This window comes from Nerophis lumbriciformis, linkage group LG02 (genome assembly GCF_033978685.3).
Source record: "Nerophis lumbriciformis linkage group LG02, RoL_Nlum_v2.1, whole genome shotgun sequence".
NCBI classification, from domain to species: Eukaryota; Metazoa; Chordata; class Actinopteri; order Syngnathiformes; family Syngnathidae; genus Nerophis; species Nerophis lumbriciformis.
Window position 1 is genome coordinate 38,181,865 of NC_084549.2, and position 143,098 is coordinate 38,324,962.

Consider the following 143,098-nt stretch of genomic DNA (forward strand, 5'->3'; position numbering starts at 1 on the left):
TGAATCACGTCTCCATTCAGGATTTTTTTTAAATTATTATTTACTATTGAGAGATAGGGCCTATGGAGATCTGTGCTCTCCTAATGCTTATTTAGTGTTTAATATGAGTATGTTTCGGGGGCTAACAGCAAATTTGGGTAAAGTCAATGTCACCAGTGACAAAGTGAACAGGACACATTTTTACAGCTATGATGTCATCAGCAGGCAAGTCATCGATTCTGACATTGACAACTGTAAATCAAATCTATTTGCTGCTACCAGTGTTGCGCCAAAAACTGATTTAGTGTCAAAAATGGATTCCTGCTGCCGCGTTGCAAAAGTGCATATAGCTTTCTGGCTTTTTGTAATTACCAACTACTAGGGTTGTCCTGAAACCAATAATTTGGTACCGGTACCAAAATGTATATCGATATTTTGATACTTTTCAAAATAAAGGGAACTAAATAAAAAGTTAATATTGGCTTTATTTTAACAGAAAATCTTACAATACATTAAATATGTTTCTTATTGCACTCAAATAATTTTACACGGTTTAAATAAAAATTAAAAGGCACTGAACACATTGGGCTTTTCATGTTGAACTCAAAGAACAATTTACAATTTTCCATATTACATATAGTCTGCCATAATCAAGGATTAGGTTAGAATAGAATAAAAAAAGCTTTATTGACATTATATCAAATTATTCATGATTTATGGTTGAAAGTCCTGGTCTGTTCTTTAAGAAAAATACAATTATTAGTAAAAAGTAAAAACAAAAGTATGGATAAAAGTACACAGATAAGCCACATTGTAGGTAAAACACACATTGTTAAAGGGGAACCGCACTTTTATTTTTTTTACCTATCGTTCACAATCATCAGCAAAGACATGACTGATGGATTTTTTTTAATGCATTCTAAATATTAAATAAACATAAATCAAAGTCCACTTCCGGCGAAACCAATGGGAGCTCCACTATTCTGCCCACAAAATCAGATAAATAACCATTCAAAAAGCACCAATAAAACTCAATTTACATTTTGTGACTTGAATATTAACCAACTATTAGTGATATTTTAGTTATAAGCGCTAACACAGACAAACTATTTATAGCAGCGCCGTGAGTACCTCGGTCGCCGTGATCACTTCTGTGTCTCCCCATGTTTACATCATTGAGTGGTCTGCTGCTTCCTCGCTCTCTGTACGTTTATTGTAGATCATAAATCATGCATCTCAACTAGACAGTAGATGGCTGAGGAGATAACCCGACAAGTTGGGACACTTTGACCGTCATATAGAATCTGGAACTGGCGAGGATGACACGAAAAGCACTTTACCACCCCCTTATTCCCCCACCCCGTTTCTTTGTGAGGATTATGAGACATTCTTCACCTAAATGGGAATATATGAACATCCTAGCAGTCGACATCCTAATGACAGCCGAACTTGCACAGTAAGTGATGTTTTACTATATTTATTGGCTCTCATAAAGTCTGCAGTGAGCAGAAATCAGTGATGAAGAAAAAAAAGCAAACGTTGTGATGCGTTTTTTAAATTAATGCGCTGCGTATGATCAAAATATGTAAATACTAATTGTTATTATATATGTGCCTGTTACTACATTACTTGTATACTTACATCACATATATCAGCCTTTTTTTAAATGACAGTGGCATTATAGATACTTTTCAGTCAGGTTACAGATCCTTCCACAGCACCAAGTCTGCACTCTTAAAAGTTTTTAATTACTTGTTTTTAAATGACTGATTCAGGTAGTTCAGCCAGTTGACCACACAATTATTTTATCTTGTTTGAAAGACTATGTAGATGTCAGGGGGACTACTCTGAAGTGATTCAGGTCTTACCTGTCAGGGACAGGTTTCTGTGTAAAATTGGGGGACTCAGCTTCATCCATCGCCCCCCTTGACTGTGGAGTCCCCCAAGGATTAATTATTGGGCAAATCCTGTTTGCACTTTATCACTTTATCATTCCACTTGGTGCAATATTCAGAAAGCATGGCATCTTTTATCATTTTTATGCAGATGACTGCCAAATATATTTGCCAATTTCAAAAGATTATTGTACCCCTATTTTAGTGCTTAAATGACGTCAAGGCCTGGTTGGCGCATAATTTTTTAAAGCTAAACAAGGACAAAACTGAAGTTGTGCTGCTGGGCAACAGTGACCCTCTGCTTGACCTGGACTTAAGAACTCTGTACGTCCCACAGCCACCAGCCTTGGAGTAATTATAGACCATGGTTTAAAATTTGACAAACAAATCAACGCCGTTGTTAAATCAAGTGTTTAATCACCTTCAGCTTTTATCAAAGATGACATCTTTTCCATCTTTTAAGCAGGGTCATGCACGCATTTATCTCATCACGTCTGGACTACTGTAATGCACTTTACACTGGAATAAGTCAAAATGCACTGTCACGCTTACAGTTAGTCCAGAACTCTGCGGCACGACTTTTAACGGGAACCAAAAAAAGGGCTCACATCACCCAGATTCTTGCTTCTCTGCATTAGCTTCCCGTTTGTTTCAGAATTGATTTTAAAATTGTATTGTTGGTTATTAGAGCTTTGAAAGGACTGGCCCCAAAATACATCACAAACCTCATCCAAATGTATGCTCTGGCTCACGCATGGAGGTCCGAGGGGCGGTTCCAACTTGTGGGGCCTACAAAAAGACGGGGCCTTCTCGGTTTTTGGCCTTAAATGTTGGAATGTTTTGCCCCTTCATTTCAGAATAGCCCCCACTGTTGAATGTTTGAAGTCTTGTTTGTCTTAAGCCCACTTTTTTTCCTCTGGCTTTTAAATTGGTGGGAGTCTTGTGGTCCTCTGTGTCTTATTGTTTTCTCTTTTATTTATTTGTTTTATTACATTTTATAATTTTATTCTAGTTTTATTAGTTTTCTTACTCGTTTCATTTTAAATGCTTGTAATTTGATTACTTCGTATTGTTTCTTTTTATGTGCAGCACTCTGGAAACAGTTTTGTTGTTAATAGTCCTACATAAATAAAAGGGATTGGATTGATTAAAACCCTAATGGAGGTGTTTGGATGTTTTTTAGGGGCTCTATCGGCAAGAATTGAACACCTTCCATAAGCTCCATTGTAAGCAGACTTTTGATCAAATGTATTTATTATTTAGAAGGCATTTAAAAAAAAAACTCTGTGATGTCTTTCATAATGATTGTGAACGACAGGCAAAAAAAAAAAAAAAAAAGTGCAGTTCCCCTTTAAAAATAAACCAAAAATTGTAGAAATGTGTTACAAAGTGTAGTCATCTCACTTGCATTAGTTGATGCTAATTGGGCGGTTTTAACTCCGCTACTATTTGACATCAAGCCAAGCAGCTGAGTGTGTGTCAACTTATCTACATGTGCACAACAGGGGAGCTGGTCAACTATGTTATGATAGTAGTGTATGTGTTGGCTGAGTGACATCAGTGAGTGAGTGGGCAAGTAAAGAGAGAGAACAGTAGCGTATGCACTGTGCACTGCGCAGTTGAGTGATGAACGGGTCCGGTTCTGTCCTGCAAAACTAATAAAGCGATTGTCACAAATCGGCGGCCTCTTCATTCTGACCCGATAGCGGAACTTAGCAGACCCATTGCCAGGTAAAGTGAAGGGTGTTACCCCCAACCAAAACATCGGCTCTAGAGGGAACGTCTGCCCTGTACTCCGCAACTACGGTTCCTATGGGAGCCGAACAGCAGGAAAAGTGTAACTACATGATTACCTGTCACTTTTTATAACTCCTCGTGCAGCTCTGAGTGGTTATTATTATTAGTTTGCCTAAGTTTGAAGTAAAGGTGGGAATACTACTTCTATACTACTTTAGCGAGGCATGCTTTAAAGCAGAATTTGCAGCGTGGCGCCTCCCTGTTTAAAGAGTCACCTTCATCGTTAGTTTTGAAGCCCAAATATTCATATTGCGCTTCACCACCCCCTTTATCAACTAGTAAAATTTGCCGTTTTTTGGCATTTCTTCTCTCCTTGATGTTATTGCTTGTATGCGCTTTGTGTGTGCGTTTTGACACACAACATCATGCGCCTCGACTCTGTAGTCACCGCCGCACAGCACTATGCAGATGAAAAAAACAGTACCAGTATTTTTCAAGGCAGTATAGTACCGTTTCCAATTAATAACGCAGTACTTAATTAGTACCAGTATACCATACAACCCTACTAACTACATGTAGGACAAGCACTTATAGTTGTGGTTATCGTAAGGATATGTGTTTGAAATTATTTAATTATTTATCGTGTCAGAAAAATGACAGTTGGCTATTTCTATGGCAATAATGGGATTGTAAAGGACTGTTATTGATCCAATGTTAATGTGCTAAAACCTCTTTCTTGTTTAGAAGCTACATAGAATAATACTGATCTTTGTTCATGCACTTTAGTTTATTTCGAACATGAACACACTTACATCATAATACATCACACAATTTCATATCATTTCAAAATAGTACTTTGCATCACTTTTAGGCAACCAATACATTGATATAATGAATACATCCAAACACTTAATAATTATTATGTGCTTGAACAAATAACAGTTAGATAATTATAGAGTCAATAGCTTCTAAAGAAGAGGTTTTAGCAACATTAGATCTACAACAGTCCTTTTTAACTAATACCATAAAATGGCCAACTCTTTAATTTTTCGGACACGATAAAGGCCTGAATAATTATAACCACAAATAAAGTGTTTGTCTTACATGTAGTAATCATTTTTTGACAGACAGAGACCAGCATCAAAGCTTTACAAGTGTGCGCGCTACCCAGGCGGGAATCCGTTTTTGATAGGGGCCCCCTGGAAAAATAAATATATATATTTATAATATATATATTTATATAAAATATAAATAAATATTTTCCTGCGGCCGGGTCTGCCTGGAGGGCAGTGAAGTGTATTTATGGATCAAAATGTGTGTGGCGTACAGAAAATGCATACCGGTACATGTTGACAAATGTGCAAAATATTTGGTCCTCTTACTTACTTACAAAATGTTTTGTTATTTTATGAAAGTATGAGGGTAGCAAAAATATTTGCAAATGCGTATCTCAGGCTGTGCGTCAATTCACGTGTCCTAGTACTAATTTGTGTTTGTATGTAATCAGATCCAAGTGTGCGTGTTTTAACTTTTAACTTGTGTACCCGTATTTTCATCTGTGTGTGTAAAAAATAGTGTGTGTGTGTGTGTGTGTGTGTGTGTGTGTGTGTGCGTGTGTGTGTGTGTGTGTGTGTGTGTGTGTGTGTGTATGCAGAATATGTGAAGCAGGAACCCTGACTGGCTGTTATTTTTGTATGCAAATTTTTGACACTTCTGCCGTGTAGGATTTGTGTGTCTGCAACTTCACCTTTCCCTATACTTGTCAGCACCTTGCACCCAGTCACGTTATTTTGCGTGGAAGCATACAACAATAGACTTTCAATCACTTGCTGGAAGTAAAAGTTTATGTTTTAGCAGTAACTTAGTTGTCATCCATCCATCCATTTCCTACCGCTTGTCCCTTTCGGGGTCGCGGGGGGTGCTGGAGCCTATCTCAGCTGCATTCGGGCGGAAGGCGGGGTACACCCTGGACAAGTCGCCAGCTCATCACAGGGCCAACACAGATAGACAGACAACATTCACACTCACATTTACACACTAGGGCCAATTTAGTGTTGCCAATCAACCTATCCCCAGGTGCATGTCTTTGGAGGTGGGAGGAAGCTTTTCTTCTTCAAATAGGTTATCAGTACCGTATTTTCCGCACTATAAGGCGCACCTAAAAACCACACATTTTCTCAAAAGCTGACAGTGCGCCTTATAACCCGGTGCGCTTTATTACGATTCATTTTCATAAAGTTTCGATCTCGCAACTTCGGTAAACAGCCGCCATCTTTTTTCCCGGTAGAACAGGAAGCGCTTCTTCTTCTACGCAAGCAACCGCCAAGGAAAGCACCCGCCCCCATAGAACAGGAAGCGCTTCTTCTTCTACTGTAAGCAACCACCCGCCCCCGGAAGAAGAAGAAAAAACGCGCGGATATCACCGTACGTTTCATTTCCTGTTTACATCTGTAAAGACCACAAAATGGCTCCTACTAAGCGACAAGGATCCGGTTCATAAAAAGACGCAATCTCTCCATCCGCACACGGATTACTACCGTATTTCACAGCAACTGATATTCCTGTGAACCGCACTGTGGAACGGGAGCACGTACGGTGAATATTCGCACCACAGGGAATGAGAAGTCATCCTTCACTGTGGTTCTAGCTTGCCATGCTAACGTCCACCCATGGTGATATTCAAAAGGAAGACCTTGCCAAAAGAGACCTTTCCAGCCGGCGTCATCATAAAAGCTAACTCGAAGGGATGGATGGATGAAGAAAAGATGAGCGAGTGGTTAAGGGAAGTTTACGCGAAGAGGCCGGGTGGCTTTTTTCACACAGCTCCGAAGGCGAACACACCTTCACTAAGACGGGCAGACAGCGCCGGACGACATACGCCAACATTTGCCAGTGGATCGTAAATGCCTGGGCAGATATTTCGGTCACAACTGTGGTCCGAGCTTTCCGGAAGGCAGGATTCACAGAACAACAGCGACACTGACTCCGATGACTTCGACGAGACGGAACCGGCCATTTTGGATACCACGCTTGCGCAACTTTTCAATTCGGACACCGAAGACGAAGAATTCGAAGGATTTACGAATGAAGAATAACTTCAGAAGGTGAGCGCTATGTTTATTTTGTGTGTTGTGACATTAACGTTCGAGCAACATTATGTTGCTATTGCTCTACACCATTTTGAATTTTACTATGTTTGTGATTGCACATTTGCGTACATTTTGGGACAGAGTTGTTAGAACGCTGGTTTTCAATATATTATTAAAGTTTGACTGAACTATCTGACTGTTTTTTTGACATTCCCTTTAGCGCAGCGTAGGCGCGGTTTATAATCCGGGGCGGCTTATTGGTGGACAAAGTTATGAAATATGTAATTCATTGAAGGTGCGGCTAATAATCCGGTGCGCTTTATAGTGCGGAAAATACGGTAATGTTATCTGTTAACAAGTTTGGTTTTCTCAGCACATATGTCACTGAGAGTCTAATGTGGTTGACTTCAACACAGAATAACATGAATGAGTGCAAAGCACCGACTAGTGGCAAATACAGGGAAAAGAAATGTGAAGTTGCAGACAGACAAGTCTTTTTACACGTTCAGATTGCTGCACAGACACCCAAATCTTACACGGCAGAGGTGTCGCAAAAGTCATGTGTAAAAAGACGGCCAGAGTTCCTGCTTCCTAATTATCTCAATACAGACATTCTTTTCTTTACCCCACACACACGCACCAAATTTTGGGTGTAATAATAGTTGATAGTGGATCAATAAAGTTTGTCTAAGTCTAAACGCACAGGCATAGAACAGATATTACAAACAATACATTGTAGGCAGCCACCACAGTTAACACTCTTCACACAAAAGTCATAATTACTCTGTGAATGTTAGTCCAGAGCTAATGAAGATTTTGGAAAAATAAAAAGGTAACATGTTATATTTTTGGTCGTTCTGTGTACTTTTTATGTTCTTGGCACCGTCGGGTACGTGTTATAAAGCCTGCTGGTCACTAAACACTGCATGAATGAATGAATGTACAGTATCAGCAGAGTGCATCAAATAAGGCTGCAAAATTATACTTTGGGTATGTTTCGAATTATATTTAGACCTATTACTTTTGGTTGATTATGTCTGTTTAGATTTATATTTAGACCTATTATTTTTGATGGATTTTGTAAGTAAAACTAACAACTGCAGTTGCATGCTTCCGGACAAAGCCACACACATCATTTGTAGCAAAGATGGCGCCTCTCGTTTAGTTGGCCATACTCTAAACATGGCTCTGCTGAAAAGGTGTTATTGTTTGTGCTAAGGCGCCATCTTTTGAACGAATTCGCTCACTGCAGGTGCTGCAGTGTTCTTCCATTTAGTGCTTTCAACCAGAAGTAGAAGTGCTGTTCCATCTTTTAGCCGTCAATAGCGTTTCTAAATTAATTTCTACATTCTTAATTTTGTCACTCCAAGCATTGTTTGTAAGTTTTATAATATAACAAACGTTTTATACTTACTAAAACATCCTATGTGTGATGTCTGTAGGAGTATTTGTATTATCTAATCAAGCGAGCGTCGTTGGTATTAACTAATATGCTAATATGTTTATGAGTGTCTGTGTTAGTTTTAACTTACAGTGGCATTACTTTTGTATTGTTTCAGTTTCACAAATTCCTCAGTAAATTCACAAACGTCACTAGAGTTTTTGAGTCTGTTCAGCTTATTGGAGAGGTAGCTTCTGCAGCTAGTGGGTCCATGGCAATGACTTCTGTTTTGTTTGATCAGTCGTTACTGCCGTGTTACAGGCACCATTTGGAAACAAGCTATGTAAATAAATATTTACAGAATATATTTGTGTAAATAACTCCTTACGCAACATATATCTGTGGCTTATAGTCCGCTGCGGCTAACATACTAAAACAGATTTTTTTATCCTAAAATTTAGTGGGTGCGGCTTATATACGGAAAATATGGTACTTCATATTATTTGTTCTATTTTTTTTTAATTCATCAGAACCACTTTGCAACGACCACCATTAAAAATGTTTTGATCATGCTGACCTTCTCTGAGGAAATTAGCAAAATAAACAATAAAAAAAAAAAAAACACCAAAAAAAACTTACCTTCTTTCTGCTTTGGAGCTGGATCCCACTCTGAAATATTTTTTACAATGGCCTCTACGGCTTGGCCTGCGGCAATACGAGTGTCCCAGTTGGGACTCCTTAGATAGGTCAAGACCTTGAAACAGACAATCATATTTCCATTGGCAATTGGAATATCAGGAAGAGGAAAACACTTACTTCAGAAAAGACAATCTGATCAGTTTGCCAATATTATACACACAATAAAAGTCATGTATTATCATTCACTAAAAGTAAGGACAGTTAATTTAACAGTTTTGGTTGGTAAAAGGATAAAGTGGTACCTTGACAATGAAGATTTGAGTTAAACCAAAATGTGGTAAAACATATACTACCTAGTTGTTTGTTGTTTTTATGCACTTTGGACTGTGTTGTGACTTTCACTAAATCTAGTGAGACTTTCACTACACCACGCATCACATCTGCAAATATTACCAGACCTGTGAGCATCTATTGCTTTGAGCTTCAGTAAGCAGCCAAAAGATTAACTATGGATATTTATTTTTCCTTTTCTTTCCAGGATACTTTTTTATGTAAACTGAACTTAAAAAAAGGAACTTGTCATCTTATCACACAAGCACACACTAATACTGAGCAGAAGTGTTATTTTTATTTTATTTCATAAAAACATTTCTTTTTAACAATTTAACATTTTATTTGCTTATGGAGACTAATTAAACATTTTGGGTAGGTATACCTTTGATAGCAGACTATTGAGCTCATGTGGGTGGAGTTTAACTACTTCTCCAAGCTGCTGGGCGGCAGCTTTCCTGGTTACTGGAGTTGTTCCAGTGTCAAGTAGGATGAACAAACGATCAAGTCTGAAAGAAACATAAGTTAGTGAATTACATAAATACTTGAGAAGCAAGACAAGCAACATACCAGTGCGTGTTTATCAAATTTCTCAGTAATTAGTGCAATACATCAAGATTAAGGTGAATATAAATACATTGTGGGGGTGCAAGGATGAAATGAGAAAAATAGATCAGGTCTAACAAGCAGGTTACAGTCTATTAATACAGTGGGGTGGATTAGAAGTGTACAGGTAGAACTAATGCTTAGAGGTCTAGTTTGACATGCACACGAGGATCACTGGCACCAAGATCAATAACTAAAACTGAAACTATTCTGCTTGTACACATCCAAGCATTCTATGGAATTTTAATAACAGTTAATGACAGCGCTGAATGCAATAGTGTACATCTCTAGTTTCTTTACACTGCAGTTATTCTGCATCTATCTGTTAAGTTGTATGCGATAAGTAGTGCTGATATGTAAAGCGCGTAAATAAGACTCGTTGGAATCAAAATTTCGAGTGACTACGTTTCGCCCAAACGTTGTATCGCTTGTTTCCCGGCTGTGTAGTCCATGTCGTTCTTCGCCAAAACGAACACAATCTGTAAAAAGTAGGCTAGCTAGCTAATTGCTTAGCAAAGTCCAACACATAAAACCTCCGTGTTAGCACACGAAGCTTGGTCTTACCTCGATAGAGCCATGTTCAGCAGCCCTTTCGCGCTACACGTCCCTCAGTCAACATGCAACTAGTAACTCGCCACGTTTGTTTTGTCCAATGCAGCGAATAACAGTGGGCGAAGTCATTAGCTAGTTAGCAGCTAGCGTTAGCTAGTCAAGGCCCGGCCGACGTGCTACTGGCCGCCCCAAGAGTGTCTACCGAAGACGCGGAGTTCACAACCGATTCATGGCTTCAAAGTTGTCTCTCTTGCCTCCTCGTTATCTTTCAGCACAAAATGTTACCAAGTACCAAACGCACATCAATCTATAGCTTGCGTTACCCTTCGGAACTCTTCGAAGATAAATATGTCAACCTAATTAAGTATAAAGTCTTATTTTGCGGCTGTATGATGGGGACCGAGTAGACTGTTTTTATATGAGGAGCCATCTTGCATTTATTCCTTCCTCCGTGGTAGGCGACCGCTGATTGGCTACAAACATCAGCGCGAACCAATCAGCACTCACGTCAAAAGGGAGAAACGAATTAAAAAAATGGTGACGGACCAGTTAGTTGTTTTATGTCTTTGACGCGTAGTCCATTATTTCATATAGACTTATCTTAAAACGCCACATTAGCAAACATATGTGTTGTGTATGCACGAAGAACCCACACAAATGTAATCTACACTTCCTTTTGGACATATGTGGCTCTGCTTTGTAGATATTATTATAAGTCAATAACTGTACCTTCTTCTTGTGTTTTCAGTGCTGAAATTGATACATTTTAGTTTCAATAAATCGCAAACGGGGCACAGAGCTGACCGTGGTGCTGAACTTTTCTCTGCAACCGTTGAGGTAAATACTTCTAGGATAGATCAAAACATTTAGCTGTTTATTAATTTTGAATTTACACTCCAAGTTTACCACCTAAACACTACAGCCGAGCATGTGCAGTAAGTTGCAGTATACAAGGTGTTCCTCACGTTACAAACAATTTTCATATCTACAAAGTGTTGTAAATTAAATTTTAATGTAGGTTGGAAATCAGATTAAACCCAAATGGGACCATATTAAGATTCCAATCTACCTTCAACACACTTCCTTGTGGTGGTTCTTTGGTCATAATTTCACATAAAATAATTACATCTTCAAACCCATTTCAGACTGTCTCTTGAAAAAGAGCCATTTTGGGGCAGTCTTTTTACATAAACCTCCATGCCTGCCCCCTCATGCTGCTTCTCTGCTACGTCAGCCATTTTTGTAGTTTTAGTGATACACTTCAAGACCAACGCATTAGTTAGAGCTAGACTATATTTTATACTAAATTACTATTTTATAGGTTTTATTATTTTTACTTTCCAACGTTCTTCAGAGGGAGCCAGCCATCTGCCTCAGGGACTATCGGCCATGCTGTGGGGGAGCTTTGTGTCAGTCCTGGTGGCCATGGTCTGATAACCACCTGGTGCAGATGGTTCCTGTGATAGTGTTTACTGACATGTCTCCTCTGCACTCAGCCATGCATTCATTTGTTCATATAGTTGCATATGTGTGTATAAATGTGTGTGTGTGTGTTTGGTATTTGTGTCCATGCATGCATGTGTATGTGATAATGGGGGATCTGGGTCGTCGGGGTATTGTTTTTAAGTTTGTAAAGCACTTTGCGTTGCATTTCTTTATGTATGAAAAACACTTGAATTGGAATGTCATTTGCAGTAAGCACTGGTATTCTCTTTTTGATCTTGGGGTGATTTTAAAACATTCAATAAACTGACAAACTTTCACTTTAGATATTTGTATTTTATTAAAACTACTGTTAGTGCACAGCACTGAAATAATCTTGTGTAGAAGAGCAACATATTTCTCTGCAAATGAACTGAGATTTCCACAGTTCACAAGTAAACAAAAAAGTACAGAAAAAATACACAATCTATGCTCAAGAAATGACATAACACAAAATGACATGAAATCTGCTGTTGATTTTAATTTAGCATTGTAATCAACAGCAAGGCTGTCAGCCACAATAATGTCTGCTAGATACTTCTGAGGTAATCTGTCTTAAATAAATATAAGATCTTCGCTCTGACGCTAAGGTATAGAGCAACACTAGTTGTACAGCTATGCAAAGTGGTACTCTGACCACAGGACACAACAGTTCTATCAATTATCTTGAACAAAAATCCTAATACTGGCTCTCCACAGAAAATTACTCAAGCAGATGCATATTGCACATATCTTACACCAATGTGGTGCCACACCTGATACAGCAAGTCCCCTCAAATTAAAACACGGCCATTTTCTTTAATGTAATACTTTTTAGTACTTAGAAAAAGATCTCAACTTCTCATCCTGATTTGTCAATCATATCAGTCCATCATCTGTCAAAACATGGAGCACATGCATAATGCATGCTGACTTGGTAAGCCCTGTTAGGCATGTTAGACTTTGGCTCCAGGGAGGGTGTGATACCCTGAGTACTAGCCAGCGGGAGGCCATTTGGGGCATGCAGGGTAGTAGTGTGGCCCAGATAGGTAGCAGGCCGGTGGTTTGGTGCTAAAGCTGGCTGTGTAGCCTGCTGCGCGTACTGCATGCTGGGCAGGTGAAGGTACTGGGCCACAGTAGCTGCCTGGCTTGAAGTGTGGTACATTGATTGACCCGGCTGTTGGCACTTCTGTTTGTTGGCCTCTTTGACATCACTGTCATGTGCTCTGGGTAAAACAAATACAAAGAGAGAAGTGTTACTAAGTTTACTAGTTAAAATGTTCAGTGCAATCACTGTGTCACATTTGTAAATTAACATGCACTAAACATGGCCCTTAGCCACATACATATAACATAAAACCATAGAAGCCATTACTCAGTCAACCATCTAAGATACCCACGTGAGAAGTTTCTCAGCACATGTGACTAAGTTCTCCCATGTGTAGCCTGTGAGGCGCTGCATTCGGGCGGGCCATGTAGGGGACAAGTGCAGAGTAAGGCGTGAGGTAGCAACACATGCAGCAGCCACCAGAGAGGGAACAAAAGACAAAAACGCATGATCTAGGGAAAGAAAAAAAGAAAATTGAATATATATTTTTTTAAATCATGGTAATATCAGGTACACGTGGCAATAGTGATAACAACATAATAGCCATACATTAATTTATTTGTGGCGGCCCACTTTGAATACATTTGGACTGCCATAAATAGATTTGGCGCTACCTCTTAAGTGGCGGTATGCATCGTAACTCTGTTTCTTATTAGCCGATACGCAACTGGTCTGCCAGATAATAAGACGACGTAGCAGGAGGGATCAGTGTTGCAAACTTGGGGACTTTCTTTCTATATTCAGACCTCTCTAGATACTACTGGTATACAGTAAAATGTATTTGAATCTTTCCGTACAGCGCCTTTGGTTTAGTACAGAGGCGTACCAAATTCTCACATACAGTCATGGCCAAAAATATTGGCACCCCTGCATTTCTGTCAGATAATGCACCACTTCTCCCAGAAATTACACATACTTTAGTATTCACGAGTTTATTTCTTGTGTTTGCATTGGAAACATTTGTGCCTGTTTGTGTACGTGATCATTAGCCAAACGTGCTTGACACTGTATGCCCAAACTGAAGTTTAAAAATTGTATTTCCTATGTAATAATTTTAACATTTACCCAAACTTATTAGAAAAACTCCTGCAAAGTGACAGTTCTTGTTTTGGCCCACTTTATTAAACGCACTTCCATTAATTATTTTCTAGAACCAAGTGAGGGTAATGTAAAAGTAACTGTACCTTGTAAGGAAACCTCCAGAAAGTAATCCGCATACTTTGCCATGTAGAGTTTAGTTTTCTCCAAACAGGTCATAGGCCAGCCATCATGGAGATCTCCCTCGTGGACTGCAATAGAGAGGTAGTAATCGATGAAATGGGCCGCTGTAGGGAGGTACAAGTTCCACTGGAAGGATTCCAATAGGAAGAGCTCCATATGTAGCAAAGCTTGCTTAGTCAACACCAGGTTCATGGAGCTCATGCAGCCCAAGCTATTCAGCGTCTCCAGCTTGGGAATCCTGTCCTCCCTTTCCTCAAATTTACCTGCAGCGAGAAAGCATTGCTATCAATGGAACTGTAGTCTTTAGCCACTACACATTGGCTGTCACGCAAATCAAAAGCATCCGTCAGCATCCTACAAAATGTATACTTTGTACACTGAGTTCCTGACAGCTCAAAGTTTGACATTGTAGTGCTATGCCAAATTGATTACTGTCGCTGTGCACGTAATTAAGGATCGCAATATATAGCTGCATCCTCTTTTCCTTTTTAATTGTGAATTGCAACACCTTGAGTTAGTCTTTTCCCCTACGTAGCCAAGATGGCGATGATTGAGGGTGGCTATAGTCCACTCACCCTATAGTCCACTCACCATTTGAGGCGTGTTGAGTGCAACATCCCGGTACTCACTGCAATTTGCTTACTTGTAAGTAGGGCTGGGCGATATGGCCTTTTTTTAATATCTCAATATTTTTAGGCCATATCGCGATACATGATATATATCTCGATATTTTGCCTTAGCCTTGAATTAACACTTGATACATATAATCACACCGGTATGATGATTCTATGTGTCTACATTAAAACATTCTTGTTCATACTGCATTAATATATGTTAATTTTAAACTTTCAGGCAGAAATCACAACTAAGTCAATTTACCAAAACTGTATTTATTAAACTGTTATTAAGCAGTGGCACAAACATTCATGTCATTTCCAAAACAGAAAGTGCAAGATTGTCAGAGACATTTAAAACAAGCTATTAGTGCACTTTTGTGCATGGTGTCACTAAGATGACTTATCAAAACACTAAATTAAAGTGCACTTTTTGTACAGAACACCACTACAATAGTTTAAAAACATGATGTCACACAAGATATTTCAATAAGTGTCAAATAAAAATGAGCTGCATAATAGGAAATCAAATAGTGTCCGTCCTTCGCTATGTGGTAGGTTCCTGCGGACATTATCTCCTTTTGTTGTCGACTCTTTTTTTCATACGGTGTTGATCTGGAAATGTTTGCCTCGGCATTTTGATGGTGTGGGCCTGTGGCACCGAATGGAGATGTTGACATTCGGAGTAAGCACTCTTCCTTTTCTAGCAGGTGACTTTTGAAATTATGCTACATATTAGCAGTAATGCTACTTTTTGTAGAAACGCTTTTGCCCTACACTTGACAAATTACGGTTGTCTGTTCAACATATTCCCACTTGAAGCCAAACCACCGCCCTGCTGTTTTTCTTGGGAATTAATTCTTCCTTCATTTGTTACCAGATTCGCACCTTCTTTCTCTCGTATTACCACTCGCATCATAGCTAACGTTACCCATGCCGCTACCTCTCTGCTCCACGAGGGCGTATACGTATGTGACGTATGACGTGACAGTATGTGACGTATGTAGAAGGTGCGCTTGCTGTCTGTGAGAAGGACACACAAGAAGAAGTGGGAAGAGCCTGTCGTGTAATGCCAGCAGCTAAAAGCAACTGCGTGAGAACGTATACTTGAATATCACGATATAGTAATTTTCTATATCGCACAGAGACAAACCCGCGATATATCCCGTATACCGATATATCGCCCAGCCCTACTTGTAAGTGCACTAATGCATTCAAAATGTTAAATGCAAGCAAGGAAGTGCATGACCTGAGACACAGCCATCGTTTCAGTTGCACACACTTACTGGCCAAAAGCAGACATGAGAGGGAGACCATGTGGAGCTGCTGCACTGTGACGTCATAGTGGTCCATGAAGAGGTCCAGCAGATAGACGGCCAGGTGTCTGGCTGCCGGACACAGCCGGAAGTGGTTGCTGACAATGGCAATGAGGTCAGCAAAGTATCGCCTCAAGTTGAGCTGAGGTGACTGGCTTTTGAAAGAAGGCAGCTTGAGTTCCTGTTTGGGAACATATTACATTATGAGAATACACAGCTCCCACACTGTGGAATCAGGTAGGAGAGTCAGGGCCTCACTTGTAATGATAAAACATTTAAAAACAAAAACAAAAAAATAATATTAATATTAGTCCAATAAACTTTGTTGTAATTACAATGTTTTTTTGTTTTTTTTATACATTTTCAAGCACACTGCGCCTATAGTCTTAAGAGTACACAAGACGAAAACCGTGTAGAAACCAGACAAAGCAGTTTTGTTTTTAATTTTTTTGTGCACAAGCAAGGCAAAGAGTGTCAGAGTGCCCTTGGCATTAAGCGCTTAACTACGCCGGCTGGTTGTCAGCATGCCACCAATATAATGTTGGCAACATTTTTTTTTAACACCATGACTTTTTACGCAGTAGAATCTATAGCCCTTGTAGAGTATTCAATGGTGTGCCAAAACTATTGCTAATAGGACTATAAATACAGAAAACTAACACAGAGTTATTGTACTAAAGAGTCACCATGCTGTTGAGTAATCATGAAATGGGGCAGCGTGTGAGCTAGCAGGCGCTTGTTGCCACCATTTTTTCAACAGAAGAAGCCAGCAGGTTTTTTTCCCCCCACTTTATTGAACTACACAATACACATACAGTTCCAGAAGTAAGCTTGCCAACATCAAGTCAAATGCATGAAAAATATTTGGAAGCTCTGCTGAATGAATTAATTTACCGTATTTTCCGCACTATAAGGCGCACCTAATAACCTCCAATTTTCTCAAAAGCTGACAGTGCGCCTTATAATCCGGTGCGCCTTATATATGGACCAATATTGAGTCACAACAGGTCTCGCAACTACGGGATGCATAACGTAACCCCAGCCTCTACTGTAGCGTCTATTCTATGCGCCTTATAATGCGGTGCACCTTATATATGAACAAAGTTTTAAAATAGGCCATTCATTGAAGGTGCGCCTTATAATCCGGTGCACCTTATAGTGCGGAAAATACGGTATCAATGGCGGGCCGTGCGTTTCCCACCTAGGCCTTCAGTGATATCCCACTTCAATAATTACCTCTCAAAATACCATCATTTATGTCACCACATGACCATTGCTAGATGAATACTATACAGGAACACATTTACACACTACTGGGCTTTATACAAAACAGGTTATTTTCTGGCGCATTTAAAAAATCAATAAACCCGCATCAGCAATACAAACATCTTATGTGGTACTGTCAAAATTAAAATTGCAAATAACATAATAAACGTGAAAAAAATATATATATATATACCGGTATATATCTGAACTCACATCGCCGGGACAGCTGAGCTAGCTTCCGGGGTTGGCCTGAGATGGTCTCACAAGATGTAGTTTCTCCTTAAATATCCTTCTTGAAAATGGCCTTGCAAATATATGTGTTGTCTTGTCTAATCATAAAAGATGCAGATACGGCGTGTTGACTGACTTCTTAAAGTTTACTTCATAGCATACTCATCAATTAACATCCAGCTGCCGGTATGTCTACATTCAACCCAAACACGGCTCCTGCGCATGTGCGTAACTACTGTGGAATTCTGGGTAATGGAGTTCTTATGTTAGCTGGCTCTTATCAATATATATAAATGATAAATAAATATCTGCTTTAGGCCATCTAGTAGGCCTTACTGACACAACGCGTGATCTAATTAGCTATCGCAACTGTCTATCACTGTATGTGTCCGTTCACTTACAGCGCATAGACGAGCATTGCTGAATCTGAAGGCTTCTGGCAGATTTGGTACAGCATGGCAACATAAGCGAGCTGAATTCTGATTGGATAAAAACTCTATAAACTAAAAACAACAGCGCTGGAAGGAGCATAATATGACATGAAGAGAATATGAATACTTTATGTATTTAGGGAAAGTAAATTAAAAAAATATTTTTATGTTTAATTATGATCATGATTTCTGGTTATGTTAGGCCAGCAGAGAAGGCCTTGCTGGTCCTGACGGCACACCACGGATATACATATACATACATACATACATACATAATATATATATATATTTAAAACGTTTTATGAAAGTTAATTATTAAGTATTAACAGGGATTAGAGCAGTTGGTTGGTAGCTCGCCAGCTGATTTTGAGTAGCTCACCTAAAGCATCAAAGAATATTTGTTTGAACTCTGTTTTTTAATACCTATTCAAATCAGACATATTCAACTATTTGAGAATCAGTCTGATTCATTAATACAAAACAATGTAAGTGTTGCCAGACATATAAACACAACACAAAACCCATTCTTTTTTTTCCTTTCTTTTTTAAAGTATGACTAATGGTGATTTTAAAAAAACCTGCACGAGAAAGAAATGCATACCGAAATATAGAATGTAGATGAACAAACATTTGTATTACAAAATGTGAGTTGTGGATACCAACATTTTGTTAATGCGGTTAATGCTTGTTTGGGTTGAAATAAGCTATGAAAATAAATGTTACAATAATGAGTAGCTCTTGGGCATTTTTATTTTGTAAAAGTAACTTGTTTGGAGAACCATGGATTAGAGCATATGCATTAAAGTAAAGAAAATCAAATACAAAGGCATCTCACAATGTCACAACTGAAAGTAAAGTTAAATCTCTTCCTGTCATACTTTCCATATTTATGTTTCCCAAATGGTCCAACCCCTGCTTCCGTTCCACCTGGGGCTCGACCTGTACGTCTGGGCTGGTCGTCCGAATGGCAGTGCAAGAGCGCATGACATCGAGCTAAAACCCAGAGCTGTTACCTCAGTGTCCAGTCCAGCCTTTTCCGGAATTTTGCCTATCGTTCACAATGATTATGAAACACATGATGGATGGATTTTTTTTAATGCATTCTAAATATTAAATAAACGTAAATAAAAGTCTGCTTACAGCGGTGCCAGAAGGAGCTCCGTTATTCCGCCCATAAAATCAGATAACCATTCAAAAAGTGCCAACAATACTCAATTTACATTTGACTTGTATATTAACCAAGTATTAGTGATAGTGTTATTATAAGCGCTAACGCAGACTATTTAGAGCGGCGCCATGATCACTTCTGGGTGTGCCTATGTAGGTTTACATCATTGACTGATCAGCTGCTTCCTCGCTTCCTTGTTACCTGTAAGTTTATTGTAGATCATAAATCATGCCTCTCACCTGAACAGTAGATGGCTGAGAATATAATCTGACAAGTTGGTACACTTTGACAGCCATTTCAGGACCTGGAACTGGCGAGGACGACACGAAAGCGCCTATTTCCCCCGCCACCCTCGCCCTGTTTCTTCGCGAGGATTATGAGACATGTTTCATCTAAATAGGAATATATGAAAATCTTTGGCATCTGGCATCCTAATGACAGCCGACCTTGCACCGTAAGCGATGTTTTATTATGTTTGTTGGCTCTCAAAGTCTGCAGTGAGCAGAAATTAGTGATGAAAAAAAAAAAACAGCAAACATCAAGATACATTTTTGAAATTTTTGCGCCATGTATGATTGAAATTATTAAAATGCAGAAATATTAAGTGTTATCCCACAGGAAGAGCTGGACGAAGTGGCTGGGGAGAGGGAAGTCTGGGCTTCCCTGCTTAGGCTGCTGCCCCCGCGACCTGACCTCGGATAAGCGGAAGAAGATGGATGGATAAATGTGTGTTACTGCATTACATATATACTTACATCATTTACATAAAACCTGCTCAGTGGCCTAGTGGTTAGAGTGTCCGCCCTGAGATCGGTAGGTTGTGAGTTCAATCCCCGGCCAAGTCATACCAAAGACTATAAAAATGGGACCCATTACCTCCCTGCTTGGCACTCAGCATCAAGGGTTGGAATTGGAGGTTAAATCACCAAAATGATTCCCGGGCGCGGCCACCGCTGCTGCTGCTGCTCACTGCTCTCCTCACCTCCCAGGGGGTGAACAAGGGGATGGGTCAAATGCAGAGGACACATTTTACCATACCTAGTGTGTGTGTTACAATCATTGGTACTTTAACTTTATGGAGGTGTTTGGATGTTTTAGGAGCTCTATAGGCAGAATTGAACTGTATTTAATATTAAGAATGCATTAAAAAAAAACATTTCTCATGTATTTCATAATGACTGTGAACCATCCATCCATTTTCTACCGCTTGTCCTTTTCGGGGTCGCGGGGGGTGCCGGAGCCTATCTCAGTTGCATTTAGGCGGAAGGCGGGGTACACCCGGGACAAGTCGCCACCTCATCACAGGGCCAACACAGAGAGACAACATTCACACTCACATTCACACACTAGTGCCAATTTAGTGTTGCCAATCAACCTACGATAGGCAAAAATCCAAAAAATGTGCAGTTCCTCTTTAAGGTGTCAGGAAGTGAGGGTTTCCAATGTACTGTAATATTATACTGTAATAGTGTACATGGTAATTGGAATGTGTTATATATTGTATATATTATATAAACATAATATAATAATATAATATATCAGTATATATTATATACCAGTGGTGGGCCGTGCGTTTCCCACCTAGGCCTTCAATGATGTCCGACTTCAATGTTTACCTCTCAAAATACCATAATTGATGTCACTACATGATCATTGCTGGATAAATACTATACAGGAACACACCCTACTGCGCATTGAATCACATCAACAGTATACAAAACGGGTTATTTTTTGCCGCATTTGAAAATCAATTAAAACGCATCAGCAATTAAAATATATACCGCCCGATTGTAGCTGAGATAGGCTCCAGTGCCCCCCGTGACCCCGAAGGGAATACGCGGTAGAAAATGGATGGACCGTACATTTCTCTGATTGGCCTATGCAACTTACGGTCAATAAAGTTTGATTCAAAGTACACACTTCTCAAAGATATATTAACTGCCCTGACCACATGATTAAAGTTAAAGTTAAAGTCCCAATGATTGTCACACACACACTAGGTGTGGTGACATTTGTCCTCTGCATTTGACCCATCCCCTTGATCACCCCCTGGGAGGTGAGGGGAGCAGTGGGCAGCAGCGGTGCTGCGCCCGGGAATCATTTTTGGTGATTTAACCCCCAATTCCAACCCTTGATGCTGAGTGCCAAGCAGGGACGTAATGGGTCCCATTTTTATAGTCTTTGGTATGACTCGGCCGGGGTTTGAACTCACAACCTACCGATCTCAGGGCGGACACTCTAACCACTAGGCCACTGAGTAGGTTGATGGCGACAAATACACCTGTGACATTGTTAATTAAATGACAAGCATGACACACTATAAAAACAAGAGTTTACAACTTTTAGTGGTAAGAGAACAGCTGCTGTCAACAACTTGCAATCTGATTGGCTATCGCAACTGTCGATCACTGTACGTCCCCGTTCACTTACAGTGCACAGACGCCAGCATTGCTGATTCTGAAGGTGTCTGGCAGATTTCGTACAGCAAGGCAACATAAGCTAGCTGAATTCTGATTGGATACAAACTAAAACTAAACACAACAGCACTGGAAGGAGCATAATATGACATGAAGAGAATATGAATAATTGTAGGTATTTAGGGAAAGTAAATACCAAAATAATTGTATCTTTAATTATGATTATGATTTTTGGTTATGTTAGGCCAGCAGAGAAGGCCTAGCTGGCCCTGACAGCCCACCACTGTTATTTACTGTATATATCAGTGGTTCTCAAATGGGGGTACGCGTACCCCTGGGGGTACTTGAAGGTATGCCAAGGGGTACGTGAGTTTTTTTTTTAATATTCTAAAAATAGCAACAATTCAAAAATCCTTTATAAATATAAATAAAAACCTATCTTTTTTTCCAAATAGTTCAAGAAATACCACTACAAATGAGCAATATTTTGCACTGTTCTACAATTTAATAAATCAGAAACTGATGACATAGTGCTGTATTTTACTTCTTTATCTCTTTTTTTCAACCAAAAATGCTTTGCTCTGATTAGGGGGTACTTGAATTTAAAAAAATTTCACAGGGGGTACATCACTGAAAAAAGGTTGAGAACCACTGCTATATATAATATGTAAATATTACATATATGTTATATTTCATATTGCTTCTATGGTACATTTTAGTCTACTTAACACCTGCATTATCCTTTTCATCCGTACCCTTCCCATCCTTTGAAACTGAGCTACTGTGTGGAACAATTTCCTTTGTGGATCAATAAAGTTTGTCTAAGTCTAAGTACACTGATACCATGTGAAAATGGATGCATGCAGGCTCCTGGAGGAAGATTTGAATTTAAAACCGTAGTCACCAACCTGATGTAATAATGCATTTATCGGTCCTAATATTTTAGGGATCAACTGGTAAAGTCCCAGAGATCTACTGGTCGATCGACCCCTTTTTTTTTTTTAGAAAATAACAGAGTGCCATATTTAATCATACATTTGTCGAACACAACACTTGGCCGTCAATCTTATCAGCTAAAAGTAGGTAAACTTGATTTAGTATTACAAACCTAGGGATGTTGTTGCATTACAAATTCTCAGAAGTGTCACTAATGGTATTCACATTAATTGGAGCATCTTTTGAACAAACTCACGATCGTAAACTAAAGAGTATAATCCACACTCACGTACTCACTTTGAATCTCAGCGCCTGGTAAATATCTGCAGCCAGTTGTCCTTTCCACCATTGGTCCTCTAGCTCCATTTAAAAGAGGGGAGTTGGAAATTTCTGTAAAACCAAGCGAAACATTTGCTTACAGTCATTAGGAGTTAAAAACACACTTTGTGCTGAAATGACGCCTCTGCCTGTGGACCAGCGAACCATTTAAAAGCGTTCCACCACCAGGCAGGCAATAGCTGTGAAATGTTCACGTAGTTAGCAGCAGCTGCTGGTGTTCTGACGAGTGCACCGGTCGCTCATTCATTCGTGACACAGTACGAAATAAAGAAAAGAGAATACTCACTGAGTGAGCACATGTAGAATGAATGTAGTGGCTTGTTTCGCCGAAGTAAACTCCAGTTTAAAGTCGGCGAACATGCTCGTTCACTGCGCTCATTGTTGTAATCAGTCAGTGACGCTTTTTCCCTTTGCAAGAGCCCAGCAAACACAGCTGTGGCCTTCATTGCCTCCGGAAATACCGATATCAAGGTGAGTCTTCATCAAAAACAAAAAAAAAATCCAAATTCAAAGGCGAGTCCCAAACAGAATATTTTATTGCCAAGTACTTTGAGTACTAATTTGACCACGCCCCCTCCAAAAAATATTTTAAACCGCTGGGGTTGAGGATTTTATTTTTACTACAATACATCTGTTTAACGCTACTTCCTCTGCATGAGTTTTAGAATTCCAGTTGGTCATTGAAAGCACCACAATGTCCAGCTACCACCAGCAACAGCAAATAACAGGTCGCAGCCCAATGCGCGGCCAATTATAAAGTAAGTTAGCTAAGTTAATATTAATTTAAAATCCATTTGTGCCATTTTAAACTTCAAAGTCAACAGAAATATTTGGTCATTGCTTCTAATCAGAGGCACTTTAGGGGCTTGTGAAATGTTTGCTTGATAGGACTTTATTTGTAATATTGTTTTTTTTACAAGAATCCCCCTGCAATTTTTTCCACAGATTTAAAAGTTTTTAAATACATTAGCCTTGATTTACTACACTATTGACAAATGGCAGTGTCATGATGACCACACTAGTCACTGTGCTAATAAATACATGAATACATAATTACATTATAGGTTGATTGGCAACACTAAAAAAAAAAAAAATGGCCCTAGTGTGTGAATGTGAGTGTGAATGTTATCTGTCTATCTGTGTTGGCCCTGAGATGAGGTGGCGACTTGTCCAGGGTGTACACCGCCTTCCGCCCGATTGTAGCTGAGATAGGCTCCAGCGACCCCGAAGGGAATAAGCGGTAGAAAATGGATGGATGGATGGATTCATGTTAGCATTTAAGATTGCTAGCGATTAGCGCTCTTGTTGGCAGCTGGCAATTAGCGCACTAGTTAGCAGCTAGTGATTCGCGTGCTACTTGACAGCTAGCGAATAGTGCACTAGTTGCCAGGAAGCTATTAGTGACGCTATACTGTATTATTTGAACGTCTCAGCATTGCACAACAACAAGGTACCAGTACCAGTTTGATTAAAAACTATTTTACTGCAGGACAGTTTGGGGATCCTCAGACAGCCGAGTCACAGGATGATAGACATTACTCGTAGGTTCTTAATGATAACCAGCACAATTCATAATAGATTAAAAATAGAAAGACTGAAAATTATCCCAAAATGTACTCTTGCTGATTGGCTGTCAATGCTTGTGGCATCTTCATAATCACTGTCATCATCGTACGGCGCAGCAAATTTCATCACTTGTATTATCATTCATTAGTGGTGAGGAGCTATACATTTTAAAGGATGATTTAAAATGTGATTAATACTTGAGAGCAGCGTAGGGTTTAGACCAGGTGTGTCAAACTAATTTTAGCTCAGGGGCTGCATCGAGAAATATCTATTCCCACGTGGGCCGGACGAATAAAATCATAGCATTATAACTTAAAAATACAACTACGGCAACTTCAGATTGTTGTTGTTGTTTTACTTCGGCCCAAAATAGAACAAGCACATTCTGAAAATGTACATATCACAAATAATCCTCTTGACAAAACATTACAAGTTAGTTGAAAATTCAGAAGAAAATATTGGTGCAGTTTCAAAAGCAACATGAAGACAATGAACTCAGACTTCTTCTCAGTGTATCTACAAAGCAATTAAACTTTAAGTCACAGCCTATCTGGGATTTAACAAAAAACTAAATAAAGCATAAATAAAAACTCTTCCATGTATCAACTACCTCTTTTGTCATTTTCACTGTTCACTTTCTTTAAATGTGCACAGAAGACTATCATTTTCACAGAACTATATCAATTTGCAGTGTCTCATGCAGCATTTTAAGTGGGGTTACCAATTGTTTGTTTTAGTCCTGTTTGTTTTATTTACGTTGGGTCGAGGGGGAGGAGTCGTAGCACCGCTTTACCATGTACCTCTTGCTTGGTATACTTGCTAAATGATTTGCTTGCCTAACATAATTTCTATTGCGACATCCAGTGGACACATTTACAACAGCAGTTTCTTTAATTTAAAAATGAAGCTCAGTTTTACACTTAGCAAATTCCAGAGGTGTGGACTCGAGTCACATGACTTGGACTCGAGTCAGACTCGAGTCATGAATTTGATGACTTTAGACTCGACTTGACAAAATGTAAAAAGACTTGCAACTCGACTTAGACATTAACATCAATGACTTGTGACTTCACTTGGACTTGAGCCTTTTGAATTGACATGACTTGACATGACTTGCTACTTTCCCCAAAACCCAAAGATGAAAAAGTTATTCGGGAGCGCTCCGTATTTTTCATTGTGTACTTGTCTATCAGCGTTGCGTGTGTCAGCTGGTGTGGTCTCAGTACAACAGCCAATCAAATTAGATCTACTTTGTTTTCATCACACAGCATTCATCCAATCAAATTGCAGGACAACCAACGAAGAAGACATGTCCAAACCACACGCCAGTGAACAAAAAATGATACATAAAATAATTTTGTTTGGGTATAAAAATTACGAGGTGGTCAACACAAAACGGTTTGCAGTATGCAACACATGCGGTTCGAAAATTACTGATGGAGAGGCAACAACTTCCAACTTCGTCCGGCATTTGAAGTTGCACAAAGAACGGTAAGTTTTGAATGTAAGATAACGTTTATTGGCTAAGTAACGTGACTTTTATTTGCTGTGTAGTTAAATCAGTGAGGCTGTAAACTCACTGCTAACGTTATAACGTTATTGCAAACACGGGAATCTGTTGCAGTTCACTACCTTATTCATACTTTTTGTTCAGTGATTTTTTTAAAGCAGGGTTACGTTAGTCAATATATCACACGTAACGTTAGACGGCGGTCAGCAGCACCGCGTATTTTAGCCACCTAAAAAAAGACAAAAATAGTAAAATAAAGGTCAGTTAAAATGTATACTATATTATGAATATGTGTACCGTTTTAGCTAGCTTTCTGACATACTGTTGGTTGTTTACCTCAGTGGTCCCCAACCACCAGGCCGCGGCCCGGTACTGGTCCGTGGATCGATTGGTATCGGGCCGCACAAGAAATAATTTTTTTTTTCTTTTCTTTTTTTAATTAAATCAACATAAAAAACACAAGATACACTTACAAGTAGTGCACCAACCCAAAACAACTCTCTCCCCCCTTTTGTTCTGGGCATTGAACATGAAGACTCTTCCTTCACTGTTCCGAGTGGCCATGAGAGTCTTGGCAGTGCCTGCCTCCAGTGCCCCAGTGGAGCGAGTTTTCAGCCATGGTGGCATCATACTACGCCCCCATCGTGCACAAATGACTGACAGACTCTTGGCTAATTTGGTCTTTTGCAAATGCAATGCAGCATAGGGCCCTGACATATAAAAAGTACAACTTTTTTGTTATGTTCACGTATATGTCATGTTTTTTCAATGTTAACACTTTTGTATAAATAAGTACATTTGCACTTTATTTTTCAATGTGTTTGTTCTGTAAAGGAATGAGTTAATGTTTAAAATGACTGGTTAATAGTGCTATTATAAAGTGCAATGTCAGCACAATTTTCTTTCCTGCAATTTAAAATGCACTTGTTTTAATAAATAAATACAGCGTTTGAAAAGCATACACAATCTGTGTTAATATATTAGTCTGTGGTTAAAAGGACTTGAAAGGACTCAAAACTCAAAATGCAGCACTTAGGACTTGACTTGAGACTTTCCAGTCTTGACTTTGGACTTGACTCGGGGCTTGCCTGTCTTGGCTCGGGACTTGACTCGGACTTGAGGGCAAAGACTTGAGACTTACTTGTGACTTGCAAAACAATGATTTGGTCCCACCTCTGGCAAATTCATCTCGCGGACCAGATTGAACCTGTTCGCGGGCTATGTTTGGCATCCCTGGTTTAGACTTTAGCGAATCGAAAATAGGCCTTTTTAGTTTTTTTTTTTTATGGGTGTGTCCATTAGTTGCAGTACAGTACGGTCTGGGAACATTAGCCCCATACATAGCGAAGATCTACAGTCATAGGTATTTACAATAATCATTTTGTACTTCTCCATTTTGCAGACCAAATCAATTGTGTACACATGCAATGTTGTAAACAGCATTTTGTACATAGGCTTTCCTCAATTTAGTTCAAAATGTAAGATTTAAGTTTTTTATTGTCAAGTCACCACGTGTCCAAGACACACAGATCATCAAAACTAATGTTATTCTACTCTATGCGGTTTGATTACAATACAGTATATAATATAACAATAACAATGCAACGCTGCAAATAATATACAGTATAGAGAATAAAATACAATATTGGGATATTTTAAAAATGTAACATTTAAGAAGGTGCACATAAGCATATAAAATATGTACAATATATACTGTACTATATTTGAAAAAGCTAAACTAGCCTTTGTGCATCTGCTAAATGCATGTGTTCACTAAGCACAGTTGACTGATATGATAATTTCATTGTCATAGTATTTTTAACCTTTATTTTTGTCTAAACCTGTCTCGGATTGTGGCTCCTACCATGGTAATGAACTCTGACACATTTATTGACACCATACTTACCATTAGACCTAGCAGACCAAAACCTCAGTGACCACCTTAGCGTAGTTTGAAAATATGTTATAACCAGAAAACTGCCATGGATTGTCTCTAAATGCCACCTGAAACATTTTAACGAGCAGGCTTTCTTATATGGTCAAACACGAGCAGAATGGTGCATAATAAGCCTCATGCCTGACATTGAGGACGCCTGGTCTGACTTTAAAATTAAATTCACTGTTGTTCTCAACAAACATCCTCCTAAGAAAGTAAGTTAAAATCACCTTATTCCGTGGTTCAGTCCTGATTTGTAAGTACGTATTTATCAGAAACATCAACTGTAGCAAGACTCTAGAACCCTTTACAAGAAATACATGAAAGGGTAGCGAAACAGAACATCCAGAAATAAATGCACTCAGTCTATAAGACGGAGCTGCTCATCAACAGTACAAATCCTAAACTGTTTTGGAAAACCATCAAGTGACTTAAAAACATACCTTCCTTCTGTAGTTAAATCTGATTGTTGTCACAAACAAGTCCAAGATAATTCAATGCGTCAACAAACATTTGATCAAAGCCAGGTGTGCATATGAAATACTATGCTTCTTCCTACTGATTCTCCAGTCATCTCAAGATCCATGTTTTAAAACACTCTCTTACAACATTCAGTGCGTACAAGTCTCTGGTATACTGTTGGAACTTCTCAACTTGGACACTTATAAAACCCCAGGCCCGGAGGATCTACACCCACTCTTCTTGAATTATTTTGCAGCCTCCATCTGTGATGAGTGCAACTTTTCCTTGCAAACTGGTGTGTTCCCCAAGGATTGGAAATCTGCTGCAGTCATCTCACTCTTTATAGGGAGGTGACAACAGAGATTTGAACTGTTCAGGCCAATCTCCATTTCTAAAATGCTTAAAAAAAAAAAAAAAAACACAAGCTGAAATAACATTTAGAGACCCTTAATCTCTTTAAGCCTCTGCAGTCTGGCTTTAGATCAGAACATGCTAAACGTTATGGTGTTATGGTTTAAGTTTATGCGGTAAATTATATTGTACCGGTATGTGCCACAGACAACAGAGTATTATCCTGCTGTTTTTATGGATCCAGCAAAAGCTTTTGATTCTGTCATTCCCGCCATACTACTCAAACGATTACGGAATATTGGTCTTTCTGAGAGCTGTATCACTTGGTTTAGCAGTACCTGTCCTGGGCACACACATTCAGTGAGGGTGGAGGGCCATTTCTCAGGCCCATTGCCACTTTGCAAAGCTGTTCTGCAAGGTTTTATACTAGGTCCAATGCTCTTCAATACATCAACAATATAATCCACTATTGAATACTATCTTACATATTTGTATGCTGATGACACTATTATTTATACCTTTAGATCCTCACTCCACACTGTCTTGTCTGAGATGCAGACACATTTTACTAACATTCAGACTACACTCTGTAGTCTACAGTTACCACTGAACATGTACAAGACTAAACCAAAATATCTTACAAATCGATCATCTGAGAAATAGTCTCTCTCTCTGAATGGTTTTAGTCTGCAATTTGTCACTTGTTACAAATACCTTGGAATCTGGCTTGACAGTTCACATTTTTTAGTTATTGGTTTAATCGCAGGGACATTGCTGTAAATGTACCAAATTTAGCCAAACGGCTATTTTTCATATGTTGTCCCGAGACATATCTTAAAATGTTCTACCTAAAATAATACATCGATTATACGGTGAACAAAGTAATCCAATTGAAAAAACTGTAAAATACACATCATCATAAAAACCCCCGTCAAAACACAATGTACATATAAAATAAAGGCATAAATAATAAAGGCAGGCAAAATCATCAAAATAGAAACGTGCAACTCATCAAAACAGCATCGATGCGAGTGGCAGCACAGTTGGTTTCGAGGAAGAACACACACTTTTACTCTAGGGCCCTAATGTTCCCTTAAGTGAAAGAAAGTGTGCAACTATTAAGATTCTGCACCGCTTCAACCAAAATGTGTGTTTCGTTTTGAGCAAGTCTTAAACGTGGACGCTCCCTGTCAAATCCGGCCTTCCGCGTATTCTCTCGTTGACTCAAAGGGGAATTAAACTTTTGTTGGAATTTTGAATATCATCCAATCCAATCCACTTTATTTATAGGCAAATTAAAAAAAAACAATGAATGGTTGACAAAGTGCTGCACAGTAGTTAAAACACACATTTAAACAGAGGTTAAAACTAAGGACAGTTTAGTGTAGGAAACCTTTAACTTAAAAAAAAAAATACATTAATGAAAAAAAAAAATGGACAAAGATCACACAATTCTAATGCTGTTTTTAAAAGCCATTGAGTAGACATATGTTTGAAAGGGGATCTGCACTTTTTTTTTGTAGGAATTTTGCCTATCTTTCACAATCATTACTTAAGACAACAACACATATGTCCTTTTTTGGGGGATTTTAAAGACGATAAAAAATGCTTGGAAGATGTGACTAATGGGATTACCCTTCAAAGCCCTCTAAAACAACTTCAAAACCCTCCACAAACATTTTATATACACACTACAAGTATATATATATATATATATATATATATATATATATATATATATATATATATATATATATATATATATAATGTAGTAACAGACACGTTCATAACAATATGTAATATATACAATATTTAGCTTATTTTGGTCACTTTATGCAGGGCCGGAACCAATTTCCTTGACGCATTTATTTTCGTTTCCATGGCAGCACACTTCCTACTACCGCAAAAACAAATGTTTGTTCCTACTTTCGGTAACAAACGTGAGTGTGTTCTAATCATGGCAGACTTGGTAACAGACAACAAGGATGTCTATTTTAGGACAAATGAGGATTCACATCCTTATATTTTTGAACATGAATATACAGAAGATGAGCTACAACTAGTGCTTATAGAAACAAGCAAGAAGGAAGGCTGAAACATTGGAGCAGACGATAGCCAAGAGAGTGAGGTTGGCGTGACTTTGACGCTGTAAATGTGGAGCTTCCTTTGCTCTTGTAAGTTTATTGTGGATCATAAATCATGCCACTCACCTGGATAGTAGAAGTACGAGGATGTAATCCCACAAGTTGGTACACTTCGACAGCCAATTTATAACCGAAAATGGCGAGAGTCATTTTTCATCTAAAACGGGAATTTAAGAAGATTCTATCAGTCGGCCTCCTAATGACAGCCTAATGACAGCAGACGTTGTACAGTGAGTTAAGTTTTATTATGTTTGTTGGCTCTCCTTAAGTCTGCAGTGAGTAGAATCAGTGATGTTGTGGGAAAAAAAAGCGAACGTTGTGGTGCGTTTTTTAAAACTATGCGCCGCGTGTGCTTAAAATGATCAAAATACGTAAATATTAAATGTGATTATGAATGTGCCTGTTACTACATCACGTATATAAAACCCTAATGGAGGTGTTTGGATGTTTTAAGCGTTTTAAATGGCAGAATAGAGTGCCTCTCATTGCCACCATTGTAAGCATTTTGATCACATTTTGTCTTACATAAGGATTGTGAATGATAGGCAAAATTCCCCCAAAAATGCAGTTCTCCTTAAAATTGTATTTGTTATCTTTTTCATGGATTTCAAAGACATTCACAATCGTTATTTAAACTCTATGATTAATATTTTTCACAAACTTAACAAAAAAAGGCCCCATGGCAAAGTCCATCTTGTTAGGAATGAGCCCTTTTTTCGCGATTACCACAATTGTGCCTGATTTATGCGGAGTGGGCGTGTACACAGGCTGGATAGGAGAATACAAATAAGAAGAATGATTGTTTCTTCAAGCACATAAAAACCCACTAATGCGCAAACGGAGAATAGGGCCCATGGAGACTAAATATACTGTACATATTGGTCCTGAAATCACAATTAATCCCGAGCTATACATAAAGTTATATTTCAAACACGCATACAGTTACAATATGATACATCACATATTTCCAGTTTCTCATTACAACATGTCCAAGAAGAGTAGGAAGAATCAGATCCTATTTATTCCTACCCCTTTTCTATTTCTTAGCAATTAATAACTTATTCAATTTGCTTCCTGTTCTCGATCTGTACAAGTTCTCAACAAATAGTTACAATTAATTGTAATTCACATAATGAGATTAATAATATGTCATTTTCCAATAGTTTAAAATGTTTCTCAGATTTATTTTTCTTTGTATTGTGTAAACACTTTGAGTTTGAACAGTTTCTTAAACTGGATCATATTATCATTGCCTGATCCATTCCAGAATTGCATTCCACATACTAATATATTTAAGATTTGAAATGTTGTACGTGCATACAAATGTTTTAAATACATTTTTTGCTAAAGTTAAATTTCTCCTCTTTTGCTTGAGGAGAATTGTTGTACATTTTGAGTATAATTTTATAGTTTGCTTTGTACACACTTGTATCTGTTTGCAAATGCACTAAATCATTGATTTTCAATATTTCTGATTCAATAAATAAAGGGTTAGAATGTTTTCTATGTCCAACATTATGTATAATTCTAACTGACCTCTTTTTTGTAACATGGTTAGTGAATGTAGTATACTTTTGTAGTTATTTCCCCATATTTCTACACAATAATTGAGATATGGTAACACTAGCAATGGAGAATATGCAGTCATTTTTGTCTAGTACATTGTTTGCTTTTTATTCATTATTAATGTATTTCTTGCCACCTTATATTGTATATTTGCATATGAAAGTTCCAGTTCATTTGATCTATTATTACACCCACATACAGTATTATGTTTCTTTTACTCTGTCAATGTCTACTCTATTTATATTGTGTTAAACTTTTGTGTCTGCTGTTACCAAATTAAATTATTTTAGTTTTACTGAGATTCAAGAATAGTCTGTTTCAAATAAAACCATTTCTTTATTTTGTTTGTTTCTTTTATTATTTTTAGCTTCTGTATGAACAAAACGCAGTTCCATCCATCCATCCATTTTCTACTGCTTGTCCCTTTCGGGGTCGCGGGGGGTGCTGGAGCCTATCTCAGCTGCATTCGGGCGGAAGGCGGGGTACACCCTGGACAAGTCAGCACCTCTAATTTTCTTTTTTACATTTTCGTAGTATGCTAGTTATGCTAGTTGATTTGATATATTTTGTACCTTTTGTACAAACCCCGTTTCCATATGAGTTGGGAAATTGTGTTAGATGTAAATATAAACGGAATACAATGATTTGCAAATCATTTTCAACCCATATTCAGTTGAATATGCTACAAAGACAACATATTTGTAGTTCAAACTGATAAACATTTTTTTTTTGCAAATAATCATTAACTTTAGAATTTGATGCCAGCAACACGTGACAAAGAAGTTGGGAAAGGTGGCAATAAATACTGATAAAGCTGAGGAATGCTCATCAAACACTTATTTGGAACATCCCACAGGTGAACAGGCAAATTGGGAACAGGTGGGTGCCATGATTGGGTATAAAAGTAGATTCCATGAAATGCTCAGTCATTCACAAACAAGGATGGGGCGAGGGTCACCACTTTGTCAAAAAATGCGTGAGCAAATTGTTGAACAGTTCAAGAAAAACCTTTCTCAACCAGCTATTATAATGATAAATGGGTTATACTTGTATAGCGCTTTTCTACCTTCAAGGTACTCAAAGCGCTTTGACAGTATTTCCACATTCACCCATTCACACACACTATTGCAAGGAATGTAGGGATTTCACCATCTACGGTCCGTAATATCATCAAAGGGTTCAGAGAATCTGGAGAAATCACTGCACGTAAGCAGCTAAGCCCGTAACCTTCGATCCCTCAGGCTGTACTGCATCAACAAGCGACATCAGTGTGTAAAGGATATCACCACATGGGCTCAGGAACACTTTAGAAACCCACTGTCAGTAACTACAGTTGGTCGCTACATCTGTAAGTGCAAGTTAAAACTCCTATGCAAGGCGAAAACCGTTTATCAACAACACCCAGAAACGCCGTCGGCTTCGCTGGGCCTGAGTTCATCTAAGATAGACTGATACAAAGTGGAAAAGTGTTCTGTGGTCTGACGAGTCCACATTTCAAATTGTTTTTGGAAACTGTGGACATCGTGTCCTCCGGACCAAAGAGGAAAAGAACCATCCGGATTGTTATAGGCGCAACGTTGAAAAGCCAGCATCTGTGATGGTATGTAGGTGTATTAGTGCCCAAGGCATGGGTAACTTACACCTCTGTGAAAGTGCCATTAATGCTGAAAGGTACATACAGGTTTTGGAGCAACATATGTTGCCATCCAAGCAACGTTACCATGGACGCCCCAGCTTATTTCAGCAAGACAATGCCAAGCCACGTGTTACATCAACGTGGCTTCATAGTAAAAGAGTGAGGGTACTAGACTGGCCTGCCTGTAGTCCAGACCTGTCTCCCATTGAAAATGTGTGGCGCATTATGAAGCCTAAAATACCACAACAGAGACCCCCGGACTGTTGAACAACTTAAGCTGTACATCAAGCAAGAATGGGAAAGAATTCCACCTGAGAAGCTTAAAAACGTGTCTCCTCAGTTCCCAAACGTTTACTGAGTGTTGTTAAAAGGAAAAGCCATGTAACACAGTGGTGAACATGCCATTTCCCAACTACTTTGGCACGTGTTGCAGCCATGAAATACTAAGTTAATTATTATTTGCAAAAAAAAATAAAGTTTATGAGTTTGAACATCAAATATCTTGTCTTTGTAGTTTCAGATTCTTCATCACGTACACAACTCCTCTCCTCCATTCTTGTTGGTTCTGTTGATGTAATTTAGTTCATATCCTTGTAAATAAAAATAACTTATTTTTTTCTTTATCATCGATCCATGCTTCTGAGATGGCCATCACTATGAAGGATTTGTTGAACTGTTTCAAAAATTGGTTCATACTGTTGAAGTTTGCATAAAAGTTTCTGCTGCTGAAACAAATAATTGGCAGTTTGTCGTCAGATTTAATGTTATTATTATTTATTGTGCTATTATATTATTACCTTAAAAACAAGTATTCTTGATGTGGGAGAAATCATTTGTATCTGGCTCTATATCATTTTCCAATACCAAACTTTTATGATCTATGTTGCAGAAGGTTTTCAGTTCCATATTTGCTTGTTGAGCAATCTTGTGTGTGCTTTTTGAATGTCCATAAGGGTAGTTGAATGTGCTCATACATTCTTGTTTAATCCCTTGGAACGTAGTCGTGTTGATGTTGGATGTTGATGTTTGTTTTCCAGCAGACTCAATCATCAGTGTCATTGTTGTCGAAATATTGTGAACTTTAATAGTTGTCCAGATCCTCAATGCCTTTGACAACAAGTACTCTTGCTTCTTGACCTCCAATCATCTTGCTGTAAAATTTGCAGTTAGCGCTTTCAATTTCCCAAAATTTCCCCCTGCTTCCTAAAGTTTCTTGGCGATGTCAGCATCATGTTTGGTGAGCTGCTCATTAATGTACACATTTGGACCTATGAGCTTCTTTCCATGTTTCAGCAGTGCAATTTTGGATTTCCTGTTTTCGAGGTTCATGAAGTGTTGTTGTTTCTTCCACTCAGTGGGATGCATGTATTTATGGTATTAATATCGACATCAATTCCCTTTGATTGCAGAAAGTTTACTGTTGCTCTTTTGAGGCGAAATCCATTTCATCTGGTTTTCCTCTATCATCCACGGCTCTCGCGTAGCATCTTGGTTTAATTCGCAGCCCCCTCACGATGATATAATTAATTTGTTTATCTTGATCCATATCCATCCATCGATCCATTTTGTACCGCTTGTCCCTTTTGAGGTCGCGGGGGGTGCTGGAGTCTATCTCAGCTGCATTCGGGCGGAAGGCGGGGTACACCCTGGACTAGTCGCCACCTCATCATATCATCTGTGATATTCCTCAGATTGAAGTTACATTGTTGAAGAACTTTCATTTCTTGATGCATTACTATGTTTTCCTTTCTAAAGATCTATCTTTCTTGTCGCATTTCTGTTTGCTCCTTTAAGAGATTAATCACAATCCAAGCTGAGACTTGCCATATTTGCTTCCAGGTCGTCTATTTTTTGGAACGCCAATGCGGTGTCTTGCTTTCCATTGTGTCCAGTTTTCAGAGGCTCATTTGATGAGACCGTTAAGTAGCTTGGATCTTGGCATCATTGATATACAAGCCTGCCAACGTAATTTTAACTTGTATATTTTCAGGGCATTCAATCAATTGCAACTGGACTGTTTGGTTTGTCTTAGAAGACGGAACCGCCTCTCATCCAAGTGGGCTTCATCAGTTCATGCTCAAAGATTGGTCAGATCTCGTCTTAGACTTAGATTGGTCAGATCTAGTCTAACGGCTGGTGCCAAAACCCCAAATATCTATACACCAATACTAGGAGGGAGTGCCCGGGCAAGGATGGCTTCGCCCTATTGTAGTGAGAAAAACAACTGTTGAGATGCAAACAAGCAATCCTGCTGTCAATGCCAACGACAGTCATTGAAGTGTAATTTCCCTTAGTTAGCATTGAGGTATTCTGTGGATCGACCACTAACCGCCCCAAATAGTCGGAATCACCCACGTTAGCATTCCATCTATGTCAAGATTGAAAAACCATCCCTGAACAGAGGAGTTGTTCTGCGACACCACCTATCTCCCACTTTGAACTTATTGGCGATGACAGATGTTATTCCTGTGAGACATTGGAATGCATATGTTGATGTTTTTGACATCCACAACCACTCTTCTGATTGAATATTGACCACTTGTTGCTTTGTTGAAGCAGCAGCATCTTGTCATCTACTGTTATTGGCTGCGCTGACAGTAGGCATAGTTGTAATCTGGAACCCAGTTATCATATTTTTCAGACAGACTTGCACTTATTGGATCTGACACATCATTTGAGATAAAAACATTCATTTTCCCTTCAAGCCAAACCACTTTTCCTCAACCACTTATTCAGGAGGTATTGCAGTGAATTTTCCTCACTTCGTCAATGTGTTGTATCCTTGTGTTGTCTATCAAGTTTAGCACCCATTTTGTTGAACATGGTTCCCATCTCATTTAATTATTTCACTCCTCCCTCTGTACTTTGCCACCACTTCTCTCTTGAATTCAATAGTGTTTCTCACCTTATTTTTCAAAGTGTTGCTTCTCATGTTATATCAAATAACCCTGATGCTATCCCACGCATGCACGAGACAACTTTATGGCACAACGCGTAGCACTGTCACAACTCTGTAGCTTTATGTGCTTACCTGCAGTCTTACGTGTTCTAGCTGCCACTTCTTCCTTTACATAAGCAGGGAATACAGGGTGGAATTCATATTTGAGATAATCTGAGCGTGCCGGGTGTATTTAAATCACGTGTAGCTCTCTTAGAACAAGCAAATTCCATCTTTCTCATGAAGGTGACAGTGCAAGACCAGGTTCTTGACAAGACAGCAAAGGACAGCTGGCAAGCGCTGTATTAACTTTGATTGTTCCGCCCGAATGCAGCTGAGATAGGCTCCAGCGCCCCCCGCGACCCCAAAAGGGACAAGCGGTAGAAAATGGATGGATGGATGTTTGGTAGCCGTGTGATGCATTAAGTGACACTCTGGAAAAGGCACTTGATGACTTTGATTAGACTAGTATGCTACAACATTATTTGGCTCTGCCGTGGGTTACTACACAATCATGCTCAATAATAAAAAGCAAATAGACTGACTGGGTCACCAGTGTGTGCTTAATTGTACTAAAACCATGTATGTAAACCAAAACATATATTTGGTGAACATTTTTGTTTAAAACTGAATCATATTAAAACCTGCCATATGAAAACCGAGAAGGTACCAATATATTTGCTAATTTTATGCTAAAAACTATCTCTTGTTACTTTCAGTTATATTACTCAAATGAGCTATCTTTGCAATCGGGACCTTGTGCCAAAAATTGTTGCCTGGGATGAGCCAATGCACATTTTGAATAGTTCAATATGTGTATTATTATATTTAAAGTTGGAAAAACGTATTCTGGAACAAGCAGATGGCAATGAATTCGGTAGAATGGCCCCTCTCAATCAATCAATGTTTATTTATATAGCCCTAAATCACAAGTGTCTCAAAGGGCTGCACAAGCTACAACGACATCCTCGGTACAGAGCCCACATAAGGGCAAGGAAAAATTCACCCCAGTGGGACGTCGATGTGAATGACTATGAGAAACCTTGGAGAGGACCGCATATGTGGGTAACCTCCCCCCCTTTAGGGGAGACCGAATGCAATGGATGTCGAGTGGGTCTGACATAATATTGTGAGAGTCCAGTCCATAGTGGATCCAACATAATAGTAAGAGTCCAGTCCATAGTGGGGCCAGCAGGAAACCATCCCGAGCGGAGACGGGTCAGCAGCGCAGAGATGTCAGCAGCGCAGAGATGTTCCCAACTGATGCACAGGCGAGCGGTCCACCCTGGGTCCCGACTCTGGACAGCCAGCACTTCATCCATGGCCACCGGACCTGTGCCCCCCCCCCCTCCCCCCCTCCACAAGGGAGAGGGGAGCAGAGGAGAAAAGAAAAGAAACGGCAGATCAACTGGTCTAAAAGGAGGGTCTATTTAAAGGCTAGAGTATACAAATGATTTTTAAGATGGGCCTTAAATGCTTCTACTGAGGTAGCATCTCTAATTGTTACCGGGAGGGCATTCCATAGTACTGGAGCCCGAATAGAAAACGCTCTATAGCCCGCAGACTTTTTTTGGGCTCTGGGAATCACTAACAAGTCGGAGTTCTTTGAACGCAGATTTCTTACCGGGACATATGGTACAATACAATCGGCAAGATAGGCTGGAGCTAGACCATGTAGTATGTTATACGTAAGTAGTAAAACCTTAAAGTCACATCTTAAGTGCACAGGAAGCCAGTGCAGGTGAGCCAGTATAGGCGTAATATGATCAAACTTTCTTGTTCTTGTCAAAAGTCTAGCAGCCGCATTTTTTACCAATTGTAATCTTTTATCCCTCTGTTTTTTATGTTAATGTGGAGTTTGTACTGACACATCCTTGTCAGAGCACAAGCTGCCAATTGCACAAATAAACACGAATAAACACAAATGTGGCACACCAGATCTTTTTAGACAATTCTACTGTATGCTCTACTTTTGCTAAGTGCCACGTCGGGGTCGCATGTTAATGCAAGGATCGTTTTCCCAGGATGCAGACGGAACTCTGGATGCAGCGTGCAGGTAGGAAAGTGATTTATTTGCGATAAGTCAGTCAGGATACAAATACAAGAGAAGCGTGCCGATTGCACGGGGAGCTAAGGCAAAAAACTAGCACTGGAAAGCAAACATAGAAAACAAGAATCAAAGGAGTATTAACGTAACTTGTTGCATGAGCAAACAAGACAGCCAGAATGAGTGTGGCGAAAAGCAGGAATAAATAGCTCTCTGATTAGTGCCCGGGAGCAGGTGAGCATTCCGAACACTAATCAGAGTCAGGTGAAAATAATCAGCCACAATGGCAACTAAAACACAAATCCAGGGGTGCTGAAAACAGAACTAAGGGAGTTAAACTAAAATAAAACATGATCCGGGCAACGGATCATGACACCAAATTTTGTTTAGAAGGTACCACCATAACTGATTTAGTAACTACTTGTCTCATTTGCAGGAATCTTGTGGAAGTGAAAATCTTTTTTGGCATGACTCCATAAAATGATCCCTACATTTTATTTAATATTTCTAACTATAAATACTCCAAAAAGAGGGTGGCATTATTGGCACCTACAAGACACTTGTTTTCCAATTGTTTTGCCTTTATGAGTGCAGTGGCATATTTAGTCATTTGGGCACCAAAGCCAAACCTTGTCATTGGGGCCCTCCACATAACAAAACAACATGGTAATTTATCATGTTAGAAACTATCAATTGGAGCTGCACATTAAAACTTGGTGAACCGCACAATGTGTATCACTGATCCTTTTATCATAATTCATACAATGTTAGGAACATTAATACACATTTAATAAAGTGTAAGCCATTATACAGAGATCATCAATATGTTAGCGCAGTTGCACCAGAACAGACGCATAGCACTATTGTTAAGAAGGTTGAAAGTGTGTGACTGGTGGGGAAAACAGAGCTCTCGATGGTGCCGGAGTTTAAACAAGAGACAACACTGTTGACTTAAAAAAATGGGCCTCTCAAGTTCTTACCTACCAAGCTTGCACTACATCTTACCAGACCATTGGTTATGATAGCTTACCATTTCTCCTATAATGTTTTCATATTTGTGATTAAAAGTTACCTTCCACTTGCATCCTGTACTGACAGGAGCTCTGGCTGTGTTGATTACGTACAAAATGTTGACACCTTGGGTAGTTTGATAACAATGGTTTGCGTTCTTCCCACCTCCTCCTCTTCTCCACTTCACTTGGGCAACGCTGCTTCATCTTTTTTAAAACCTAACGCCAACAGGTTTGTTTGTGACACTTAGCAAAAGTAGAGCATACAGTAGAATTGTCTAAAAAGATCTGGTGTGCCACATTTGTGTTTGTATTTTTGTTAGGGCTGTCAATAAAAAAAACGAGTTAACTCATGTGATTAATCACAAAAATGTATTACACTAATCATCTATATTTGCAGATTAATCACAGACTTTATTTTGACCGCACATGCTTCTTTACTTTAACTATGGATGGTTATCTTGTAAGGCGGGACGGACGGGTTGTTATATGGTCAGTGATCAGGTCAATAATATGTCAGTGCAAAGATGAGTGAGGAGACTCCGACTGGGGTCTTTGCTGGTAAAAATTTATTCAAAATAAACCCAGACTGTACTTTACATAAAACTGTTCCCAAGTTTTGAGAAAATAAATGATGTGCATTCAAGTAAAACATTTTTTTTATATGTTCCTGAATGACATTCTAAAAATGAAAATCAAATCAAAGTTTATTTATATAGCCCTAAATCACAAGTGTCTCAAAGGGCTGCACAAGCCACAACGACATCCTCGGCTCAGATCCCACATCAGGGCAAATACAACCTCAACCCAATGGGATACAATAAGAAACCTTGGAGGGGGCCGCGGATGTGGGGATGTCCCCTGGGCGAGCGGTGCAATGGACGTTGAGTGGATCTAGTTAATAGTGTGAAAGTCCAGTCCATAGTGGGGCTTGTCTCCACTCATCTTGAGTGGAGACAAGTCAGCAGCGCAGAGACGTCCCCGACTGATGCACAGATGAGTAGTCCACCCCGGGTCCCGACTTTGAACAGCTAACGCATCATTTGTGGTCACCTAATAACCTCTCCACGCAGGGCAGAAAAGAGACGGCAGATCAACTGGTCTAAAATGGGGGGTCTATTTAAAGGCTAGTGTATACAAATGAGTTTTAAGGTGGGACTTAAAGGCTTCTACTGAGGTAGCATCTCTAACTGTTACCGGGAGTGCATTCCAGAGTACTGGAGCCCGAATAGAAAACGGTTTATAGTCCACAGACTTTATTTAGGCTCTGGGAATCACTAATAAACCGGAGTTCTTTGAATGCAGATTTCTTGCCGGGACATATGGTACAATACAATCAGCAAGATAGGTGGCATTTGTGTCCAAATTTTGGGGTCTTTTTAAAGTTAGTTTAAGTTATGCAAGAGTGTATTAATCTGTTTTTAATCATGATTCAACCCTAGTGTGTGAATGTGAGTGTGAATGTTTTCTGTATATCTGTGTTGGCCCTGCGATGAGGTGGCGACTTGTCCAGGGGGTTCCCTGTCTTTCGCCCGAGTGCTGCTGGAATAGGCTCCAGTACCCCCGCCACCCCGAAAGGGACAAGCGCTAGAAAATGAATGGATGGATAATCCAAATTAAGAAGAATTTTTTTTTAAATACATAATTAAACAGCACTTATTTTAATATAATGGGTGTATGTATCTAGAAGCGCACAAATTGAGACAAAAAACAAAGAATTGCGATGAGGTGTCCAGGGTGTACCCCACCTTCCGCCCAGTACAGCTGGGATAGGCTCCAGCCACCCCCGGGAACCCGAGAGGGACAAGCGGTCCGAAAAAAAGACAACATGTCCGAAATAAAATGAACTGAACTGAACAGAACTTTATTAATCGTTTTCCATGAGACATTCTGGGGCCCCTGAAAATCTCGGGGGCCCAGGCAACTGCCTGTGTTTGCCTAATCAATCAATCAATGTTTATTTATATAGCCCTAAATCACAAGTGTCTCAAAGGGCTGCACAAGCCACAATGACATCCTCGGTACAGAGCCCACATAAGGGCAAGGAAAAACTCACCCCAATGGTAAGTAAGTCACTGCTTGAGTGTTCTTTTTTTCAAACCAAGTTTTCTTTAATGCAACCCATCTCCCTTGTTGCAGTAAAAACCTGTCAAAATAAAAAATAAAATAGATAAAATAAGATAACTGTCAACAATATATGTATGTATGTTTATTAAAGTTGGATTTGGGATCGGCTTCTGGTTATTGTATTTAACAATTAAATGTGTCCATTTCCGTTTTAATTAGCTTCTCTATCCACTTGGTGGCATGAGGCTAAAGGCTAAAGGGGCTCAGACTGAGACTGTAATCCCCGGATGGAAGCATCATGGCGGCCACTCGCTGAGCTGTCAAGCTCTCCACAAAAGAAAAGGTAAAAACCGAGACAACTACATCAACAACGAAAGCTTTGACTATTATTTGCATATTGCGGTAGCTTTGTGTAAAGCATTACAAAGACGCCGAGTTAAAATGTGGATTCATCGTAACTTTGTCGTTACGCTTCATATTCCTCAAGTTTGTTAGCAATTGGTGCGTCACGTTATTTTAAATCATCAAAGCGCTTCTTCTTACTGCCATTTTCACCGTTAGCTCGATAGCAAAGGCGCATTTTTTTGCATTCAAACGAAATGAAAACCGTAAGTCGTTACTGGAGGGTGTTTTGTCGTCACTTGCCAATTCCCTTAGCGTCTGCCGCTTACACTTTGTTGTGGTTAAGTTCAACTACAATGGCCGCCCCACTCTCCCGTGAGGCTGCTATGATATGTCTACTTTAGCAACTTCTTTTGCTTGCATTTGTAATCTCTGACATATATTTAGTGCTCCGTGGTGTTCCGGCTGTCGCCTGCAGCCACAGTAGCGGACAAGCAATATTCAAATTCAAATGCGTAACTGCAGTGTCATAACACCTGGTCGTTGAGAGGAGTTCTGTAGTTTTACATCTGGGAAATAGTTTGAGCAAGTGGAACTGGAGCCAGCAACAGGTGGGCATGGTGGAGGAATAGGGGGGTCCTGAAAGTGTAGCCACCCCCTCTCTTGTTGTGGGAATACAGAAAATTAAATATGAAAGCGTATGGTGTCTAAGCATCCAGTTGTCAGCCCAAAACACGTTATTGTTTACTTTGCTCAACTGTTGTGTGAATGCTAGGAGTCGAACATTCCCATACATTTGGTTATTGTTTGTTCATAGTGCACCATATTAAAAGTTAAAGTACCACTTATTGTCACACAAACACTAGGTGTGGTGAAATTATCCTCTGCATTTGACCCATCCCCTTGTTTCACCCCCTGGGAGGTGAGGGGAGCAGTGAGCAGCATCGCTGGCCGCGCTCGGGAATCATTTTGGTGATTTAACCCCCAATTCCAACTCTTGATGCTGAGTGCCAAGCAGGGAGGTAATGGGTCCCATTTTTATAGTCTTTGGTATGACTCGGCCAGGGTTTGAACTCACGACCTACCGATCTCAAGGCGAACACAGAACAGTTTTCCTATAAATGAATTTACTTGTGGTAATAATGATATTGGATTAGATATATGTAGTGATTTTTTTTAGACACTTAAAGCACTATACAGTGAGCACTAAGAACCCATCATGTATCCACTCCACTTTCACAAATGGGAGTCGTAAGCTACTTTGTAGCAACGGTGGTCCTGGGGTAGACGTGACGGAAACGTGGCTGCCAATTTGCGCCTACGGCCTTTCTGACCACCACCAAACATTAATACACCAGTGCCCAAGGACACAATAGACGAGGATGGCGGAAGCTGGATTCATGCCTGATACCCTCAAGTTTCTGAAAGGCCGCTCTACCATCTGAGCCACACGGCCCATGCAGTGATGGTGGTGGCCTGCCATGGATAAGTTTGGACCCCCAGAAATATATTTGGACATATATGTTACATGTGCTTACTAACAAGACCAAAAAGATGACTACTTAAGTGGGAACTGCACTTTAAAAAAAAAAATTTGCCTATTGTGCACAATCTTTATGAGAGACAAGAACACACATTCTTTTTTTTTTGCATTGGCAACACTAAATTGGCCCTAGTGTGTGAACGCGAGTGTGTATTTTGTCTGTCTGTCTGTGTTGGCCCTGTGATGAGATGGCGACTTGTCCAGGGTGTACCCCGCCTTCCGCCCGATTGTAGCTGAGATAGGCTCCAGCACCCCCCGCGACCCCGAAAGGGATAAGGGTTAGAAAATGTATGGATGGATGGATGGATGGGCATTCTAAATAATAATCGGCTCGTTCTAAGTGGCTAGCAATGCTGCTAATGGGAGCAATCCATTCTGCCGCTAAATCACTGTAAAATGCATCCATAAACCGCCAACAATACTTAATTTATCTTCCATAACCTGTATAATAATCAGGCTGTAGCGACATTGTTATTGTAAAAGTGAACACAGAGGGACTGTTTTTCTAGTGTAGTAACACATCGCCTTGTGACGGCATGCTATGGCATTAGCCTTAAACTAGCTTCTGTTTCAGCAACTGAATGGCTTTGGAGTTTGTAATGCACAACATGATGAACAGTTGTCCGTTTGGTCAAGATGGTCCAGTTGAGTTTGGGTAAGCTCCAAGCTCCACATTTACACCGTCATGTCATTTGTCCAAAAATTGTCATCTTCGTCGTCTATTACAAAGTCTGCCATGATTAGTTTGTTGCCGGAAGTAGAAACATACATTTGTTAATTGTTAATGTAGAAGTAGAAAGTGTGTTGCTATGTGCAGTGAAATAGGTTACAGTAAAGCTTAAAATGACCAAAATATGGTAAATATTGTACAAATTACATATTATTATAACATGTCTGTTACTACATTATATGTATACTTGCATAATGTATATAAAACGTTGATGGATGGTTTTGAAGTTGTTTCAAAGGGCTCTGAAGGCAACCTTGGGGACTCAAATTCGCTACATCTTGCAAGCATTTTTTTATTCAAAGAATCCTAAAATATGTGTGTTCTTGTCTCTCATAATGATTGTAAAAGATAGGCAACATTCCAAAATAAGTGCAGTTCCCCTTTAAGTCAAAAATATTTATCTACACTGTAGCTATGCTGCTCATTAGGGTGTTGTGACAAGGTCTCGTGTCACAAGATCTAGCGAGATTATAACGTGATGATATTTCTCCTTTAGAGAAAAGCTGCTTCTGTTTTGAATGCTCCCGCATAACTGATGTCCTTACATGAACAGCAAGGTCTGCTTTGCAAACTGAGAAAGTTATTCCTGTCTTTGTCGATTACTACTATTACCAACAAATGATTTTGACAACCACAAATCTTTTAGAAATTAGAAATCTCAAATAACTAAAGGTCATTAATGTGTTTTATGTATATAATTGAAATATTATACAGTATTTCTTTAAATTGTTAATTTTGTGTATTCACTTGCAGAAACCTCAAAACCGATGGATTTGGTGGATATTTGCGCGCCAAGCCCTGCTTCAAATAAAAAGAAGTGTGCACGCAAAAGGAATAGGGTTTGGCGCAAACGGTGCCACCGTAGGAAGCGTGCAGTTCAGCTCCCAACTATGCAACGTGAAGTTCAAAATGGACCAAAGAAGACACCAGAAAAATGTGTGCATAGCACAGAGCCTTCGTCAAAAAAGCCCACCCAAGGTGGACCACAGAGTGAATGCTGGACAAACAATAATATCAATGCACTCAGGTTTACGTGCACACAATGCAAGAACAACCTGGAATATGTTCCCAAAGACTTAGTGAGGCACTATGAGGAAAACCACAGAGGGAGCTCACCTGTTTTTTCTTGTCAAATGTGCCCTTTTAATACACACAAGTTCTCCTACCTTCAGGTTCATCTGTTAAGCCACACGGACACTTTTTCTAGCTGCTGTATTTGTAATGACAACGTGAAGCGTACGTGGTCTGAAATGAGTGCACACTTCACTACATGTCATTGCCAAAATGGCAAATATTCATGTGAAAAGTGTCCGAGATTCTCTACTAGTGATGTGACTGGATTTTTAGAACATATGTGCTTAAGACATTTTGGCCATCAAGGACTAAATGAGGCTGATCTGCACAAGAAGGATAATAATCAGTTAGGGTCCATAACAGCTAATAAAACTTTATGTTGTCCACACTGCAGCTATGAATCATCTCAGAAGTGGATGCTTGCTAAGCACATTAATGCCAACCACCGCCAGAATGGTACCCAAAGAAAGAAGGTCCATTCCATGGCAAAAAAATCAAACGAACAACAAATGAAGCCTAGGTTAACAAGAAGCACAGTAAGGGAAATGTGCTGGTTAACACAGGACTGCCTTTCTATGCCCGGGAGAGACTTCCTGGATAAATATTGCCATTTGTCTGACCCTCAAACTACACTAGAGGAGACCCAGCAATTTTTAATGAAATCTGTTGCTGGAGAAAAGGGTGACCAGAAATGGACTGAAGCTCTCAAATCGGTTCTGTCTAATGTCCCTCAAGACATTAGCATCCATTCCAAATCAGAGAATGGCATCATGTCAGATTCGGCCGATCTCACTGTCCTCACGGTCCAGAACAAGATAACTGTGGCTCAGAATGGCGCTACCTATGCTAAAAGGCTGAAAATGATGGAGGAAACGGAAAAAGAATGTACTTTCCCCGAAAGTGCTGCTGCTGATGTTTGTCAGATTGGAGGTCAAGTTATTCTGAATGATGATCCACGTTCCCTACAGACTGAAACTAAACTAACTGAAGACACATTCATTTCGACCCACAATGACTCACCTGAGTTCATCCAGATTCTGGAAAACCGAGAGAATCAGGAAAAGACTGACTTGGATAACGGGGGCAATCAGGATAAACAACCCCATTTAGAAGGGATTGGTATATCTGATGAGCCAATCGTCATTAATGAGAGCCAAGAGAAGAAATCCATGTGTAAAGACAATCCAAAAAATACAAGAAGGAAGCAAAGACGGAAAATAAAGTCCAGATCTAAAAAAGTAGTTAAAGGAACTTCTGGAGTAGCCTTAAAGATTGTGTTGAAGAAGAATCCTGTAAAAGACAGGCAGTGGGTGTCACAAAGCCCATCAGACATTATTAATTGTCCGATGAATGACCAGTACGCCAAACTAAATCCTGACGCATCAGTACAGGACACGACACAGGGGACTCATCAGCATGACCCCACTGAAGCCATTATATTAGCACATGGACTGCCTTCAAGTTGTGCTGCTAAGACTGTTGTGCATGACGTTTCGTTCTCGCCGGATGATGCAAAGAAATTGCGACACTTGTTGGAAACAGATCTTGACAAGAGTGAGCAGTCAGATTTACCAGAGACTTCAGTTGAGGACTATCCTGAACGCTTGCAGCTCCCTTCCTCCAGTGGTGCTCCAGACTGTTGTCTGTCAGCTGATAATGAAGCCACCCACAGCAGCTGCAGCCAGTCTCCCCCTCGTTCCCAACCTGCTATTACACCACAGGGTAAGCTTGCAAATTATAGTTCCTATAGATATATAAAAAGGCGCTTCTCATCATTCATACAGAATTAATGGGTAAACCAGATTTTGCATTTAACTAATGTATATTTAGTCATTCTAAGACACTTCATAGTCACAACCTGAAACACTCATACTCACGCTCAGTACACATGAACGAGAGCAAGTGATAGAACAGCTAACATCTAATAACTAAATGACAGCATACACTCAGTCAATTGTACAAATTATACGTGAGCCCTAATAATTAAATATCGTATCTGCTTATTGAATACAAAGTGCTGATGTGACACTGGTTTGTTCATAAAATACATTATCTACAATCTATAGTATAACAACTGCCTGGCTAAAAGACTAAAACAAAAGTGTCCAAGCGTTAGTGTAGGGCTGAATGATTTTAGAGAAAGATAGAATTTCAATATGTTTGGCAGACATTGCAATTTTCATTAAATTCCTAATATTTGTTAAATGAAGCTTCAGTGCACTATTTTAAACAACGTTGGAAAACTATTTAATTGCGATTATTTTAAATTCTACCACAATGTCAGGCCCGTGCCACCAGAAGAATGAGTGCTTTGTGTCCTTTATTATTAAGTATTCTCAATGCTTCACTTTTTACACATTTTGTTATGCAACAGCCTTATTCCAAAATAGAATATATACATTTTTGTCCTCAAAATTCTACAGACAATACCCTCATAATGACAATGTGAAAAGCTTTTTTAAAACAATTGGCACACTAATTAAAACAAAATAATCACACCGTGCAGATATATTTATTTTTTTAAACCCAGCAGCAAAACAATAAAGACCATACTGTGGGGACAGGCCCTTAAATTCGTCTCTTGAGGTAACTGTAGGTAACTAAGGATGCGTACCGAATTCGGTTCTTTTAGGGGCACCGACTAAATTCTGCCGGTATTATCGGTATTGATTCATGCAAAATAACTGCCATATTTTAATACCTTTGTTGCTTGTGATTTCATGTCCAGTTGGAGGCTAAAAGTGTTCGTAATAACACTGTTACTTTTACTAGAAACGAGTAATCTAAGTATGTGTAGGTCCGTCACAACGCTGATAGCGTGATGTAACGTGGCACGCTACTTTTGATGTGGTTTTATATCAACAACAAAACAGCGTCGTAAGGCCAGCAAGTTCAATGCAGGAACTATCTTGTCACTAATGAAAGCAACGAGCAGCACCGCACTAAAATGAACTTGATATCAAATAGGAAGAGGCAACATCACACTGTGACACATCCGACAACAACATACGCACATGTACACAATGGGAATATTGAACAACAAATCAATGATTGAAGTGACAACTTGCCATCTAAAATATACCACGTTTGTTGACAAGAATATATGACAGCAATTGAAGCACATTCAATTTCTTTATTGAGCAGAGGTATCACAAACCGGTGAAAAGATTAAAAATAGCTGGCGTCAAAGCCGACAAAGTGCGCTGCTAACTGCTAAAACTAAAAAAACAAAGCTCCGTTGAAACCCTCGATGACAGCACTAGGCAACAGGCCCCGCCTTATAAAAGCACAGATTCCGCACACTGTGCTGTCATATTAAACATCTCTCAAATGCATATGCATGTTATTAAATTAAAAAAAGAAGAAGTAATTATTAAGTAGTTATTAATTAATGTATTTATTAAAGAGTAATTCCATTAGTAATTCAATTACTTTTTTGGTAAAGTAACTATAGTTAATTACTTTTTAAAAGTAATTTTCAGAACACTGGACGCTAAACACTAAACACCGGCTCAAGCAGCGCTCAGACTCAGCCAAACTGCCTCTAGGTAATGTTTCAATTTTGAATGCTAACAAAGTAAGTATGCCTGCTAGGAAAAGGTTGAACGTGATGTAAGGTTTCACTTTTCTAAAATGTGGAGCAGCTTGCTTATGATTGCTTATTTTGTCATTATTTTGACTTAATAAATTACAATTGGGAAGAATGGCCGCCCGGATCTGAACCCGAGTGGTGTTTTGTTATTGGACTTTTGTGCTCGTCACGGATTGTCAATAACAAACACCATGTTCAAACATAAGGGTGTCCATATGTGCACTTGGCACCAGGACACCCTAGGCCGCAGTTCCATGATCGACTTTGTAGTTGTGTCATCGGATTTGCGGCCTCATGTTTTGGACACTCGGGTGAAGAGAGGGGCGGAGCTTTCTACCGATCACCACCTGGTGGTGAGTTGGCTGCGATGGTGGGGGAGGATGCCGGACAGACCTGGCAGGCCCAAACGCATTGTGAGGGTTTGCTGGGAACGTCTAGCAGAGTCTCCTGTCAGAGAGAGTTTCAATTCCCACCTCCGGAAGAACTTTGAACATGTCACGAGGGAGGCGCTGGACATTGAGTCCGAGTGGACGATGTTCCGTACCTCTGTTGTCGGGGCGGCCGATTGGAGCTGTGGCCGCAGGGTAGTTGGTGCCTGTCGTGGCGGTAATCCTAGAACCCGTTGGTGGACACCGGCGGTGAGGGATGCCGTCAAGCTGAAGAAGGAGTCCTATCGGGTTCTTTTGGCTCATGGGACTCCTGACGCAGCAGACAGGTACCGACAGGCCAAGCGGTGTGCGGCTTCAGCGGTCGCGGAGGCAAAAACTCGGACATGGGAGGAGTTCGGTGAGGCCATGGAAAAAGACTTCCGGACGGCTTCGAAGCAATTCTGGACCACCATCCGCCGCCTCAGGAAGGGGAAGCAGTGCAGTGTCAACACCGTGTATGGTGGGGATGGTGCTCTGTTGACCTCGACTGCGGATGTTGTGGATCGGTGGAGAGAATACTTCGAAGACCTCCTCAATCCTACCAGCACGTCTTCCTATGAGGAAGCAGGGCCTGGGGAATCTGTGGTGGGCTCTCCTATTTCTGGGGCTGAGGTTGCCGAGGTAGTTAAAAAGCTCCTCGGTGGCAAGGCCCCGGGGGTGGATGAGATCCGCCCGGAGTTCCTTAAGGCTCTGGATGTTGTGGGGCTGTCTTGGTTGACAAGACTCTGCAACATCGCGTGGACATCGGGGGCGGTACCTCTGGATTGGCAGACCGGGGTGGTGGTTCCTCTCTTTAAGAAGGGGAACCGGAGGGTGTGTTCCAACTATCGTGGGATCACACTCCTCAGCCTTCCCGGTAAGGTCTATTCAGGTGTACTGGAGAGGAGGCTACGCCGGATAGTCGAACCTCGGATTCAGGAGGAACAGTGTGGTTTTCGTCCTGGTCGTGGAACTGTGGACCAGCTCTATACTCTCGGCAGGGTCCTTGAGGGTGCATGGGAGTTTGCCCAACCAGTCTACATGTGCTTTGTGGACTTGGAGAAGGCATTCGACCGTGTACCCCGGGAAGTCCTGTGGGGAGTGCTCAGAGAGTATGGGGTAACGGACTGTCTTATTGTGGCGGTTCGCTCCCTGTATAATCGGTGTCAGAGCTTGGTCCGCATTGCCGGCAGTAAGTCGGACACGTTTCCAGTGAGGGTTGGACTCCGCCAGGGCTGCCCTTTGTCACCGATTCTGTTCATAACCTTTATGGACAGAATTTCTAGGCGCAGTCAGGGCGTTGAGGGTATCTGGTTTGGTGGCTGCAGGATTAGGTCTCTGCTTTTTGCAGATGATGTGGTCCTGATGGCTTCATCTGGCCAAGATCTTCAGCTCTCACTGGATCGGTTCGCAGCCGAGTGTGAAGCGACTGGGATGAGAATCAGCACCTCCAAATCCGAGTCCATGGTTCTCGCCCGGAAAAGGGTGGAGTGCCATCTCCGGGTTGGGGAGGAGATCTTGCCCCAAGTGGAGGAGTTCAAGTACCTCGGAGTCTTGTTCACGAGTGAGGGAAGAGTGGATCGTGAGATCGACAGGCGGATCGGTGCGGCATCTTCAGTAATGCGGACGCTGTATCGATCCGTTGTGGTGAAGAAGGAGCTGAGCCAGAAGGCAAAGCTCTCGATTTACCGGTCGATCTACGTTCCCATCCTCACCTATGGTCATGAGCTTTGGGTCATGACCGAAAGGACAAGATCACGGGTACAAGCGGCCGAAATGAGTTTCCTCCGCCGGGTGGCGGGGCTCTCCCTTAGAGATAGGGTGAGAAGCTCTGCCATCCGGGGGGAGCTCAAAGTAAAGCCGCTGCTCCTCCATATCGAGAGGAGCCAGATGAGGTGGTTCGGGCATCTGGTCAGGATGCCACCCGAACGCCTCCCTCGGGAGGTGTTTCGGGCACGTCCGACCGGTAGGAGGCCACGGGGAAGACCCAGGACACGTTGGGAAGACTATGTCTCCCGGCTGGCCTGGGAACGCCTCGGGATCCACCGGGAGGAGCTGGACGAAGTGGCTGGGGAGAGGGAAGTCTGGGCTTCCCTGCTTAGGCTGCTGCCCCCGCGACCCGACCTCGGATAAGCGGAAGAAGATGGATGGATGGATGGATGGATGGAATAAATTACAAAGTCATAATAATAACGTACTTAGTATCTCAGGTAACTAGGACTGTTTTGTTTTTACTTTACGGAAAAAATATCGAGATATATATCGTATAACGCCATTCAGCAAATGGAGCGGAAAACACAACCAAAAGTTGTAGGCTTCTTCACGCGACGAAGCCGGCCTACTTCACCGCAGTCTGTAGTCTATTGCCCCCCAGGCTGTGGTGGCAGCGACGAGGTGGAGACGTGATGGCGACAGGCTGAGTTACACCGACACTCACCCACCCCCTTCTCCGGTCCCCTCCCCCTGGAGAGTCACCACCTTAACTAACACATTTTCTGGGGGAAACACTGCATACTGTATATATTTTTAAATGTCTTTATTTTTCACTATTACCAATTAAATTTGGGCTGAGATTTACCGACGGTAGCCTCTGAAATTGCAATTTTAATCTGGAAACAATTAAATCGTTCAGCCTTACTATATAGTGTATGAGATTAGGGCTGCAACTAACAACTAATTTGACAATCGATTAATCTGTCGATTATTACTTCGATTAATAATCGGATAAAAGAGACAAACTATATTTCTATCCTTTCCAGTATTTTATTGGAAAAAAAACAGCATACTGGCACCATACTTATTTTGATTATTGTTTCTCAGCTGTTTGTAATTGTTGCAGTTTATAAATAAAGGTTTATTAAAAAAAAAATGAAAAGATACACAAAAGTGCGCATGCATGTCAGCAGACAAGAGGAACTTTTGTATTTCTTTCCCTGATTTAAAAGGGTTGCATGGGTACTCCGGCTTTCTTCCATAGGCTGATTGTCAACAGTAAATTGGCACTAGTGTGTGAATGTGAGTGTAAATATTGTCTGTCAATCTGTGTTGGCCCTTCAATGAGGTGGCGACTTGTCCAGGAGTGGACCCTGTTTTCCGCCCGAGTGCAGCTGGGTAGGCTCCAGCCCCCGCCAATTCTAGAGTGAAAAGCGCTAAAAAATGGATGAATAGATATTATACATTTTTATACCAAATAATATATTGCGAAAATTGCGGCTCAATTCTGAATTAAATCGTCACCCCAACAATCGGAATCAAAGTGAATTATTTTTTGTAACACTGGTTGCTTATAGGGTTGCACAATATAGACTATAGAGCTTTTAATACTATCGTCATATCGACATAATGCATGTTGATGATGCATTGTGTGTCCTGCAAATTTGACAGCGGTGATCAAACGACTGTGTCCTCAAAGCAATATAGTGTCCTTGCTTGCAGCTAATGTTCCTCCACAGTGCAGCTGCTAAAGGACTGATCCTTGCCTATGTGGCAGAAAATAAACTGTTTCTTACAAGTATCGTTATCACTGTAGGACTAAAAGACAAGGAATAGCGAAAAATGCTACACTACACACTGTATATAACACAAAAAAGCAAAGCTAGCAGCTAAACTAGACCTCTTGAATGTAAACATGGGTGTGCTGATTGATACAAATAACATTAAAAATACCAAGTATAGTATCAGTATATTATCGATACTGGAGTTATTTGATTAATATTATGCGTTTTTATTTTCAAACTCAGGAAATAAGAGCCAAAAGTAGTGTTTGCTTTTTTTCGTTACTTTACACTTTTGGCTTTATTATACTATTTGCAGAGGTGGGTAGAGTAGCCAGAAATTGTACTCAAGTAAGAGTACTGTTACTTAAAAGATTTATTACTCAAGTAAAAGTAAGGAGTAGTCACCCAAATATTTACTTGAGTAAAAGTAAAAAGTATGTTGTGAAAAAACTACTCAAGTACTGAGTAACTGATGAGTAACATACACACTCATATCATATATATATATATATATATATATATATATATATATATATATATATATATATATATATATATATACATATACATTGATATATACAGTATATAATTTATATGTATTTATTTTGCTGTTTTTGTTTACATGTTAAAGGTGTTTTAATGAATATACATGCATGTTTAACATATAGATTCCTTTCTTTCATGAAGACTAGAATATAAGTTGGTGTATTACCTGATTCTGATGACTTGCGTTGATTGTAATCAGGCAGTCGTGATGATAACGTCCACGTTTTCAAATGGAGGAGAAGAAAAGTTCCTCCTTTCTGTCTACTACCACATGAAAGTGGTGAGTTTTTGGCATCTTAGTTGTCCAGCTTCCATATTCGTTTTTATACACTTTACAAGAAATATATTGGCGTCAAACTCCGTAGCTTGCTAGCTTGTTTGCGCTGGCTTTCGGAGACTCTTATTTTGAAAGCGCAGGCGCCATGGAGCGGCACTTTTATTGTGAAGACAGGAACGTCCTCATGTGCGGTCAGTTTTTAGGCTTTTGACGGGATGTATGGTTGGAATGAAAAAGTATCTTTTTTCCTTCACACTTTTGATTGATTGATTGGAACTTTTATTAGTAGATTGCACAGTACAGTACATATTCCGTACAATTGACCACTAAATGGTAACACCCCCATAAGTTTTTCAACTTGTTTAAGTCAGGTCATGTGACCGCCTGGCTCTGTTTGATTGGTCCAACGTCACCAGTGACTGCATCTGATTGGTGGAACGGAGTGAAACGTCACCAGTAAGGCAGGCACTTTGAAGGTCTGTCTGACAGACCAAAACAAACAAAGCGTGCATTAACAGATCGATAAAAATTAGTAGCGAGTAGCGAGCTGAATGTAGATAAAAGTAGCGGAGTAAAAGTAGCGTTCCTTCTCTATAAATATACTTAAGTAAAAGTAAAAGTATGTTGCATTAAAACTACTCTTAGAAGTACAATTTATCCCAAAAGTTACTCAAGTAGATGTAACGGAGTAAATGTAGCGCGTTACTACCCACCTCTGACTATTTGTATGTAATAAAAGGGAATCCGGAAATCATTTTGATATTAAATTAATATTGTCGGATTACAGTTTTGATCAAAACTGTAATCATTTAATGATCCTGAAAAGTTTAAGTGCAAACATTGCCCAAAACTAATGTAAAGTATCCAGACAGAAGAAAATGTGCTCAATACATTCAAACAGAAGTGTAGATGGAATCATTTACAACAGAAAGTTACCAAATATTAACAGTGAATTAAAAAGTGGATCAATTATACTTAGAATTAAAGAATACTACTGGAAATGTTGCAATATGTTACCACATACTTCAGCTGCTAAATTAGGAGCCTTTGTAACCAGTTTTATAATTTATTTGCCAAATCTTATATTTATTGTTATTGTAAGAGGCTGCCATATATATTGTGGTCTATAGATTTTAGACCATATTGCCCATACCTAGTTGCTTAGTAACCAATCTTTTGCAAGAGCACCACTGTTACATTTGTCAGGTTTTTCAGGTGCAGGGTGAGGTTTTTTCACTCTTTTTAGCTTGAATAGAGAAGGCAAATTGAGCAGATGCAGAGCTTAAAAGTCCTTGTTTTTTTTTACTAGCATCACATAATTAAATTTCCTTGATTTAACATTTATTTTCTGTGTTTCTCAATGGCTGTTCTCAAATTTTAGGTATGCTGAACTCTGGAGCAGAATCTATAGAACAGAGTGGCCATAGTAGAGAAGTGCCTCCAGACTCTTGCACAAACCTTCTCAGCAATGGAGCGGAGAAAGCCATCCAACTGGAACCATGGCCAGCCTTTGTACCCTACCGGCAGCCTGTACCAAAAAGCCTGGAAAGGAATCTGAAATTGGTCGCCATAAGCCCCTCACAGCTGATACGGTGTCCAGTGAGAGACCAGCCTGTGGTGGTGCTCAATCACCCAGACGCAGACATCCCGGAGGTGGCCAGGATCATGCAGGTGGTCAACCGGTACAAAGGAGACGTGCAAAAAGTCATCCTGTCTCGTGCCACTCTGACCGCTCTCTCTGACACAAATAATTGTACGAACACTCATACCCAACCACCCTGGCATGGGGAGAACCTAATCCGGGAAAGGTTCATCCTAAAACTGAGACTGCGGCGACTCAGTAGGAAGAAGTACGAGGTGTTGGATCCAGTTTCTCCCAGCAGGGATGTCGTAAAAAAATTCAGTTGCTGGTTTTGCGGCAGAGTGTTTGACAAGCAAGAGGTGTGGATGGTCCACCGCCAGCGACACTTGATGGACTGGAAAAGGCCAAACTGTGAAAACGTTTGAATGTGGCGCACACTGGAAAACAAAAGATGACTTTGCAATCACAAAAACGATGACAATCAGCTTCTCAAGTCTTAAGTCTCAGATCCTGGACTTTCTCAGGGTAACATTTACCTTTTTTGAGTAGCTCCAGTTAAAGTCTTTGTTGATGAGTTTGTGAAGTCACAAGAATGTGATGTTTCATTTGGTTCTTTGTACCCTTTGTTCTTGTCTATGCAAACGCTTATTTTAATACACTGTCACCTTTTTAGAAAACACTGTCCATGTTTATAAATAACCACACAAATCTGAGTTAATGTACGGGTAGGCAATACATTGTGGTATCTAAAATATTTATGTTTTTGAAATAAGATGCTAGAACCCACATATACCAAAACCATGTGTTGTAAAAAAAAAAAAAAAAGCTAAACAAAAATGACAATAAGCTGATTTATTCAACAATTATTTATGCCTCTTGTAGATACGTTCTATGCATTTATTTGAATTTATTTTTGGGCCAATGGAATTTTTCTTGTATATACTCCAAATAATATGCGAGTCTCGTATTATCTGTGACTGATATATTTTCATGCATTTATTTAACAGTGGATATTCCTAAAACATCTTTTACATAGCGATGGTTTGTCATAACCGTGAATGATAAAATATTTTTTATGAAATCTGGCATAGATTGGAGGTGGCGGTGGTTTTCAAAGAGTTTACTATAATTTGACTTGAAAATGATCATCTAGTTTTGTTTATTTTTACTTGCACTATGAAAGAAGGACTTTCTATTTCCTTTACCTCGACGCATTAATCCCATGTGCACGACAATCTCGATTGGTGGCCCCCTGTGGCATAACATTTCCGAAAGCAGCCAAAGGCTGTCTGTATTGACTGCAGGAATGTTGTGTGTGTGTGTGTGTGTGTGTGTGTGTGTGTGTGTGTGTGTGTGTGTGTGTGTGTGTGTGTGTGTGTGTCATTCAAGGACCATCCCTGTCTGTAACTCGCTGTAAATATTCTTGCTCCTCCAATTTAGACAACATATTTTTGATTGTACATAGTCCTACTAGTGGTACTGTACTGTACACAAAGTGCCTTCCTATTTGTTATTGTTATGCAACCGATCTGTTTGAGCATTATTTGTAGATGACAGAATAATGAAATTGTGTGTTCCTGATAACATGATTAAAGATGTGGACTTACAGAGGATATTTGTTTTATTTTAAGTACAATACATATTTAAAAGTTGCTGTAAAGTAGTACTATGTCCATGTGGCTGCTGATGGAACATTCAAGTGGAGCCAGAAGTGTTCGCTAAGGCCTCATAGGAAAACAGAGCCTGGCAGCATCCTTGCTGTTACTTTTGCTGTCAATCAATATCAGGAGGTTGGTCCTGTGGGTCTGGATGATGTGAGAAACACTGCGGAAATACTAAAAAGGGAATCATCAGTTACGTCACACAGAACAAGACCGCACAGGCAAAGACATGCAGGATGTCAGAGATAAGGGGTTCACAAATGCTGTTGTGACGCTGAGCTCGGTCTGCAGGGTTTGGTGTCAACCCCATAAGCACCTCGACTGCATCTCTCCAAAAAGTATGAAATGTCAAGAGACTTCTGCCCTAATGTGTGTTCAGTCCTGTGTACCTATTGCGCTGTGTTGTGTCAATGTTGGGCAAATGCATTATAAACACTTCAGGGTAACTTTCTGGACTGGTGCACATCATCCACTCTCCTTATGTGAGACAAGAAAACACATCTTTCCCTTTCTAATGTGTTCTAAATAGTAAAAAATAAATAAAAAAAACAACTGCTAATGCGCGGCGGCTAAGAATGCAGGTAAACCTCCAACAACTGCTAACAGTGCTCCATTTATATGCTGTTTTCTGCATATTAAAAAGTTCAAATACCACTAGGCGTGGTGAAATTACCCTCTGCATTTGACCCATCCCCTTGCTCCACCTCCTGGGAGGTGGGAGGAGCAGTGAGCAGCAATAGTGGCCACGCTCGGGAATCACTTTGGTGATTTAACCCCCAAATCCAACCTTTGATGCTGAGTGCCAAGCAGGGAGGTAATGGGTCCCACTTTTATAGTCTTTGGTATGACTCGGCTGGGGTTCAAACTCACGACCTACCGATCTCAGGGCGGACACTCTAACCACATGGACACTGGCCAGGCAACCGAGTTACAGCGACTTTTTTTTGTAAGGGCTATTCAACTTGGATCCGACGGCACATCCGGCCCGCCAAGGCTTTTTATTTTGCCTGCCAAACATCACCCAAATAGTATTGATGAAACCATTCAAACTAGGGCTTCTTGTGTATGCAGTACTCCCGCCACACCGCAAGGGGCAACAGTGAGGCATATGTGCCACAATGAAGCAGCAGTGGGGTGAGTATAAAAAGACTACTGGTACTGGAAAAAAAATCGAAATAAATTGCGAAAATTTGACTTTTAAACAGCAACTGGATAACAGAATATGAATGTTAAAGTTTAAGTACCAATGATTGTCACAAACATGCCAGGTGTGGTGAAATTATTCTCTGCATTTGACCAATCAGGTGAGGGGAGCAGTGGGCAGCAGTGGTGGCCGCACTTGGGAATCATTTTGGTGATTTAACCCCCAATTCCAACCCTTGATGCTGAGTGCCAAGCAGGGAGGTAATGGTCTGCCCCGAGCCACTGCAGAGTCATTGTTTTCTGTTGGACCCCTTAAGCGATGGACACACTACACTGTTCCAGACAAGCAGCAACAACGGTAGAAATCCACACGTGTCAGCTTCATCACTTGGTCAGATCTTTGTCGGTAAATATTGTGCAAAGATAGTTTGTTTTGTATTGAGATTGCGGACTTTGTGATGTCTTTTGTATTCATGCTTGTGTCTGAGCAATTCTCTGGCGATCAGCACTCATCACCGTTTTGTGAGCACTATTTTGCGTTTTATTTAGCACGTTTGAAACGGACGTGCAAACAGACACAGTTTCACACGCGGCTGTCCATCCATCCATCCATCCATCTTCTTCCGCTTATCCGAAGTCGGGTCGCGGGGGCAGCAGCCTAAGCAGGGAAGCCCAGACGTTCCTCTCCCCAGCCACTTCGTCCAGCTCCTCCCGGGGGATCCCGAGGTGTTCCCAGGCCAGCCGGGAGACATAGTCTACCCAACGTGTCCTGGGTCTTCCCCGTGGCCTCCTACCGGTCAGACGTGCCCTAAACACCTCCCGAGGGAGGCGTTTGGGTGGCATCTTGACCAGATGCCCGAACCACCTCATCTGGCTCCTCTCGATGTGGAGGAGCAGCGGCTTTACTTTGAGCTCCCCCCAGATGATAGAGCTTCTCACCCTATCTCTATGGGACAGATCCGCCACCCGGCGGAGGAAACTAATTTCGGCTGCTTGTACGCGTGATCTTGTCCTTTCGGTCATAACCCAAAGCTCATGACCATAGGTGAGGATGGGAACGTAGATCGACCGGTAAATTGAGAGCTTTGCCTTCCGGCTCAGCTCCTTCACCACAACGGATCGATACAGCGTCCGCATTACTGAAGACACCGCACCGATCCGCCTGTAGACCTCACGATCCACTCTTCCCTCACTCGTGAACAAGACTCCGAGGTACTTGAACTCCTCCACTTGGGGCAGGGTCTCTTCCCCAACCCGGAGATGGCCCTCCACCCTTTTCCGGGCGAGAACCATGGACTCGGACTTGGAGGTGCTGATTCTCATCCCAGTCGCTTCACACTCGGCTGAGAACCGATCCAGTGAGAGCTGAAGATCCTGGCCAGATGAAGCCATCAGGACCACATCATCTGCAAAAAGCAGAGACCTAATCCTGCAGCCACCAAACCAGATACCCTGGCCTCAACGCCTTGACTGCGCCTAGAAATTCTGTCCATAAAAGTTATGAACAGAATCGGTGCTGTGAGAGAGGATAAAGACACACGATGGACAGAAACCCCCGTCCTATGTGTACTTTTTAACATATTTGGATGGTCAAAAATAAAAAAAATTAGACACATCGTCTATTCAGCAACATCCTTTTTCAATTTTATAAATGCCAGATAACTTAAAGTACCAGTAGAATGGAAAAACAAGTTCCCTTTATATCAGGGGTGGGCAATTAATTTTTACCGGGGGCCGCATGAGCAACCGAGCACTGCTGGAGGGCCACATCGACAATATTTCAATTAAATTTTGCTCAATATTATTTTTGATATACCGTAAGATAAATAATAATAATAATAATAATGAATAATTAATAATAATAATACTTTCATTTAACCTAACTTAACTTTATACAAAAGCAGATTGCTTTTGATGGTTTTATTTTTAACACTGTCTTACACTACACTTCCTGATGTATAATACAATGCAAAAATGTCCATTTCTGCACAGGGTTAATTTATCCTGCATCCTCTTTAAAAGTCCAACATTTTTTCCCGTCAGATTTGGACAATCATCTGTAGTCACACCTGCCAGCTTGTCCCATTTCAGTCCTAACATGTCCAAACACGCATTTACCTATGTGAACAAGTCATTACCTGTGGTTGTCCCTTTTAATTGACTGCATGGCTCCCAGCTCTTCCGTGATTTGAAAGTCTGCAGTTATCCCACGTAAGAAGATGAGCAGCTGGGCGGTGCTACGTACATCGCAGCTCTCATCCAAAGCCAGCGAAAAACAGTCAAAATCGGCCATTCTGTTCTTCAGCTGAAGCTCCAAATTTCCGGACATATCAGCGCAACAGAGTCCAATAAGCACTCCTTAATAAACTCTCAGTCAGAAAACGCCTTACTTTTTCTGGCAATTTTGTGAGAAATTACGAAACTTGTCCTGATGGCTGCATATCTGGGGGTGTGAAATTTGGCAAAAAGTCCTTGTTGGGTTTGCAGTTTTACCATCAACGCATCAGCCTCCCTTGCGCGCTCTTCATCAGACAGATTCCGGTATTTTTCCTCGTGCTTCGTCATGTAGTGGTGATTCAAATTATATTCTTTAAACACAGCAACCTGTGTACCACAAATTAAACACACGGCTTTACCTTTAATTTCTGTAAAGAAATACTTGGCAGTCCATGTCTTGTTGAAAACACGCCCTTCGTCATCAACTTTTCTCTTTTTAGCGTCTCGGGGGTAAACCGTGCATCACTTGTCGCTGTGCACCTTCACTCACAGGTTACACACGGACATACGTCCATAAATAACACTTTTCAAAATAAAAGCAGCACAGTTGTTTTGCGCGCACGACATAGATGTTTTTTAAACTTTATTACGTAATTTGTGATTGCCGCTGTTCACGTTCACTCACAATCACGCACGCGCATACGTCCACACGGAAGTAATACAAATAACGCTTTTCAAAACAAAAGCAGCACCGTTGTATTGCACACTCGACATAGATACTTTTTTAAATGTATTTTGTAATTTATGATTGGCCTCACGCGGGCCGGACAGGGACGCACAAAGGGCCGGATGTGGCCCGCGGGTCGCAGAATGCCCAGGTCTGCTTTATATTGAAGCTACCGTATTATTATATATATCTGAAGTATGAAACCAAAATACTTACAAAGTTTGCGAGTAAATAGATATGATCAAAATAGTATCAATCTCATGGCGATATCCGAGCGATAATGAGCAAGCCAGTCACGTGATCCGTGAAGTAGAAGTGGGAACTACAGATCCCTTCATTACCAACAACAAAGCAAATCATGCAGACTTTGTGAGAGCCAACAACGATTACTTTGGGAAAAATGATGGTCCAGAACCTTATATTGTTGATCCTGAATATAAGGAGGGTGAGCTACAAGTTTAGCTCTGCTAAACAGATCTAGCTTTAGTGAAACACTAAGCATCATGTAGCAGTATTGCTAAGTGCTAAACAAGAAATACAAACTACGAACATAATAAAACAATCGCTTACTGTACAATATCTGCTGTCACTGCGATGACGACTGATAGGATGTTCAAATCTTCCCGTTTAGATGAAGAATTAATCATGATGCACGCGAAGGGTTAACAAGGAAAAGTTGCTGCCTGCAGACACTGTCTTCTGTTGTGTGTGTTTGTTTAAAGTAGAGATGTCCGATATTATCGGCCGATAAATGCTTTAAAATGTAATATCAGAAATTATCGGTATCGTTTTTTTTAATTATCTGTATGTTTTTTTGTTGTTGTTGTTGTTGTTGTTTTTTAATTAAATCAACATAAAAAACACAAGATACACTTACAATTAGTGCACCAACCCAAAAAACATCCCTCCCCCATTTACACTCATTCACACTCATTCACACAAAAGGGTTGTTTCTTTCTGTTATTAATATTCTGGTTCCTACATTATATATCAATATATATCAATACAGTCTGCAGGGATACAGTCCGTAAGCACACATGATTGTCCGTGCTGCTGGTCCACTAATAGTACTAACTTTTAACAGTTAATTTTACTCATTTTCATTAATTACTAGTTTCTATGTAACTGTTATATTGTATACTGTTTATATTGTTTTACTTTCTTTTTTATTCAAGAATGTTTTTTTAATTTTTTTAATCTTATTTTATTTTATTAACTTTTTTGAAAAGGACCTTATCTTCACCATACCTAGTTGTCCAAATTAGGCATAATAATGTGTTAATTCCACAACTATATATATATCGTTATCGGTTGATATCGGTATCGGTAATTAAAGAGTTGGACAATATCGGAATATCGGATATCGGAAAAAAGCCATTATCGGACATCCCTAGTTTAAAGAGAACAACTTGTTTTCCTCTCAAAGTTTATTTGGGTTTTTTCTGCTTGTCATCACAAACATTCTGCAGTAAACAAAGTACAATTGGTTTACTGAATAAAATAAAGACTTTTATTTCAAGTTAACAATTACTTAACAACACTTTCAAATGGCAGATTATTATTTTTATTCTTTAATGACGTTTATACATCAGTGCTTTTCACAAGTGCTTTGGCAAACAACAAGCGGTGACCCAGATTGTGGAGTTTTTAAAACTCAAATTCTGTATCTTATATTAAATGAAAATACATGAAAGTGCAGTTTGAATTTGAGGAACTGTAAAATAATGTATCCCAAAACATAAATCTATTTTAATGATTTTTCAGGAACAACATTTTTTTTTTAACCACAAACTCAAAAATGATTTGAACTAAAAGTGTTTTTAGTACATTTTATATCAGAGGAGTTTAATCCTTGCAGACACATAAACCAAAAGTCTGATAAAAAAAAAAAAAATAATATATATATATATATATATATATATATAAAATGCCTTTTCTGATTAAGATAGATTGATTCTCCCAGTCAGGACCCATACAGTCAAATACATGTTCTGTCTGTAAGTACCTGCAAGTCCGCATTCAGTGCAGGATCACTGGTGAGCTGCACCAGATTGTGAAAGTAAAGTGTGTCACTAAAGTAGCTGCTCCTTTTAAATGTTGTGTTTCAACTTCTATGCTACTGTTAGTCATATTTCTTTATTTTGTTATTCTGGGCTGCACTTCCCGCTGTGTAAGGGGAAGAGACAACGCTGATTGAACATTCATTACGTCGTGAAGAGCCTAACATTCGCAACGGTGGAACGGGAGGTCACGCGCACACACACGGACACAAACACTTTCACAAAAAACACACGCAAACGTACACGAACACACAGGACCACGGTCAATAAAGGCGGATTGTTCCATGCAGGATTATACCAATTTATTGCTTCCCTACTGTTTACTACTGCGGTAACTTTTAAGAGACATTTCTGCCATATTTGATTGAGGAAATATGCTAACAGCTGATCTCTGTGATCGAACTCAAATTAATCACGATCAACGATCACGATCCTATAATCGCCCAGCCCTATTTTGTGGATTGGAAATACAATTGGATGTGACTTAACGGAATCAATGAATCATAATTAAGCGTATAAAGTCAACTTGTTTTTCCGTTCTACTGGTACTTTAAGGGGCTGATTAAAACTGATACAATGAATGTGGTTTGATGTCATTTAATATTTTTTTTAATGACGTTTGTTCGTTCCCTGTATTGTGGGCCTCCTGTTAATCAGCATATATTCTGCATATTCATAAAAACAGACACGCTATCTAATCCTCTGTGCACCAGTTTAGTAGATCAGCTTTGCGTGTGCTATCAAGCTTGCAGGTGTTTTAGTACATGCAAACTTTTAGTAGATCAGGTCCTTAGTGTCTAGTGTGTTTCAGAGTCCATGCTCACACGTGACTAACACTGCATTATCACAATAAATACATAAAAATTGTACCTCTTCTCCTTTCTTCTCCTTGCCCAGTGCATACTTTTGACTCATGCGTATGAAGCGAATCGGAATGTTGTACACTCGGTTCTTATAAAACACCACCAACGTGTATGGATGGTGTGCATTTTGTCCAGAACTCATCCTCACCATGAAGGCCCCGTCCTGGAACACAACCCAGCACAGGGTCAAAAAAAAATGTGGATGACTATGTAATAGAAGTTGGCAAGAGTCTCACTTTATTTGCGTGTAACAACAGTTGGTCAGCAGTCTTGCGGTCACATTCCCCAGCAAACCACGGCTTGGCATGAATGTCTGTGTCCTGGAGTGAAGGAAAGAAAAGCTTAAACCCAACAATCAATCGGTAACATCAATCCAAGACATACTTGCCAACCTTGAGACCTCCGATTTTGGGAGGTGGGGGGTGGGGGCATGGTCGGGGGTGGGGCAGGGCGTGGTTGAGGGCGTGGTTAAGAGGGGAGGAGTATATTGACAGCTAGAATTCACCAAGTCAAGTATTTCATATATATATATATATATATATATATATATATATATATATATATATATATATATATATATATATAATAAATGATAAATGGGTTGTACTTGTATAGCGCTTTTCTACCTTCAAGGTTGACACTACTTCCACATTTACCCATTCATATATATATATACTGTATATATATATATATATATATATATATATATATATATATATATATATATATATATATATATATATATATATACATATATATATATATATATATATATATATATATATATATACATATTTATATATATATATATATATATATATATATCCTGAAAATATGCAAACAAAACTGTGATTAGATAATTGATACTTCAAACTTGCATAAATAAATATTAAGGAATATAACATAACTTGGCTTCTGAGAGCTTCAAAATGTAATGAATAAAATGCTAAAGTTGTTGATAAACAAGCAGTTATTTCAATAATTAAATATGGTCATTTTAAATGAATTATTATGATAATTTAAAATTAATTATTTCAAATATGTTTATTTTAATGTATAATTCTAATGCCTGGATGTAATAAGGAGTCAAAATACAAATAAATACAATTAATTTTGATGTTTTTAGCAAAATATAGTAAACATTTATTTATTTATTTATTTTTTTAAATTAATAAATATATTTATTTGTAGGTAAGATAAACATAATAATAAAATGTATCTCTAGTCTGGATGATTTAGTTCTTGTCACCCTGTTGTCATCCCTTCATGAAAAAAGGCTGTCCTCACTCAGATCCGCATGGAGCTGGAGGCCACGCCCCCTCCGGCTGAAAATCGGGAGATTTTCGGGAGAATATTTGCCCAGGGAGGTTTTCGGGAGAGGTGTTGAATTTCGGGAGTCTCCCGGAAAATTCGGGAGGGTTGGCAAGTATGATCTAAGATCAGCATTTTAATAACCATGTCTTGTTCTGTTACCTCACTTTCAACATAATCTGTTTGTCCTGCAGGTAGAAAGAAAACACTTGAAAAGCTAATGTCTCCTCTTTTTAAACTGCTGTGTTTACAAATACTCCCACTACTTACCGTGAAAGGTATCGTGTGGAAGAGGAATCCTGGAAGAAAGAGTGATTGAACGGAGAGGAATTAATGGTTTAGTGCTCCAAATGCAGGATTTGTCTTACTTTGATTGTTTGAGGTCCATAGTTAGAGACTTTGTAGGAGGAAGTTTGCGGCCTGTGTTGATCCTTGGCAGTGTTCGACCTGAAACAGTCCGCATAGCTGTTATTATGAAGAAAATGTTCATACATTGCACTATAAATACTTGTTTTTTAGTACACAACACTCTCACATGTTTTGTATAGATCTGAAGCCCAGAAATGACCTCACATCCAATAACACACATCATTTTAGGTCACAATAAATTAGTCATTTGCGTCCTCGGGAAATGCAATTAATAAATGCACGATACAATTAACTGTGAAATACTTATTATATTAAGCAAAGTGTGCTGCACATTGACCTAATTGTATATTGGATGAATACAATATAAAAGATTAATTTGAACAACCTTGAACATTGGAAAAATAGCATTTGTTGCCTGTCCTCTGCTTTTTAAAATTCTAAAACTCACTCACCATGAAAAATAGTAATCTAAATACTTCAAATATATATATGTTTATATTTAATTGTTATTATTAATTTATTTATTATACATTTTTATTTTTACTATAATATAATTTAAATACTTCAGAATATATATATATATATATATATATATATATATATATATATATTCTTAGTTATCATTATTATTTTTATTGTTATCATTCTATTGTTACTTTTTTAATATAATATATTTTTAATTATCATTATTTTTTAAATTGTATTTATATAGTAAAATTGCAGGCAAATGTGGGTTCTATTCCCGGCCTCGGGGTCTTTCTGTGCAGAGTTTGCATGTTCTCCCTGTGACTGCGTGGGTTCCCTCCAGGCACTCCGGCTTCCTCCCACCTCCAAAGACATGCACCTGGGGATAGGTTGATTGACAACACTAAATTGACCCGAGTGTGTGAATGTTGTCTGTCTATCTGTGTTGGCCCTGCGATGAGGTGGCGACTTGTCCAGGGTGTACACTGCCTTCCGCCAGAATGCAGCTGGGATAGGTTCCAGCCCCCGGCGACACCGAAAAGGACAAAATGGATGGAGTCATTTTTCTTTTATTTTGTCCTGTCCAGCTACTCAGTCAAATCATATAGTTGATGTAAATGCCCATATCAGCTGTACACATTTACTTTACAGAAGAAAAGTATAAGATACTTCTCTTGTAGCCTTATTTGTATTTGACTTTATTAAACAGATCTATATTATTATTATTAACAACAACAGAACAGCATCAGCAAATAGGATATGTAAAAATAGGATAGTAAAAGTGATAGCAAAGAAGCAGTTAGTGAAATAAATATTAATAACACAGAAATGACAAAGAGCGTTATTACACTACAAATGGAGCAATACAAATACCAATAGAAATAGCACTATTGATAATGAATAATACCAATCATTACCTCTATTATCAACAATACAATTGTTTCAAATGCAACAATACATATATGTAATGATAACTTGAAATACAAAAGAAAGCAGATAAATGGAGGGGAAGAAAGAGAAGCGAACTGTATTAACCTTGTAGATTGTTATAGTAACACTAGGTCAAGCTTTGTCAGTGTGCCCTGTTTTACCCAGTTTCCCCTAGAGGAACAACATTAATATATGTTTGATGAAACGTGATTATATGCACGAGTGTATGTATGTATATGTACAATATGTGTATATGTATGTTTGTACAGTGAATGTGCATGTGGATGTACGAACTTTGAGTATGTATGTATGTACTGTATTTGTGGGGGGTTTATTGTCATGTTCAAACTTCTCTAAGCGTAACCTCTGCAGTAGGAATTTAGTTTTCTTATCAATTATTCCTCTTAAGTCTAATTTGAGTTTTCTCAATTTGTTCAGAATGTGTTCATTTTGTGAGTTAGCATAAGTTATTTCTAATATTTTGATTTCATTTTCAAGTTCCTGCTCTAATAAACGTTCCTTTTTTTTCTTGTATGATGACTAAGGAATCATTTTTCCTCGCATAACTACTTTCGCGGTCAACCAGAGAACGCATGCCGTGGTTTCTGGTTGGTCATTAAAATCTAAAAAATCTGTCCATTCTTTCTCAAAATAGTTTAGGAAGTCTGGCTCGTTTAGTAATGATGTATTAAGTCTCCATTATTTTATAAGTGCAGTGATAGTTTTGTTAGTGAGGGAGAGTGAGACAGGTGCATGGTCACTGATGATGACAGGGTGGATGTGAATGTTTGAGATCCATCCATTTTTTACCGCTTATTCCCTTCGGGGTTGCGGGGGGCGCTGGAGCCTATCTCAGCTACAATCGGGCGGAAGGCGGGGTGCACCCTGGACAAGTCGCCACCTCATCACAGGGCCAACACAGATAGACAGACAACATTCACACTCACATTCACACACTAGGGCCAATTTTTGTGTTGCCAATCAACCTATCCCCAGATGTCAGATAAAATTGAGCTACTTGTTAAAAAGTAGTCAATGTGAAAGAACGAGTGGTGAACTGGGGAAAAATAAGTGTAATCCCCAAGAGTGGTGTGATAAGAACGCCAGGCATTGCAAAGACCATAATCGTTCATATATTATTTAAGTATTCCCACTGACTGAGACTCACGGTGACTCCCAGTCACTCTGGACCTGTCTATATTTGGATTAAATACTAAGTTGAGATCCCCTTCAAAAATCAAGGAGGAGTTTAAGTTAGTGGAGAGTGAAGAGAAGAAAGTGTGAAAAACATTTGGACCATAAATGTTGGCAATACAAAAGTTTGTCCCGACACCAGAAATATTAAGAATTATATATTTGCCCTCGATGTCCGTAATGTAGTGTAAAATTAACCTTTCTATTAATGCGCCTATAACAATCCGGATGGTTGTTTTCCTCTTTGGTCCGGAGGACACGACATCCACAGTTTCCAAAAACAATTTGAAATGTGGACTCGTCAGACCACAGAACACTTTTCCACTTTGTATCAGTCCATCTTAGACGAGCTCAGGCCCAGCAAAGCCGACGGCGTTTCTGGGTGTTGTTGATAAACGGTTTTCGCCTTGCATAGGAGAGTTTTAACTTGCACTTACAGATGTAGCGACCAACTGAAGTTACTGACAGTCGGTTTCTGAAGTGTTCCTGAGCCCATGTGGTGATATCCTTTACACACTGATGTCGCTTGTTAATGCAGGACAGCCTGAGGGATTGAAGGTTACGGGCTTAGCTGCTTACGTGCAGTGATTTCTCCAGATTCTCTGAACCCTTTGATGATATTACGGACCGTAGATGGTGAAATCCCTAAATTCCTTGCAATAGCTGGTTGAGAAAGGTTTTTCTTAAACTGTTCAACAATTTGCTCACACATTTGTTGACAAAGTGGTGTACCTCGCCCCATCCTTGTTTGTGAATGACTGAGCATTTCATGGAATCGACTTTTATACCCAATCATGGCACCCACCTGTTCCCAATTTGCCTGTTCACTTGTGGGATGTTCCAAATAAGTGTTTGATGAGCATTCCTCAACTTTATCAGTATTTATTGTCACCTTTCCCAACTTCTTTGTCACGTGTTGCTGGCATCAAATTATAAAGTTAATGATTATTTGCAAAAAAAAAAAACGTTTATCAGTTTGAACATCAAATATGTTGTCTTTGTAGCATATTCAACTGAATATGGGTTGAAACTGATTTGCAAATCGTTGTATTCCGTTTATATTTACATCTAACACAATTTCCCAACTCATATGGAAACTGGGTTTGTAGTAGAGAGGAGTGTTATGTGTGTATATGTGTAAATAAATGAATTCTAGCTATAAATATACTCCTCCCCCCTTAACCCCGCCCCCCGGTCCGCCCCCGCCCACTCCGCCCCCGCCCAACTCAACCCCCCCCATCTCCTGAATTCAGAGGTCTCAAGGTTGGCAAGTATGATATTAGCAGAGAATTGTGAGTGTGTGTAAATTAATTGTAATAAATGCTGACGACGACAAGGGGACACATAACAGGTGGAGAATTAGAAAGGGAAAACAAAATAATTAAAATGAAAAGAAAAGAAGAAAGAAGAGAGTGGTGGATTAGACAAGTAGTGATATAAGTGAGATAAAAAAGGAAAACGAGAAAGAAAAACAATAAACATAGTTATTGATTCAACGAAAGAGAGAGAGAGCGGATGATGTTTATATGAGCGCTATGTGTCGCACAGGTGTGTTGTGAGAGAGAGAGAAAAAGAGAAAGGGAATGAAGCATAATGAAAGAAAGAAAAAATACAACATTTACCGTGTTTCAGAAGTTAATAATACAGCCATGGCATGGCTTCCGGATCACAGTAAAGTTGACCATTGATAAAACTTTTATTTACCGCGATGACAGCACGGCATCCTTCGGCGGTAAACTTCTTACGAAGCGGGAACAGATGGAGCCGTCTGTCGAGGTTTTCCAGAAGGAGCAGGCTCTTCACCTGCTCCTTCAGCTTAAAGTGTTCGAATTTTGCCACGATGGGTCTCGGCCTCCGATTTTCCGGATTTTGGCTCCAAGCCGATGGTGTCGAAAGTGATGTTCCTGATGTTGTCCGCTGGAAGTTTGAGCCGGTTCACGGTTTCCTCTGGATCTTCTTCTGTCTTTTCCGGTATTACCGCAAAGACCGGATTGTCCCTCATGCCTTCTCGCCTGGAGGTCCAGCATCGTCTCCTTCACGGTCTTATTTTCCAGGGTGAGTTGAGCCACTCCGTTGGTGAGGGATTTTACGGACTCACGAAGAACAGCGTTCTCTTGGGCGAGAGAGACGACCTGTCTCGGATGGCTTGGAATTCCTTGTGGAGCACCTCGACAAGTGCGAGGCGGCCATCCAAACAAGTCAGCCTTTGTCAATGGAATCCAAGATATCAGTGACACATAGTGAGTCTTTCGGGCGGCTCCTTTTTGACGTTGGCGTCTTCGAGGGCTTCCCCATGACTAGATGATCGAAGCACTCTTCAATATTAAGTTAAAGTTAAAGTTAAAGTACCAATGATTGTCACACACACACACACTAGGTGAGGTGAAATTTGTCCTCTGCATTTGACCCATCCCCTTGTTCACCCCCTGGGAGGTGAGGGGAGCAGTGGGCAGCAGCGGTGGCCACGCCCGGGAATAATTTTTTGGTAATTTAATCCCCAATTCCAACCCTTGATGCTGAGTGCCAAGCAGGGAAGTAATGGGTCCCATTTGTATAGTCTTTGGTATGACTCGGACACTCTAATCACTAGGCCAGTGTTTTTCAACCACTGTGCCGCGGCGTGAGATACAGTCTGGTGTGCCGTGGGAGATTATCTAGTTTCACCTATTTGGGTTAAAAATATTTTTTGCAAACTTGTAATTATAGTCTGCAAATGATGTGTTGTTGTTGAGTGTCAGTGCTGTCGAGACCTCGGCAGAGTAACCGTGTAATACTCTTTCATATCAGTAGGTGGCAGCCGGTAGCTAATTGCGGAAACAGCGGGAGGCAGCATGCAGGTAAAAAATGTGTCCAATGTTTAAACCAAAAATAAACAAAAGGTGAGTGCCGCTAAGAAAAGGCATTGAAGCTTAGGGAAGGCTATGCAAAGCGAAACTAAAACTGAACTGGCTACAAAGTAAACAAAAACAGAATGCTGGATAACAGCAAAGACTTACTGCGGAGTCCACAAAGTACATCCGAACATGACATGACAATCAACAATGTCCCCACAAAGAAGGATAAAAACAACTGAAATATTATTGACTGCTAAAACAAAGTAGATGTGGGAAATATTGTTTAAAGGAAGACATGAAACTGCTACAGGAAAATACCAAAAAAAGAGAAAAAGCCACCCAAAATAGGAGCGCAAGACAAGAAGTAAAACACTACACACAGGAAAACAGCAAAAAAGTCCAAATAAGTCAGGGCGTGATGTTACAAGTGGTGACAGTACACCTACTTTGAGACAAGAGCTATATTGATACATAGTTTGTTACGGTTTAAAGTCATATCCAACAATTGCGACAACGACTTTTTACCGTCAACTGAGTTTCGTTTTTTAATGATTTCTGGTTGTGGTGTGCCTCTGCATTTTCTCAACGCAAAAAATGTGCCTTGGCTCAAAAAAGGTTGAAAAACACTGCACTAGGCCACTGAGTAGTCCTCGAGTGCCTCCAGATTTTGATATTTTAATGTTATTTGCTTATTTTTTCCCTTAGTTTAATTTTGGCGGATGTCTGAATGAATCCGAATTGTTTGACAGCCTTGTGATCCGCTTGACTGTTTTTTTCCTCCCGCGTCACGTACGCTCTCTGGCGAGATTACAGCATTACTGGATGTTACTGATGGAGTTAAATTGCATACTGAAGTCGTGTCCCTGAGTTTTCACATGGTCAAGACACATGTTACACAAAAAATTGCATCGTTATTTTGTATATTTCTTAATATTTTAATTATGACTGGGGCGGAGGAATAAACACTCAGCACAATCCTGTTACCAAAATTATATTTGTGATTTATTTTGTTTATTCATGTGCTTTGTGTCAACATGCTATTAGCATAAATGCCATGTGGGTATATTTAATGTATTTTCCAATTCTATGCTAAAAACTCACTCCTGTTACTTTCAGTCCAGTCATTCAAATGAATCATCTTCAGCTTTGGATGGGCCACTACATATTTAGAGTAATTCAATAGATTTAGAGTTGGAAAAAAAAAGTTTAGTTTCAGTTTATTTTGAGAGAGTTGCAACAATACTTACGCGCCAAGTCTCTCTGCTTCACATCTTGGCCCTGCATTCAGAGTCACATGCTTGACGTCAGAAATAGGCAGAACATGTCACAATCAAGGAATTATAAATTGATGCATGCAGTGATAGAACTTACCAGCCAGACATGAGCTTTTGGTGACCTGCTGAACGAAAAACAAGACAAACAGGATTCAAAACAGCAACTGTAATTAAACGGTCTAATATTTGTTATTACTTACTTTCTTTGCAAAGGTTTGGGTGGGAACGAAGAAGAAGGCTTTGCAGGCTCAACTGAAGGAATCCATAAAAATAAGGAAATAAATCACCGTGTCATTCCTCAACATTCATGCTGTTACACTGCCCAGCCCTTAGATGGTGCAAAATGCTACATTTGTGTAAGCACGGGTGGCTAACTTTTTTTTTTTAACACAGCCTTATACTAAAACATTAATTCAGCACTTCAGACCACCTTAGTGTTCACTATACTGTGTGTCTCACTACAATCACACGTGTACACTATACTATGTGTCTCACTGCAATTACGTATGTACACAATAATGTATGTCTCACTACAATTACATGTGTACCGTATTTTTTGGACTATAAGGCACACTTAAAATCCTTTAATTTTCTCAAAAATTGTCAGTGCGCCTTATAACTCGGTGCGCCTAATGCACGGCATAATTCTGGTTGTGCTTATTGACCTCGAAGCAATTTTATTTGGTACATGGTGTAATGATAAGTGTGACCAGTAGATGGCAGTCAAACATAAGAGAGACGTGTACACTGCAATATGATGCCAGTAAACAACACCAAAACATTAAAGGTTCCATTGAGAATACAGAACATTACACACAGCGCTCAAAAATATGTCAAATTGTTTTTAGTACGACTTCAGTAAGGTATGAAGCCGCACCGCTTGATGGATTGTCGGCGCATTAAACATACGAATATTAATATGGTGTGTGTATAAGGACCGCCAAATGGCACCCACTAGCACAGTGGTTCTCAACCTTTTTTCAATGATGTACCCCTTTTGAATTTTTTTTTAATTCAAGTACCCCTTAATCAGAGCAAAGCATTTTTGGTTGAAAAAAAGAGATAAAGAAGTAAAATACAGCACTATGTCATCAATTTCTGATTTATTAAATAGTATAACGGTGCAAAATATTGCTCATTTGTAGTGGTCTTTCTTGAACTATTTGGGGAAAAAAAATAGGTTTTTATTTATATTTATTAAAGGATTTTTGAATTGTTGCTATTTTTAGAATATGTTTAAAAAATCTCACGTACCCCTTGGCATACCTTCAAGTACACTGCACTAGCAGATATATTATCTGGCGTTTTGTTTTAGAATATTATGCAAAACCAACTTTTCTTACCTTCTGGTACCTGCTGATGTGTATTTGGGATCTGCATAAGTCCTGAAAATGTGCGTGTGTCTGCAATTGTAGTCCGTGCCGACGCCGTAGTCATAAGCTTCTTCTTTTTCTCTACCTTCTTATGTGGCATTCATCTTCCGCTGTTGCCATTTCTAATTTAAAGTAGCGTAAAGTTCTTAATTATATCTGTCAGTAGACTAGCTATCAAAGCGCTACAAACGGTAGTGGGTTTACAGAATTCACCCACGGAACTTTAGTTATTAGAGGGTTTTGGTCGGACGGTTTTTCATGTGACACATTTACGGCGTTGATGTTGCATTATTGAGCCACGGCTGAGTGTCATTTAAACATTTAGTTCCATCTTTTGACACTTCTTCGACCCCCGTCCTTGCACGCTACACCGCTACAACAAAGATGACGGGGAGAAGACGCTGCCGAAGTTGAGCCACGTAAATAAGGACGCCCACAAAACGGCGCATCCTGAACAAACGCTCAGAAAGCTACTTGAAAATGATCTGTAAAACATAATCTATGCAACACTTTCACCAAAGAACCACCATCACATGTTATGTAGACCACAAGATAGGGTTTTAGATTTAGAAAAAAATCATAATATGACCCCTTTAACACGCCTTATAATCCGGTGCGCCTTTTGTATGAAAATAGACCTGACTACAATTGAATGTGTACTGTTATTCTCACTACAATTGCATATGTACAGTATACTGTATGTCTCACTATAATTACGTTTGTACACGAGACCAGTGTGTCTTAACACTTACGAGCCGCGAGCGCCCCCTAGAGTGCTGCCAACAAATATCTGTTTCCCAGCTGTGGTTCTTCGTATGGCCCGCAGCAGTTCTCAGTTGAAATACACTTTTCCACCACTTGTGGCAGCAATGACAACATCAAGCAAACAGAAGAAGTCTGGCGCCAAAGTCATAGGGAAGTTTGTTCAGCGCAAAAATTATGACAAAAGTGGTAAAGCTGTATTTTTATTCGTACTTAAACTTCAATGACAGTTTATGTAAGAAAATATTTATCTTTAATATTCATTAATTTAGCTTACAGTATTTATTTTTGAAACTACAAAATGGTAGGTACATTTATTTCTATCTATCTATTATCTATCAGTTATTTATGAGTTCTTTGTTATGCAGTATATTTGGTTAGTACTTATTTACTAATCAGCCTGACCTAAACCTAAGGTTTATGTCATCAATAAATAATCATCTTTGTGATCAACACATGCCTTCATATCATTCGACAAGGTTGTAAACTGTAAGTAGGTTAGATATGAACATTGAATACGGTTAAAATCAAGGGTAAGATTACTAATTCAGTGTTAATATCTAAGTGGGTCTCGGGCTCCTCTGTGGTGGAAAAGTTGGGCCCCGGATTCCAAAGGGTTAAGAACCCCTGCACTATACTGTAAGTCTCACTATATGTGTACTGTATACTTTATATCTCACTACAATTGTATTAGTACAGTATACTCTGTTTTATACTATTAGATGATGTGTACAGTATAATGTATGTCTTACAACAATTACGTGTATACAGTATAGTGTATGTTTTTCCACAATTACATGTGTACACTATACTGTATATCTCACTACAATTGCATATGTACAGTATACTGTATGTTTCACTACGATGACATGTGTACACTATACTGTATAAATGTCCCACTACAATTACATATAAAAAACAAAAGAGCACAAAAGACATGATACCCACTGTCGTTCTGATCACACACTTCATATTCCGTGTCAAGTGTGGCCTGTTGCTCCTGCAAGATCATTTAAAAATTCAGTCTTTAGCACATTTATTTGAATAAGGCTTGCTTATTTCTTAACACTTACAGTAGAGGGTGATGTCTTCATTGTTACTCTGAAAAATATTAGAATAGTGAATGTGTATGTGGGTCATTGATGCTGTTTGAATTCAAATGTATGAACAATAAAATTACCAAAAAATACTTTTTTTCTATAATTATATGTATCTTGCACATTAATGAAATTACATATTTACATTCAATTTAAAAGATATATTTAAGTATCTTGAAAACGGAGGGGGAAAAAATAGTTGTTGACCGTCCCCTACTTACCTAACATTATTCTTTCCCATGTAGGGATGGGAATTGAAAACCAGTTCTTGTTCAGAACCGGTTCCCAGTGTATCAGTTCTTTAGAATTATTTGCCACTTTGTCTAGCGGTTCTCTTAACGGTTCTCCCAGGTGGGAATGATGTCAGCGGCGTGTTATCGAGGGAGAAAAGAACACCGAAGTTTGCCGACATTTTACTAAAAAATACCACAACAGTGCTACTTTTGATATTTCCAACGTTGCTATTTCATCAAGAGGAGGACATACGAGCAATATGCTGAAACATTTGAACACGTTTTTGAACCGCGCCGATCTCATCCCAGGCATCAGCAGTCAGACGTAAATAGAACAGGTACTAATACCGCCGATAACGTTAGCGCTATTACCTGTTAAATTGTAATGAATGCCTTCTCATTGAGATGAGCATGAGGAAACATATTCTGACCGGTTTAGAGGCTGTAATTGTTCCAGTTCATGTCTGCCGCTAGCTTTCACCCCAGCAGGGAAGAGGAATGACGAATGTCACCCGGCCAGCAGTGACTAAGTTTGTGTTCAAAAGCTTATAACAATTTGCCACTAGATGCTCCTTCGGTAGGTGAATGTTCAATTGTAGTCAGAGAAAAGTTGCATGTTTTCCTCCAACCACATTTTTGTCATTATTTTATACAGGTGCATGGGACTCATGTATCAACAATATCGTGTAAAAGTTCATCCATGTCAGCAATTAACTTCAAATGTGAAACTAATATATGTGATATTAACACATTGTATGCAAAGTGAGAAATGTCAAGCCTCTATTTAATACAACTTTGATGATCATGGCTTACAGTTTTAAAAAACAACAAACCACATTTTCTGAGAATTTCAATTCAATGCTTTCATAAGCTGTAAGCACTAAACATCAACAGTATATCAAATAAAGGTTCGAAATATCTCATGTTGCATGTCAATATATTAGTTCCACCTTGTAAATCTAAACAAATCTTTGCACAGTATATTGCACGGTGTATTTTCTAGGCAGATGACAAAGATTCTTAAAAGTTTAGAAATGTTACAAAATGTTACGTTCTTGTGTAATTTTATTTTGTTAAATTCCACAGAATATTTTCTCTCACTGTAGGCTTTGTAAGGTCATGTTAGCTCCAAACTAAATAAAATTGATGCTAAGCTATCATATTGTTATCTTTTTTTCCAAATAAGAATTGATAAGAGAACCAAAAAAGAACCGAATCGTTCAGCAGAATTGAAAGTAGAATCGGCTCTGGAAAAATCGTATTAATTTCCATCCCTATTCCCATGAAATTCTGTATAATAATTCAAATACTTACATATTTGTGTTACTTCTCATTCCAACTACACTTCACGTTAATTTCCTTAAAAATAATTAGCAAATTAGTTGGAATTTAGACACTATTTGGGTCCCTGAGTTTTCACTCAGTCCTGTTACCCTAACACATTACCTCCTCTGAAAAATGTGGACTATTCTATAGGTCTATTCTATAGGAAGTTGCATCATTACCATTATCTGCCGGCCATGGGAAGGCCAAAAGTAAGTACACTCATTTATTTTTCTGTATATATGATATTTCAACTATGACGAGGAGGGGTAAAACAACCAGCAAAGTCCTGTTATTTAATTTATTTTGAATGTTTTTTGATATTTAAAATACATTTTTGGTTGAATTACTATAATATGTTTAGTGTCAACATGCTATTAGCATATATGCTATGTTGACTATATTTTATGAAGTTTTAATTTTATGCTAAAATTCACTCCTGTTACTTTCCGTCATGTTATAACGGGTGGCCGTGTCGATGTAAATATCAGTACTAATGATACCAGAGTGGGTATTGGTATCGATGCTTATGTTATACGTCCAACAAATTGCTCTTGTATTTTTTTTGTCAAATAATTATCTGTAACTGAACAGAATTATTTTGATTATTTTTATATTAATACATTGTGTTGAATAGTTTAATTTAGTTAGAAATCATTTTAATTTGAATACCGTAAAACATTTCTCCTGTGTTATCATAGTCATAATCAACGAGAGGCAAAGTCACAATATTATTCAATGATTACGATTGCGTCAAAGTATTGGTGTTAGTATCAGTATCGGCCATGTTTACTTGGTATCTGATTGATAGGAGAGGATAGGACTTTATTGTCATTGCACAAGTACAACGAAACTATGTTTTCAGCACAAACCCGTTCAAGATTAGACAAACAAACAGTGTACAGGGTTACAGAACAGGCTAACCAACATTCCACGTACCACCCAGCCCTATAAAGTTGCCTGAGATGGGCCAGTACACATTTGAATTATTTCAATATGTGTATTATCCAATTTAAATTTGAAGAAAGACAGAAATGTACATTTATTTAAATGCGCAATGGCACAGATTTGATGGAATGTTAATTTAATTGTATTTCTAAACACTCTAAATTCAGTGTCATTGCCAATATTTCTCCGCAGGCAGCTGCAGTATGGGAATTCCCATACAGTAGTCAGAATGAGCTCCAAATAATGATATTGTAAGAAATATCAGGTTTACCTGTCTACTGGGAGAACCAACATGCTATCCTGAAAAGAGGACAGAAAAACAAAATATGTCATTTTAAGACCATCAGCTAATTGCTATCACTGTGACATTGAAACGTTTACCTCTTGGTCTGGAACTTCATAAAAATCTGAAAAATATGTAATAGTTGTAAGTCAGTGTAGTGTTAGATTTGAGAGTAGTGTTTACTAGAATAAATGTTTTTTATGTTTAAAATACCACTTGTAGTACTACTACTGCTACTAGCAGTAGCAGGCTGTGCATCTGGTACATGGTCCTACAGTGGAGACTTCTCTACAGACTATTCAGTGTATCGAGTTTGGCTCGTCAAATAGTTTTGCTCTGATCAATCAATCAGAGCGCGCGGGTGCAAAAATGCTGACATTCGCATCGTACGCCTGCTAGCAGGCCCTGTGAGGCGAATCAGAAATCTGTTTCGTTAGAGAAACAGGAAAAAAAAATCTGGAGACCCGAGGCAGATTACAATGACATTGCTACAGATTCCTTGTAGAAGCTCCTCCAAATCCCTCAAATCTAGACTCCAAACACCCCAGAACAAGCTAGTTGGATTACTTCTAGACCTCCACCCCAGATCACACCTCACTCCTACCCACTTCTCCAAAGTGGGCTGGCTCAGGGTGGAGGACAGAGTCAAACAACTTGCACTGAGCCTAGTCTATAAAATCCGCTACACCTCCCTGATACCGAAGTACATGTCAAACTACTTCCTTAACATAAATGACCGCCATAACCACAACACCAGGGGGCGCTCTACTAACCACGTTAAACCCAGATTCCGAACTAACAAAGATCTTAACTCATTCTCTTTCTATGCCACATCAATGTGGAATGCACGCCCAACAGGTGTAAAAGAAAGGGCATCTCTATCCTCCTTCAAAACCGCACTAAAAGAACACATCCAGGCAACTACAACCCTAAACTAACACCCTCCCTTCCACATCATACCACTTCGGATTGTAAATAATCAAATGTAAACAATCAAACAATCAAATGTAGACACTTTTTCTTATACTTTCTGATCTCTCTCTCTCTATGTCCACTACTTGCTGTACATATTCTACCAAGTCAGTCCTACACTGTTTCAATATCCATTTCTCTGATGATGCAATTGTTGATGCTGATTGTTGATGACTGAAGTGTTGATACCAACCAAACCTAACCCCCCACCCCCCTCCATATCCCACACCCCGGATTGTAAATAATGTAAATAATTCAATGTATATACTCTGATGATTATCTTGTGTGATGACTGTATTATGATGTTAGTATATATTTGATAGTATATATCTGTATCATGTATCAATTTAAGTGGACCCCGACTTAAACAAGTTGAAAAACTTATTCGGGTGTTACCATTTAGTGGTCAATTGTACGGAATATGTACTTCACTGTGCAATCTACTAATAACAGTTTCAATCAATCAATCAATCAATCAATCAGCTGAAATCTGATTGGTTAAAGAAACAGCCCCTCTGCTAATATAGTTTAAGTGACATTGGGCGCAGCAGTACTGATTCAAAAATAGTTTTTACATACTGGAAGTAGTGTAGAAAGACTGATACAGTTCCATGTCACAAATAATAGAATTTAAGTTGTACCGGTAAATGTGGGTCAGTGCTTATAGTATTGTTTAGGCCAGCAGAGAAGGCCTTGCTGGCACGGACCGCCCACCACTGATACATTGTACTAATACAACTGCTAGACTAATGCTTGCTGCTTATGTATTGGTGTAACATGTCTACAGTATGCTGACAGAATCAGTAATTGAGTTATAATAAAATGTCATGCTCAAGGGATCAATAAAGTTATATCTAAAAATCAACAAATAAATAATTAAATCAATATTTTCACCTACCTGGACAGTGTTGACACGTTGGTAAAGTTGCATGTACCATGGAGTGGCACCTGTTTGCATCAGACATCTTAGAATCTATGGACAGAGATATAGAAAAAGGATCAAATGTTTGAGGTTGATCCTGTACCTCCTTTTCTGACATGTATCTTACAAGCTGGGGGGTTGTCTGCAGGATCCACATAGTTGTCATCATCGTTTTTGCCATCAGGACTGATGTAGTTCTCCTGTGTGGCAAAACAGACAACACAGGCAAAAATTAATTGCTGTACACACTCGGTTGCAAGTATCGCTAGGGAGTTTTTATCTTGAAATATAAGGCACTTCATTATTGTCCGCAAGGGTTTGTGCAGGTGTCAGTTGTCTGAATTCTTGCTTCTGTTTGAAGGCATTTCTGAGTTTCAGTTTTGGTCCATTACGGCAGCTGTCTGGAAAGGAGAAATGGACAGTCAGCATTTGCATACTGCACCCCTCTAGAGACCCTGTGGTGATGGTTTGACAGTGTTTCGATTAAAAAACACAAAGCACTCAATTTTACTTTGATTAAAAACAATATCAAAGTTATAGAAGGATTATCGTGCACATTTTGATGAACCGTCACAGGCACCCAAAGGTCTCAAAGTCTTCTTGAATGTCATTTCTGGCGATGCATGATAGGAAAAAACAGTTTATGTTTGAGTAGATATGACGATACTGACCAATATAGTCTCCCATCAGAAGGGATGATGAAGAACTTCTGGTAATGGATTTCTGGCTTGGAGGCGGCTCATATTTGACATCATACTCTTGCAGTGGATTGTCATACATGTCATTATCCTGCGGACAACATGCATTATACTTATTGTTTGATAAAAGTGGGTCCGAAAAAATAAATGGAGATGCTGTATCCACCCAGCCCAACCTACATAATCAGGTTCAGACACAATTTCAGCTTCTTCATCTGTAAAAACAACAACGTAAGTGTGAGATTATTCAAGGAAGAGTGTTTAAGATATTGAAGGGCACTTCAAATGCTGTCAACATGGACACAAATTGCATACTTTTGGATAGTTCTGATATGACGTCGACAAGTAAAACTCCCCACAAAATACACACAGTAATGAATCTTGTTGAGGCTTGTTTTCGAACGAGTTTCAGCACTTTTTGGAATGCCCACTTTTAGCTCCAAAATGTTGCAGGCCTTTATCAGCCACTGACTTCACCTACAGAAGACTGGAAGCAATTTCATAGTGTGTACCGGTTTGTGTTTTGGTAGTATCTTAGGGGCGGTATGGCGTAGTGGGTAGAGCGGCCGTGCCAGACCTCCTGAGGGTTGCAGGTTCGCTCCCCGCCTCTTGACATCCAAATCGCTGCCGTTGTGTCCTTGGGCAGGACACTTCACCCTTGCCCCCGGTGCCGTTCACACTGGTGAATGAATGATAGGTGGTGGTCGGAGGGGCCGTAGGCGCAAACTAGCAGCCTTGCTTCCGTCAGTCGACCCCAGAGTATGAGGAAACACAGGCTATGGTGTCTACGGACGAGGAAATGGAAGAGCAGGAAAGTCCGAAAATATTTATTTTTTGGTCATAACGTTAATCATATCAGTTTTGAAGTAATCATGGGCCAGGGCGACAAAACATGCAATTAAGTGATCAAAATAAAAGTTTACATTCCTTTATTCACACTGCCTATACGGGGAAATGGGCTCCAGTTCTGTATATGACGTCACAGCAGGAGGGGGCAGCATAGTGATTCATTCCAAGTACAGTTAGTTATCTACCGATTACTCAAAAAGTAATTTATACAATGGGAAATGAATCATTTGTTTCATTAAAAAATACATTAAGAGAACTTGTTAGGGAAATGTTGGTCATCTGGAAGCTTAAGTGTGTCACACTGTTTCTGCTGTGTCTCAGCTTTCCACTCCATCATTTCCCAAGAAACAGATCCTACCTAAGTAATCTCTCACAGGCACTTCTGGAACTGGTTTGTTTTTCAGTCTGCAAGAGAAAGAAAATATGTTGACAATAAAGAAATAGTGCAGTGTTTTACACACCATTTATTCATTTAATTTTTATTAGAGTCTAGTATAAGGGGTAACAGTTTAAACACAGAGCTGCAGACTCCTCTATACACACATCAGAGTACCATAGCAGCTGTTGGACAATGTCGCCCAAACGTGTCCAAGGCTTTTCACACTAATTGGACATACTGGGAAAACTTTACCAGGGAAGTCTCCCTGTAGGAAGCATCTATGGTAGATCTCAAAACCATCTGACCAGCGCTCAGTGTGTAATAGCAGCTGTCCAACCTTAACTCTTAAAAACCTTATCTCCTTCTGAAGAAACTGCACCTCTTACTTCTGGTCATTTCTTGTGATGGTAAATAGAGAGCTTCTGTCACGAGGGGGTCGCATCTTTATGCGAGATCGTTCCTCCAGCTGCAACACGGACAGTCCGAACGAAAACGTGAATGTAGGAGATGATTTATTAATCATAAATAATACACTGTACCAAAAAGACAGAAACAAACAAAAGAAAAGCGGTCCGAACGCATGGGAAGCTAAGGCAACAACTTAGCACAGGACTTGAGAACATGAATAAACCAACGTAACAATACCGCAAACAAGGAAGCCAGACCGAGTGAATAAATAGCTCTCTGATGAGTGCTCAACAGCAGGTGAACGTGCCGAACACTAATCAGAGGCAGGTGAAACCAATTAGTACCCATGGTGACCAAAACAAACCCCCGAAGTGCACAAAACAACTAAGAAAGTCCAAAACTAACAGAACATAACTAAACAAACATGATCCGACCACGGATCATGACAGCTTCATCTTTTCACCGAGACAGTTTGATACACTGACCATAACAGTGGGGCGGAATAATGATTTTATTGATACCAGGGAAATATAAGTATCGACTCTACACAAGTGTGATAAGATCAATATTTTTCAATTCTCTACTGTTTGTCTACACAAATATCTATGTGTTTCTCATTGTGTTGTTTAAATATACAGAGAGCACCTTCATTTAAATTAGGAGCTCCTCAGCTTAAGAGTGTTTTGAAATAAGAGCTGTCTCTCGGCCAATTGTTATGCTTTAAGTTGCAAGGAAAATTTGAATTACAAGCCTTCCCGCCATTAGTTGGCGTAAAGAATGTCATAGTGAACCCTGGAAGTTCTGCCAAAACATCCAGTCTTTCTTGCTAGCTTATAAATTGACACATACTTGCCAACCTTGAGACCCCCGATTTCGGGAGGAGGGGGCTAGGGGGCGGGGGGCGTGGTTGGGGGCGTGGTTAAGATATATATATATATAAGAAATACTTGACTTTCAGTGAATTCTAGCTATATATATATTTTTTTTGTATTACATATATATATATATATATATATATATATATATATATATATATATATATATATATATATATATATATATATATAAATAAATAAAACAAATACTTGAATTTCAGTGTTCATTTATTTACACATATACACACACATAACACTCATCTACTCATTGTTGAGTTAAGGTTTGAATTGTCCATCCTTGTTCTATTCTCTGTCACTATTTCAGAACACACACATCATACAAATATACATTATAAAATCAATAAGAAAACGGGAGCTCTAATTTGGGAGTCTGAATTAGGATCAGAAGTTCCTATATAAACATTGCGCACTCACGTCGCCATTTTGTATTGATTACTGCAGCTGTGCACTGGATTCATTCACAAATACAAACTACAACTCACAAACACTTTAGAGTTAGGCTCCACCATCAGAATGTGTACTTAAACTTATAAAGATCACATGGATATTATTCAGTGAGTTGATTCACCAAAATTAACCTGTTATACAGGAGGAAAAAGCACACAGGACGTTTCAATTGTTCACAGACTGGTCGCGCTCATCAGAATGACAAGACACTTCCGGTCTGCAGGTGATAGCATTCAATTGGGAAGAAACGCCCTACTGCCCCCTACTGACCAATGTGAATACTGATAAATGTGTAATGACAGCTCCAAAAATGAATTCAAACCACAAAATAAAATAAATAAATCAACACAAAAATGTGACACATTATGGGTGGGTCACATATGCATGTACAGTATATGGCAGTATTGTCCTGTTTAAGAGTGTCACAACATTGCTGTTTACGGCAGACGAACTGCTTTAGGTAGACGGAAACTTGACTGCTGTTGTTGTGTGTTGTTACCGCGCTGGGAGGACGTTAATGAAACTGCCTAACAATAAACCCACATAAGAAACCAAGAACTCGCCCTCGATCATTAGCTGTTTATATTGTATGAAAGTGGACATGTGAACAGGCTGTCAACACGTCACTCAGGTCCGCATGGAGCTGGAGGGGGCGTGGCCTCCAGCTCCGCCTGAATTTCGGGAGATTTTCGGGAGAAAATTTGTCCCGGGAGGTTTTCGAGAGAGGAGCTGAATTTCGGGAGTCTCCCAGAAAATCCGGGAGGGTTGGCAAGTATGAATTGACATAACTTTTTTTTTTCAACCAGGACAGTGCTGGCCAGTGCTGAGAAGAAGAAATGGATGGTATTCGTTGAATAAAAAAAAGATCAAATATATGACAGGAGCGTGTCACCAATTTGGTGAAGCAACTGGAGCGTATCACGTACTGCTGCACTGCACCAGAATGTAGCAGAATGAGTCTCATGCTAGCCAAGAATGTTAAAATAATATCTAAACATTGGACATTTATTGATGAACATTTGGAAAAGCTGCTGATGACATGTTTGATGGAGAATCAGCCAGAAAGAGCTGGAAGGTGAAAGGAAAAGGAATGTCCCAGAAGGCACAAGACATTGATACAATGCTGATTATACATACATGTCTTTTAACCGACTTTGAAACAACGTTGCAAAATAGTTATATTTGTAAACTGAGACAACTTTGGTGTCTAACATCCACGTTGATGGTTGGGAAATGACCAAATTTCAATGGTCAAATCAATGTCACAACCTGACATTGAATAAATGTTGTCAAAAGCATTTTACTTCAATGTTCTATTTGTGATATAAAATATTTGTTGGAAAATGACCAACATTCTATGGTCAACTCAATGTCAGAACCCAACATGGATTAAATGTGTTCAAAAAGCATGTTGTTTCAATGTTGTATTTGTGTTGTAAAATATTGGTTGTAAAAATGACCAAAATTCAAAGGTCAAATCAATGTCAGAACCCAACATTGATTAAATGTTGTCAAAAAGTATGTTGTTCCAACCTTAGGTTTGAGTTGCTCAACATCAGGACCTAATTCAACAAGTTCTCAACGTTGTTTTGATGTCTTGTGCCTGCTGGGGTTACATATTAAAATTGTGATGTTTGGGGGGTTTATAGATTTCAATTCATTTTGATGTGTGATGTTGATTTAAGAGCTCTGTCACAGAACCAATCAAGCTCGTAAATTGAGGTACTACTGTATGGTATTTATTTTTATATTGTGACTTAGTTTACTAACACAAAGAGCCAAGAGTAGTTTTCCTTTTGTTAAGTCAATTTGCACCATTTACTATATTTTGCTCATACAATTTGATAAAATAAAAATGAAATAATTGTATTATTTTGTTAAGATTGTTACAGTATCATTGTCAGTGTTGTATTGTTCCATCCATCCATCTTCCTTGGCTTATCCGAGGTCGGGTCGCGGGGGCAGCAGCCAAAGTAGGAAAGCCCAGACTTCCCTCTCCCCAGCCACTTTGTCCAGCTTCTCCCAGTGGATCTCAAGGCGTTCCCAGGCTAGCCGGGAGACATAGTCTTCCCAACGTGTCCTGGGTCTTCCCCGTGGCCTCCTACCGGTCGGACGTGCCCTAAACACCTCCCTAGGGAGGCATTCGAGTGGCATTCTGACCAGATGCCCGAACCACCTCATCTGGCTCCTCTCGATGTGGAGGAGCAGCGGCTTTACTTTGAGCTCCCCCCGGATGACAGAGCTTCTCACCCTATCTCTAAGGGAGAGCCCCGCCACCCGGCGGAGGAAACTCACTTCGGCCGCTTGTACCCGTGATCTTGTCCTTTTGGTCATAACACAAAGCTCATGACCATAGGTGAGGATGAGAACGTAGATTGACCAGTAATTTGAGAGCTTTGCCTTCCCGCTCAGCTCCTTCTGCACCACAACGGATCGATACAGCGTTCGCATTACTGAAGACGGCGCACCGATCCGCCTGTCGATCTAACGATCCACTTTTCCCTCACTCATGAACAAGACTCCGAGGTACTTGAACTCCTCCACTTGGAGATGACACTCCACCCTTTTCCGGGCGAGAACCATGGACTCGGACTTGGGGGTACTGATTCCCATCCCAGTCGCTTCACACTCGACTGCGAACCGATCCTGTGAGAGCTGAAGATCAACAGCGAGGTGGAACGTCACCTCGCTGTTGTATTGTTCAAGAAATATATTCAGAATTTATATTTTTGGTTGCCTAGAATCTTGGTCCTGTATTTTATTCTGATTTGAGACCTGGTCAACTAATTGAAGGAAAATATCACAAGATCATCCAAAGAAGTATCAGTAACGGTGATACTTGCCATTTATTTGCTTTAGCATCGGCTCAAAACTGAAATTTGTATCATCTGACCACATGACTCCGGACCCTGCAAAAAATGTCCCTGTTTTAATTTTCCCACATTTTTGAACTACAGCCTGAGCGAGATGAACTCTTCCACCGGGAACCATGGCCTCGAATTCTGCCCAAGGTTGCTTCACGACCAAGCTGCAAACATCCGACTAAAAAGGGCAACAGCTCAATGAAGACCTCAGAACTATATTTACCCTATTTGACCAAATATAAAACAACGGTGAATATAGAACAAAACCTTTTTTTCAAGACCCTGGGGAAATAGAGTTAAAATATTTTCAGTAACGTTATAAAAACAAGTGCTAGACTGCAAAAGAAAACTTATCATACATTTTAGTGATGTTCCATTGATCACCATTATCTTCAATGAGCTTGTTGTTTGCTAACTTGCCCAACCTTTAGGACACTTTTTTGACCAGGTATCTGTGTTACAGCTGCATGAGTGAGTGACAGGAAGAAAAGCTCTGGCTCGCTCTTGATGTACATTTGGGCTGATACAGCCATTTGGAAAAAGCAGAGATGAGACCTCAGAGCCACTAAAGCTTGGTTTCATTTTCAGAGACTGAAAGATTTGATAAGATAATAAACCGAACTAGTGATAGGAGGTTAGGGCAACCTTGGAGTCCAATTTGAGCACATTCTGACACTGATTGTCCAAGAACTAATGATGCGTTCCATTAACCTGGGAAGTTGGAAGTCAAAACTCGGAATGACATCAATGCCAAGTGACTGCACGCTAGAGATGCGCGGATAGGCAATTATTTCATCCGCAACCGCATCACAAAAGTCGTCAACCATCCGCCATGCACCCGAACTAACATTTATTCAAAACCGCACCCGCCCGCCATCCGAAACCCGCCCGTTGTTATATATCTAATATAGACGATGCAAGGCATTAGTGAGGTTATAAAGCTTATGCCTGTTAAAGAAAGGAGACTGATCCAATGCAGCAGAGACATTCAATGCACGGCCCAGACGCACACCAGTGCGCAATCATCTGGGAGCCGCGCTGAGCGCACCTCCAAGCGCGCTCGCGCCACTCAAACTGCTGCAGGCAGCTGCGTTCTATCTTGTTTTAACATCCTGTGGCACTCTTCTGGGATCACGGCGGACGAAACTGCTCATGCTCAGGGTGTTTGTGGAGATTCGGGGTTTTGCACAAATGTGATTCACCATGTTCGATGTCCCGGTTTTGTGACTGTCGTAGACATTAACAGCGTCGCAGCTCTTGCAAATCACGTAGCCAGCATTACTATCATCCTGATTTACAACCTCATAAAAACGAGTCCACGCTGAACTTTTCTGGCCTTTTTTTCCCCTGGTCTTTAGCATTCCCTTTTTTAGTTTGTCGCGTACCACGTTTGCTGCCGGCGTTGCCATATTATTATTTTTTCTTCTTCTGTTGTGGCGTGCTGCAGGTGCCTGCTCGTTTTTCGTATGTGGGTAACAACATTTAACTATGTATATATATTTCCGAATTGGTTTAACTGCCACCCGTCTGAATCTATTTAAAATCTAATTTTTTTTAATTTCAACCGCCCGACCCGACCCGCGGATAAAATCTAATTTTTTTTTATTTCAACCGCCCGACCCGCGGATAATCCGCGGACTCCGCGGTTGTGTCCGCAAACCGCGCATCTCTACTGCACGCGCATTCCAGTTACGGGGTCGAAAAACAACATGGCCGCATCCGCTAATGTTATTGTTGCGCTCGCATTATCTGAATATAAACGACTTCTGGAAAAATATGCGGTCATTCTGCAACCTTCAGAACACATACACTATTGCTAGTCATGTAAAAACACATGACAAAAAACATAATTTACTCTACAGTATCATTACCATATATACATGTCCAACAATACATCGTATATGGCTGATTTACTGCGGCACAAAATAGACATAAATGGTATTACAGGAAGCTTCTATTTTTGTTTACACTCAGAGCAGCTATCTTTGAAGCCAACTTAGGGGTGGTGAGGTGTCTTCGACTTTCCGAGTAGGAAATCCGACCTCGTGGGGCGTTTCCACTACAAATTTCAGACTTCGAACTCAGAAATTCTGACTTTCTATTACAAATAGAACGCAACATTAGTACTTCTGGAACACCCCACGTAAAACACTGCGAGACACAAGGCTGGATGGTTTTTCTAAGACCACAAATCAAAACCCTCCAAAACCCTTCAGTGTTCCACGACCAGCATTAAAGTCATAAGACAACCTCATCCACACCTGACTTCCTGCCACTCTGTGTACGTGACAAGACACCCCAAAACAACACCATAATTGATTATATTTTTAAAGTGATTGTTTTCAATTGTGTTTAACTAACAGTCACTAACATGTAAAACAAGCCTTCTATGTTACCAGGAGAAAGGAAAGGAAAGTGAAACATAAACCACATGTGTGAGATATTTTTGTTTCTCTTATAACAGTTGTGAATGTGGAACCAACAATTTCTATCAGTATCCAACACAAATTCAATGTATTCATGTTAGCGATTTACCATAAATCATTCAACACACACATATGTGTTTTTGACTGCCAAAGCTTGAATGTACCTTTTTAATGTATTCAGCAAACTGGTATCATTTTTCTGAATGTCCTGAACGATATTCTGAAGCTGCCTAAAACAAAGACAAGTGAGAATATATAATCAAATAAATGGTTAAATGTTCAGTTCTAGAATTGTAGCTGTAGTGTTAAACTGTATTATAACTGACTGTTTAAATATCTATCTTTAGGTCCAAATAAGAGTAAAACAACATTTCTGATCATCATTCCTGTGACACAAAAACAGTTCACAGATCTTACCGAATCTTTGCAGAAGCACAAGTCGTGAGTTTACTGAAAGCATCCATCATTGTACTCAGATCCAAGTGTTGCTCTTAACATGCAGTACTTTCAATCCATATACAGTAAGCCAAGTCCTTCTCAACAAGTGAGGGTTTCATTGTTTGTGACTCCCCCCACACAAAAGGAATCACATCTCTTTTCTAGTTCTGTCACTCCCACTCCCCCACTAACACATAGCACACGCAGACGTTGATTGTTTTTGTGCTGGAACTGTGTTGCCTTTTAAGCTTTTCATGCGCATTTACTAGCACCATATTGTATTGTACACAGCATGTTGGAGCATCTCTGGGGAGCTTTGATTCAATGCCCTGAAAACAGTGTGTGACAAGGTCGTTGCAAGCTTGTGTTGGATTAAGCCTGCTCTATTAGTATGAGGGGCCGTTAGGGACATTATTCAGAATTACCTCTTACATACACTACTGAAATGCTCTCACATAAACAACTGAAATGTTTTTCTCTCACACACACTACTGAAACACTCTTATATACACTACTGAAACACTCTCATAAACACTACTAAAATGTTTTTCTCTCACTCACACTACTGAAACACTCTCATACACACTACTGAAATATTTTTCTCTCACACACTACTGAAACACTCTCATGCACACTACTGAAACACTCTCACACACACTACTGAAATGTTTTTCTCTCACAACACTACTGAAACACTCTTCAGTCCAGCTTCTTCAGTTCTTAAAGTCTTCTCTATGGGATGAACAGATGGAGTAAGTTTATCCAAGCTTAATGATTGCAAAAATAAACGTATTAGTTCGTAAATGTAATAATGACACACAAGCAACACAATTAATTCTGCTAGAACTTGTCCACCAAAAAGTGTTGCATCCCAGAGAAACGTCTTACCTCATATTCATTTTGAAAAAAAATTGACTAAACATAACACATTTCTTATCCCAAATAAAGTTACAATCGTGTCACAAATGTTACCCTTGTAAATCTCTTCTGTCTAAATTCATCCAGGCTGTTTCTTTAGAATGTTCTTTTTTGTCACATTGAAAAAGAATCAATTAACCATGAATGTCCAATCTCACAATTATTCTGCACTGAACTTTCTGTTGTTCTGTTTAGTACTTACAATATACTGTTTGAGTTCAAAGAAAGGGTTCTGTTCTTACAAGGTAAATGTCATAAAAACTTGAGTATGCTGTCAAACTGTTGTGTCTACTAAAAGTATTACATATTCATAAACCCAGAGTAATGTCGTGCAAACCAAATAGTTTTTCATTTTATTATCCATCCATCCATTTGCTACCACTTGTCCCTCTCGGGGACATTATAAAAAACATTACATCAAAGAAAAAAATAATATGTAATGTGTAATATGATTCTTTTATTTCCTTTTTGTTTTATACTTTTTAGTGTTATTCCTCACGTTTCTTGTTTTTTGTTAGTGTTGTTTAAATATATTGTTAAATGTTTAAAAATGATGACGAAAATAATATGTGAATACTTAATATGAAAATGTTTAATGAAATGTATTCTCAGATTGTTCAAATATCTTTGGTGTAGAAATACCTTTGAGGAAAAATGCACCATTCGAGTCACTGTCGTTAGATGGCCTTTTATTTTCCTCTAAACAGTGAAGTACATATCCTTTTGCTAAGTTTGCAGCACACTACTTGATTGATACCAGAAAACACAATCTGTCCACGCATGCTCGTAGACTACGTCACTTCCGGGACTTGAACATTTTAAGACGCAGTCTGTTATTATTATCGCCACATTTTCAACCACTTATACTTTTCTGTTATTGCAATAAATGACGCACAGGGGCACCACTTTTTTTTTTTTAAAAGGTTGATTATTTTTTTCAAACTTTAACAAAATTCTATATCTGTGGTGTAACAAAAACTAGACTTTTAAATGATCAGTATTGTGAATTGATGTGTAAGTAGCAAAAAAAAGATTGATTTATTTGTACATATGAGAGTGTTTCAGTAGTGTGTATGAGAGTGTTTCAGTAGTGTGTGTGAGAGAAAAACATTTCAGTAGTGTGTATAAGAGTGTTTCAGTAGTGTGTGAGAGAAATACATTACAGTAGTGTGTATGAGAGTGTTTCAGTAGTGTGTATGAGAGTGTTTCAGTAGTGTGTGTGTGAGAGAAAAACATTTCAGTAGTGTGTATGAGAGTGTTTCAGTAGTGTGTGTGAGAGAAAAACATTACAGTAGTGTGTATGAGAGTGTTTCAGTAGTGTGAATGAGAGTGTTTCAGTAGTGTGTATGAGAGCGTTTCAGTAGTGTGTGTGAAAGAAAAACATTTCAGTAGTGTGCATGAGAGTGTTTCAGTAGTGTGTATGAGAGTGTTTCAGTAGTGTGTATAGAGTGTTTCAGTAGTGTGTGTGAGAGTAAAACATTTCAGTAGTGTGTATGAGAGTGTTTCAGTAGTCTGTGTGAGAGAAAAACATTACAGTAGTGTGAATGAGAGTGGTTCAGTAGTGCGTGTGAGAGAAAAACCTTTCAGTTCTTTATGTGAGAGCATTTCAGTAGTGTACGTAGGGATGATGTTTGATAAGAAATTATCGAGTTCGAGCCCATTATCGAATCCTCTTATCGAACCGATTCCTTATCGATTCTCTTATCGAATCCAGATAGGTTGTTGTATATGGAAAAAAACACAATATTTGGTTTAACAAAAGCTCACTTTTATTTTATAAGAAAAAAATACAATAAAATAGATAAATACATATTGACTGTTACCCCCCTAAAAAACTAAAATAAATAAAATTTGACTGTTGTTACCCAAAGTATATTAAGTGGGATTTTTCAGAAAAACAAATATATACAGTAACACAAAAACAACCTGTCTCTGTAATCACTATAGGTGTATAAATAATAATATAGTGTTAAATAAAATCAGTCCCTTGGGCACAAAACTGAAAATAATACAGCTCTCCAAAAAGTGCACTTCTGCTGCTATTGGAACATACTAACTACACACACTGTGACACTAAGAACACCACAGTCATCAATCAACAATTCTTCTTCCAAAAAATTAGCATGTCTGCTTTTTCAGGATCAAGTCTGACCCGCTCTTCGCTAATCGTGTCGCCAACGGTGGAAAAAACACGTTCACTTGGCATGGAACTAGCTTGGACACACAGATAGGTTTGACGATATCCTCCTCCAGTCTGTATCTAAACCTTCTGGGGTCCATCAGTGTGGCCTCCTCCAGGAATGACTGCACGTCCTTGTCCTGGAGGGAAAATGAGGGACAGACAGAGCATAGAATTAGGGGGGAAATTAGCTGAATGTGAAGACTAGGGTGTCTGTTTTTAAGTCTTTAGCATTAGTATGTTGGATTAAATGATGGACTGGATTAAGTAATGAAGTTAAACATTGTACTGATATGATCCACTTTAAGAGGTTGTTCAAATTAATAGTGCTTACAAAGTACAAAGAAGAATTATGAGAAATACTTTCAACCTTATTGAAAATAAGATATTCTTCATCTCAGTATATTAATAATGACTGAATTAATTAATTACATATTACACAACTGTTGTATATACTAATTCACAGATGTTATTTTATTATAAAAAGGTCAGCAAATGATGTATATAAACGCTCTGAAGTGAGAAAGGGGTAGGATTAAATAAGCTTTACTTCTTCCTACTCCTTTTCGGACATGATGTAAAGTGAAATGATATGAAACTGTGATGTTATGCTGTAAGTGTGTTCATGCATGAAATAAACTAAAGAAAGAAAGAAAGCACTAGTTTATTAGACAGACCTGCAAACTCTGGAGTGGTATAGGCTACAAGATAACGTTAACGTTATCAGACACATACAAAAAGGCTAACGTTAACGTTACCGTTAGCCATTGACTATGCTTAGGTAACGTTAGTCTAGCTAACATTACTGCAGTCCTGGTTGACATAAGAGATAACCTTATTTTAGCCTAAAGGCTACAAGTGAGCAAATATGGAAATTAACCGGCAACAGTTATCGTTAGTTACTCACCGCCACTATCACTGGAGCTGGGGCTGCAGGTTTGAAGCAGAGGGAGAGGGGCGCGCTTCGTCATCTATGTCGCTGCTTCTCCACGTGTCGAAGACACGACACGGTTCTCGAACGTTCAGGTTATGTGCAGCCTGAAAATATTTGAACATGCTTGTTGTACTTCCCCCCCTTACATGAGAGCGAAGCCTGGCAATAATTGCATATTACCGTTTCCTCGTCGTATTTTTTTGTAAAATGAAGCCATGCCTTGAGGCGTTTTTTCCGGTGCATTATTTTTGCTGCTTGTGTGACATCACAGGAAATAATGTAGCTCAGTCATTAGACTGAGCTACGTCATTTCCAGGACATCACAGGAAATGACAGGAAATGACGTAGCTCAGTCAATAGACTGAGCTAAGTCATTTCCTGTGGGACGGGATTCATTCCCAGGGATTCGAATAAAGAACCAACTCTTTTTCTTTACTATAGTGGCCTCGATAACGGGAACCGGTTCTCAAAAAGGGATTTGAGTCCATGGGATCGGTTCTTTTCTTATCGAACAACCGGGAGAACCGGTTTCGAACATCATCCCTAAGTGTACGTAAGAGGTAATTCGGAATAATGTCCCTAACACCCCCACCCCCACCCCATCCCATCCCCCTCCTGTTTGCACTTACGTGTTTTTTTTTACGCACCTGCATGTTCTTCTAATTTGTATTATCCTATCTAGCCTGCTGAATCGCCCAACCTGACTTAAGCAAAAGTGCCCAAAGGGAACTGCACTGCTTTTTTTTTTTAAATTTTGCCTATCTTTCACAATCATTACAAGAGACAAAAGACAGATCTTTTTTTTTTAATGCATTCTAACTTGTAAATGAACATAAATAAAGTCTGCTTATAATAGAGTCAATTGGAGGTCATAAATCCATAAATTACTCTAAATAACCACCCGAAAACCACCAACAACATTACATTTGTATTTCGTGACCTAAATATTAACCAATTATCAGTGATGTTGTTATTATAAATGCTAACGCAAACAAACACATTTTAGCGGCCCTGTGATCGCATAGCGTTAACTAGCTTGTGTTGATATAATGACACAATGATCTGGGGAGCTGCTTCTTCACCTCGGAGCTCGTGAAAGTTTATTCTAGATCATATATCATTCCTCTCACCTTGATAGTAGAAGGATGAGGACATAGTCCGACAAATTGGTTAACTTAGACATCCAAATAAGCTTGTAAATGGCGAGAAAGACATGCTTGGTTCCAACCTCTTTTTTGTTTGCGAGGAATATGAGTCTGAACGGGAATATATGAACATCCCATTAGTTGGCATCCCCGTGATAGCATACATTGTACAGTAAGTGATGTTTTAAAATGTTTTTTTGGCTCTTATGTAGTCTGCAATGAGTAATAATCAGTGATGTTGTCGAAGGAAAACGCGAACGTCGTGAATCGTATTTGAAATGAATGTCCCGCCCTATGCTTAAAATGAACAAAATACGTAATCATTAAATGTTATTATGAATGTACCCGTTACTACATAACATATCAAATCAAATCAAATCAACTTTATTTATAAATTTACAGTGGGTATATAAACCTTGATGGAGGTGATTGGAAGTTGTTTAAGGGCTTTATAGACAGAATTGAGCGACTCCCATGGGCTCCATTGTAAGCAGATTTTTGATCACATTTATTTACTATTTAGAATGCATAAAAAAGAAGAACATATGTGTTCTTGTCTTATATAACGATTGTGAGTGATAGGCAACATTCCAAAAAAAGTGCAGTACCCCTTTAAGTCGTGAAGGAAGGCGGGCTCATTACCAATAAGGCGTAACTTGTCGTAAAGCATTTTTCTTGGCTGTGTGAAAATTGTACAACGTGGATATTTTTTTAAAACCTGAATATGTCATTGAACTCAATGAAAAAGATTACACTTTAAATTTGAAAAGGCTGTATCAATCCAGGCAGTGCTTGTCACGTGAACGTGTGTAGACATGATGATTCAGTATGTGTATGCACACTACAACAGCTTCTTCTTCCTGACTGGATGTAAATAATAATATCTAGATGAAACTTTATGTACTTGTTATTATAACCACCCTGATGTATTTGTGATAGTACATGTTCTGTTTAGTTTAAATGTTTGTGAAGTCAAGAAGGAGGGCATTTGTTTTTGTGTTTGCGCTTGCGAGGGGAGCGTGACAGCTGACAGTATGATATTAAATGTAAAAAAAATCCATCAAATCAATTGATAGGCACAACATTATATTAAAAAGTCACATAGTTCAATGATCACGGTACAGATGAAATTGTATGTTTGTATGTAATGTGTCGATACATACATCACATACAGTACATCACAGCAGGTAAACGTTAATCCAGAGTGCCATTATGGTCTTTTATCTTTCCTGATGTCTATATTGAAGCGATCAGAATAGATTTGATGGTTTTTGATTAATTTTTTTACGTGTGGTGTACACTGCATCCAAATTTTAAGTGCAATATGTTCAACCTTTTTGAGGCACTGGACTTTTTCCAGCCTCAGAGGCGCATAAGAACAAAAGTATTGAAGTCCATTGCAGAATACTTAAAGGCCAGATTTGACAGGGAACGCCTACATTTAAGCGTTGCTCCGCCCATCCGCATCTTGGATGGAGGCGTGCAATGACAGACTTAAGTCAAGAGGAATGCTGCGCCAAAGTCCGCGCACCTGTGCAGCTATTTTCATTCAAAGGGGAACTGCACTTTTTGGAGGGATTTTGCCTCTCATTCACAATTCTTATTTGAGACAAGAACACACATCTTTCTCTTTTTTCGTGCATCTAAATTCTAAAAAAAACAAAACACTTTTACGAGACAGCTTACAATGTAGCTAGTGAGATTACTCTGCCTGTGTTTCACCTATAAGTCCCTCTAAAAAACATCCAAAAACCGCCTACAATACTCATGTCCTGGCCGGAATGTTAACCAAGTATTAGCAACATTGTTATTATAAGAGCGAACGCAGAGGAATTATTTTTAGTCACCCGGTGCCTTGATTACAAAGGGTACTGCAGGTATCGACATGCATGTGTTTGTAAAAGTTAATACAAGACCATAAATCATGCCTCACACTTGTAGAGCAGAAGGTTGTAGCCATAAGCTGAGAAGTTAGTCAACTATAAAATTCAACTTAGACCCAAAGATATTGCTAGAAAGACACGACAAGATGTTCGTATGCTCCCAGCAATTTTTACCTACAGAGTGAGGATTAAGATGAACTCATTATCTAAACGGGGAGCACAAGTCTTGCGATGAAAGATATAAACATCCCATCAGTCGGCTTCCCAGTGACAGCGGACATTGTACAGTAAGTGGTTGTTTTATTAGGTTAGTATTTTGTGTTTCTTGTTTAGCATTCAGCACAAGTGCTACATTTAGTGTTTCACTATAGTTAGATCTGCTGATCACTCAGATTCTAAAGTGTTTAGCTTATTCTCATTGTCCAGGCTCAAAAATAAAAGGTTCTGGATTGTCATTTGTCCCAAAGTAGTCGCCGTTGTCTCTCATGAAGTTTGTCATGATTAGTAGTAGTTGTTGTTTAAGAAAATAGTGAACATTGCAAAATCTCTGTGGAACCAATGTGCTCAAAAATAATAGTTCCAGCAATGCTTAAAATGACCAAAAAAACAGTAAATATTACACTATGAATGTGCCTGTTACTACATTACATGTATATTTACAGCATGTACCGGTATATGAAATGTTGATGGATATTTTTAGATGTTTTTTTAGAGGGCTTTATAAGCGTAATAGATTGTATCCCAATTACCTGCATTGTTAGCCATCTCTTGCTAATGTTTTTTCACTAATTAGAATGCACAGAAAAGAGATACACATGTTTGTTTTTGTCTCACATCAGGATTGTGAACGGCAAAATACCTGAAAAAAGTACAGTTCCCCTTTTATGCACATGGGTGAATAGGGTCATTAACGGGTGATTTTAATCAACATTTACACTTCCTCTTTACATTCCACACTTCCTTCTGGTCTAGATGATATGTATTGGATATGCTTTAGTGTAAATTTAGTGCCAATTTGATTACCTACTTTCTGTTTCTCTCTGCAAGATGTTAGTTTGTGGAGGCATTCCCAGATTGCAAATGAAACCCCCCCCGCCCTTTCCAAAAGTGTATGTTTTTATCCTTTGAAAATGTACACTGTTTAGATATATATCTTTGAAGTCATTAGCGCTATTTTTTTTTCTAGACAAGGTGGAAAATAAACTGCATAAACCGGTTTTCACCCGGTCACATAATTAGGTACACACTTTTGGATCAATTCAGAGCTGCATAAAAAAAAGCTGCTTCAAAGCAGCATTTATGTCACTGCATGTTGCACGTTAACATGTTATATACCATAATCACATGACAATAATACTCTATCCTACCATCTTTTGTGTTTATTAAAAAAAGGTAGTAATGTTGTCGCCTTTTCCTCATAAAATTTGGCCCAAATGTCATGAACAAATAAACATGACAACATTTATTTTATTTTATTTTTTTATAGACATTCAGCAGGTAGGGGGGCATGAAACGAGAAGGAATATACAGAAACTTCAGCGGATATATACAAAGTATTATTTTTTTATTATATTTCCAAATGAAAAAAATGAACACTGTTTAAACAAAAACACCAGAAGACAACAAAACGCATCAATTTAATTTGTTATAATCAGTCTATAAAGTCATCCAGCAACAACACAATTATAAAATGATCTTGCTGAATAGACGATATGTCTAACATTTCTTTAATAATCTGGCCAAAATTATGTAATCAGAAAAGATAATTTGTCTGAATTCCTTGCGGATCGTATTTATTTTCAAAGTTAATCAACAACTACAAAAGGAAAGGACTGCTTTTAAGCCTATATTATGTGTACATGTAAACCAATAAACGGACATCTGGTTAGTTCAGCATAGCTAAAAAACCGTTTTTTTAGTCTGCGAGTTACCTTAGTTTCTGTGCAACCAAGGTTGATGTATGTGCAGTGCACAAAATGGCTGAGGGAACTACGGAAATATAGTTGTCAAGTAACAGGACACACTTATGGAGGAAAAAAAGGAATAGAGAGTAGAAACACAACAAAAACAGTATAGGGGCCAACTTTTTGGCCCATGGCATATTGATATTTTTATTAATTATGAATGAAAATGTCAATGTTTTGATCATATAGCATAGCATTGTATATAAATATGAAGGATCGTACCTATGCAAACACATTTACATATTCAAATATTTTATACCTTTTTGCTTAAGGTCTTGTTTTAATTTAGATTCTCTTGCTGTAAGTTATGTCAATATGTAAAACTTTCCTTTTAAAGATGCTAAAACAAGACTTAGTGTAAGTTCATGCAATTTGTTTTACATTAAACATCACACATTACTAGGTATTGAAGAATGATTTCTCTACATTATTAGTTGTCTCACACATATTGTTGTCTGGGCATATGTCACGGCCCGGGCGCATGCCAATGCCCATTGCTCAAGGAGCCCCACGGAGCACACCTTCGGGCACGCTCACAGCCGCTCCTCTCCTGCACGCGTCACGCAGCCGGCAGCCGGCAGCCGGCAGCCGGCAGCTGCATTCAATATGCAATCAGCGCACCTGTCGGTGATGAGCTGGCTGGGCTTCTTAAGCCAATGCAGACCTGCGTTCCTGGTCAGAACGTAACCATCCGTTCGCGTACAGTAAGCCACGTTTAGCTCTATGCAACCCTGCTCTCTCTCTCTCTCTTTGTGTTTGTCCCCTCCGTGTCTCATTGTGTCTTCCTTGACGTCCTCCCAGCAGTCTGCCTTTGTTCCTGCGTCGAAGAGCTGTGCGTCTCGTCAGTTCTTGGTTCTCTGCTTCCCAGACTGCCTCCTCGATCCTCGACCCCCGCTTGGACACGGACCTGCTTCGCCCCCGCTCTCGCCCCCGGACTTCCTGCTTGCCTCACGGACATCCCCCTGATCTTCCGCCTCTCGCCCAACATTCCTGGTAACATACTCATTAAATCCTACACATAGTCTCACACCATACACACTCTTGGATTCTTGTCACACTCCATTTCCTTAGTTTATATTATTATTTTTTGATTATTAACAGAGTCTCCTCCTCTTTCAATTCCCACCTCCGGATGAACTTTGAACATGTCACAAGGGAGGTGCTGGACATTGAGTCCGAGTGGACCATGTTCCGCACCTCTATTGTCGAGGCGGCTGATTGGAGCTGTGGCCGCAAGGTAGTTGGCCTGTCGTGGCGGTAATCCTAGAACCCGTTGGTGGACACCGGCGGTGAGGGATGCCGTCAAGCTGAAGAAAGAGTCCTATCGAGTTCTTTTGGCTCATAGGACTCCGGAGGCAGCGGACAGGTACCGACAGGCCAAGCGGTATGCGGCTTCCGCGATCGCGGAGGAAAAAACTCGGACATGGGAGGAGTTCGGGGCGTCTTCAGTAATGCGGACACTGTATCGATCCGTTGTGGTGAAGAAGGAGCTGAGCCGGAAGGCAACGCTCTCAATTTACTGGTCGATCTACGTTCCCATCCTCACCTATGGTCATGAGCTTTGGGTTATGACCGAAAGGACAAGATTACGGGTACAAGCGGCTGAAAATCAGTTTCCTCCGCCGGGTGGCGGGGTTCTCCCTTAGAGATAGGGTGACAAGCTCTGACATCCGGGAGGAGCTTAAAGTAAAGCCCCTGCTCCTCCACATCGAGAGGAGCCAGATGAGGTGGTTTGGGCATCTGGTCAGGATGCCACCCGAACGCCTCCCGAGGGAGGTGTTTAAGGCACGTCTGACCGGTAGGAGGCCACGGGAAAGACCCAGGACAAAAGAGACTGAGATAACAATATGAACCTGACATAAAGAACTAGAGACTTGGGACAGGAGACTGAGTGGAGCACATTATAAGCACGTTGGGCAGACTGAGGCTATGTCTACACTAACCCCTTAAATGAATAATAATTTAGCCTACGCCTCGTTTCAGCCACACTAAATCACAGTTTAAGGTTGCCCTCCTCGGACAATTTTTTACACGGGTAAGTGCGCCGTCTATTTCTTGAATCTCCAGCTCTTAGCTTTGTATGGACTCATTGATTGTTTACAAACTGAGTTCAGAGAGGAAGTGACGCCAGAAAGACCGCGCCCCACACAGGAAGTGACATGAGAAAGAACGCGCCACAGCCAGCTTCATAACAACCCGTTCGGGAACTCGGCGGCAACCACTAGAAAGATGGAGGCGAGTCATCCAGACATGCCCGTGTTTCTCCTTCTTCTACATGTACAGGCGCTTTTGGAAGTCACAAATCAATACCTTAAGAGAAGGAAACTGCCGATTGCAGCTATTTCGGATCCAACACATCTCAGACGGCAACATAGCAATGTTGAGCGACGGTTTTGGATAAGGCCTGGAAGAACGGCAGCCTGGTGGGATATGTTTGTCACCGAGTGTGTTGCACCAGAGGAACGGCAAGAGAACTTTCTAATGTCCAGGTCAGCTGTGATTCTACTTAGTGAAAAAATATTACTATCTTACTCTGTAAACAGCATCAGGTTTGCACATGCGTATTTCATTCCCAGTCTGGACATGAAGGGGTGTGGTCGTCTCTGCTGTCTGCAGCTGGGACTGCCGCGCATCCTCCAAATAACGATTCCTTTGCTTTTAAATAACATACATTTACGTTGTGTGTTTTTTTCAGCCATTTATTCCATACCCAATATTATTTTTATATTTTACTCTATGTTAAGCACCGTCGTCAACGTCTGTTTTGATTCAAATGTGCTAATAAACAAACCTGACTTGAAATTGGGAACATTCCTGAACCTGTTAGGGCCCCAGAAAAGGTACATTCAGTTACAACGCACCCCAACAATTTCAGGAATGGGTCACATTAGTGCAGTTATTGATTGTTTAACAAATGCCAGCTAACTCAACATGTTAAGGAAACCCAATTCCTGAGGCAGCGGCGCAGCCAGGAATTTTGAGCTCCATCAAAAACAAATCACATTGGTGCTGTGCCCTGTATGATCCTACAGTGGCCTTTGAAATTGTCCTAAACCCCCTCCAACAGAGCAGCCCCTCTGGAATTGGGATGGGCACCTGGTCCCATAATGGCACCGGTGCCAATGCAAACAGTGGTAACCACACCAAAAAAAGAACCACCGCAATTCCCGGACTATTACCTGGCACTTTTTTGCCGTGCTTTGAACCCTCCGTTTTAAACACAGTGACAGGACTTCCTCTTTATCGATTACGGAAAGTGAGGTTGCGTTGCCAAACCCCTGGAATTATGAATATATTCAACCAAGTTGTTTTTTTTTGCATGTTATTTATATTATGTATTTCTGCAATAATTATGATATATTGTGGACTTTAGTTCTTATTTTCAAATATAATACTCAGTTATCATTGAATGTATACACAGTGCATCTGGAAAGTATTTAAAGTTCTTCACTTTTTCCACATTTTGTTATGTGTCAGCCAGGGTTGTACGGTATACTGGTATTAGTATAGTACCGCGATACTAATGAATCATTTTCGGTAGTATACCGTCTCTGAAACGTACCGGTGCCGCACCCCCGCGTCAAAGTCACGTCGTGACATTGCTGATTTTACGAGCAGACGAGCATGTTTGGCGGCACACAATCACGGAGTACTTACAAGCAGACACAGTGTGTAGGCAAAAAAAGGAGAACGGACGCATTTTGGCTTAAAAACTAAAGATAAAGGTGAAGTTATAACACTGAAACACCCTCAGGAAGAGGTGCTTTAAGACATGGCTAGCTAGCTAGCAGCTAACGCCCATCCGCCGTCGGCAGTGTTTTAGCGACTTCTAAATCACTAATCCTCGCCTCCATGGCGATAAATAAAGTACGTTTCTTACAAATATCATCCCTGCAGGACGAGGAATAGCTAAACATGCTTCACGACACACTGTAGCTCACCGGCATCAAAATGTAAACAAATGCCATGGGTGGATCTACACATAACATCCACTGAAATGATATCAAGTACAGGCAGTATATAGTCAATACTACTATGATTACGTCGATATTTTTTGGCATCACAACATCTTCTTTAGTTTAAAAAAAATTTATATTATGTTTATAAACTCAGGAAATATGTCCCTGGACACATGAGGACTTTGAATATGACCAATGTATGATCCTGTAACTACTTGGTATCGGATTGAAACCCAAATTTGTGGTATCATACAAAACTAATGTAAAGTATCAAACAACAGAAGAATATGTGATCATTACATTTTAACAGAAGTGTAGACAGAACATTTTAAAAGAGAAAGTAAGCAGATATTAACAGTAAATGAACAAGTAGATTAATAATCCATTTTCTACCACTTGTCCTTAATAATGTTGACAAAAAAATAGAATGATAAATGACACAATATGTTACTGCATAAGTCAGCAGACTAATTAGGATCCTTTGTTTGTTTACTTACTACTAAAAGACAAGTTGTCTAGTATGTTCACTATTTTATTTAAGGACTTCACTGCAATAAGAAACATATGTTTAATGTACCCTAAGATTTTTTGTTAAAATAAAGCCAACAATGCAATTTTTTTGTGGTCCCCTTTATTTAGAAAAGTATCAAAAAGTATGGAAATAATTTTAGTACCGGTACCGGTACCAAAATATTGGTATCGTTACAACACTAGTGTCAGCCTTATTCCAAAATATGTATTCAAAATTCTACACACAATACTCCATAATGACAATGTGAAAAGTTAATTTTGTTTTTAAAGATTTATTAAAAATAACAAAATAAAAAAAACCATGTACATAAATATTCACAGCCTTTGCTCAATACTTTGTTGATGCACCTTTGGCAGGATGAAAACCCACACTTCCCATCCAACCTGATTGGGCTTGAGAGGTGCTGCAACGAAGAATCAGCGAAACTGCCCAAAGATAGGTGTGCCAACTTGTGGCATCGTATTCAAAAAGACTTAAGGCTATAATTGCTTCCAAAGGTGCGTCAACAAATTATTGAGCAAATGCTGTGAATACTTATGTACATGCGATTGTTTAGTTTTAAAAAAAACAAACAAATGTGCTCTCTGTCAGATTCTGTCAATCTTGAACGCCAAGATGCAGAGATGGCAGGCGTAGCGCAGGCAAACATGATCAAATGTCAAAAAGGAAATAGGAAAACAGGAAACAGGATAATAGGAAACAATCATCAAGGTTTGGCTGGAGGGCGAGGCAGGCATAAATAGCAGCCGGCTGATTGACAACAGGAGTGGCCAGGCTGCCAATCAGTGGCAGGTCAGGGGAAATAGTGCTCAGGGAGACAAGCAGGAAAAGGAACTAAAATAAGAGCGCTGACAGGAAATAAACACAAACCAAGGAAACACAATCAGACGTGAAAAAAACAAAACCTTTTCACATTATCATTATGGGGTATTGTCTGTTGAATTTTCAGGACAAAAATGAATTTATTCTATTTTGTAATAAGGCTGTAACATAAAGTGTGGACAAAGTGAAGCGTTGTAAATATTTTCAGGATGAACTGTAATTCCACAATATTTCTGGAAAAAAAAAAGGCTTTCTGTTTTGTTTTTTGGTCTTTTTTTATGTTTTCCATTTTTTAAATACCGGCTCAGGCACCGGAATTGCTTTTGAAGTACCGATTTGGTACTAGTATTGGTTAAACAAAACATGATAAACACTTCATGTGTATCAGACACTGACTTACTGGGGAGAGGAAGATAAGTGTGTTACTTACTGCTGATGAGGAGGACTGCACTTACTCATGTCGCCATCTGACAGCTTCTGTTCAAACAAAAGATATCAGTTGTCAATATGATGTGGATTATTATCTCAAGTCCAACAAGAACAAATATGTCAGCCTATTAACAGGCAGGAGATGGCAGCATTTCACTTTGTAAATCATCAATGCTTTGTTGGTGTTTTGATCCTTAAACCAGATTGTTGAGGGAATTCAACACAACACAGCAGTCAAATATGTAAATATAGATTGAGTATTTTACATATCTGCATGACCCAACACCATCAAGTACACTAAAAGAGAAATCATGATTTTGACGCATGACTTCTGTGTGCTGAGGAAACATGCACTCATTTGTTTGAAATGCCACAAGGAAACCAATTAATAATTTGAAAAAACACAAAAAAAGCATGATTTCTTTTGGGCGTTTGAAAATGAAAGGAAAATTATTACCATAAAATATGCAACAAAACCAAATAAATTATGTATTCCAGTCTTCGTTCATAATTCATGAGTGCACGTCATTCCTTGCTCCAACTCTCTCATTTAGTTTTTTAATGTGTTATAATTTGACGGTAAAATAAAACATCAACACACACACACACACACACACACACACACACACACACACACACACACACACACACACACACACACACACACACACACACACACACACACACACACACACACACACACACACACACACACACACACACACACACACACACACACAGTCACACACAAAGCATGGTTCATGCATTTCATATGAACAGTATTTCATGTGTTGAATTAAATAAAGAAGAGCAAATAGGTTCCACTTTAAAGAACAGGATATTACTGGCTGTCAATGTAAAGTCTACATCAGGAAAAAAGAAGCTAGAAAGGAGTCAGAACATAAGCAACATGAAGGGCCTTCCTAGCACATCATTTGCCTGAATTACATGGATTGCTTAATATAAAAAGCTTGAACCTTCCTTTCAAAATGAATGCACTTTGACCCCACACTTGATCATCACAGTGGAAAAAAGGCGTCAGTATAATATGAGACTTAGCCTTGTGACACCAAATCAAATATCAAATAATCCACTCCAGTGGATACGCGTGCAGTGTTCCTATGTTGAATTATTTATAGGAGAGTGTGTGCTTGATCAAACGAGACCCAAGTTCTTACCGAGCTGCAGCCTTCTTCTCTTTTGTATCACGCACATGAAGCTTAATGACTACTCAGCTGTTAGAATGCTGGTCAATTGGCATAGAAGTCAACACATTATTTTTTTTCATGGTCTGATTTTTTTTCTCTGTATGACATGAAATGTGCCCTGAAATGTGGACCACAGAACACTTTTCCACTTTGTATCAGTCCATCTTAGATGAGCTCGGGCCCAGCAAAGCCGGCGGCATTTCTGGGTGTTGTTGATGAATGACTTTCGTTTTGCATAGTAGAGTTTAAACTTGCTCTTACAGATGTAACGACGATGTTTTCTGAAGTGTTCCTGAGCCCATGTGGTGATATCCTTTACACACTCATGTCGCTTTTTGATGCAGTACCGCCTGAGGGATCGAAGGTCACAGGCATTCAATGTTGGTTTTCGGACTTGCCGCTTACATGCAGTGATTTTTCAAGATTCTCTGAACCTTTTGATGATATTACGGAACGTAGATGGTGAACTCCCTGAATTCCTTGCAATAGCTCGTTGAGAAACGTTGTTCTTAAACTGTTAAACTGATTAAAGTGAAGTGAAGTGAATTATATTTATATATATATTATATAGCGCTTTTCTCTAGTGACTCAAAGTGCTTTACATAGTGAAACCCAATATCTAAGTTACATTTTTAAACCAGTGTGGGTGGCACTGGGAGCAGGTGGGTAAAGTGTCTTGCCCAAGGACACAACGGCAGTGACTAGGATGGCGAGAAGCGGGGATCGAACCTGGAACCCTCAAGTTGCTGGCACGGCCACTCTACCAAACGAGCTATACCGCCCCTTTACCTATACCTCCTTCTCTTTTCTTACCTTTTCTCCTCCAAACATATTGCTGGGTATTGTGGCCAAAAAGCTAAATTTTTGTTTCATCTGACAACAGAACTTTCCTCCAGAAGGTCTTATCTTTGTCCATGTGGTGTCAGCTGAAACAAAAATTGAGCTGTTTGGTCACAATACCCAGCAATATGTTTGGAGGAGAAAAGGTGAGGCCTTTAATCCCAGGAACGCCATCCCTACCGTCAAGCATGGTGGTGGTATAGTATTATGCTCTGGGCCTGTTTTGCTGCCAATGAAACTGGTGCTTTACAGAGAGTAAATGGGACAATGAAAAAGGAAGATTACCTCCAAATATTTAAGGACCACCTAAAATCATCAGCCCGGAGGTTGGGTCTTGGGCGCAGTTGGGTGTTCCAACAGGACAATGACCCCAAACACACGTCAAAAGTGGTAAAGGAATGTCTAAAGGGGACGGCGAAGTTGGTAGAGTGGCCGTGCCAGCAAATTAACCAGCAACCAGGGTTGCTAGTTACTGGGGTTCAATCCCCACCTTCTACCATCCTAGTCACGTCCGTTGTGTCCTTGGGCAAGACACTTCACCCTTGCTCCTGATGGGTGCTGGTTAGCGCCTTGCATGGCAGCTCCCGCCATCAGTGTGTGAATGGGTGAATGTGGAAATACTGTCAAAGCGCTTTGAGTACCTTGAAGGTAGAAAAGCGCTATACAAGTATAACCCATTTATCATTATTTATAAATCAGGCTAGAATTAAGGTTTTAGAATGGCCTTCCCAAAGTCCTAACTTGTGGACAATGCTGAAGAAACAAGTCCATGTCAGAAAACCAACACATTTAGCTGAACTGCACCAATTTTGTTAAGACGAGTGGTCAAAAATTCAACCAGAAGCTTATCAGAAGCTTGTGGATGGCTACCAAAAGTGCCTTATTGCAGTGAAACTTGCCAAGGGAGATGTAACCAAATATTAACATTGCTGTATGTACACTTTTGACCCAGCAGATTTGGTCACATTTTTAGTAGACTCATAATAAATTCATAAAAGAACCAAACTTCATGAATGTTTTTGTGACCAACAAGTATGTGCTCCAATCACTCTATCACAAAAAAGCAAAGGTTGTAGGAATGATTGGAAACTCAAGACAGCCATGACATTATGTTCTTTACAAGTGTATGTAAACTTTTGACCACGACTGTATCTGCAGTCAACCAGCAGTACTGTGAGTGAGAGCAACAAACTATATTAAAATGGATTGTACGAAAGAAAAACATTATGTGACCGTACCAAAACAAACTGGACCCTGTTCTAAATGCTCGCCATCTTGAAAAATAAGTAAAATTGGTGGAATTGATCCAATAAACGACATTTGAGTAACCTGCTGAACGTGTCCTGTATCTCGTTGGTCAAATGAGTCAGTTTTTTGCTACGGCCGAAACATTTCGGAATGCTAAGTTGGTAAAGGCTAACAGACAAACCAACTTTGAGTGTGTGCAAAACCTCAGAATTTTACATCAGAAAGTGAAGACTCATCCTTTCAGAGGTAAGTCAACAGCACTTGTCACTGTGTGGTGTCTCCTGGAGGAATTTGTTTCAAACTAAATATATTTTAAGTGTGAAATACACTGTGCATTAATGTGGGAAATATTTTAAGTCATCACAGTTATTGATCTACGAATACAGGTATTGCTTTTTTCCTAAATACTGTACGTTGTTTGTAACCCGCAGCTAGCTTAGCTTGGCTTAGCTAACGCTAACATCCTACTAATTCAAGATTCAAGATGCTTATATGTTTTAACATGTACAAGACACATAAGAACTGACATTTCATTTTTGGCACAGTCCCACTAAGAGCAGACATACGTTACAAGGGGACAAGACGGGACCGCCTACGGATCAGTCACTTACGGCGCTCCTTAAAAAAGGTGGGAAAAAGGTGACATTGGGAAAGGGGGAAGAGTAAAAAAAATATCAGTCTAAGGCTGGACCCTCAGGAGGGGTCCAGACTGAGTCCGAGGAAAAAACCTCACATAGCATGGCACACATAAACATGATACATGTAATCACAACAACTCGCAACAGAGAGGGGGGGATTTGGGGCCCTGGAGGCCGGCTGCCGCTATAAAGCGCTACTCAGCCATCCACAACCCCAGAGGAATTAAGCAGTGGTGAAGGCGTTGATTGGGAGAGGGGCGGGTGCGTGCATGTATGCCCAATTAACTTGGGTGAGATGTTGAAATGTTTTTGTGGACTGGGGCCGATCTCAATGACTAAATGCTACTTGTAAAATAAAACATGCTTTGATTGAAAGTTACCAGTGTGAAAATCCTGTGTACACACCTACATGTAGCAGGTGATGGCGTTAAAAGTCATGTTTGATCATCTCATGGTTGGTATTCAGGCTATTCATTGTCTCTTTGTCCGCTCACTAACCTGACTTCCCTCAGCTTTGCTTTCATGCTGAAAATGAGAAATATCTCACCAAATCCTTTTTTTCCTGAAGCGATCATGACCACGATTGTGTCAGTTAATGATGTCGCACATTCCCGCCATGTTTTCAACTTGTAAAATAAAAAAATAAAAAACTTAAGTACAGAGTCTTGTATTCTGCCATGTGAATACGCGATTCCGAGTACAGCGAGACCCACAATGCAATGCGTTTTCACGTTACACTTTCAAGCCCTTTCTGTCACAGTCCTTCATGGGTCCAACTTGAAGTCGATGAGAAAAATCTGCAATCATGCATGTCGTATTTCGACATACAGTATGTACTGTATTGTAGCTTTACAAGCGTCAATGTTTCCCACAGGACTGTAATATATTTGTGGCAGTGATGGGCTGGTAGGGATGACATGATGACATCACAGTCTAATTTACATAATTGTACTGAGCGCTGTAGTAGAGAGGACAAAAAGCCAAACAAATATGTTTTTAACGAAAGAAAATACTTCCTTTTGTCACTTCTTTTGAACTTTTTTTAACATCGCAAAGAAAAATGGTGCTGTTAGCGAGTGCTTTTGGATGGCGGAGAGACCCACAGCAGCCCCCGTTGCTTGTTAAGAAGAGCAATATATGCTTTCATATCAGTCTCCAAAAGTCTCTTTAGTAGATTTGTCACGTGTCACTGTCTCAAGAAGGGGCCTTCAATTAATAGCTCAATACCTTTTTTTTATTAGCTGACCAAAAGGTCAAATAATATTTGAGTTTTAGTAGTTTGATAAATGTTCAGTTCAAACATTATGCATCCATTTAATGACAAATGTCCACAAAATAGCACAAATACAACTACTGCACTGTTTGAGTGGAGATCTGCTTCGTAAATAAAGTACAATTTAAATGTTGCCAGTCATGTAAATAACATACAAACTGCTCCCCTCTTCTCTATTTTTGTCAAAGTAGTTCTCACAGCAATGAAAGTTGGAGACCCCTGCTTTAGAGGTCTCTGTTTACTCTCAACACTTCTTATTCTCTGGCAGACCATGCACAGATGGCAACGCATACTGCCACCTACTGTACAGATTTGTAACCTCCATTTACAGGCAGTCCCATTAATAATGTGTTTATTAGCGAGGGAGAACAGTTAATTGATGTCTACGTAAGTGGAAGTGAACTGCATCAACTGACACCGAGCCTCAATCTGCATCAACTGAAGAAAATACAACACTTTAGACCAGGGGTCCCCAAACCGGCCCCCTGCGTCCAAAAGTTCAAAGTTAAAAATAAATTAAAAAAATAGAAAATGAAGCTATAACAATGAAACGCCCTCAGGAAGAGACGCTTTAAGACATGGCTCGCTAGCTAGCGGCTAACGTCCATCCACTGTTGGCAGTGTTTTAGCGACCTCTAAATCACTAATCCTCGCCTCCATGGCGACAAATAAAGTACATTTCTTACAAGTATCATCCCTGCAGGACGAGGAATAGCTAAACATGTTTCACTACACACCGTAGCTCACCGCCGTCAAAATGTAAACAAATGCCACTGGTGGATCTACACCTGACATCCACTGTAATGATACCAAGTACAATAGCGTATCTAGTCGATACTACTATGATTACATCGATATTTTTTGGCATCACAACATCTTCTTTCGTTTTAAAAAAATGCATCTTATGTTTTTAAACTCAGGAAATATGTCCCTGGACACTTTGAACATGACCAATGTATGATCCTGTAACTACTTGGTATCGGATTAATACCCAAATTTGCATACGTCAGCAGACTAAATTAGGAGCCTTTGTTTGTTTACTTACTACTAAAAGACAAGTTGTCAAGTATGTTCACTATTTTATTTAAGGACACACTTGCAATAAGAAATATATGTTTAATGTACCTAATGTGCCAAATTTTTTCAAAAGTCAAAAAGTTTGGGGACCCCTGCTTTAGGATGTGGATATAAAAATACACACGTAGTGAGGCAATTATAGAAACCTCACAAAATGAGGAAGTGATTTTTTTTCACTGACAAACAGTAGAGGAAGTTGGGAGAATAGAGAATAAATCAGTGTGACGTAGTAGTTAGCACGGTTCCCTTACAGTTCAAAGCTTAGAAATGATGTGTAAGGTATTTCATCATCATCATCTTCAAAACTGTAATGCATGCCAACGCAATTCTTAACACAATATTATTTGCTGCAACAAGTAAATCCAAACTTTTTTTTTTTTGTCATTTCCTGTTCCAATTAAATTTTACACTAGCTAAACTGGAATATTTGCTTTGTCACGTTGACTTTTGAATCCAAAGAAAGTTGTTCATCGTTTGTTGGTAAACATTGATAATAGTCAAATGAAGGGGCAATTGTTTAATGATATCATGAAGCGGGCTTATATAATTGCAATGTGACCCACGATAAAATTAAGTTTGACGTTCCTGGTACAGAAAGTGTTATGGGAATACTTTTTACAGTACATGGAGCAGCATGGCTCAGTTGGCGAGTGGTTAACCCCCAACCTGATGGTTGTGGGTTCGAGCCTCAAACCCCTTGTAACCATGTTGAAGTATCCATGAGCAAGATACTGAGCCCCCAGTTGTTCCTGATGTTGCGTCATCAGTGGGTGAATGTGGTCGTAGGGTCAAAGCGCTTTGAGTACTTTGAAGGTAGAAAAGTGCTATACAAGTAAAAATACACAATCTATGTTAAACCTTAATTTTTTCAAAACCCACGGAAATGCAGCATTTTGCCACATTTTCTAAATGTTAAACTTTTGTTTGATCAACAAATGACAGTTTCATACTTTGCATTTACATTACAGTTTCACTAGAAACACATTTTTGTTTTTAGTGGGACAGCGTTTTTGGGGAGGATAGATAATACATGTTTAGATTAGTGGTATCAAAAAATTTCAAGGAATTTTCAATTTCAATTTCAACGTCAATTAATTTTTTATATCAGATTAATCACACTTGAGAATTTGGATTAATTGTGATTAGTCAGTTAATTACTTGTTTGTATAATTACTCACTCATCTTTGCATGGATGTATGCATTTGCCGTACTAAGGAGCACAACATTTTAGAAGAAAAACATAGTTTCCCATATATTAGCCGCACCGGACTGTAAGCCGCAGATATATATGTGATAAAATTAGTTATTTACACAGAAATATTTTGTAAATATGTATTTACATACCTTAATTGTTTCCAAATAGTGCCTGTAACACGACAGCAAAATAGCTGATCCAACAAAACAGAAGTCATCATCATGGACTCACTAGCTGTGGAAGCTAGCTCTCCAATCAGCTAAACAGACTTAATAACTCCAGGGTGACATTTTGGTGAACGTATGAAACTGGCACAATACAAACAGAACGCTGTTGTAAGTTAATATTACTAACACAGACACTAGTAACAGTGTTTGCATATTAGCTAATGCTAACGACGATAGCGCATACAAATATGCATGAAAACACTCCTACAGACATCCCACATGGGACGGTTTAGTAAGTATGAACTGTCATAGTGTAAAACTTACAAACGTTGCTTGGAGTGATGATTGAAAAATCAATACGAGTCGAACCGCTATGAAAGAATATTAGACAGAACGACACGGTTCAAAGGACTAAACAGAAGGAAACACTGTAGACGTTCACCCTGCATGCACCATTTTATAAGCTAGGCCTCCAAAAAGTAGCGGCTTATAGTTCTGAACTTACGGTACCTTGGGCCTCGTGTTTTAAGCGTGCACAAAAACCTGGCCTGTGCCCTTTTTTACGAAAACATTTAAGATGTTTCAAAAATGAACTGAACGTGAAAATGCGCTGCCTCACGCAGACGTCATGCTTCACGTACGCTCATTTCTACAGGCTGTGAATACTTTGGCGACACACGATTTCAACAATGTGAAAGATCGAGACAAGGACACAAAATTTCCTTTTTCGCCAATGAATTTAATGCTTCATATTCATATCTAGCCTAGGCCACCATTTTGCCACCTATTACTGTCACCATGCGTTCCTGTGACTCCAGCACAGCTTGACCAGTCGGTTGGACAGCTGCAGCAGCCGGTGGTTGTGGCATATTAATGGCACCGGAGACGGTGGAGGAATGGCACGACTTTGTGCCATGTGGCTGTTACCGCAGGCAGTTCTCATAAGTTGTAATAATAAATTGAGTAATCAAACAACAGTCAAAGTCTTTCATATCATTTTTGATATGCTGGCATGTTTAAATAATAATAAAAAAATATCACACCAAATATTATTGTCACACACACACTAGGTGTGGTGAAATTATCCTCTGCATTTGACCCATCCCCATGTTCATCTCCTGGGAGGTGAGGGGAGCAGTGAGCAGCAGCGGTGGCCGCGCTCGGGAATCATTTTGGTGATTTAACCCCCAATTCAAGTGCTCACGATCACCAAGTGATCACTTGATCACCAAGTAGTGATCACCTTTATCTCCAGTCTCCTCGTCTGTTTTGGCCACGCCTTCTTCACCTTCTTCCTGTTGTAGTACCACTTATTTATTGGTTGTTTCTGTGGGTGCTTCTCTTACTCCACAGCACTGATAGCCTCACACACTTCCCATTATCCCACTCAACCCTCTTTCGTTTGGCTCGCCGTAACTTCAATAAGAAGCACCTCCTACTCCTTGTCGGTGAATTCTGCTTGGGCAGAATGTGGGATCTTAGGTGAATAGGTGCGTATTTAAATAGGGACGTGAACAGGGAGTGCACTCCAACACGTGCACTCAAATCAACGTTGATGAGGATGTAAAAAAGAAATGTGCCTGGATTAGTGCATGCGCACATTCTAATACAGGGGTATCCAAACTATGGCCTGTGGGCCAAACGTGACATGGCACGAGATAAATAATCTATTTGTCAGGGAGCAGTGTATTCTTATTATATGTAAATATCCTGTGTTCTGATTGCTGCCATTAAGTTGCCATCTCCTGGCCAACAATGGTAGCTTTGTCTTTAATTGTACATAAAAGATGACAAAGTACAGTATTAATTCATATGAACCAATCCAAACAACCTTCCCTAGTCACGGTGCAGATCAAATAATCGACCAATACAAAAATTCAACAAACATGGTCACACATAACACAACCTGCTCACTGAACTTTGTCGATATAAAAAAAAAAGTCCACTCAACATAAAAAAATCAATATGACACCCATTTAAATCCATTACAAGGGATTATGGAAACAATGCAAAACACTCTCTCCACACTTATCCATGTTTGGTGCATTTTAGCTGCTTGATATTTGTGATTGATTTAAAAACCTTAAAAAGATTGTCACAGAAGTAAAAAAAAGTAGGAGATGAACTTTAACATGCTTTTAATAACCAACAACACATTTACACCGACATCACCCCGATGCGGAAATAGGTGGCTGAAATATTGTGTAAATTATTTTATAACATGTTCTGGTTGAGTCTTCAATTACAGAATGATTATCTGCGATTAATTTTGAGTTAACTATGAACAAAATACGATCATTGTGATTAAATATCTTAATTGTTTGACAGCTGTGAAAAAAAAAGACATGGATATTTTTCTTTTCTGTATAGAAAAAATATTGAACCAAGACACTAGAATATTGAACCGAACTGTGAATTCAGTGTATTGTTGCACCCCTAATATAAAAAAAAAAAATAAAAATAAAAAAAAAAATATATATATATATATATATATATATATATATATATATATATATATATATATATATATATATATACATATATATATATATATATATACTAGGGCTGTCAAATGATTAAAATATTTATTTTGTTTATAGTTAACTCAAAATTAATCGTGTATACTTTTTCATCATTAATAAGTGTTGGAATACTTATACATTAATACTTGTTGGAATTGGGCCCGTTATCATAAGATTGGCAATAAAATCTTAAAAGAAAGTAAGACTTTGTTTATTTTATTTTTAATACTTTGTATTACTTAATTTTGTTGGGTGTGGTGGTTAATATGAAGCCCGTACATTAAGGAGAAACCCTAAATGTAGTTAGACCGGATGCGTAGCGTAGCACTTTTATTTTGAAGCCGGAAAAGTGTGCGATTGTTTTGAGAAAGTGTCTTGACGTGTTTTGATGTTGGACCGACTGCAATAAAAAAAAGTCTAATTTCGAAATCATGCCGACTGTCTTTCATTTCTGTTGAGCTTTTATGTCATCTTACTTACTAAATCAGTCACGTAATAATCAAAATGTTATGTTATCACTGCACCTTAACTGTAGTCTGAACACGGAAATTAAGCACCACCCACCTCTGAACGACGTGCGCAGCAGATGTTTGCTGCAGGGAAAATAGTCCTTTCTTGTCGGGAGAAAAACTTGCCATGACTTTGAACTTAATGTTTCCATTAGGTAGAGTTTCCTTTGTCCGTTTCTGCTTGCTGGTGGCTCATCAGTAACAAGCACAGACCGAGTGTCAAAAAGGGAGTGTTTGCATTTAAAAAATGAGTGTCGTTATTGAAATATTGAAATCGTGCTAACTTTGACAGCCCTAATATATATATATATATATATATATATATATATATATATATATATATATATATATATATATATATATATATGTATTTAAAAGTTTGGACACCCCTGCTCTAATACATCTGAAACAGTTTGTTTTTTAGTAGGAAATCCATGCAACTCTTCATACATGAGGCCTCTGATCAATGACCGTATAAAAACCTGCTGCGCCTTTCAGGTAACCATCCATCAGCATGTGCAGTCAAAATACATTACGTGATTATTGTTTGTTTATACATGATTATTGCAGTATATTTTTGTGATTAATGGCATGCGCTAACATGTTAACTTAGACAGCCCTACTGTATGTATGTATGATACAGTGACGTGCAGTCACCAGAGGCAGGTGAGGCCCTGCCTCACCTGCCATCATGGAAAGAAAAAAAATGTAAAAAGAAAAAAAAAAAATTAAATTGTTATATGTATCCAGTGATTATACTATAAAGTTATTTTCCATTTAACTTCACCAGTTTTAGATTATTTTTATTCAAAATCGCCGAATTTTCACATTTGCCGTTCAAATACTGAGAAGAGACGGTGCGGTGAACAGCAGCCAGTTGAGGCACGTCACTCAGTGCCTCAACATGGATTGCGGACTCGGCTAACTGCTGGCCTGCTGTGCAGTGAGATAGTATTGCTATATGAACTATATTATACATTTCCATAGTTTAGTTAGCTGAGGTATATAATGTACAGTGTATTTTGTCAACAACTGTATGTGTGTAACGTATTTCTTGTGCTGAGCGATCATAAAACGGCTGCAAAAGACGTACTGGCTGAGGCTCCAGTAATCCCGCCTCCTGCACCCCCGCCGTAGAATTGTTTTATCAACTAAAGCCCACACTTAAACTTTCCACGTGCAAGATTGAATCTATTTAAAAAAGTTATTTCATAAGAAGCCAAAAAGTGCAAAAACAATAATGTTCGTGTTGGAGGAGTTGTGAATGACTGCAGGGCCCCAACATTAGGTACACCTGCAGACTAATTCACAACTCCTCCAACACGAACATTATTGTTTTTGCATTTTTTGGCTTCTTATTAAATAACTTTTGTAACCTATTTTTATGGGCTTTCCTCTTTGTGATGTTAAGTTCCTGTTATGCGCTGTTATACAGTATATGCCTTGAGCTCTTATTTTGAAGGCGCTAAGAGCGGAAGTGATGACACGGAGTGGAGCGGAGGTTTTTGAAAGAAGGTAAAGAAAGTGGTCCTCGTGTAAACTGGAGCCTCCGTGTTTGTTATTTTGTAGTTTCATACAGTATAGGCGACATTTATAAACCCTCGGTTACACTTTTTTAAATAGATTCAATCTTGCACGTGGAAAGTTTAAGTGAGGGCTTTAGTTGCGGCGCATGGACTTCATTTATAAGTAAAGGTAAGAGCATAATAACGTTTTTTTTTAATTAAATGTGCTTTTTTGTGTGCTACAGTTTGTATGTGTAAAGTTAAAGTTAAGTTAAAGTACCAATGACTGTCACACACTCACTAGGTGTAATAACATTTGTCGTCTGCATTTGACCCATCCCCTTGTTCACCCCCTGGGAGGTGAGGGGAGCAGTGGGCAGCAGCGGCGCCGCGCCCGGGAATAATTTTTGGTGATTTAACCCCCAATTCCAACCCTTGATGCTGAGTGCCAAGCAGGGAAGAATGCTGGTATGAGCTTTTAAACATAACCCGTTAACTGCTGCCAATCAAAAGGTGAATAAGATACTCTTTAGGGTTCATATGTTTGTAATTCTGACTGTGATGAAGTCAGTGCCTCACCAGCCATGAACCTCACCGCACGTCACTGGTATGATATGTATGATGCCACTATCAGTAAAGTATTGCCAGTAATAATTGGTTACAACATTTGTAGCTACATAAAGTTAACATCCTAACAAGACTGGAGTTCAGTTAGAGTGAGGACTAAAGAAGTAGGAGTGAGATACTGTAGGTTTTATAGTAATGTGGAAGCAGAAGTTCCAGCTGAATGGAAACGTGTGAACAATGATAGACAGTGGAAAAGGAGAAGTAAATAAACTGAATAGCTTTTTTCCAATTTCCATTTTACAAGGTGCTAAATGTACCTTTTTTTTTTTCTTAATTAAAGCTTTCATTTTGAAAAAAAGACAAAAGAACAGAATGTTCAGCGTGTCAAACTGTTAATTATTTTCAACAAACATCCTCTGTAAATGTAATCATTGTGTTGCTCCAACAGCATAATCATGACTGCTTGGCAGGATTTTGTCCATTTGGGTGTAATTAGAATGACAAAACGCAATCGCCTCAGCCCAAATATGACCTGAGAAGATCAGCCAACATGAACAAATAATGCATAAATTATATTCATGTTACAGAACAACACACTGCAGATGAGCTTTTCTCTGTCCACAAATAATATCAGCACAATCGTGCATATAATACACAATTATTTTTTTAAATTGCATGTAGTGGTTGTCATTTTTAATATTAAGATGCTTCAGCTGATTTAAAGTATGTCTGAAGTCAGATTTTCAGATGAACTGGGTCAACATCAGCACTGAAACGGCACCGCGCTCCATAGTGTCGTTGCTATAGCACTCACCTTGCACATAAATAGGGCCGCTTGGCTCTGGTCCCACCCTTCACTCTGCTCTCTGAACGGCAGGTTCATTTCGGTCACGGCGGGGATGCTCTAAGCTAAAGTGTGTGCCTGTGGAAGTATTGTAATAGACTGACCTGTCACATCCTGCAGGTCCAGTCCTCTGCTGCAGCACAGAGAAGTGCACAGAGGGAGGTCACCTCATTATTATTCATTCGAAACTATCGCAGCAATGTTATTTAAAAAAAAATCTACACGCTGAATTTGGACTGATGCATCCACGCACTGATTACATACAATGTAATAAGTGTTTACTCTCTGCTGTAACGTGGGTCCATCTACACTTCTTAAATTTGTATAAGCACTTATTTAAAGCTACATTATCTTAGCAATGTTTATCTTTATTATTATTATTATTTACATGAACTAAAAACAAATTATTGAATGAATTCGGGTGAAACCAGCTTTTTAAAACGCATGTGAAACCTGCTTTTTAAAACGCATGTAAAAATCTTAATTACCATATTTTTCAGACTATGGAGCGCACCAGTATTAATGCTGCACGCTCTAATTTTCAAAATATATTTTTTTCTCCATATATTAGCTGCACCGGACTATAAGTTCCGCAGAAGATTCACTTCCTCTCATGGAAATTTACAGTACACTCTACAGGGGCCACTTTCGGTCTGTGCGGGGTTATCTGGACACTCAAACCTCAAAACTCGAAATAGATTATAATCAGACATAAACTGGGCCATCACGTGGACATAAATGACGACATGGAAAAATTGGTTCATGAACATGCACAATATAACACAAGAAGAAACATGAATTGGACATCATGTAGACTAAGAAACCACAAAAAAACAAAAAAAAAAACAATCAATCAAACAAAAGATATTCATATTGGTGTATGTATACTGACTTGTCATTATCATCCATTATCATATGTTATACCTGTTCTGAAATTGTCATGTATCCATCAAATCTGCTGTTGAAACTTGGACTATATAACCAACATATAAATTGATTGTAAATTAGTGGCTGGACATGAATTAGCATTCTTGCCTTTGTCCCGTATCCCTTTTCGGTGGGTGCCATTGCATGTCTGTCAAATTACAAAGAGTGATGAAGTGTTGCTATATATGTCTGTCTGCCGGAATAAATAAATTAATTCAATAACTTTTTTTTTCTTATACAGAAAGATTTTGTAAATATTCATTTACATGCCTCAAATGTTTCCAAACGGTGTCTGTAACACGGCAGTAAAACGGCTGATCAAACAAAACAGAAGTCATCGTCATGACTGCGGATGTTAGCCCTCCAGTCAGCTAAACAGACTCAAGACGTTTTGGTAAATTTTCCGAGGAATTTGTGAAACTGAAAAAATACAAAAAGAATACCATTATAAGTTAATAATACTAACACAGACGTTTGTAAATATGTTAGAATATCAACTAATGCTAACAACGCTAGCTTGATTACATTATGATAGCACATACACATATGCATGAAAACACTACTATCAAACATGTGACACTTTCATACCGGTAAGTATGAATTGTTTTAATTATGTTGTAAAACTTACAAACGTGATGAATGGAGAAACCATACAAGTAGATACGCTATGGATGCATAGTACACGGAACGGCACTTATACTTCCGGTTTAAGGCACTAAACAGAAATAAATGCTACAGTATTTCAGATGTTCAACTCGCAACACAGTGAATTCATCCTAAAGATGGCGCCATAACACAAACAATAACACACCTTTTTGGTGTCTCTGTGGGAGTTTTATGGACATTTTGTTGGTTTTTGAATGCAAAACTATGGAACAAACCATTTTGCATTTGTGATAGCGAGGTGTAGGAAGCCTAACATTTTTATTTGATTCAAGCAACTCTATTTTAGAACAGAATATAATTTAAAATGCTTTATTTTCATCAAACATGACACAATTGCAGGTTGCTTCTCTGCTGGGTGCAGTTAAAATACAAGACAAACAACAATAACATGTTAAAATGAATACATAAATACCAGTGCGAACAGCAGTGCAGCAGTGAAGAACAGTGTAAGCTATTGGGTCCGTGTACCTTCGGTTCATTCTATTTCCAATTCTGAAATGCAAATCGAAAAACAAAATTAGGGCCGTTTTTCAATTTTTATTACATATGGCAGATTTTAAAACACACAAAAAAGGATTGATTTTCAATAAATATTGCCATACAATTGGATTTTGTGCTGTTTTCCTTTTAGGGATTTGTATTTTTCCAGATAAACACAAAAAATCCAATTTATGTTGCAAAAATGCGTGGTTATCTGACATGATGACAAATTGAACTGGAAGCAGTATTTTAGCTTTAATTTTTAGCATTACGGTCCGTGTACCTTCCATTCATTTTATTTCGAATTCTCTAATGCGAATCAAAAAACTAATTTTGGACCATTTTTTGTATTTTCATTTCTGAATCGAAAATTGGACAACTATTTTATGTCACTTTTTGAAAACGACAATAGGTGTTACCGTTATGCTAAAAAAACATGCTAAACGCGAAGGAAAAGCTAAAATACTGCTTCCGGTTCAATTTGTCATCACACAGATAACCACGCATTTTTGCATTTTGGATTAACATGAACTCCTACCCAAGTGGAGGAGTTCAAGTACCTCGGAGTCTTGTTCACGAGTGAGGGAAGAGTGGATCGTCTTCAGTAATGCGGACGCTGTATCGATCCGTTGTGGTGAAGAAGGAGCTGAGCCGGAAGGCAAAGCTCTCAATTTACTGGTCGATCTACGTTCCCATCCTCACCTATGGTCATGAGCTTTGGGTTATGACTGAAAGGACAAGATCACGGGTACAAACGGCCGAAATGAGCTTCCTCCGCAGGGTGGCGGGACTCTCCCTTAGAGATAGGGTGAGAAGCTCTGACATCCGGAAGGACCTCAAAGTAAAGCCGCTGCTCCTCCACATGGAGAGGGGCCAGATGAGGTGGTTCGGGCATCTGGTCAGGATGCCACCCGAACGTCTCCCTAGGGAGGTGTTTAGGGCACGTCCGACCAGTAGGAGGCCACGGGGAAGACCCAGGACACGTTGGGAAGACTATGTCTCCCGGCTGGCCCGGGAACGCCTCGGGATCCCCCGGGAGGAGCTGGACGAAGTGGCTGGGGAGAGGGAAGTCTGGGCTTCCCTGCTTAGGCTGCTGCCCCCGTGACCCGACCTCGGATAAGCGGAAGAAGATGGATGGATGGATGGATTAACATGAATTGTTTTTTTGTGTTTATCTGGCAAAATACAAATCAATAAAAGGAAAACCGCACAAAAAGGCAATATGTGGCGAAATGATCGCCTAGATCAGACCGGATCCGGCCCGCCAGTGTCCAAAATCCGGCCCGCGGAAAGTCCCAAATTTAAAATAAAAAAATAAAAAAGTTTTTTAATATATTTTTTTAATATATATATTTTTTTTAATCTGTCCATTCTAATCCATTTTCTACTGCTTGTTACTCTCAGCGTCTCCTAGCCGCTCAGGTAAATCATATAGTCTAAAAATGGGCATCGTCTCTTTAAGTAAAAAATAAAATAATTGTATAGACCAGGGGTCCCCAAACTACGGCCAGTGGACCGGCTCCGGCCCGCAGGTGTCCAAAATCCGGCCCGCGGAAAATCCTAAATTTAAAAAAATAAATACAATTATATATATATATATATATATATATATATATATATATATATATATATATATATATATATATATATATATATATATATATTTGTTTATTCATTATTATTATTATTATTTTTTAAATCTGTCCTTTCTAATCCATTTTCTGTATATATATATATATATATATATATATATATATATATATATACTTATTTGTTTATTTATTATTATTATTATTATTATTTTTTAAATCTGTCCTTTCTAATCCATTTTCTGTATATATATATATATATATATATATATATATATATATATATATATACTTATTTGTTTATTTATTATTATTATTATTATTATTTTTTAAATCTGTCCTTTCTAATCCATTTTCTATTGCTTGTTACTCTTGGTGTCTCCTACCCGCTCAGGCAAATCCCACCAACAACGTGACATCATCGGCAAAGTGTGCGCTCTTTCAGTCAATTAGTGTGCCAGGTATATACTGTATATATATATATATATATATATATATATATATATATATATGTATATATATATATATATATATATATACCTGGCACACTAATTGACTGAAAGAGCGCGCACTTTGCCGATGATGTCACGTTATTGGTGGGATTTGCCTGAGCCTGTATATATATGTATATATACATATATATATATATATATATATATATATATATATATATATATATATATATATACATATACACACACACAGCCCGGCCCCTGGCCAAATTGTTTTAATCCAATGCGGTCCCTGAGTCAAAAAGTTGAGATGGATAAATTAATAGATATCCTCATAAATATAATATGACTATAAAGCATTGGCAAAAAAAAATATTTTGTGTCCTTGCCTCGATCTTTTTTACATTGTTAAAATCAAATGTGGCTCGGCCGATTTTGCATAAAGAATTGTTCATATGTCTCTGATGGGCATATCAATCAGTGTGAGGAGTTTTTTTATGTGAACTGTTACCCTGAATCACCTCTGTTTGTTGCTAAAGTATGCACAGCCTGTAGAAATGTACGTAAGGCAGCTGTGGAGTTGCCGTGAGGCAGTGCACATTTCCACGTCAACGTCAGTTTTGATACGTCACACCTTTGCTGTGGCAGGTTTTTTGCAAGCTTTGTACATGAGGCCCCAGGTCACCGTCTACAGGGCCTTCCTGTCTGCAGCAGAGCAGGCAGCACACCACACATCAGCACTGGCTCTATGGTGGCCCGATTAAGATACCTGCAGTTTCTCCCTGAGGTGATAGTGGGCTTTGCAGCACAACACAGTAAAATACATGGGACACAATATACAATCTGAAGATATCTCTTTCAGCTGAGGTCAAATGTTTTCAGGTAATAAAACTAATATATTTTTTTAAAGAATCATATGATTATACTTTTTCTTCCCAAAATCATGTCATTATACTTTTTTTCCCCCAATTTGTCCATACTGATGACAATAAAGGTGTTAATAAATACAACATAATGAAGGATGCTTGTGTGCATGTGCTTACTGTTGCCTTAAATTATATCAATTGCATTCTGTCTCATGAAATTAACTTTGAAATGATGTCAAATGCATTTAATATAATACACAAAACCTTTGGAGCTGTATTTCTTTCATTATCTTAGCAAAGCTGCCGGCCATAAAAAAGTAATTACTGAGGGTTTGCTGGCACTTTTTCCTGAGGACAAAGGGAAATAACAGACTACCAAAGCCGTCATGTCCTGTAGCTTCAATATTCTTGATATTAAATTATTGTCTTAATTCAATCTACTGTGCTGGGTCGTTGTAGGTAGACTACACGTTATAGACATTTATGGTTTAATTTTTGCTAGAATTTTTGTAATTTAATATCATCAAAACATTTGATTCCAGTGGTTGCACTCTATCCTGATGTGTGTTAGTCAGGTTCACAGAGATGGGTACCTTTTCACATTTGAAACAGTATGGGATACATTCTTGGTACCTGGGAATCAATACCAGCATCAACCATGCTCAGTAGCCTTGTGGTTAGAGTGTACGCCTTGAGATCGGTAGGTCGTGAGTTCAAACCCCGGCCGAGTCATACCAAAGACTATAAAAATGGGACTGCTTGGCACTCAGCATCAAGGGTTGGAATTGAGGGTTAAATGACCAAAATTATTCCTGGGCGTGGCCACAGCTGCTGCTCACTGCTCCCCTCACCTCCCAGTGGGCGATCAAGGGGATGGGTCAAATGCAGAGGACAGATTTCACCACACCTCGTGTGTGTGACATTCACTGGTACTTAAACTTAACTTAACGGTACCGATTTTGATTGATTGTAATTATGTGTGTGTTCATGTCTTCCTTCCATTCATCCATTTTCTACCGCTTGTCCATTTCGGGGACACTGAGGGTATTTAAAATTTAACACTGAGCTGATAATGAACTGTGCTGTCCAGTTGTTATAACTTGTTTTCTTACACTTATGTGTTTCATTTGCAAGTATTACATAGAAGACTTTGCATGCAGTTGCAATTCCAAGACATTAAATGGCAGTAGTGTATAGACTACGGTGTGTTGCTGCAACCAATAAGTAGTCTTTGTCATTAGGTTAATTGTGCCAGTCTTATCTTTTGTTGAGCCCTACAAAGTGTTTATAAGGAAATCAGCAAAAGTGGCCAATGTAGATCGGTTGGGAGCCATATTGAACAAGGGTTTGCGTTGGTTGGAGCCATGACGACCACACACGCTGAAGCTGGGTACGAAGTTGAAGTGTTGGATCAGTAAACACGGCGAATGAGATGTTAGTAATGACGATGATCCGTTGGGATGGCAAGATTAGAGAGCTGCTGCTTTTTGAATCGTTGGAAGTTTGAGAACAAATTTGGGTGCTGGTTAGCGAGGGATAATATGACGTATAAGCGGGTGGAAGTGTAGTACATACGGCACCGCCCGGCTAACGTCCGTAGTAAGTTTACGTAAACTGCATGCATTAATTGCTGTTATTTATTACGTTGGTAAACTTAAATATTATGGAATAAAGCAATTCAAAACATGAAAACAAATAAAATCTTTGCATGTTTATCCTAAAAAGAGTAAATGATTAAATAATACAGTGGAACCTTGATTTATGAACTTAATAGGGTCTTGAAAAGGGTTTGTGACTCAAAAAGTTCATAAAGTGAAGCAACTTTCTTCATAAGAAACAATGTAAATATTAAAAATGAGTTCCAGCTTTGACAAAAGTCCATATTTTAGTGAAGGTATGTACACTTTGTATACTACTGTATATAGACTGCTATACAGTACAGTATAACAAACAAACGTAACAAGGGGTGATGGATCAACTTTTAATAACAAGCTGTACCGTTCTTTATGCGCTGCTCTGGTAACAGTAGCATACACACAAAAGTTACTATGGTGCCCCCCCAATGATCATAAATGTTGGTTGCTTGTGGGGCAGGGTGGTCTACTCGTCTGGATGCGGGGAGTCTCTGAGCACTTCGGGGCGGGTCGTCCCGTCTTTCTGCCCGCGTAGGGAGTGGTCTCTCGCTTTCTTGGTGGCTAGTTGTCTCCTGCTTCTACTGCGTATCCGTCTAAGGCCTGCTCGGCGCCACGGTGACTCCGGTCCTGGGGGTCTTGTTGCTGGCCAGACTGCCTGCGTGGGGCCGGTGGTACCTTGTTTTCTGGGCACCGCCTCTGCTGTTTTGGTTTAGGCTTTCTGGGCGGCTGGGCCTGTACTTTTGGCAAACATACAAACATACAAACGGTATATGCATATGCACTCGGGTTGTCCCGATACCAATAATTTAGTACCGGTACCGCTACCAAAATGGATATCGATACTTTCGATATTTTTCAATACCTTTCCAAATAAAGGGACCTGCGAAAAATTTCAATATTAGCTTTATTTTAACAGAAAATCTAACACTACATTAAACATTCACAGTCAAATAACAATTTTACATGGTTAAAATATAAATTAAAGGGCATTAAACAAATTGGGCTTTTCTTGTTGCACTCAAAGAACAATTTACAATTTTCCATATTACATATAGCCTGCCATAATCAAGGATTAGGTTAGAATATAACAGAAAGTTTTACTGACATTACATTAAATACTTCATGATTTATGGTTGCAACTCCTGGTCTTTGCTTTAAGAAAAATACAAGTATTAGTAAGTACTAAAAACAAAACTATGGATACATGTACACAGATAAGCCATGTAGGAGGTAAAACACATTTATTAAATACAAAACACAAATTGTAGGAGTTTGTTACAAAATTTAGTAATTTCACTTGCACTAGTTGACGCTAATTGGGCAGGCTTAACTCCGCTAATATTTGGCATCAAGCCAAGCAGCTGTGTGTGCGTCTACATATCTACATGTGCACAACAGGGGAGCTGGTTAACTTAAGAGAGTAGCATACAGTATGTGTGTTTGTGAGAATGGCAACATGTTGTCTGCGTGACGTCAGTGAGTGAGTGGGCGAATAAAGATAGAGCGAGAGATGAAAGGGTCCAGTTGTGTCCTGCAAAACTAATAAAAAAGCAACCAAATTGTCACGAATCATCTTATTACTTAAATGTTTACCTAAGTTTGAAGCAAAGGTGGTAATACTAATCGCCACACGTGTTTTAAAGAAGCTGTTGCGAGAGTAGCGTATGTGTGTGTGTGCCTCTTTAAGAATGGCAGTATGTGGGGTGAGTGACGTGAGTAAGTGAGTGGGCAAGTAAGGAGAGGTAGCGGTAGCATGTGCAGGAGTGTTAATAGCAAGGTGGATGTCCAGTTGTGCCCTGTGGAAATTATAAATAAAGTGACCAAGTTGTAACTAATTGACAGCCTCGTCATTCCACCAAAGAGAGGAGCTTTACGGACCCATTGCCGGTTAAAGTGAAGGGTGTTACCCCCGACAAAACAATGGCCCTGGAGGGAACGTCTCCCTTGCGCTCCTCGACCACGGTCTGAGAGCCGACAAGCAGGAAAGGTGTAAAACAGAACTTGCAGAGTGGCGTCTCCCTGTTTAAAGCGTCACTTTTATTGAGAGTTTTGAAGCCCAAATACCTCCATATTGCGCTTCATGCACACTCTTTATTAACCAGTAGAATTACCGTTTTTTTGCCATTTTTGGCCACCACAATGTTATTGCTTGCATGCCCTTTGTTTGTGTGTTTTAACACACTCAACATCATGCGCCTCGGCTCTGTAGTCACTGTTGCCCAGTGGCATTCAGATAAAAGAACAGTACCGGTACTTTTCAAAGGTTTTCCTCAAAGGGAGCCTTACAGTACTTTTAAGCGATTTCTGTTAGACTCGCTTGCTTTGTTGGCACAGAACATTGTAAAATTATGTACAGACAGTCCACTCTCAGTGCTTGTGTGTTTTTTTTCACCGCCAAGTACTTAAGCTGGTGCTGAGTCCGCAACTGGACGTGACATCACGTGCAACAAAGGTATCGAATTATGGTATTGTATAATTTTATGTGAATCGGTACCTGGTAGTAGAGATGGGATTCAGTTGGTACTTTTAAAAGTACCACACTCACTACGCATTAATGTCATGTGACAGCATAGAGATCTATATTGTTACTAGTATATTGAGATTTAGAGTTTTATCAAAACTGCTTCCATCTCTATACCATTTTTATTTTCATAAAAAAATGGCAGGGAACTAACGACTGAGAAGCAGCGCCATAATATATCAGATTATTCCTGGTCATCATGTTCAATGTCCCTTCTAATGTGTGCCCCTGCGCAATTGCGCACAGCTCCCCTGTCCTCCACCCACGGTAAATATATGCAGTGCACAACTTCCAAATTCAAAGCCAACCCAAACTCTAAACAGAAAAACACACATACCAATTTATTTTGTACCATTTTCAAAGCAATTATTTGAGTGACAGGCGACGAGAAGTCGTCACAACAGATAAAACAATGACGACATCTGCCGAGACGTTTTAAGGAGGAGAGGAAGGTGGTCTGTATCAATAATCTTTTATACCAGCAGCCACTCTCTCTGTTTTGTTTGCGCCAAGAGACGCACACACTTGGCTCAGCCAGTGATGCGTTCACGGCCACAAACTCCGACACCACGCAGCCAATCAATGTCATCAACAGTGTGTTATTTGTGTGTGTTGCTGTTTTGCAGGTTAGCTTATAGCAGCAGAGTCAAAAGAGTTAAAAAATGCTGCAGGCTAACTCTTATTTGTGCAAAACAAATAGGCATTGTACACCCCCACATTTCGGGCAGCACGGTGGTTCAGAGGTTAGTACATGTGTATCATAATACGAAGGTCCTGGGTTCGATCGCCGGGCTCGGGGTCTTTCTCTGTGGAGTTTGCATGTTCTCCCCGTGATTGCGTGGGTTCTCTCCGGGTGCTCCGGCTTCCTCCCACCTCCAAAGACATGCACCTGGGGATAGGTTGATTAGCAACACTAAATTGGCCCTAGTGTGTGAATGTGAGTGTGAATGTTGTCTGCCTATCTGTGTTGGCCCTGCGATGAGGTGGCGACTTGTCCAGGGTGTACCCCGCCTTCCGCCCGAATGCAGCTGAGATAGGCACCGGCCCTCCCCCCGCGACCCCGAAAGGGACAAGCGGTAGGAAATGGATGGATGGCACTCCCACTCCCTAATTAGATTTGACCTTATTCTAGTGTCATGTATTAAGAATGTAGGATTTCCACCCAGACTTAAAATGAAAAAGACTATTTTTCATTGTCATTGTCAGTGGGTCAAATCATTTATATTAGAAAATAATATAATGGAAAAGACTGCTGTTATTTGATTATTATAATAAAACATTTAACTTATGTCAGCTTTGGGACAGGTGTGATGCTAGTGTGGCGATAGTGCCTACATCTGATGTTGCTCACATTTTTCATTTTCATTTAATTTCATTGATTACAGTAATGCAACAAGGGACTTCAGACCAGGTCTGTCAGTGCTTACAGGAGAACCCGTCCAACAGAAACCTTGTATATTATTTTATAAATTGTGAAAAAGTATGTGTTGTCCTTACTTGGAAAGGAATGCTGTTCAACACTTTAGTGAAGGTATGAAAAAAATACTTTTCCCAAAATTGTTTTTAAAAGCCGGGACAAGGAGAAGTTTCCGAGAGCATGATCTTGTGATCTGAGAGTGTGAAGTTCTTACATTCAGAATGAGAGCACTCAAAGCTTGATATAGATCATTATTTTGTATCTGAAAGTAGACATTGATGGCATTATAATTTACCTAACTCCACCACTAGTTTTACCATTACGATAGAGTGTCAAAACGTGGATCTTGGGGGGTTTTGTTTTTCCGGAATGCAAATGAAAGTTGGCGCGGGCAAGGCGTGAAGGTGAGTACATGATTTATTTTTAACTCTAAAATACAAAAAAAGGTGCAAACAAAAGGCGCGCACAAAGGCGGAGATAAACTTGGCTAAGAAACAAAAAACACTTAGAAACTATGGACAAGAAAAACTACACTTACTGTGATGCGGAAAGCAGGAAAACTATGGCATGGAATACAAGCATGAAATAAGTCAGCACAGACAGAGCAAATCCAGAATGTCAGGGGTAAGATAGGATACTATCACCAGGCCGACTGCCTGGCAACAACAAGCTTAAATACTGGTGACATGATTAGTGAAAACAGGTGCGTGACTCAAAATGTGAAAACGTGAGACAGGTGCGTGACATGAGGATGTGAACCAGGTTCTAACTAATGGTCACTATGGTGACAAAGCAAGGGAGTGAAGACAAGAACTAAAAAGTGTCCAAAAACCAAGCAAAACATAACTAAACAAAACATGATCACAGACATGACAGTTACCCCCCCCTTACGGACAGATCCCAGATGTCCAAAAACACAAAAAAAACAATGATCAAGAGTCATGGGAGGGCGGGAGGGGTACTTGGCGGTGGGTCGCCAGACCACGTGTCCCCGAATCCACTGGGGCAGAATCAGGTGGCGGCGACGCGCAGACCGCCGCTGTACCTGACGAGCTGGGCGACCCGGGAAGGGCCACATCCATGACCGATGAGGAGGTCGGCGTACCTGGCGTGGCGGACGCCCATGGAATGGCCACATCCTTGGCCGACAAGGAGGTGGGGGTGTTGTCGTCGTCGTGGCAGGCAGCGAAGCTTGGCGTGACGCGTCGTGGCGTGGCGAGTCGTGGCGTGGCGAAGCTTGGCGTGGCAGGTCGTGGCGTGGCGAAGCTTGGCGTGGCGGGTCGTGGCGTGGCAGGCGGCGAAGCTCGTCAGGCGGCGAAGCTTGGCGTGGCGGGTCTTGGCATGGCGGGTCTTGGCATGGAGGGTCTTGGTCTTGGCATGGAGGGTGTTGGTCTTGGCTTGGGTCTTGGTCTTGGCGTCGTGGAGCTGCGACTGGCGGCACTTGGCGTCGTGGAGCTGCGACTGGCGGCACTTGGAGTCGTGGAGCTGCGACTGGCAGCACTTGGCGTCGTGGAGCTGCGACTGGAGGCACTTGGCGTTGTGGAGCTGCGACTAGAGGCACTTGGTGTTGTGGAGCTGTGACTGGAGGAACTTGGCGTGGAGCTGCTACTGGAGGAACTTGGCGTGGTGGAGCTTGGCGTGGTGCGGCTAGGCCTGTTGCTAGCCTTGGAGCAGGACATTAAGCTAGCCGTGGCGTAGGTGCTAGCCTTGGTGCTGGTGCTAGCCTTGGCGCTGGTGCAGGTCGTGATGCCAGCCTTGGAGTAGCGACAGGTGCTAGCCTTGGAGCAGCTAGCCGTGGTGCTAGCCGTGGTGGAGGTGGCCTAGCTGGGGGTTGCGGCTTGGCAGGCCGAAAGACCGGTGGTGGTGGCCGAACCGGAGGTTGCGGCTTACCGGGCCGAAAGACTGGTGGTGGCGGTCGTGCTAGAGGCTGTGGCTTGGCGTAACGATGCTGAGCCACCCCACCTGAACAGTTCCCAGCCCTAGCCCCCCCCTCAAGGAGCGGATACCAGACGCGCTCCCCGCAGTCTGGAACCGTTTTTTGGTGTGGGTGGAGGGAGGTCAGGAGGGGGGCAGAATCCTCCCCTCTAAATTGTCCAAATTGTCTTTTATTCTTCCCACCTGTGCTTTTGAGGGTGGATAAAAAGAAAAATTCTGTGACGTGGGCGGGGATTGAGTCTTGGGGGGAGGGGCATGAAATTGGGATGACGTGGATTGACATGCTCTTATTTTAAAAAACATGTTTTTAATAATGTTCTCTCTTGGACTTAGAGTCTTTTGCTGGGGGCGGGTGATCAAACGAAAAAGAATTCAGGAAAAAAAAATCTTGGTCTGTGATGTCATCAAGCTGCCGGGCTGGCAGCAGCCTGTTACCGCCCAGAGGGGGAGGAGCTTGTGGGAGCGGCGTGTCCTGCCGGCTCGCGGAAGTCTTTCCTCAGCCTTGGCGACGTTTCCGGGATGGGAGCGACGCGCCAATCGGCACCAGCTTGCCTCCATTCCCCCACATCATCCCCCTGCGCTCCCTTGGGGGAAAGCGCAGCGTTTCCGCCTCCATAGCGCGCAGGACCTCCCACGCTCCCTCGTCTAACTTGTCCACTTTGTCCAACTTTCTTGCGAAAAAACTGTGCTGGTGACATTCTGTCAAAACGTGGATCTTGGGGGGTTTTGTTTTCCCGGAATGCAAAGGAAAGTTGGCGCGGGCAAGGCGTGAAGGTGAGTACATGATTTATTTTTAACTCTAAACTACAAAAAAAGGTGCAAACAAAAGGCGCGCACAAAGGCGGAGATAAACTTGGCTAAGAAACAAAAAACACTTAGACAGAAACTATGGACAAGAAAAACTACACTTACTGTGACGCGAAAAGCAGGAAAACTATGGCATGGAATACAAGCATGAAATAAGTCAGCACAGACAGAGCAAATCCAGAATGTCAGGGGTAAGATAGGATACTATCACCAGGCCGACTGCCTGGCAACAACAAGCTTAAATACTGGTGACATGATTAGTGAAAACAGGTGCGTGACTCAAAATGTGAAAACGTGAGACAGGTGCGTGGCATGAGGATGTGAACCAGGTGAAACTAATGGTTACTATGGTGACAAAGCAAGGGAGTGAAGACAAGAACTAAAAAGTGTCCAAAAACCAAGCAAAACATAACTAAACAAAACATGATCATAGACATGACATAGAGAGAATAGTTTGCAATTGAGAGGAAGGTGTCAGGAATAGGAGGAGTAAGCCAGGATTCAGAAACTGCTATTATATGTGCTTTTGTTTGTGCAAGCATATGTAACCTATATGTACTACAAATGTAATGCAATACTGTATATACGGGGTTTTATGGGCTCAGAACAGAAGTCTAGGGTTTCGACTTGGAGAGAGAAGGCAGAGCTTAAACTGTAGTTTGGTTGACACCGTGTATTTAAACAATTTGTGAGGGACAGCAGATATATACACACAATAAGTTGAATGGCCATTCAACATGAAATAAATCGGGACAACAGTGACTATATACATACATACAATTCAAATTTCATTAATTAATATTTCTGGATCTGAATAAATCTCAGTTCAGACTTAGAGTTCTTAGAAAAAAAAGGATGGCAGTACAGCTCGTGTACTGCAGGTTAAAGATGGAAAAAAAACGTAAAGGGTCGGCTCGAGAGCCTCCTACCCGCCCAAACCGAACAGGTGGTGAGGTTTCTGGCTGGAATCCTCCAAGAACACTCCTTGGACTAGATGCTCCTTTCTTTAGCTCGCCATCAAAACAAGAAAAGCCTGGCCTGTGTAAGAGCCAGGAACATTCTTTTAAATCCATGTGTACACAACATATCTTCTTCCTCCATATTGTACAATATAAATCAATAACATCAAAATCACAATATGCAATAAAATGTCAAAATAACTATTAGCAGCATCAGTGCACTAAACATGCTTATTATCAAAACACATTTAAAAGTACATTTAACACACAAATAGTTATCAAAAGGTTTAAATCATAAACCTTGTATACAGACGATTGATAATATGCTACAAAGACTGTTGCAATGAAAACAATCGAAGAGGGATAAATGCTAACTGTGCTATGTTCATAAATATGGACTCACCAACAGCTTAATGAGAGAGAGAAAAAAAACTCCGGCGCTGGTAGTCGGCTCTATAAAGTTACAAATTAGGCATTTTAGTTTATACTTAGTTAGCACAATATTCCAGGTAAAAACGAGGATTAAAAACCTACCTCGAGCAAACAATCGATCTGTCAGCTGGCAACTTTCTGCTACCGGCTTATAAGCCCAGCTAATTGGACCGCGGCAGTCACGTGACCAGGAAGCACGCACAGCGCTCAAAGAGTAACTAGTAAGCAAGAGCATACCAGTCAAATACAAAAAGGTAGAAATTTGGCACCTGCGTTACACCCTCCCCCCTTAAGATAGTGCACCTCCGTGTGCATACTATATAATGTGAACGGGTAGTTCTAAGCTAGAGTTCCCTGCAGGGGTGGTACCAAGTATTTCACCATAGGCATCTCCTAGACTATGGAAAAGCGTCTGAACAACTGAAATAAAAGGATTACCCAACGTGGAATAACCAAATCGCTTAGGGGGTTGTCGCTGTCTTGAAGAACGACGAATAGCATCAGGTTCAACATCAGGCGCATTAAGAACCTCAGAGTCAAACACAACCGATTGGGTAAGGGCAGGGTTGGTAGACTCTGGGGAGGTCTCTGCTTGGCCACTCTTCTCCGTTTCTCCATCCATTTTATCTTGTTCTCCAATTTCAGGTTCTTCAGCTGAAAAGATAACAGGCTCATTGGATGCAGGTAAGTGTTGATGATCTTCTCCCACAGATGGAGGCGGCGATGTGGCTGGATTGGCAGAGGACTTCCCTAGATCAGGTAAGTAAGGTTTCACAGGTTCAGTAAGTATACACTCTGGCGCATTGTCAAGTGATGGTAGGATGTTTTTTTCAACAGTTAAGGTTCCAGGTGAAAGGTTTGCAAATAGAGGTAATTGGCAATCATCTTCATTTTCAGAATTGTCATGATTCTCACTAAGTGGGTTCTCTTGCTGCTGGCTTCTGGTCACTGGCCTGCGAGGAGGCGTTGCCTCAGGAGACTTTTGGCAAGTATCACTCGGAAGAGACTCACAGGGCAGTAGAAGATCACGGTGAAGAGTTCGAGTTGGAGCCTTATCATCCCTTTCTAGTCTCACTGTATATACTGGAAGGTCACCAGCACGGCTGAGAACGACATATACCTCACGCTCCCACTTATCCTCAAGTTTGTGCTTTCCTCGCAGTTTCACATTGCGAACTAAAACACGACCACCAACGTCCAAACTAGATGGGGTAACTCGTTTATCAAATCTTCTTTTATTGTGTTCTGCAGATTTCTGCGCATATCTAGCAGCAAGCTTGAAACTTTGCTCGAGCCGGGAACATAAATGCTCAACATACTGGGAATGTGACTTTGACTGCTTTCCTCGGACTGGAAGACTAAAAGCAAGATCGACTGGAAGGCGGGGTGAGCGACCGAACATTAATTCATAGGGTGTATAGCCAGTTACATCATTCTTGGTACAATTGTACGCATGGCAAAGTGGTTTCACATATTCTTTCCATCGCTTCTTCTGCTTGGGCTCCAAGGTTCCAAGCATACTTAATAGAGTTCGGTTAAAGCGTTCTACCGGGTTCCCTCGTGGATGATATGGAGTAGTTCTTGTCTTCTTAATACCAGCAATCTCACAGAGTTCTTTTATGAGCTTAGACTCAAAGTCTGGTCCCTGATCAGTATGAAGTTTCTCGGGTATGCCGTAGTAAACTATGAAGTGGTCCCATAAGTAACGTGCAACGGTATGTGCTTTTTGATTAGGGGTAGGTAGAGCCACAGCAAACTTAGTAAAGTGGTCTGTAAGAACAAGTATGTCTTTGGTGTTACTCTGGTCAGGTTCTAGAGATAGAAAATCCATACACACCAACTCAAGTGGCCTAGTGGTGGTGATATTAACCAAGGGTGCGGCTCTCTCTGGTGGGGATTTTCGTCTGACACACCTGTCACAAGTCCTGATTTTGGTTTCAACATCTACTGACATATGTGGCCAAAAAAATCTAGAGCGTACGAGGTCTAGTGTTCGCTCAACACCTAGGTGTCCCATGTCATTATGAAGACTTTTCAGAACCAAAGCCCTCAACTCTTCAGGTAAAATGAGCTGGAAAAGTTCTTCATCTCCATCTTTCCTTCTTCTGTAGAGGACACCATCCACCAATTGCAGGCGGTTCAATTCTCGAAGAAGCAAGGCCAATTCGGGAAGCTCGTGTCTCACTGTTGGGGGTACATGCTCTCCCGTTTCCAACTGGTGAATGACCTCTCGGATGGATTGATCATATCTCTGTTTCTCCCTGATTTCCTCAATAGACAAGGCTGGCACAATCAGCAACCCATGCTGATTTTCGTCCAGATAACTCTCAGGGATGGCTTTGGCAGAGGTGGTCATGGACTCAACCAGTGTGATGGGAGGGTAATCGGTAGAACTGGTTGAATTGCAGTTTTTCACGAGACGACTTTGGCAAATGGCCGCAACGACTTCTGGGGAAATTTCATATCCTGGTTCACTGCTGTGCCCATCGGTGAACTGACGGACGAGATCTAGATCAGAGGAAGTATCAGGAGAGGAATCATGGGAACGGCGTGACAGTGCATCAGCGTCGAGGTTTTGCTTGCCAGTCCGATACTGAAGCGTGAAAGTGTACGTTGAAAGTGCAGCAAGCCAACGGTGACTGGCAGCATCAAGTTTAGCAGATGTCAGGATGTATGTCAATGGGTTGTTGTCTGTAACCACAACAAAATTAGCACCATACAGATAATCATGAAATTTGGCTGTAATGCTCCATTTCAATGCTAGAAATTCGAGTTTATGAGCAGGATATCGCGACTCACTTGTGGATAACCCACGACTAGCATACGCGATGGCTCTCAAATGACCATCTTGCTCTTGATAAAGAGCTGCACCGAGACCTATGGCACTCGCATCTGTATGTAAGATGTATGGCTTCTTCGGGTCTGCAAACCCCAGAACAGGTGCAGTAGTTAGGTGCTCAATCAAGGTTTCAAAGGCACTCTGACATTCTGACGACCACCTTCCTCCAAAAGGTGTATGTTTCGAGCCGTGTGACTTGAAATTGGACCCTTTCTGTCCAGTCCTACGGGGTGGTGTATTGCCCCTTGTCAAGTCATTCAGTGGCTTGGCTACTGCGGAATATCCCCGGATGAACCTTCGGTAGTAACCAGCAAATCCTAAAAATGATTTTAGCTCCTTCAGGGTGCGTGGAATTGGCCAGGTCTTTAAGGCAGAAATCTTCTCTGGATCAGTCTTCACCCCTTCCTCAGACACCACATGACCCAGGTACCGTACAGAGGTTTGGAAGAACTTGCACTTCTCCAGGGATAACTTGAGGCCATATTCCTTCAATCGGTTAAGGACTCTTAGCAGGCGCTTTTCATGCTCCTCCAGGGTTTGTGAAAAGACAATCAAATCATCGAGGAACACAAGAACTTCTTTCAAGTGAAGATCTGTCATGCACTTTTCCATGAGGCGCTGAAAAGTTGAGGGAGCATTGGTAACGCCTTGCGGCATGCGATTAAACTCCCAGAATCCTAACGGGGTAACAAAGGCAGTTTTTGCTTTATCCGCTTCATTCATCTCAATCTGGTAATAACCAGACTTGAGATCCAGCACGCTAAACCATCTTGAGCCAGTCAACGCTGAAAATGATTCCTCCAGGTTGGGGAGAGCATAGGCGTCTTTAATGGTTTGGAGGTTTAGCTTTCTGTAGTCAATACACAGACGGACATCACCATTTTTCTTGCGCACAACTACAATAGGTGAGGCAAAAGGAGAATCGGACTCTCTGATTACTCCCGTTTTCAGAAGATCTCGCAGATGTTGTCGAACTGCCTCTATATCCTGTGGATGTATTGGCCTTGGGCGCTGCTTGAATGGTGTCTCGTCATTCAGTTTGATGTGGTGTTTGACTTTTCCAGTTCTTCCAAAATCCAGATCGTGACAAGAGAAGACCTCCGGTATTTCTTTCAGTTTGCTTATAATCCTGTCTCTCCATTCCTCTGGGATGGGTGAGTCAACAAAATCGAAATGCAGATGGTGCGAAGAACTTGCAATGGGTTCGGATGAGAGAGAAGTTTGATGTGACAAGATTTGAGGTGCCATGACGAGATTTGCAATGGTGCTCTGAGATGGAATGGACACTTCTTGCTCTGACTCATTTTTGAGAATGACGGGAACTTTATGGGGGGTATTCTTTGCAATGGTAATGAGACAACTTGTCACACAGAGTCCACCAGCCACTGGAGATGAGGGATGTTCAATGAGTACACAACAGCCTGCAGTTGGAGTGTTGCCATAGATGGAGCCCTCAACCACAACCGTGTGGCCTGGGGGAATTGTAACTGATGCTTTACTTGAAACTCTCAAAACACCTTCGCTGCCCAACTGTGTTTGTTGGCGCCGCAGTTGGAGCAGTTGCAGGACAGCTCTGTATCCATGTGTCTCTGGCTGGAAAGTGCCTTGATTTCTTTCCACATATTGGTCGTACAATGGCTCAAGGGTATTCATACCAATCAGTACTTGTGATTGAAACTCTGGACGGGAATCCGGAACCACAAGTGCTAGTGTTGCTACTTCTGTGTCTGCACCCACAAAATCTTTGGGGAATGTAATTATCATTTCAATGTAGCCCAGGTAGGGTACAGTTTGGCCGGCTGCCCCTTCAACTTGCAGAAGGTCAGAGAGAGACTTCAAAGGTTCTTGAGAAAAATATTTATTATAAACTGCCACAGGAACAGTTGTAACTTGGGATCCAGTATCAAGTAAACAGGAGCACACTTGACCAGCGATGCGGACTTCACTTGTACATTTCGATCCAATCAACCCTTTCGGTAGACATGTTTTTGTGATTGGAGAAGAAGGAGTAAGCTCAGTGCAGGTAACAGTTGTAAGATTCTTGGGACATTTTTGATCCAAAGCAGTTCCAATTCGTCCCGTAACAGGAACTGGGGTCAGTTTAAAGAATGACCTGTGCTTGACTGCTTCCATCTCTGCAGCTTCTCTGCCTGTTGTCTTTTCTTGAATGAGACCAGAGCAGGATTTGGGGGACTGTCACATGTTGCTTTAATATGCCCCTCTTCACCACATTGGTAGCAATAACCGGGTCTTGGTCCAGACTGTGCAGAACCGTAGTGTCGAGCAGCAGGTTTGGCATGTGGGGAACCAGCACCAGTCGATGGTGTCTTCGCTGGTACAGCTTGTTTTTTTCCTGATTGGGCGGCGATCAAAGCTGTCAATTGTCTCTGTATATCTGCCAGTTGCTTTGTAAGTTTTTCCAGTGTTGTACTTTCATGATCTTCCCCACCAGCATAAGCGTATTGTGCTTGAGTTGCGGCTCTTGTCTTGGATGGGCCGAGATGCTGCTTCATGCGAAGGGTCTTTGCTGCTTCTCGGTCCTCTTCTGTGCGCAATAGCAGCAATAGTTCAGCGAAGGATGGCGGATTTTGCTTACGTTGCCTGAGTTGGAGCTCGGAGATTAAGACATTGTCCCAACAGCCTCTACAAAACTGGTTGAGTAGGTGTTTATTGGTCTCCTCGTATGGAACTCCCCCTCTCTTAACAGCTAAATTGAGAGCAACTTGCAGCCGCTGAAGGTATGATGATGCCTTGTCATTTGCGTCTTGGAACGTATCCATAAATTTAGCATAAAGCTCATCTCCGTCTTGCACAGTGCCGTACGCTGAATCCAGAATATGGAGATAGACTGCAGGCCGTGTTTCAGGCTTCAAGTGCTTGACCATGTCGGCAGCGGGAGGCAGAAGACTCTCAAAGATTTTGCGCGATCGCTGCAAATCGGAAACAGAGGAATCATTTAACAGTAAATCCACAGTAACACGCCATGTTTCATAATCCGTTTCATTCTGAGGCCGGGGCAACCTCCCAGAAAATACTCTGAGACGCTGGCTGGAGAGATGAAGCATCGCGCTGTCTTCGTTTTTAACGATGTGCTCAACCACATAACGTTGGACTTCTGGTGGGTTCAAGGTAGGTGCAGCAATATTTGGGAGAGAGGTTCTGGTTTGGGATTGGGGTTTATGTTCAGTGTGATCAGAGAGCAATTCCTGACTCTCGGTAGAGGCAGTGGGAGTTGATTGTGTTGCTTGGGCAGCAGAAGTTGTCAGAGTTTTAGCTTGGACTGGGCCAAGCTGCGTAACAGAGTGACCAAGCAGGGACATCACATCGTTGAGGACCTCCGTAAAGTCCTTACCAGTTAGCTTAGCTAACTCTTTTAAATCAGATAAATATGCGTTTGTTTTCTGTTTCTCTATGTGAGTAGCGCAAACAGCGGACAATTCGGATATTTCATAAATTTTACCATTTCGACTCACAAAAGTGTAAGGCAAAATGTGACGCAGCGCGTTAATAGCATCAGTAAAATTATACTCAACAACCCACTTATGCCTAAACTCAGATTCCCAATCATCAATAATCTCACACTGACCAATCGAACCGTATTTAGACAAAAATTCCACGACCTCTTCATTTTCTTCAGCCTTTGTATCACACTCAATCAATACTGCATTATGTATATTTATGCCATGTTTCTCAATTATGTCCATTGTAAAGTTATACTCTGTCCACACACAGACACAAACACACAACTTAAGCTGCTCTCGCTCCTGGCTAGCTCGCCACTAATTTTGTAACCTATATGTACTACAAATGTAATGCAATACTGTATATACGGGGTTTTATGGGCTCAGAACAGAAGTCTAGGGTTTCGACTTGGAGAGAGAAGGCAGAGCTTAAACTGTAGTTTGGTTGACACCGTGTATTTAAACAATTTGTGAGGGACAGCAGATATATACACACAATAAGTTGAATGGCCATTCAACATGAAATAAATCGGGACAACAGTGACTATATACATACATACAATTCAAATTTCATTAATTAATATTTCTGGATCTGAATAAATCTCAGTTCAGACTTAGAGTTCTTAGAAAAAAAAGGATGGCAGTACAGCTCGTGTACTGCAGGTTAAAGATGGAAAAAAAACGTAAAGGGTCGGCTCGAGAGCCTCCTACCCGCCCAAACCGAACAGGTGGTGAGGTTTCTGGCTGGAATCCTCCAAGAACACTCCTTGGACTAGATGCTCCTTTCTTTAGCTCGCCATCAAAACAAGAAAAGCCTGGCCTGTGTAAGAGCCAGGAACATTCTTTTAAATCCATGTGTACACAACATATCTTCTTCCTCCATATTGTACAATATAAATCAATAACATCAAAATCACAATATGCAATAAAATGTCAAAATAACTATTAGCAGCATCAGTGCACTAAACATGCTTATTATCAAAACACATTTAAAAGTACATTTAACACACAAATAGTTATCAAAAGGTTTAAATCATAAACCTTGTATACAGACGATTGATAATATGCTACAAAGACTGTTGCAATGAAAACAATCGAAGAGGGATAAATGCTAACTGTGCTATGTTCATAAATATGGACTCACCAACAGCTTAATGAGAGAGAGAAAAAAAACTCCGGCGCTGGTAGTCGGCTCTATAAAGTTACAAATTAGGCATTTTAGTTTATACTTAGTTAGCACAATATTCCAGGTAAAAACGAGGATTAAAAACCTACCTCGAGCAAACAATCGATCTGTCAGCTGGCAACTTTCTGCTACCGGCTTATAAGCCCAGCTAATTGGACCGCGGCAGTCACGTGACCAGGAAGCACGCACAGCGCTCAAAGAGTAACTAGTAAGCAAGAGCATACCAGTCAAATACAAAAAGGTAGAAATTTGGCACCTGCGTTACACATACATTTGAATCCATGCAGTTTGGGGACAAGACTACAAGTGTTTAGATGGCAGATTTTAAAACTCCTTGCTTCTCCGAGTTGACCAAATGTCCTTAGTTCTTTTAGAATTTGTGATCTCTGACATATTCTAGAACGATGGCCAGTGGAGAGAGGAGGAGAAATAGATGTTGTAGTAAAATGTGCATTGGGTGTGGGAAAGATAGATGGTGGGTATAAGAAAGTACTTTGCTGCATCCGTTCTACTGAAAAGGGTATTAAAAAGCCATTAAAACGATAATACAATCCATAAAAATACTAAAATAATACAATAAAAGTGTATGAGTCAGGCCAGGATTAAGTTCAACATTTCCTATTAACAATAGTATAAAAAGTAGGTATGTGTTCTCGGTCAATTTACTTCCAGAAGTGTCAATTGTTTTGTCAGGTTATTTTGCATGTTGAAGGGCTGTCACCCAGGGGTGAAATACAATAGTATTTGATGATATTGAAGTTTTTGAGGCAAACGGGGCTTGATCCAATAGTGGGCGGGGTTGAAGCTTCCAGCCATAGTTGACTGGAGAGTGAGGAAAGTCTGAAGTTGTTACACTCTCAGGTCGTATATTAGACCTGCTCTAAAGATAGTAACATCCTTCCTCTACATCGCTGTGGTTGAGGGGGTCCTTCGACCACCCGCAGAGCCCATCTTTGATAGAGGAGGGAAATGAAACCGCATGAATTGGACTTGCGGCTCCACAGCTGCAGCACAGGCGTCCGGTTGGCCCAAATGAGTCCATGCCGAGGCAGATCCAGTGTTGGAGGCACGACCATGTTGCAGGTGTAGGTCCACGTTCCCACAGGGGGCTAGGCGGCGTGCAGTGCCGTGCACGGACATGTGGTCCACCAAATGCTCAGGGAGTTTCTGCATTTGAGAGAGCATAGTTTTGTATCCTATGCACTCCTTGCATTCATGATATTACTCCTTTTTGCATTGTATTTAATGTCAAAGTCTAATCCATATTGAGACCTAACCTTAAACAACTGCTGCACACCTGTACTGATGACTAAATCGTCAGGATACATCAGGGAGTTTAGATTGCCCACAATACATCCAGTCCTATCTAAAAGCTTAGATAAATCATTCACATAATCATTAAAAAAACAGGAAGACAAAATACTACCTTGCCGCACACCATTGCTAACTTAAAAAGGAAATCATACTAAGTTTATCCATTTTACACACAAAGACTGGTGAGCATACCAAAACACTAAAATTCTAAGTATTTTAGAGCTCCTCTATTCTGCAATTTATAAAATGGCTTTTCAATGTGAGAGTGAATGTTGTCTGTCTATCTGTATTGGCCCTATGATGAGGTGGCGACTTGTCCAGGGTGTACCCCGCCTTCCGCTCGAATGCAGCTGAGATAGGCTCCAGCACCTCCCGCGACCCCGAAAGGGACAAGCGGTAGAAAATGGATGAATGGATGGGCTTTTCATGGTTTACATGATCAAAGGCTTTAGAAGCACTGATACGACACTTGAAAACTGTGGTATTATGCTTGTGAAAAATTCCAACTGGTCCGTTCTGGCACAGATGTTTTGAAAAAGTTCAATCTTTTGATTTCTTTACAAAACTCAATAGGGCTTTTGTTCTGAAATTTGATTGCAAGCGAGTCAGACCTCAATGTGTTTTCAATCCTCTTCATTAAACATACAGTGTGTTTAAAGTTTGCATTTGCCTGTTTTCTTTGTTTATCAAACAAATGACCGTGTTTATATTTTCCTACTTCGGTCCACTGTTTAAAACAGGGTTCCCCAAACTTTTTGACCTGGGGGCCGCGTTGGGTTAAAAAAATGTGGCCAGGGCCCAGGATATATATATATATGTATATATATATATATATATATATATATATATATATATATATATATATATATATATATATATACACACATATAAAATCTGTCTCATTACAGATTAGACAAACTGTCTTTTCTTTACATTGAACAAAAAAAAGTAATGATGTTTAAAAACTCTACACTCTTAGTCTATTTTCCGTTTCCCCAACTATATCGCCATTTTTTCCCTTGTGCACTAATTGACTGAAAGAGCGCGCACTTGCCACGCTTCCGCCCGACTTTGTGGCACGAGCGTGATGACGTTACGTTATTGATGGAAAGATGCATTTTTAGATAATATGATTTTCCTGAGCGGCTAGAAAACCCAGTAACTAACGGTAGAAAATGGATTGATGGATCGGCGAGAAAGGACAGATTAAAAAAATACTATCTTTTTTTTTTTTAATCCGCGGGCCGGATTTTGGAAACTGGCGGGCCATAGCTGTACCGCCGGCCGCAGTCTGGGGACCCCTGGTTTGAAAGCTCTTCTGGCCTTGGCATGAAGATCTCTAACATACTC

At 39.9% G+C, this 143,098-nt stretch overlaps 4 protein-coding genes across 11 annotated transcripts in view; 1 reads left to right on the top strand and 3 right to left on the bottom strand.

The window, feature by feature from the left end:
- Positions 1-10,626, bottom strand: part of btaf1 (BTAF1 RNA polymerase II, B-TFIID transcription factor-associated) — a 46,884-nt gene extending 36,258 nt beyond the window's left edge. Inside the window, exons 1-3 of the mRNA XM_061962348.1 lie at positions 10,221-10,626; positions 9,436-9,559; positions 8,721-8,835 (exon numbers count right to left, since the gene is read on the bottom strand). Of these exons, the coding sequence (XP_061818332.1) occupies positions 8,721-8,835; positions 9,436-9,559; positions 10,221-10,234 (253 nt within the window). The 5' untranslated portion in view covers positions 10,235-10,626. The remainder of the gene's footprint in view (positions 1-8,720; positions 8,836-9,435; positions 9,560-10,220) is intronic.
- Positions 10,627-11,973: 1,347 nt separating this feature from the next.
- ccnj (cyclin J) lies at positions 11,974-23,159 on the bottom strand. Of its 2 annotated transcripts, none has more exons than XM_061962496.1 (6): positions 23,003-23,159; positions 22,667-22,767; positions 15,899-16,109; positions 13,962-14,261; positions 13,070-13,229; positions 11,974-12,895 (listed from the first exon to the last, which is right to left on the bottom strand). In XM_061962496.1, the coding sequence occupies exons 1-6, from the start codon at positions 23,013-23,015 to the stop codon at positions 12,562-12,564; spliced, it is 1,119 nt and encodes a 372-aa protein (XP_061818480.1). In that variant the 5' UTR covers positions 23,016-23,159; the 3' UTR covers positions 11,974-12,561. The 2 variants fall into 2 exon arrangements, with proteins under 2 accessions (XP_061818480.1, XP_061818487.1); XM_061962503.2 differs by having other exon boundaries at positions 22,675-22,767; positions 23,003-23,151.
- A 19,009-nt stretch (positions 23,160-42,168) lies between these two features.
- On the top strand, positions 42,169-57,181 carry znf518a (zinc finger protein 518A). Of its 2 annotated transcripts, XM_061962429.1 has the most exons (4): positions 42,169-42,292; positions 45,318-47,360; positions 53,880-53,960; positions 55,339-57,181. In XM_061962429.1, exons 1-4 carry the CDS (start codon positions 42,190-42,192, stop codon positions 55,962-55,964), a joined length of 2,853 nt encoding a protein of 950 aa, XP_061818413.1. In that variant the 5' UTR covers positions 42,169-42,189; the 3' UTR covers positions 55,965-57,181. The 2 variants fall into 2 exon arrangements, with proteins under 2 accessions (XP_061818413.1, XP_061818422.1); XM_061962438.1 differs by lacking the exon at positions 53,880-53,960 and having other exon boundaries at positions 55,339-57,179.
- Positions 57,143-118,339, bottom strand: blnk (B cell linker). Of its 6 annotated transcripts, XM_061962475.1 has the most exons (22): positions 89,885-89,924; positions 89,632-89,697; positions 82,813-82,892; positions 82,406-82,452; positions 81,379-81,413; positions 81,172-81,289; positions 80,798-80,901; positions 80,628-80,700; positions 80,477-80,551; positions 78,705-78,730; positions 78,595-78,623; positions 75,796-75,823; positions 75,671-75,722; positions 72,788-72,839; positions 72,685-72,712; positions 72,561-72,591; positions 65,890-65,968; positions 65,792-65,820; positions 65,684-65,709; positions 64,447-64,530; positions 64,218-64,373; positions 57,143-57,374 (listed from the first exon to the last, which is right to left on the bottom strand). In XM_061962475.1, exons 3-22 carry the CDS (start codon positions 82,866-82,868, stop codon positions 57,258-57,260), a joined length of 1,245 nt encoding a protein of 414 aa, XP_061818459.1. In that variant the 5' UTR covers positions 82,869-82,892; positions 89,632-89,697; positions 89,885-89,924; the 3' UTR covers positions 57,143-57,257. The 6 variants fall into 6 exon arrangements, with proteins under 6 accessions (XP_061818459.1, XP_061818443.1, XP_061818435.1 ...); XM_061962459.1 differs by lacking the exons at positions 82,813-82,892; positions 89,632-89,697; positions 89,885-89,924 and adding exons at positions 104,672-104,718; positions 118,234-118,339; XM_061962451.1 differs by lacking the exon at positions 82,813-82,892 and having other exon boundaries at positions 89,885-90,023.
- Between the last annotated feature and the right edge of the window lie 24,759 nt (positions 118,340-143,098).

Excerpts from the sequence above, each read along its gene's own strand:
- ccnj (XM_061962496.1), bottom strand. Across the intron at positions 13,230-13,961 it reads TCTGGAGGTTTCCTTACAAG|ATCATGCGTTTTTGTCTTTT; the intron begins GTACAGTTACTT and ends TTCTTTCCCTAG. Across the intron at positions 12,896-13,069 it reads TGTGCTGAGAAACTTCTCAC|AGCACATGACAGTGATGTCA; the intron begins GTGGGTATCTTA and ends TGTTTTACCCAG.
- znf518a (XM_061962429.1), top strand. The coding sequence starts at position 42,190 with ATGAGGCTAAAGGCTAAAGGGGCTCAGACTGAGACTGTAATCCCCGGA. Across the intron at positions 42,293-45,317 it reads AGCTCTCCACAAAAGAAAAG|AAACCTCAAAACCGATGGAT; the intron begins GTAAAAACCGAG and ends ATTCACTTGCAG. Across the intron at positions 53,961-55,338 it reads TCTACTACCACATGAAAGTG|GTATGCTGAACTCTGGAGCA; the intron begins GTGAGTTTTTGG and ends CTCAAATTTTAG.
- blnk (XM_072916232.1), bottom strand. The coding sequence starts at position 82,949 with ATGATTAATAAATCATCTCCTACATTCACGTTTTCGTTCGGACTGTCC. Across the intron at positions 80,701-80,797 it reads CCCTTGCGGACAATAATGAA|GAGAACTACATCAGTCCTGA; the intron begins GTGCCTTATATT and ends TTTGCCACACAG. Across the intron at positions 72,592-72,684 it reads CAAAAGCTCATGTCTGGCTG|GGCCAAGATGTGAAGCAGAG; the intron begins GTAAGTTCTATC and ends CTCTGAATGCAG.